Source organism: Strix uralensis, chromosome 2 (genome assembly GCF_047716275.1).
Source record: "Strix uralensis isolate ZFMK-TIS-50842 chromosome 2, bStrUra1, whole genome shotgun sequence".
NCBI classification, from domain to species: domain Eukaryota; kingdom Metazoa; phylum Chordata; class Aves; order Strigiformes; family Strigidae; genus Strix; species Strix uralensis.
Window position 1 is genome coordinate 12,361,941 of NC_133973.1, and position 144,179 is coordinate 12,506,119.

The window sequence follows — 144,179 nt, forward strand, 5'->3', positions numbered from 1 at the left end:
AACAGAGCTCCCTTGGGAGAGCTGGGGAGTCTTCCCCTCCAAGCTCCGAGTCTGGCAGTGTGCCACCTTGCAAGCTCGGTCACACCTGAACCCAAGCTGGGAAGTTCTGGTCTCCACTGCTGCTCCCACATTTCTAGCCCTTGTTCATCCATACTGGCAGGTAATGGAGAACCTGGAAGCTGTTGAGTATTTCCCTTAGGAAGCTGGGAAGCTGAAATACTTTGACACATAATCCCTTGTAATTTTCTACTGAACTGAATATAACTGGGGGCGGTGGAGGAGAGGGAGGCTCATGTTCTTTTTCACGGAAGATTTGGAACCTTTGAGCAAATCTTTACTCTCAGCATGGTAAACTTTTGAGTACTTTTGGTAAATATTCAGAAGCACTGCTGTGCTACAGCTTTTCCCAGTATGGCTGGGTAACCGTGTAGGTAATCCTCATAGCAGCACTGGCTTGGGGGAGAAATGCTGTCCTAGTCAGGCTGGTGCAGGCTGGTTCTGCACTCCCTGCTACTTTAAATCCCATGCTAGCTGCTAGTAGCCCCTATTTATCATAAGTGTCTGTGGCTGGCATCAGCACAACGCTCTGGGTACAAGTGGAGACGTTTTTGTTCATGAGAGTCAGAGCATGAGAGAAAAGGCATAAGCATTTCTTTTTTACTCTATATTTAATGAGGTACGGAAGAGTGGCCAAATGAATCCATATTTTTTACTTTCTTGGTGTATTTACCATATAAACATCTGAAGCAGCTTTGAATTTCATCTAGTGTTTGCATAGTTCAGGCAGAGATTGCTGAGGCTCTGTTTACCACAGCTCAGATATGAAACAGCTGTTATGCTTCTGGATTTTTGTAACATTGTTAATATAATTAGGTTGCATACAATTCACTGTTCCAATCTAATTTTGCAAGGATGCTGCTTTTGACATTCTGTAGAGAACATCATCTTCCCTCTGTACAGTTGAAGTTTGAACATCTTTTTCTACCACCTGAATGATTTTCTTGCATTTTCCTTTGGAGAAACATTTCTTTTTAAAAATTTCATCTCACACTAAAGAGCATCCCCAAAACATTCCTTGCTGCATGCACGTTCAAAGAGCTCTCTGTTCACAAGCAGAAGCCTAATTGTTAGTGAGTCACGTTTAATGTCTGATTCTGTTAAATGTACTGCAGATGAGATCTGGGCAAAGATAAAAGGAATTTTAATCCTGAATTCAGGAGAACAGCTTTACAGTAATAGCTTGACCAGGCAATGGAGGAGACCCTTTCTTGATTTACACATTAAGTTATTGTTTTAAAATCTCCTTTGAAAAGAACAGATTTTGCTGTTTAATGTAAACGTCACTCTGATTGGGTTTAATTCAGGATAAATGGTTTGGCTTTTTCTCTGCAGGCATAATTTACTATTGACACATGTACAGTGGTTCTAGTGTTGTTATCCTGTTTCTCTTTGTGTCCTTTAATCACCTGCTGATCCAGTATTTCCGCCATTTTTTCTTGTGCAAATAATGACTGACCTCATCTCACCTCTCTGTACACACTGTAGGGCAGCTGGAATGTTTACACGTGGTGCCACTCTCTGCCTCCCCTCTCTCCCCTCCCCCAAAGTGTTATGGTCTGAATAGTGGTTAATGAAATTTACATATTCATGAAAATAAAGTCTTAAGCACAGGAAACCAACATGCAGTGTTGCCTTAATATTACAAGTTCTACAGTTCATTTCTTTTTATGTGCAAACCAGTCTCATAGGTGTGTCCATACTAAAGATTAGTCTTCCAACAATGCTCATGTGCTTTTATATGCAGAACAATGACACCTTGCATGTGTGTTTTCCCGTCTGTCTAATGATCTCAGACTACTTACGAATGTGAACAAGTTTCATAACCTTCTCGCACCTATTGTATGAATGAGGATAAACAGCACATTCCTCATTTCACAGATACTGACAGATGAACTGACTTCAGCAGTTGTGTTGCAGAACCAAAAATGTTTCCTCTATTAACCCAGTCCTTAACAACAAAACTGAGAGAGGATTTTGCTGGATGCAATGTCTTCTGTGGAAGTTTGTACAGAAGCTTTGCAGTTGTTCAAGGACGTATTAACAGTAGGAGTCTCCTGATTTTCAGACTACATCCAGTTTGCATACGTGAATTGTGTGATTGATACAGAGTGCAACCCTTGAGGATCCTGTTCTTCAGGCACTCCTTGACTCAGGTTTTACAAATGGAGCTAAGGCGATCTCAGAAAGTTATTTAGTTCATCTCCTTGCCCCAGGAGGAAGTATTCCTGTGAGTTTTTTGTCTCATCTCTTCTTTAGAAGTCTCCTGAGGGACATACCACAACCTCCATATCCCCACTGTCCTCATTTACCTAAAACTCACTTGCTAGAAATGTAAGCCCAGTATTGCTTGTCCTAACACAGTGCACATGGAAAATAGTGTGTCACCCTTCCTCTGTGCCCTTTTCTCATTTTTTTATTTGCACGCAGTTATAAGGCTTCCAGCTTTCTTACAAAATAATGCTAGTCCTTCAATTGTTCCTTAGCAGTTTATTTCCAGACCTCCAATCTTTTCTCTTGCTTTTCTTTGGAGTTTCTCTCATTTCAAATTCATGCAGGTGACCTCCCTCTTAATCAATGTCCCCAGCAGGATCTTCCACTTTGTAATGGCTCCATCATGTAGTTTGTGACATTGATATCAGCTGACATATGAACTCCAAAGCATTCACTATGAAGAAAGGTAAAGAATTCCACTTGCTGAACATCATGTTCTGAATTTCGTTGACATCCACTTAAGCACTCCAGTTTTGTTGGTGGATATTTTTTATTTTCTCCTTATGCCTCTATCCATCACACTCCCCTTCACTGTATAGTTCATCTATTTTGGTCATCCCTTTCTTTCCTGTTTGGGATTGTTATTATTATTGGGTTTTGTTTTTTGTTGGTTTTTTTTTTTTTTTTTTTTATTCTTAGTGAAACTTAATATATACCTGTATGTAGTGCTGACTTCCCATATTTTTATGATTACCTTATCCTCTTCGACTGTGTCTCTTAATTCAGCTTTACCCATCTGAATATGTCTGATCATAACCTAAAAACAAGCCAGAAGCGCATCACCAGTGAGAACACCACCAGCTAGACAGTAACATTTTCATGCCAGTGTTACTGGCCCTTATGGCATGAACAAAAGCAGAAAATCTTCCAAGAACTAACTCTGGGCACCTTCCTTGCACCTTTTCACTGTGTCTGCTGCCATCATCAAAACACTACACAAATCTAATGCCGTTTAGTTTCCATTTTGCTGAGGCTTAGATGATGTGTCTACACAGAATTGCTTTACTTTAGCTAATTCAGGTAGCATTCACATTGGAGACAGAAATCTAAGCTTTTGGAACAAGAATTCAAGTTATCTGTCCTTAACTGCTTGCTTTCATTATGTTTTAATAGTAAGAATAAAATTAACATGAGAGTGCTCCACTGTGTTGCAGTCACAACCCAATTTTGCTGTATAGGCATAGTCTACAGAATTAGGAAAGAGAGATTTCTCTCTACAGTGTTGTTAATTTTCCCCATCTTTTTGTTAATCATTAATTTTAAAAGGGGGGTATGTCATCTGAATCTCCAGAAATAGCACTCTAAAATTTTAAATTTTAGCTCTACATAAAGTCTGTGTGAGTTTAACTTTTCCTCTGCAAGCCTTCAAATATCTTGTCTTTAGCACATGCCCAGGTCATCTTCAGTGACCAGTCTACTTGTCCTTTCCCCACACTTTTGTTTTCCCTTTGGTCATTGTTGCGTTTAAGGTGAGACTAAATTTGGTAAGAGAAGAATCCCCTTGTGTTCTAGCCAATCCTCAGAGATTAGAGGAGCTAGGTGTGGCTGGACTTGTCTCTTAGTAGGTATGCCAACTGGGGCCATCACTATAGGTCTGACACCAGATGCACAAACAGCCCGTGTGCTGTAGGTCTGGTTACATTCAAGACAAGCAGTCAGGTTCACGAATAGTACAGTTTATTTTTTATGCAACATTTATAGATTCTTTAAGGTTGCCTGCGATAAATGCACAAAGTGCAGGTTGGTTATATAACACTACACACAAAAAGGAAAACGATTGCAATCACAATTCCCAGGTAATCACTCGGTGTAGCCGAGGAAATCTTACCAAAAAGCGTCCCTTCTGGGGAGGGGTGAGAGCACAAACCCATCGGTCTGTCCCTCTGACTTGGTGTCGGATTATTGTCCTCCCTAGTTAGGTACAAACTTGGGGTAGTATTTATCATAGTATGTATTTGTGAGTGGGTGGGACTGTGGTCAAGCCATTATCTCTTGAATAACGACACAGCACATTCCTTGGTGCAAGGGGTGCGCTGTTTTTTGTGGGAGAAGAGGAAGGGTGAGAGACAAGGTGGCAGACTACTGCAAAACAGTCCTTGAGAGGAGATAAGTGAAAGAATGGGACCGCGCAGCCTCCACCTCGCTTTGCATTCCTCCTTGGTGCCACAGCAAATACAAATCACTGGATCTTCATCTCGTCCTGTGTTTGTTCTGGGCACCATGTGTCAAGGAAATGTGTGTTTTGCAGATTTTTCATTGTTTTGCTTTTCCCACACTTCCAACACCTAACACTTATGTTCATGCAAAAGGATGGATCCATATAAGGCAGATGATCTTTCTTTCACATAATCTAATATGTGATTGTGATTTTATCTAATATCTTGTCTAAGAGCACTGTTTTTAATTCAGGCTTTGGAAAATTTTAGGTAAGTCAAATTGGTCTCATGACTGCCACATAAGTGGACATAGACAGCTACCCTCATTTTGCTGATACAAGATAACTTTTTAAGCTGGGTGATTTAGTTATAGCTTGATACAGAGAAAATAGACATTTATTGTCTCATATAGCAAAAAAAAATACATAAAACTTCAGCCCTGGTAGTGACATCAGTGGTTATTAAAGGCTGGGGTTTTTGGGTTGCTATTAATGCAGCTGCCATCAAGTCAGCTGAAAGTCTCATACTGGTTCCAGAAAGGCTTGTATCAGGCCTATAGGTAAGAGTATAAAGCATATGTATAATTCCTTTACTCTCAGTAAATACATACTTTTTCTCTCTCTTGCTAGGGAGAGAAAGATGACAAATATGGAAGATGGTCCTTTAAGACAGGCAGATACTGTGGTTGTAACATGGAAGAGGAAGCCCAAAATACTGGGAAGATCTTTTCTTGAATATAAAAGTTAATGTATTTTCTAAGCCTACCTTCATTATTTTGTTTGCTTCTGAGGTCAATAAATTGCAGGGCTGCTGATCTGAATACCAGCAGGTTAAAGGTATATATGAAGGATGTTTCTCATCATTAGTTCAGCTCAAATGGATGTGCCTCATAACTATGTTTCTAATATTGACATTTGACTGAAGGTAGAATATTGGTTTAGATAAATAAAGGGAAGCATTATTGTAAAAATGCAAAGCTTTTGAGGTTTTAATAAGATTAAAGTTTCTTTTACTTATCAAGGAAACATAAAGAAATTAAAAGAATGCTATTGAAGGGGAAAATATAGTGAAGCATGTAAGAAAATAATTTATCTGATTCTTCAAGTCCTAGAGGCACAAAATGAAAAGTGTGAAAAATAATGGATTTTTAAGTGAGAATATTGCACCTCAAACATGGAAATCTACTAGTTAATATCAGATTATGCAAGAGTTCAGACTACCACTGTTTTATGCTTTTGTGCTGCACATTAGATATCAGGAGAGAGAGCAGATTGTCTTGTTTTTAAAAATTTAGCATAGTGTCATGTGTGAAAGTTGAGCTCCCTCTCCTCCCTCTTGGAAGCTGTACTTGTTTCTTTTATTAGCTGAAACTTAAATAAAATTTACAGTCATACCTTGGTATACAGTAAAATGTGCTCTGACTTCTGGGGAACATGCTGCTGATACCTAAGGAATGCAAACGACAGAGGTTAACAATTCCTGACTCTCTCTGTGGAGTATTTCACTCTCTTCAGACAAAAGCCAGGGATTTCAGACTTCTTCTGGCAGGAGTTTGGGTTTTTTTAAGCCCTTTGGTAGCATATAAGAGAATGAGCAGAAACGCCAGCTTCATTGTGTCACCATCAAAGGAAATTTTTTCCCCGGAGCAGCTGTCAAGGAAACTAATGAAACACTGAGCATTTGTTAACTAACAGGATTCGTGAATAGTGAGTAACTAATTTATGTGGCATGCAGCAGCTCTCTATGAAAACCTTCATTTTTCAGCATTGTGGGTATAATAATGAGTGTTATCACTGCTGTCATTGGGGGCAGACTGTTCTCTTTATCTCTTCATCCTCTTGAAGTGGGCAGAGGGAGACATGAGAACCATACAGCTGAGCAGTAGTTGGCATATGATAGTAAGAAATCTGCTGCAGCTCTCGCTGTTATTTTCCAACTGGTTAGAGGCACAGACGGCTTAACTGTTGACAATTTACGTGGTTGGGTTTGTAACAGCCGCTTTTCTGCTGTCATAACTGAGGACAGCAGATGTTTACATCAACAAGAGAATGTCTGAAAAACAAAAAACAAGCGTTCCTAACTGCCTAATCAAGAACTTGGTCCTGCAACCAGTGGTATGTATGGGCACATCTAATAGTGTCACTTCAATGAGAAAAGGCAAGTTGTCCCTCCTCCTGTTACTCGGTGATGGATGGACAGACTTCCCACAGTGCTCTGGCAGGGGCTGTGTATAATTACAACTCAGCGTTGTTAGCTGGCTGCTAACTGTGTGCCGTGCAGCAGGTTCCTCGGCGGGAATGACCTGAGTCAATGTCTCCCCAAAAGCAAATATGTTGCGTGGCATGCCAGAAGGTGCAGAGGGCATGGCTGTGCCAAACACTACAGTGCCCAGTACTGAGCAGGGCAGAACTGTCTGTGGCGCTGAGACTCTTCCCATGGTGCAAGGTTCTTCCTCTGTGCCGGGAGAGGTACGTGTCTCGTGGTGGGACACAGACACTACCATGCTGAATGCAGCACGCTCAGCCAGGGAGTCACTTAGGCTGAACTGGTGGAAAATTTTAAGATAGGGCTGGTGTTGGAATTGTGCAGAGCCAAATGGGATCCTTTCTCCATTAAGAGTGACAAAATGAAATCGCCTCTGTAAAGGAGACCCTCACATCCTTTCCTTGGAGCCTACAGCAAGGAATGTCTCTATTTCATTTAAAAACAGGAACAGATGGTGCTGCCCACATCTCTTTCCAACCCCTTTTATTCCTTAGCCTTTTTGTGAGCAAACTTGCAGAGGACCTGGAGAGTTAAACTTGCTTCCCTGCCTCTTGATCTTGATGAAATTCGAACTTAGCTCTCACCTCCTCCTGGGAGAGTCTCTGACCCACCACGTGTTATGGAAGTCTGGATAAAGGGTAGAGTCCATCCCCGGCTGGCATTAAAACTGTGCCACCATGCAGAACAAAATGCTGAATGACTGCAGAACTGTCGTGTGATTAGAGCAGTTAAGTCTTTTACAAGTTGACTATAGCAAAAGATTCTGTCTTTAACGCTAGAAAATCATATTCAGCCCCATGAATTGTAAAACCTTTTTTTTTTTTTTTTTTTTTTTTTTGCTTAGACAAACTATTTCAACAAGATGCAAAAAATCATTTCCACCCAAGAGCAGGCACTGTCAAGATTTTAGCACTAGCTAATGTGTTGTAATAGGTTCATACCGAAGGAGAGGAATGGATGTATCCCACAACCTCCTGTAATGCTAGGTTGTGGCACACAGTAGGATATAAAAATGGCAATCACATTGGCCTTTCATCAGATGCCAGTCCAATAAATGCTCTGAGAAGCTTGGGAGACAAAGGCAGAAAAGAACATCTTCATTTTTGTATCTTGATCAGGACTGTGTGTGAGGCAGGCCAAAAGTCTATAGATCTGGGTATTCCCAGAAGCAAAGTCTTAGGCAAAAAATACACTTTAACATAAAACTGGGATACTTATAAATTTTAAATGCTTCCAGGGTTCAGTGATGTCTTGGTAAAACAAATTTCATAATCTGTCCATATGAGAGTATGGACACCAAAGTCCTGCACATGTTTATGGGGTTCTTTTCCAAATCTGCATGTACTTCCAGTGTTGGTGAACATCTGACTTCAACCATAAGCAATGCTACTTATATGAAAATCACCTGGCATCATTCAGAGAGGCCCTGTCCGTTTGACTACCTCTCAGAAATATTACAAGTCAGTGTCCAGCTATTAAGAGGTACAATTCTGAGTGCCTTTAAAAGACCCTGAAATAAAGTAACATTAAGAAAGGTGTGGTAGAGGCTGAGGTGTCTTTATTACACAGTTCAATGACTTCTTGCACACTCTGTGTCTTCTGCCAACTCTATTAGCTACTTGCTCTGAGAAGTAATACCTTTGACCAAAAAAAAAAGAAAATACCATTCCGTGTTCAAACACCCTACAAATATCCATTTAAATATATTTCTACACAAATTCCATATGTTGACAAGCTTGTATTTGAGAAAAAATGGCATTTCCTAATCCTGTATTTGATTTTCTCTGTTATGGACTAAATCCAATTGCCTAGATGGGAATAAACCTTGGTAAAAGATGGTATTTGTCTTTGTTAATCATGCAGAACACCCACAGATCAAAAAAATACTGAGATGGAATAATGCAGCCTCAATATCCTTCCTAGCAAATAAATTCTAGATGAAATGGGCCCCATGTTAATAGCCAATCTGATTATTTCCTCATGCAGGAAAACCTAGTGAAAAACTTTATAGAGGTTTGGGGTTTTTTTTGGTTTGGTTTTGTCTGTGTTTGGGTTTTTTTTCCTTCAATAGTTCTCTTGCACAGGTTTTTCATCTATCTTTTATTTTCAGGAGATGGAGGAATGTCCTTGCCCTCCTATGAGTACATGTCATTTGCATAGTTCATCAGTGAGCTTTAGGCGTTCCCCAGTTTCCTCACAAACGTGACCTAGATACTCCTCCATGGTATCTGGTTATGGCTGGCCACTGGGTAGAGTCGTTGTGCTGGAGCTGCCCTGATGTGAGTTGTGTCCTATGCCCGTGAGGTTTTGCCTTTGTCAGAAAATAACCTGCTCAAACAGAAATTTGAGGAACTGTGTTAATGAATACACTTGCTAGCATGTCTTATCCTTCTCTATGCTAACTGCAAGATCATTTTTATCATCAGTCTTGGCTGACAAGACTCTCCAGTCTTGTGAGCATCCTAATCTTATTATCCTAAGGAAAGCAAAGTCTTAGAGGAGTAACATTTTCATGAAGGTGAAGATAACACAGGAAAACAAGACCATCTTATTTGCCTGTAGACCATGAATATTTATTTGATCCATCTGATCCACCCCTGCTCCCACACAAGGCAGAGGGGATGATCCATGCATGGAAGGCTTTGGTGGCTTTGCTAGCATCTAAGCTCTGAAGTAAAATGGTCCAGTTCTGTATATTCCTTTTCCTGGGTCTGGAGGCTTACTGCAAGGCAGATATTGGTAGGACTGACTCTTACTGCCCATTTTCCCTTTAGAAGTCTCCCCTCCCTCCTTGTGAAATAAATTTATCATGTTTTGTAAAAGTATTCTGAGTCTGAAGATCCTGCTTTTCCTCTTATCCAGTTAGCAAGCAAATTAACAACACTGACTCATACCACATACAACGAATACATAACTACCCTTTTCGTCTCCTACTCTCCTACTTTCCTTCCTTTCCCTTTTTAATTCAAAGTCAGTTTGATTTAGTGTTTTGTCCATCAATCTATGCTTCTCAACCTTTGTTGTCTTGAATCTCTGTTTCTGAGTTATTCCTTGCTGATGAGTAGGCCATAGTCATTTCAGTAGACCCATATAACATAAATAACATTTTCTCATTGTAGCCACTTTTATCTCACTAATTTACCTTTTGACTTTGTTTTTGTTTGCCTCTTGTTAAGAAATTGATTGTGCTTTATCCATATGATTTGTTATTTTCAAAATCCATTTGCCTTTATTTAGTAGATTTCTTTAATGACAAAAGACTTATCATGGATCACGACAGCTTCCATGTCTGTATTAGGCAGGGCCAAAAAAAAATTTAACATGGAAAAACACTTGCACACCAAAGCACTAACTGTCCAGTTAGCTGCAAAACTTCAGCTGTGGTAATCTTTTCTCAATTATTGAGAATCATTTTGATGTCTTTTGGAACTGGGATATCAATTAGATGAATCAATAGTTTAATCCAGTGTGCTAATGTTTATCTCCTAGTCACACAAATACTGTCTAAGAATTTTAGTCAAAGAAACCTTCCTTCATATATTATATCCAAATTACCTGTTTGTATTGAAGATGTTGTCTAATGACCACTGAGGCAAAGACAGATAATAGTGGCTAAGAATTAGGACTTTATTTTACATTTCTGACTAGCCATTGGCCATCACTGGCATTGTGGGATTGTTCAGTTGCTAGCACAGAATACTTCCTCCTTGGAAGAATTAAAATAAAAAAGGCTGAGTATTGAATAAAAATGCACATTTCATAAAGTTTTTCAAGATAATTACTGGTGCTAAAATTCTGTGGTTTTTTAGGATTCACAAAAGTTCTTGCAAATAAATTGCTGATGAACTGAATGTACATGAAGGACTAATTTTGACCTCCTTGAATAATGATAGCGCTAACTTGGTACTTTCTTTTTGTGCATATGTTAATGAATGACTTTTTGTACTACTTGACTAGATCTAATTTGCAGCATTCTTTCATGTTCCAGGCAGCCAAGTCACATTTTCCCTAAGCATAGCTCTAAGATTACCTATCCCTTATAATCACCTATCAAAAGAATTTTGTGATAGCATGATGAAGAAGGGTGGATTGAGGTATATTTCAAGGACCTATGTATAGCACTTGTTACATTTTTCTTTTTAAGCAGAGTTCTAGAGGTTCTTTTAAAAAGAACTGCGTGCTCAGCAGAGGTGCCATTTTGACTTTAAAAAAATTATCTGCTTTTGCTGATAGAATTAATGCAATACAAATAGTAAATATTCAGTCTTTCAAAAACTGCCCAAATAATGTATCTCAACTGTAACACAGGGAAGTGCCTCTGTCAAAATTATTATCCCACAGCTACTGGGATAGTTGTATCCAGTTGTATCATCTGGAATTCTTCCAATAATTTCTGGAAATTGCTAGAGAGGGCTATATTTTAATTGTGGTTTCATCCAATACAATGCTTTGCAAAATTTACATGGTTTGTTTTGTGGACTTTAACATTAGGGTTGGTTTTGTTTGGTTCTTTTGCTGTTTCATTGCTCCATTTTTGATAGTTAAGTCATGTTTTCTCAGCAGAGGAGTCTGGTTTTGCTTGACTCCTGTCCCATTTCTTTGGGAAAACAGACCTATTTGTGAATCTTTAATGAAATCCAAAGAACCTTGAATTTCAAGCAGGTTTTGGTTTCTTACAGTACTTCTCTCACCCACCCTCCTGGAGCTGGTCCAAGACAGAGAATATTCACATATGCTGTTAAGTCACTGGAGTGAAATTCTGGCTTAACTGACATCAGTGATTCTTACTAATTTCAGTGAGACAAGAACTTCTTCTATGGTGAGCAGGCAACTAATGGAAAAATGTATGCAGCTAGCGGTCCAGTCAGATAGAAACTTGAAATTCTCTTTGAAGGTCTCTGCTATCTCTTTGGCTTCTTATGATCACACCTTCACATAAATTATTTACCAGCATGTTCACAGGTAGGCACATTGGTATGAAGGTATTTTTCCATGAATATTTGTGTTGAGTCCTGTCCCAGCTACTTCTCTGGTATTTGGTTTGTTTGGTTTGGTTTTTTTTTTAAACTTTAGACTTACTGGGAAAAAAAGTCAAAATGAATAAAAATGTCTAGGAACCGAGCTATAAATCTTATGTAGAGACTCAACCATTTCAGTTGAGTTGAACCTTTAAGAAGGTTCATAGGCTTCATGTCAGCCTCGTCTCCTCATATGGTTTTCCTTCAATGAGTTAAGTGAGGTTGGTTTCAATGCAGGACAGATGATATGACTAGAACTCCAGGGACTGTCTTATCTGTAGATGAGAACTGGACCCTTCAAGTAGTGTTTTGGCAAAGAAGGCGTGCAGGGAATTGTCCAATTATTTGCAAATATACAAGCTCCTCTGAACACAGTGGTAACAGCCAGGGGCAGTTCTTTCATCTGGAGATCTGTAATCCTCTTTCTTGACACTTTCTGAACTCAAGAAGCTGTGTCTCTTGCATCACAATGGCTTCCTCGTGACTGTTCTGCTTTTAAACCCACAGTGTGCAAATTTCAACCTTTAGTGCTTACTTCTCCAGGAAAATCCCTATAAATATATCTAGATTTTTACTGATTTTCAGTTATATGATACCTGATATTGAACAGCAATTACCTTACTATCTTGGTGCAAGAATAGGCATAGGTGTTCCTTCCATATAGCTTGACAGACAGACACTTAAGACATGAGTTATCTCTATCCAGGTGTATGCTTGTCTTTGTATTGAATAGTATTCTGACAGCAACTGCAATCAATTTTCAGCATGAAAATTTTCAATTTTTTTTGAACTAGTACATAGAAGTTGCCTAATTTTATTTTAAATCATGCAGAACAGACCACAAAATTTGTGAGAATATTGTTGTATTTTGTAATATTTTACTATAGTGAAATTTTCAGCTCAGACAAGAAATTATGAACAGCAAATAATTTTCAAGCATTCCATAGGCTGACACAATGCTTAAAGCATGTATTTCTAAGTGATTAAATGATGATTCATATACTGTGAATAATGATTTATGGACAGTTCACAAACAGAGAAAAATACTAGTATTAATTGATTGCTGTAGATAATTTTCTCAGTTCATTCACTCATGGTTTGGACAAGATTTAAATTAATAACTAGTACTACAAGTGTTTGAAATCTGTGGAAGATGCCCTCAGAGCATCTAGGCCCTCTCCTATGAGAGTTCATGGTTTAGTCTGTTTTTTTAATGATTGGTTTATGTGTTTGTTACTAGTATTTGCAGAATGTTCTTGATGGCATTTATGTTTATTTTGAACAAAAATACTACCTTAGCCCTTAAAGGCAGCACACCATTATTCTTATGTAATATAATTTTTATGGTTAAGCTTAACCTTTATTAGTATTTGTAACTTTCCTGCAAACAATTCTCAGCACATAATTAGATTGTGTTGACTGCTGCTTCTTGTTCCAGCTGATGATTAGAAATTGTACTGAATTCAAAACATTTCCAGCTCAAGGAAGAAATTTCATTCACAGACTAATATGCGGTTGGATCCTTTGTCCTAACTTTTTAATGTTTCCAAGAGATGCCCCTAGGCAAACCAGAAGTATTAATAAATAGGATAGATAAAGAAAACTATCAAAACCCAGCTGAAATAGCTACAGAAAAGCAATCAAAAACATTTGCCAGTGCTCTGAAAAATTAGATATTCATTACAAAGCCACTGCATAGTGTAACTGTGAAGCAATATGATCACTTACATGCAAAAATGAATTGCTTCATAAGGCTTCGTTTATAATCTGAACGTTTATGTAAAGGCCAAATATTCTCCAAAGAGATTAAACTCGCCTGGGCCCCAGTCTCTGGTATGACTTCAGAAAATGAAATGTACTGATTCACAAGTGTTACAAGCTAAAGAAAATGAGCCATGATCTGGCTTAGCTAAAAGCACTAAGAAAAGCTCGCAGTACTGTCATAGGAAGTCGCATTCGCTTGCAGAGTGGTTTGGCTAGCCTGAAGGGATAAGGATTTTTTATATAAACTAAAACCAAATGTGTAAGAGGTTGAGGACTCTGGCGTTTTAGTCTGGTGCCAACCCTGTTTAGATCAGATTTCAAGTCTCCGTGTCCCTAAGAGTGAACTTGTGTCTGAGAGTAAGAGTGTCCGAGGAGAGGAAACCTTTGTGTTGATCATGAAAAAGCATTTAGAGAGAGCATGAGGCTCCCAGTGGCCTCTGGATGCTAAACAGCCTGCAGCTGAACAGAGATAGCACTCTTTCTAGCCAAGAGTAAACAGGAGTTTGTGGCAAAGGTCATACAGGAAGAAACAAAGTGGAGCAGTGAGGACAGCAATAGAGCACTGTGGTGGCAGATGGACCAACAGAGGTACCAGACTTGGAGGGACAAATTAAGGTTCCCTGTTAGCAACATGAGTGCTGACAAGTGGAAAGACATCACATCAATTAACAAGTACCTGGGTGAGATGTTAGAAGCAGAGGTGAGGAGGTTGTTAAGATTTTTATGACTGAAAATAAAAGCCTGTCTTAGACGGACAGCACAGCAGGTTAAGAAGTTGTGCAATATTGCTTTTGTTAGTGAATGGAGGATCATGGCCACTTCTAGATATGAAAAAACCCTGCCAACAGGTACTGAGGGATGCCAGAAGGTTTCTGGCTGGTGGGCATCTGGAAGAAAAGGTCTCTGGATGCCATATGTTTTCTCTGCAGGTTAAGGACTGCTGTCCCTCTTATATCTGCCCCTGGTTCTGCATGCTGACAGGCTGCATGGAGGCAGATTGAGAGTGAATTGGTGCTGATGCTTTGCAAAACCTTAAACAAAGTTCACTGAAAAACCTGGTGATATTGAAGTTTTTCTCCTGTCTAGTTGTATGTGTATATGCTACCTCCTGCTTCACTGTTCCAGCATTTCTGGTAGAAAAGTTGGGAACTTTGCTCTGTGGTCTCTGCTCCCCTTTTCTCCACCCCATGTCAACACCTCTCTTAAAAGCATCATAAAGTTCTATTTAGAATGATTTCACATCATACAAGCTTGTGTGTGATTGTATACCTCTGTATTTGGCTTTTTGCTCTTGTTCTTCCTCCCTCTATTTTATTATTAGGCTATCCCACTTGGTTGCACCAATTGGTGTTTTAAGAGAACTATTTATAACATTTTAAAATAGTGTGTGAAACTGCCTCAGATGTGTTCTTTAGTGCATGGGGAGGTGAATGACTGTATGTATGTGAAGAAGAAAATAGGGTTTTGCTTGGTTAATCAAATATCCAGAACCGTGTTTTCCACAAAACTAAGTGGCTTTTTTTCCCCCACATTCAACTCACAAAGTCTTATTAGTGTTATTTATGTTTACTCTGTTAATTGTGTACCCCATGGACTGGGCAGTAGTGGTGGCAGCATTTTAATATTTAACAATACTAAACAAGAAGTATTGTAACACCATCAAGTACAGAAGTGCTGTGAAGCTAGAAGGTCAGTGGGATTTCATGGGGCCATTGCTCACCTCAGATGGCTGGTACTCTAGAAACCTGGAGAATGTGCTTTGCCTCAGAAAAGCTAAAGGTTAAAGAGAAGCAACTGAGGGAAGAAGATGGTGCTTGACTTGCAGAGAGACCTGCAAACACTTCACAGGGGAGGAAGGGATGATCTAGGGAGTAGCTGAGGTAGATCTTCACCAAAAGGGGATCATTTGTATGAAATTGAAGCAGAAGAAGAAAAGGAGAACAAGACTTTGCCTGGGGCAAAAGAGGTGGCCTGATGGGAAGGTAGCAGCCAACAGGTGATCATGGTGGCAGGTGATCAGGGACAAAGTGACAAAAGAGTCTTACAATGTGACTGCAGCTCCAGCTGTTTCTCCTGCCAGCTTTGGGATCTGACTGTCTCTTCCCAGCACCCTCACCCCTCCATTGCCACCTTACTAATGGCTGTGAATTGCCTTCAAGCATGTACATGTGGAAAGGGTCTCCTGAGCTTAAGAGAGATGCCAGGGAGGAGACCAAGTCCCAGCCACATCCACATCTTTTATTTCCCCTCCCACTGCCTTTTTCAATATTCTTATATCACCCTGCAGGTGTTCCCATTGGTATGGTCTCTGGCTTCTGTCCTAGAGCAATCTGGGCATCATTGCAGCTTTACCTTTCCAGGAACAAAGCCCTCTTGCATAACTATGGTGTGCTCTTATTCTGTTAGGTCTCCTGCTGCCTTGGAGCTCTGCCTGATTGGAATTGGGTCCTTCATGGAAAGAGCCGTTCCTCTTCAGGGTTTTCACCCAGCAGTGCTGTGAGACCTATGCAAGAATAATCTTTCTAATTTTCTGGAATCCCAACTACAAAACAAGTTTTTAACAAAAATAAGCACAGCAGAGCACCAAAGCAGGCTCTGATAAAAGCTAAAACTAGAGAAAATGAAGATAGCTGGGTAGTATTACTGCAGTACTATTGTTTTCTGGGTTCCAGTTTAATTTATTCTCTTATATGTCCTGAACATTTGTAGGTTTGATTTAAATTCACCGTAAGGCAAGCTATAGCACAAGTACAGACTTAGGGTGGGGAGGATGATGTCTTTTATTCGTTCATTCCCTTGGTATAATCTGCCCAGTCAGATACACTCATGTCAAATTAGGATATGAGGCTTATGTTGTCCCATGTGCTTATCAAACACATGGATGGGCCACTAGAAAACTCATTGATTTTGTGTGCTTCCAACAGTTTTCGAAGAGGAATCCTGCCATGCCAAAATCTGATTGTTCCCATTGTCCAATGCATTTTTATATCCTAGAAATAAATAAAATCAAGTTTCTGTAGTCCTCCCAATTGCAACCCCCCCAACTTTGTGGCTGCAAGTGATACTTGCTTTTCTTTTTCCTTTGCTGAATCTGTGTTCTGTAACAGAAGAATCTGAACCAATGATGCCAAAAGACTCCCAAAAATTATTTGATTTAACTTTAAAAACCCTTACTTTTCTTAAAGATAAGGTGTTTAAAATGTGATAATCAACATTTCTACTGTTGATTGTTATGAAGTGTGAATTTGGAGTAAAAATATCTGGAGGTATCTGGTTTGTGTGAAAAAAAGGAATGGGGGCAAAAGTAAAATTTATAACAGCCCAAGTTTAGGGCCAGGGTCTAGGTTGCTTTGCAGTCTTTCTTCAGCACACTGGCTTTGTCATGTAACTTGGGGCTGTTAGATCTGATTGTAGAGCTCCAGCCCTGTGCCTTGGTCCTGAGCACAGACAATTCTTGTCCTGTCTCAGAGTAATTTGTTGATGTGGAGGTCATTTCCATTGCATGGAAGAAGTTGAATAAACTCTTCTCTGATTGGTATTTCAGAATTTCAGCATCTGTCTCAAGACTGGAAAAATCTATAGTGTGTATATCAATTTCCCCTCTCCTACCTTTTTCCGCTTGGGCTGATATATCTTGGACTCCCTAGGAAAGACCTTCAGAAAGATGCTTCATAGCATGTGTGCACACCCACTCACAGAAAAGCCCTGCCTGTCGTGTATCTATGTTGAGGGTCAGAGTACAGTAGCATTTTCGAATGGTATCATTCATTTTGTCTAAAACATGTAACTGGAGGGCATTTCTTCCAGGTGCGATTCATAGCTCAGTGAACTAAGTCACTCTCTGAAGGTGGGTGTCCATCTCCAGATGTTAGAGGAAGAACCCAGCACAAGTGGGCCCCTAAAGTTTGGTGGAATCCAGGCTGTCATCTTTCTTAAAACACAGGCATAAGTATTAAGACATTAGTATTCTGAAACAGGTGTAATGTGGTTTGTCTGGTTTTCTGGGAAGTTGTCTCTGATGACATGCATTCCTCCTTGTTGCTTAGAAGACTGATGGCTATTTGTGTAAAGTTGAATAGGATAGAACCATATATATAAAACCAAAGTAGAGTGAGAAATCTCAGATGTGAAATTCTGCCTATTTAGGGGGAAACCCTGAACAAATTTTGCTTCAACTTTTTTCCCACTTTGTGTTCTGCCAGTTACAAGTGTGTGAGTTCCATTGGATTGTTTTAATTTGGTTTTATAAAATAAGACTATGACAATAGTACCTTTCCAAGCCACTTTTCCTCTTCCAAACAAAGTGAGTTAATTTTACAGTATTATCATGGTTGATCAATTTCTGCACTTTCATTCACAAGCGTGTAAATATTTTCCCAGACAGCTCCTCCCTATTTGATTTTTCAGCTTTTTTGTGAAAAGGAAGTATTCACTAATTCCAATTTTTTCTGACTGAGCTACCTGCAAACCATATTAAAGGCAAACAGTACTGATGCTGAACTGATGTCTTTCAAAAGAATTCCTACTGGCATCAGGATGCTCTTTCTCCATTTTATTTTATGTGTGGTTAGCATATCCAGGCCAACACTAGTGATTAGTTTACCTAATTTATAGTATCTGTGCTATCTACCTGTATATATTGGCCTGTTGACAAGCCTATGTGAAAACCCACTGTGAAACTGTTAAGGAAGATGAAGAATACAAACTGTGTCTTGCCACAAGCAGGTTAATTTGGGTTATATTTGGAGCAACAATTTTGGGTGAAGGACAGGGACACGTTCTCATGATTTGCTCACTTAAATTATCCCACTTTCCTAACAACACCAACAAAAAAATCCCAGAAGACTGTAGACAAAATAAAGCACAGAGATAGGAAATAAATGGGGAATAACTGACAAACTCAGAAATAAACAGGGAATTTTCATGAGGAATTTTTGAAAGGGCACAGGCTCAACCTGGTTACAGCAGCATGTCATCTTGAAGAGAGATCTAATTCTTATTTGTTCTGCCTGAGAAATATCTCATCTTATTTAGCTGAAGATAAGAGAATGAAAGATAGACATTCTTTCTCGTGGGCAGACTAAAGATGAGAAAGTGAGACAATTAACCCAGCTTGTCTGCAGCTGTCATGAATCACAGCTTGTAATCATTTTATAAAAACTTGGGCCATTCTCAATGATACCCAAATGCCCCTTTAAGATTATTCTGTTGCTGCATGACTTCCAGGTGACCTGGCTAAAATGGTTAACTGTGAGTTTTTGGCAACATGCATTTACTTTTCACAGATGTGAGCAAAGTGACTAGAAATGCACTGAGATTGAGGAACCAATTGAAGAACCCTTCTAGTAAACAATTATTGATACTTAAATCCAATAGACTTTTAAAACACATTTCAATCAAGAGGATTAATGTAAATGAGCCTTATAAAACCTGCAAAAGATAGTGAAAAAGTCAACAGCTTCATGTTGTTTTGAGCATGGAGCAGACTACTTTTAAGCTGCCTTTCACCTTGAAGTAGGTTTGAATAGAGGTGTATTAGAACAAGCACAAGATTTCCAAGTACCTTTCCTCTCAGAGGAGGACTTTGTTTACCATTTGCCATTCAGCAGTATTGATTTAGTACAGTACAGTTTGGAATGATCCGGTTCTCACTGTCCGAAGCAAAGTGAAGCCGCTTTACATGGAAATTTCTTAAGCAAACTTTATATCTGTTTAAAGTGTTAGACCCTTAAATCCTATCCTTGCAATAAATTCATCTGGTTTCATTTTTTGAAACACCTACATTCAGACAGCTCTAAGAGAAAGAGTAGTCAGTCACCTTCTTCCTTCCCTTTCAGGACTACCTTTAAGCACAAGCGAAAAAAAGTTCCTTTGAGATTGATTTCAACAGTTTATGAATTGATTCCCTCTGGTGATGGCCCAGTGGGGTGAGGAGGCTGGATGATAAGAGATTTCATGGAGGTGTAAGGCGAGATGTGTACACCCAACATCTTCTTGGGATAGGAGACAAGGAGGAAACCTGATTTTGTGGGCTGTCTGCCTTACCCAGTGATACGTGGTGTGATCTGTGTAAATGAATACCTACTAAGAACGCCACAGAATACTGCTTAGTCTGTGTGGAGTCACACAGCCAGAGGCTGAGTAGCTATAACCACCCAGGAAGTTCAGTAATAATCCCTAAAGACTATTACATCTGAAATGCCTTACTGATGTTATGAAACTAAAATCATAATGGTAAAAAGCTGGAGTCAGAGTATGTATTTGGCTGAGTATAAGGAGTGAAGCAGCCTGTTGGCAGTTTCATTTATACCTGAATTACTGTAGCCCATTCCTGAGTCAGGAAATAAGCCAGAAATTTAAAAAGCTGTATGAAGGACTTATGTGTTTAAAGATCTCTGATAACCTTGCTATAACTTTAAAGCCTGTAAGGAAATAGGCACCTGCATCATGAAATGTATCTTTCAAGTTACATAGCAATGTTAGTAAATTTCTACTTTTTCACCTCAATATGACTATTGGATCACATCATGCAGAAAAGATGGGTTGTGTCCATATGTAAAAGAAAAATCTGGTCAAGATTCATGCACTAAAAGGTCATACATTCAGTAAAGAATTTTGTATCATGCTGTACTACTTGGCATATTTTATATTCTATTCAGCATACCATGCTTGTTAGAAATACCTATAAATATATGTTTTCTGATTTTAAATAAGCAAGAACAAAACCTATAGCTTTAAGTTATGGCATTCATATTAAATAGGAGTAGGAAGGTACTTTTCAAGTCAACTTTTAATCTGCCTTAACAGTGCTTTAGTTCTGACTTTCATGGAATGATGATACATTGAACTGTTTGGATTATTGTTCTTTGCAAGGGATAAAATCCTCATCATATAAACATTTGATGGCTTGGTCTGTTAATTTCTGAGTTAAAAAATAACAGGTAAGATGGATTTGATTTTTAAAAGCTTATTTGGAGGTAGCAGAAATCACTTACTTGAACAATAATTTCCATGGGTAACTAAGCAAGCATTCATTATTAATGGTTGTGCCAAACGTGCCATGTAATGAAGGTTGCAAAATGATTTCCATTTAAACCCTAATCCTGTGTTTATATATGGCAGCTCAGGCTCCTGCCTTTCTGCAAAGTTCGATTGATTTCAACATGTCATGAAATGGCAATACATGGAAAGTATTGGCATGACTGGGAACCCACATGCAGACTGAAGTAGTAGAACTACAAGGAAGAGTGTGCTAAATTAAATACATGGTATGGCACTCACAGCTACAGGCACAACACTGGGGAGATGGACAACTGTCAAATTCTCAAGCAAAGACAATTTGACAGTCATCCTTTCATTTTTTTTCTCATGGCCACTTATGCAAAGAAATGCAAATATGTGCCTAACTGGTTGAGGAGAAAATAGCATTCTTTTAAGTATTTTCATGCAGGTGAGGAGACCTTCCCAGCAGCTGAAGTGCTCACAGCCTGGGGTACTTAGGTAGTGAGATCAGTAGGGACCATGTGCTCCAGATAGTAGGTGACAATGAATGAAAATAATAATATAATTATCTAACTTCAGACAGAGTGATAGGGAGGAGAATGAGCTAACATGAGGGACTCGTGGTGAAAGGATATGATGAAGCAAAATGGTAATATAATCAGACCTTCAGGTAAGAAGCCTAGATGTCTGAAATTGAACTAGGATCTGTGACTGCAGTCTTCACAGATCGATCTGTGAACATATGTGTAAAAGATATTGCTTTGGGTAAAAACTTCTACCTTTTGTATTGCTTTGTAATACATAGCTTCACAGGGTGTAGTTTGATCCCTGGGCATAAAAAGTTAAAATTCAGATAGTCGGGTAGATTATAATGATGTATCTAGTGGAAAAGATAAGGAAAAAAAAAATTCCTGGGCCTGGTTACCTTTTGCCACCTCTTTTGGTCAATGGGAGGATAGATACTTATTTTCCTCGAATACAAGTACAATCATAGAATCATTCAGGTTGGAAAAGACCCTTGGGATCATCGAGTCCAACCATCAGCCCTACTCTACAAAGTTCTCCCGTACACCATATCCCCCAACATCTCATCTAAGCGACCCTTAAACACATCCAGGGATGGTGACTCCACCCCCTCCCTGGGCAGCCTATTCCACTGTCTGACCACTCTTTCTGTGAAAAATTTTTTCCTAATGTCCAGTCTGAACCTCCCCTGTTGCAGTTTAAAGCCATTCCCCCTTGTTCTGTCATTAATCACCTGTGAGAAGAGACCAGCACCAACCTCTCTACAATGTCCTTTCAGGTAGGTGTAGAGAGTGATGAGGTCTCCCTTCAGCCTTCTCTTTCTCAAACTAAACAGCTCCAGCTCCTTCAATCGCTCCTCATAGGATCTGTTCTCCAGGCCCTTCACCAGCTTCGTCGCCCTCCTCTGCACTTGCTCCAGCACCTCGATATCCCTCTCGTATGAGGTGCCCAAAACTGGACACAATACTCCAGGTGTGGCCTCACCAGTGCAGAGTACAGGAGGACTATCACCTCCCTACTTCTGCTGGTCACACTATTTCTAATACAAGCCAGGATGCCGTTGGCTTTCTTAGCCACCTGGGCACACTGCCGGCTCATGTTCTGCTGCTTGTCAGTTAGAACCCCCAGATCCTTCTCTTCCACACAGCTCTCCAGTCACACCTCCCCCAAGCCTGTAGCGATATATGGGGTTGTTGTGGCCCAAGTGCAGGACCTGGTACTTGGCCTTGTTGAAGCTCATTGAAGTACTTTGAAGCTCATGAAGTACTTTGCTGGCACACCTGCTTTATGAGGCTTCTATCCCTTATTTTCCATTTGATCATTACCGAGAGCTTGTCTCATCCAAAGATTCAGAGAAGCAAAGTGATCGTTCCAATAAGAAGACTGAAGTTTCTGTTTTTATGCTTATTTTGGGGGAACTTCTTACTGGGGGCCATTCCCTCTGCTTCTTTCCTTTTCTGACTTTGAGCAGCTCTGTGTCTTTGACAATCATCCCTTCTAACGACAGTAAAGGTTTAGGAATTGTTCCTGTCATCTCACAGAGGACTGTTAAATAAGGAAATGGCATTACAAATAATTGTAGTCATTCAGATGATGTAAGTTATGACAATGCTAGCAGCCCTCAGGTATTGCCAGAAATTTGAGAGCTCTGCAGACACATTCTTTGATTGGAAGAAGTGTTCAGGTTAGTTTTTAACTGATGGCAGCAAATTAATTGAGAAGGCTGGCATTAAATTGTGAAAAATATGACGTTGAAAGTTCAGCATTAAACTTTAATGTTTCTCCATTGTGTTTAATATTTTTTATGTGTAAAATACTGGAAGCTACTTTTCCTCCTTGAAGCCCCCTCAATTCCACTAATAACGCTTTAAAACAGTAGATGTGTATCATTAAGTACAAAATTATTAACTAGTAATGCATTTTGGGAAAGTGGCTTACATAACTAATGTGATTGTACTGGCTGAAACCTGAAACATTGGCTGGAATAGGGAAAAGTCTACCCTGGGGATTGTGTCTCTAAAAACTCCTGAGGCTGAGAGTAATAATATCAGCATCTGTATTGCTATATGCTCTGTACAATTTGGGCTGTGATTTTTCAGAGCTATTGAACACCTTCAACTTCCTTTGAAATAATTGCTGACTTACAAGACATCTTAGAAAGTTTGGATTTGATTTTGGATTCCTTATGATTCAAAGGATTGTTTGCTCTGTTACTTGGACGAGCTCCACTAGTGTCCATTATGTATATTCAAATATGTATTTCTACTGAGGTTACAGTGTTCCCTTAACCTTCGATATTTAGATTTGGGGAACTGGCTTGCATCCATATCTGAGACAGCATCTCTTTGCTACATCCACCAGCAAACCTTGTTTACAAGAACATAATTGTACATTTCAGGATTCTTTGATTTATTATCCAAAGCCAGGTACATCTATATTACATCTGGATATTCAGAGAAAAACACAAACTCTGCTTTACTTTTGCAAAAAACTCTGGAACATTTCAAAGTAATTTACATTGCCATTTATAATACTGTCTTATTAATTGCAATTCAGATTCTCTAGACACCATGGAGTTTAGAGGTCATACCATAAGGACACATTGTAAGTTCAGAGGAAATATTCAGACTTTCACAGATTTCAGGATGGTGGAATTTAAGAAACTTCTGTTCAGCCATAAAACTCCATATGTGTTGCTTCCAGATGTAAAATTAAAAGATTAAATGAGCTGTGCTATTCGTATAAGTTCAATGTAGAAATAGGATGAGGCTTTTTGGGTGTTATTTTTTCCTTAGCTGTCAAGTATATTGAGCTTCATGCACAGAAAGCCTGAAACCAAGATTTACTTAGTGTTCCCAGATGCAGGAAGATGGATAAGGCCTATTAGATCACCTAGTCTACAATCCTGAGGAGATAATGCAAGGTGCTACATTTTGCTTTCAGTTGATCCTGAAAGTCTCGGCTGGTGGGACTTCATGATTGCACCCCATAGCTAGAGGTCTCTTACTGTAAGAAAAAATAAACACATCTTGCAAGGTGCTTAAAATGCAGAACTCCCATCTTATTTATATTCTGCTATTTTGGATTTCCTGGGTACGCAAGAAATGCAAGGGGGAAAAGGAAGATTTAATGATCTGGCCAAGTCACAACAGTTCCTTGTCCAAGATGTCTGTACCCCAACTGCACGTGTGACCCTGATAGAAATGCAGCTGCAACAGTGAGGGTTGCCAGCCAGAGGGAAATTGTGAATCCTAAAGTGAAACCAGGTGGAAAGCATTCTGTTAGAAAGCTTGGAAACTGCTGCCAAAAATTATGAGAGCGCTCTGATCACCATGATTTTTAACAGCAATTAAAAGAACAGCCAGGTTATAATAACACTCTGGTTATAATGATTATAATACCACCAGAATAATGAGATAACAAGCAAAACTGTCGTATTGTTATTGATGACTGAATTATGATAGATGTAAAACTTGATAAAATTTTTCCTAAAAAGTGCAGTAATAGTGCAGTTTTGGAACAGAACTTTTGGTAAATGTCAGAAATGAGCAATGTTTTAGGCTTTTTTTATTTGTTTGTAAGCTTTTGTGACATGTTGTGAAATCCCCTGGTATAAATTTGCTTCCATTAGTACTTGGAGGGATGGATATGAAAGCAAGAGGAATGTTTTGGATTAGAAAACAACACTGAGAAAGAAGGGCACTACACAACTCTGATTTATTCTGCATAACTGACAGTCTGTGGTAGTGTGTCATTCTGTACTGAGTGAACATCTCAGCAAGAGTTCCACCTCTTCTCTGTAAACCTGGTAGTTAAGCCAATTAAAAGTGCACAGTATCAGCTGTAGCATGTGCTTCTAATGTATACCCTTAAATTGAATTATTATCCTTCAAGCACGCTGGAGCAGCATGTACTTTGTTAATCAGGCACCAAGTAGCTGTGGCCAACTTGGTTTCTTTTCTCATTCATGTAATTTGCAAGTAGAAAATAAAAGGTTTCCCTTTGGGCAACTCACGTAAGGAAGCTTTCAGATGCCATAGGATGTCCCCACTAATTTCACTGGTACTTTCACAGTACATTGTGACAGTGTGGTGTCTAGGAGCCAGGACTGCAGAAATTATCAGAATAGCACAAGTATTGTCAGAGAAGAAACACACCCACATCCATGTAGGTGCACTCTGCAGGTAAACAGTGGCAACTACTGGTGGGAGGATAGATGCCATTGCAAGGGCTGTAACACTTTGAGCCAATGAATATTGGCTATTAATCCAGGGGCTGGATTAACTCAATTTTAAGAGAATTTAAAGAAAAGTAATTTAACATAGTTCTTTTCTGCATCTGCCAGTTTGCATGGTTGGTATTTTTCATTTGCAGTAAGCCACTGTGTGCCATAGATTGGTGAGAAAATAAAGCAAGAGAAAGTGAGATGAGATTTGTGAAATAGGCAAATATTTAAATTAGTAATGGCAAAGACTTCACCAGCATCCTCTGAAATATTATATATGTAGGGAAGTATTAGGCCAGTGGCAAATCTGCTCCTGGGATGTGTAACATTCTGCCAAACTCAGAAAATGGGAAAATCAATCTAGTGTCAGTTGTTGCCTGGTTCTACTCTCTCTATGGTTTGTATTCACCTATGAAAATACAGATCCTCAGGTTGGTTGTGAATAAACATGAATTCATTGCTTTCAGTGTATTTCCACCAATTTATCCCAAGTGAGAGATTGGCCTGGATTTAGTGGAGGTAGCAATATCAGCGATTTGTCCTCCATTCTCTTTCCTGAGAAAAGTATTCTAACAGCTGAGAAGCTGATAAGTCATTTGAAAAGACAAATAAAATATAGGTCGTGCCTCCAGAGCTTATTCACTGCAACCACTATTGTTACCTCTGCTGCTTCTTGCTCAGTGGGAAAATGTGCATAAATCCCCTGTGTAGATAAGGCCCGAGTGATCTCAGATCAGTAACATTCACTATTGACAGTGTAGTCATATTTTCTTTACTGAGAGAGAAAGAAATCAAGGTCACCTCACAAAAGAAGGTTTTGCTTTCACCATATATTTGTGAGGGGGTTGTTTGGTTGCTTTGGGGAGTGAGGTGTTGGGGTTTTTTCTTCTTCTTTTCAGACAGTTCTTGCCAGTTGAAAGCCAATTAAAAAAAAGGCAAACTGAGAATGCCCTTATTCTACAGCTGATGACAGAAATTGCCAGGCAGGGTTCCCAGTGACTCAGAAGCAGGGATGAATCTATCTGGCATCCTAGAAACACTGCTTTGCTCTGGCAGAAGTTTGTATCACCCCTGTTGTTGCAAACAAAATAGGTCAAGGTCAAGAATTTGGCATTTTTCAGCAAAATTTTGTTTCCTCTGAGGATTTCCAGATAGATTTGCTTTGATGTAATGGAGTCAAAAGGGCTAAATTATCATCTTGTCCAAGCTACTTCTCTTCCAAATGCCTGTTTAAAATACAATGGCATAGATGCTCTCTGCCTTAACCAGACTGTTTCAGAGCAGGATGCTGTTTAACTTTCTCCTGTTCTCTCCATGTTCATTCCCATAATATTTTCAATCTTTTTGAAGCAACACACAAACTAATTAAAAGCTCAAACAAGGTGGCCCTGCAAGCATATGCGAGGGAATCTGTTGTGTTCCTTGCTCAACAAGAAAGCCTTCAAAAAGAAGTAACTGGAGGTAGTCACAGGAATGCTTGGAGACTTATCCCCTCCTCCTTCCCTCCCACATGCTCTGTCTTCCTGGGTCCACCTTTGGAAGGTGGTCAGCTAGTCTGCAACAGGAAGGAGAAGGACAAGCACTTGGAAAGCCAAATGGTGCAGTTCCTTTGTGAAAGTAGGCTTGAAGAACGGTCAAGGCAACCTCAGAAGAACTCTTGCAATGGCGACAGACCAGTTTATGTTACTAGTGGGAGCACTAGGGTCAGGTAGACAGTCTTCCTCAGGGGATCATGTCTTCTGCAAATTATAAAGGACAAAGGGCGAGAAAGGCCACTTTGCCTTTGCTTCATGGAGTGACACCTCCTCTCATGTTGAAGCTCCTCTTTGTTGGATATTTAGAGGTCAGGGCACAAGCTATGTCCAATGCAGTCTTGTCCTGCAGATGTCTTTCTGTAGCCACGGAGGGGAAAAGAGGGAATATTCCTATTCCTCACCCCTTGGCAGTTTCATAAGCCTGTTTTGGGCCTCTTGTAAGGCAGCAGCACCACCAAAGTGTGCTGGTGTGTAAATGTTAATTATAATCTAGCCCTGTGCAACATTCTGTTCTGATCTTATGCTGCTGAGTCTAAGATGTGTGATTTTTTTTTTTTTTTCTTTTTTTTTTAGGTTACAGGATGTGATTTGTTCCTGTGTTTTTGGTTTGGTTTGCAATCTACCCTAACATCTTCTCTCCATTTTTGCTGCATGTAGATTTAGCATCTGGATTAATTGTATCATAAGCTCCAAGTTATCTTTTTCATATCCTACTTGAAAGTGCTTGCTCACAAGATGGTATTTTTGTTGAGTTGGAATTGCACATACTATGGGTGTAATTCTCTGCTCTGCTCTTTTTTTGCCATCTTTGTTTTGTCAGAGTTTTATTTTTGTGCTGTTGAGTGATATACAGTTGACTTAAACTTTAAAATGAAAAAAAAGACTTTTCAGCTTATTCAGTTTTTGAAGGTGATTTTCTATCCATTCCTGTGTAAAACAGGGTATAAATATTTGACCAAAACCCAGATGTCAGCTTCATAGCCTGGATACCTCATCTCCAAATTAAAGGCATATTCACTTCCCCACTTTATCATACAAGGATAGAAGTGTTGCCTCAAGATCTAATTCAGGCTTTGAACTTCTGCCAGAGATCAGGCCAGCAGCCTTCCTGATCTGATCAGGCCAGTTTGCCAGCCACAGATGGGCCCTTATCTTTGCCTGTCAGGCTGTCCGCTAATGTTGTCAGTCCCAATATCCAATTAAATGAACTCCAGTGGGGCAAAACAGCACAGGGTACAGCATGCTTTTGATACTTTCTCCACATCTCTAGGTGCAGTTGTTCGGCTTTGAGGAGGAGACTTCTCGTCCTGTGGCCTCTGTGCTCAATTGGGATGACAAATTGCATTATTAGTATTAAAAATAGTAATGATAATAATATCATAACAATACAGGTCATCTCAGAGTGTGATGCAAACCTACTAAAGCATCAAAAAAGCTCTTAATATGGAGTGAAAGCTTGCAGAGAGATGTTTCATGAAGCTTAGAAATGGCTACAAAGGGTGTAAAGGTTTTAGATTCGCCATCCTAATGTCTGTTCTTTTGACATCATGCTTCTCACAAAGCAGTGGGCGTCCTCCCATTTTTTTCTTTCCCATCAGCAGATCTCTCTTTCCTCTTGACCCCAGCCCTCTTTCTTTTCTTAAGTGTTTAAACATGTGAAGTAATTTCTTACACATATTAATGTAACTGATGCCTGAATAAAATAAACCATCCAGGTAGTTTTAATGTTGCTTCTGTTGTCCCTCAGTATTCATAATAAAGAGGATTTTGAATTCAGCTGAATGGGAGCTTCATTAATGTAAAAGCCTTGCAGCTCAAAATCACTTGGTAATATTAGGAGCAAGGAAGGGCAGAAGGAAAAAAAAGGAGATGCAATAGCACTTTGCACATAAGTGCATTCATATACTTGAAATGCATTTATATTTGAATAATGCTCCAGCAAAGGGGAAAAAGTAAGAGAAGATAAACTGTTACCCATTTACCAACTGGAGACCTCATTTTAGCACATTTAGGAACCATTGTTGCACCTGCATTTCCTCCACATTAGAAGGTCATTCTCTCTCAAAGGGAAAAAAAATGTGTATGTATTATTTTTTGAAAAGGAGAACATATTCTACTCCCAGTCCAAGGTACAGGAAATCTGGATGTATTCATGGCTGCTCTGTGTTGCTTGACCTGGAAGTTGATCCAGCAGTACTGCGGTGGGGTTCTGTATCTGCTTTTCTACTTCATCTGTTTTCTCTGCTATAACAATTAATTTTGATGTTACTTTTGTGCACGTCCTCATTTTCTTCAACTCACTTTTCCTTCTCCAATCCACAGGATTTAGAAACCCCACTGAAATTAGAAAAGCTTTCAGGTTGCCCTTTTTCTTATTTTCATCTATGCTTTCTCCCACCAAAGCTTCTTTCTTCTTTTTTTTACACCAAACTCTGCCATTTGGACCACACAAACTCCATAAAGTCCTTTTGCTTCACTATACTCTAAACTGGGTAAGAAAGTGTTTGCATCTAGTTTTCTAGAACACAACTTTCAAGTCTTCACTGTATTCATGGATACAAATAGCATCCAGCTAAAAAAGGACATCTTTTGATGCTTTTCTTTGACCTAAGAACTCATGTACCAGAACCCAAATTGTGAAACAAAAATAGTTCCAACTGCTGAGTACAGATGCTGTTGATCTCCCCTTGATTCTCCAGAGAGTTTTTTCAAAACAAAGGTACAAATGTAAATTTTAGCTGAGTAATGGTGACATGTTGATGTAAGTTCCTCTGTGCCTATTCTGCAGACAAAAAGAATCTGTTATAGCTCTCATTAGTTTAAGTATCCTGTGTTTGTGTCTGAAAGTCCCTGCTTCATTCCTTGGCCAAGGTGGCATCTACACCAAGAGGTTTCTGTGAGGATATCACGTGAGGAACCTTTTAATTTCTTCTGTTTTTAGTTTTATTTCTATTGATTGCAGGTACTTTGCACCTCGGATTATTTTTGCTATTTCAAATACTCGGTGTGAAGTACAATATGGTCTCTGTCAGCTGCTTTGGTAGGTTTCTGATATAATGATTTTACTTAAATCAGTGTTATCAAAGACATGGAGATCAGGAACAGAATGGAAGGAAGCGCTTGCCAGGAGGGTGAGCAGTGGCCTCCATGTAGAAGGTTCAAGTGCAATGTAAATCTCAGGGTATTCACCCTGGAAAAGGCTTGGAAGCAAGAAGGAAAAGAGAGACCAGTCTCTTCCCATCTGTTACTGTTAAGTAAGCTTATTTGAAGAGATGTTCAGTAAAGGACTTTCTCCCTCATAACTCTGCTTTTTCTATTTCATGAGCCTGCAGCAAAATTGTAATCCTTTCAGAATGCCTCCTTTAGCACAGCTGCCTACAGGAGGGAGGATAAAGCCCAGTAGCATTTTCAGCAGGAGTTCTGGACTAGCACAGTGTTTCGGCAAAGATGCTATTAACATCTGTTTATCTGCTGTTCATGGGGTTTAAGTCTCAGTGGGAACTCGTTTGCCAGGGGGAAGGGTTTCAAGTAAGGTCAAGTGAGAAATATACTCTGCCCCACCCCAGGTCATGGAGGGTTTATTTTCACTGTGTCTTTGTTGTTTTTCCTCAAGCTGAAGCACAGAGTCATCTGGGCTGAAAAACACACGTTGTTCATTGTGCATGAGAGATGGGTATTCCATGTGTGGGAGGCAGCACTGCCATTCACCTTTTCTCTCCTTCCAGATAGTAGTAATACTTGCAATGAATCCCTCTCTGAACAGAAAGGTTATGCTGATATATATTAGGCATTGATAGGTCTTTTGTTCTTCCTGCTGTCTTCCAAATACAGCCAATTATCTTTGCCTGTATTGGTGATTTCTCTGTACTGGTGATTAATCATTTCTGCTGAGCTGCAGTGGGCTTTCCCGTTAAAAGAAGAAACAAACAGACTAGCAAACTGTGGTTATGGGTTCAAGTGACATAAAGTTGGCCAGGTGGCAACTTCAATTACACCAGAACATTTCATAATTCGGAAGCTGAGGTTTCTTTTGCCCAAGGTGTAAAGGTTCGAAGTCTTTGCATAGACTCCAGGAAAGGACAGAGTGGTATTTATTGTAATGTTATTATTTCTACACGTCAGGAAGTGGCTGTTTGTTCTAAGGTAGCTGAAATGGAGCTAAGCACTACTGTTAATATTTGCCTTTCAGCAGGTTTGACGGTGACCTTCCTCCCCCAGTTCAGCCAAATGAAATTAAAAGATGGAAGAAAAAAAGTTGTAAGTTCTCGAAAAGGACTGTCTTCAAAAGTCATGCAATAATGCTGTGGATGGATTTTAAAATAGGACTTGTTAAATTTATGATCGCTAATAACATTTGTAGTTACAGTATGCAAGCAAAGATAAGGCCACTCTAATTTCATGCTTCAGGAGCTGAGATGATTGCCCACAGGGGGTCAGGAAGGATATTTTCCCTCCATGCATATACAGCCCTGCACAACTGATGGGGACCCATAATCACCAACACACCCAAAGAACATGCCTAGTGCTAAGCACATGCTTAAATGATATGCCGATCTGGGGCTGTCAAGCTTTCTTATTTCCATGGGTAATATTAAGTGCTCATGTAGCGTTCTTCAGTTTCCAAATCCTCTAGAAATTCTAAACCAAAATCTGCTCATTCTGATAGTAACTCCCTTCAGTTCAGTCTGGTATCTCCAGGATTGCCAGCGACTGATTGTGTTGTCTGATTTGTTACCTAACACATTTAGTTCTGTAAACTACCCCAAAAGGACTACGTATACAAAGCACGAGTAATGCAAGACACCTAAAAGATTTTGGGGTATCCCACTAGAATCAGTAGCCTTCTCTAAGATTAAGTATGTGATCACTTTTGAATTTCTGAGATAATGAATCACTGGTGATCAAAATACAGGGTTCATATGTATATGATTTATATGTCTACCATTCACCTATGGTAAACAACCAGCAAATTAAAATGAGCATCCTTATCTAAAATTATAATGTTTATGAGAAAAAGTAGTGGAAAGTAGCCTTTGATTTCAAAGAGGTTGCATAGATATGTCAGGAATTGAATATAATGTCAAATTTCTAAAATAGTCCTATGTGAGACTTACAGTAAGCATTTCACTATTCCCATTCAACAGATGGAAAAAATAAGGCAAAACAATTAAGTGAATCGGTCAAAACCTTGGAGTGTTTTGGAGAGATTGTGTCATTTGCCAGAAGAAGAACATAATATTTGATCTTTCTTAAATGGCTGATCCTGGCTGTTCGTATGGGAAGAGAAAAGAAAGTAATCAAATCATATATCTCTTCGTATATCTGTTAATTTCATATGAATATAGAATGCAGATATTTTAATATCTGTTCATTTCACACAAAGACGTGGTACTGTGCTGTTGGGTGGTAAATGTTTTACAACATAAGTTACATTCACATAGTTATAAGGAGATATTTTAGCAATTTTGGTCCAGATGGATTTGTGATAGATATGAAGTTTAGAAATTTTGACATCATAAATAAAAGTGGTCCTTTGGCCAAGTATCTACAGCCTCTGTTTCTCAGTAGCCCAGACAGCTGGCAAAACACAGGATTTGCCTTCTCGTGTCAGTCAGTCTTTGGATGAAAAAAAGCTGCTATTCTGACATTGCGTCCAGGAGAGAGATGCACCTTGTACAGATTTTGTTTGATATGAATCCATTTATTTCATGTTGGATTGCCTGATGTTAGGTTGCTGTAATTTTTACCTATTCCACGTGCTCCTGTTGCTACTCCCTCAGGCTCCTCCAAGAAACAAGAATACAGCTTAGCACTTCCTCATTCTGTGTATTTCAGTCTCATTAAAATCCAATGTTTACTTGCTTCAAGAGCTGAAGATCCACAAAGTCAAGGCATTTGAGTCAGATTGCCAAGCAAGCCAGATGCCATCAACAGAAACAGGACACAGCTCTTTACTCTGTCCCTGAGCAACAGCAGGAGGGTAACGTGGAAGACATCTGGGCGCCCTCAACCTTTGATCAATTTCTGGATGTATCATTTCCCTGCACCGTGTGATGTCAACTAGATGATCCAGACATTATAGCTAAGGCTTGCGACAATAATAATCTGAAAATCACTCCAGAACTGCACACAGTAGGAACCAGACTGGTCCAAAACTACTTTTGACTATTCTGTTGCATTTTGTTTTATGTAATATATGATCCATGGTGAGTTAAAGATGATCTCGTTTCCACAAAGCGCTATATCAATGCAGTATCAGCAAAGCATCACGTCAGCAGGTGTGTTTTGGTAAGAGTAGAAGGCTTGGTGAGCATACTGGGGCTATTCTTACAGTTGCCTGCCTTTGCTACTAAATGCTTACCTTCCCTCTGTATTTGCAGTCTCTGAGTCTTCAGTGAGAAGCTGGGAGATTGACAGATCTCTGGCTGAGATACAACCCATTCCAGAGTTTCCTGTGTGAGAACCACAGGTACCATGTTTTCAGTGTACTGTAGGTGACAGCCTTATATTAAACCATACAAAGAAATTAGTGAAACTAAAGCTCAGTATCTCCCCAGATTTGTTGATTCAGGCTGGTCCAATTTTAAGCAATTTTCTTAGCGAGCAGGAGTGTTTATTCTCAGTAGCAGCCATTCATTTATTCCCATTAGGACAACATGGGTTTTTGGAGCTAAAATGTAGTAATGTGACAAAAGCCAATTACCCACTGTATGGTTGGCTACATGGGTATTGAGGAACACATGCCACCTACCTCAGCTGTGATTCTGTCCACCGATTAATCCCTAGGGAGGAAGGTTATAAAAGGCCCAACAAGAATCTCCGTGTAGTGAGACCTATTTTAAAGTGGTTTAATTGCCAATAGCCAACTGGGAATGCAGGGTTTCATTTTTTTAATTATTATTGTTATTATCTTGCAATTTTTGCAGCTCTTTTTTATCTGTGACTTTCATTTTTATATAGCTTAATATCCAGCTTTTTTGAATCACCTTATAGTTAAACATTTATAAACAATTGGAGATTTTGAACAAAGGAGAAAGCTATATACAGAATAAAAGTAGTTGCAGTAGTCTGTGAAAAGTGGATCTTAAAGCTTCAACTTGAAATGTGGTGGGAGTAGATGTCCCACATCTGTAATCATGAGTCTGATTATGCCTTTGTTAGAGATACTGAAATTGGATACTATGCAGAAATAGTAGGCTAGGCAGGGAAAAGAGTCGGTATTTTATCTTTAGAATCAACTGTAATAAAATTTAAAGGAAATTCAAGAAATGCCTGTCAAAAAGCTTTTTATTTAAGACTGTCAACAGTCTTTATAACTTCTGCCCTGTCCTTCACTTGGTTTTCCTTTTTTTTTTTTTAAACCTATTTTTTTCTTTAAACCTATTTTTTTAAACCTTTTCTAAGTTCAGTTTGAATCAGTACTTCTTGACTTTATGATTTTGTCATTAGTTGTGTTTCAGAAACTTCTTTGTTGGCAGTAGCATGCCTCAAAATGCAGCATCCCGGAGGAAGCGAGCATTTACCCTGTATTATATTGCATCATAATATGACATAAACAGCTTGAATTGCACACTCCAAATATATGCCTTAGAGTGAAGTGCGATTACCTAAATAAGCATAGAAAGAAAATAAGGAGGTTTCAGAAAGGTAGAATTAACTAGCTCTTGAGGCCAAACTAATTTTCCCATCATGCACTCCTCCTCAGCACAGAAGCTAGGAAAACAAAACACGGCTGGCTGGAGGTGCGATGTATTATACTCTGTACATCTGTGTAGCTGGTATATATGGGGTTATGCTGAGAGGAACACAAAGTCCAGACAGGGACCCCTATTTTCAAAACTTTCTGGCTTGATATTGAACCCTGTCACTACTGATAAACTGTGGGAGGCTGCAGAAGAAGAGGAGGTTATACTGCCGCATGGTTCCACCCTAATCAAGAAGTAAGTACTCAAAACATCTACCCTGAATCCCTAATGGTGAGTTGAGCAATGATGGTCTAGGGGCTGGGGTGAAAATTTGCAATTCTGGAGCTATGAGTTCAATTCCTTCCTCCATCTCAAGGCTGATGCTTAATTTTGAGTAAATTGCTTATTTCCTCAATTCTCATTTGTTCAAGGCAGCTAATAGTAGATTCTTGCTTCCCTGGAAATAAAATTGTGTGAGAGATGAGAAATAGGGTGTTTTAGAAACAGAGGTGTAGGGAGAGGACTGAAATCTAGTTGTGGAAGTCCTTAGAGGAGTCGCCCTTGAATTTCAGTTACCTGGTGTTGGTAGCCTGGAATATTCCGGTGTTTTGTTTTTGGTTTTTTCTCTCTACCTCAGATACGCTACCAACAGAGGCTCAGAGTGTAGCTTTGCTGCAGTAACTCTTGCAGTGACAGCAAAGAAGGAGGATTAATGACAAGTTGCTGGGGGAGGGAGAGCTCATTTGTGTGAGCACCCTGATAGACATCCCTATTACCAAGCAGGTCTTCAGAGCATCTCAGCATACACTCTGTGTTTGTTTCAAGCTAGACCTGACTTGTTTGACATTGGGCTAGCAGGAGAATATGAAGCTGACATGTATTTCTCTCTACAATATGACTGTGATCCAGGGTTCCATCAGCTGTTTTTCTGTAAAAAGTTGATCTGATGTTTCTGCAGTGCTTTCCTATCCCAAGGGACAATGTTTCTCAGAATCTCTATATGCCCGCCACAAGTGAAAAGCAGCTAGTTTTCAGGCAGCAGTTAGCAACCAAACAACTCTGAATGTCACCACCTTAGTGAAAAGACATTTGATCTACCATTTGCCCAAGGACATTTAGAGGAAACCCCTGATGTTATGAAGGGTGCCTTGGGACCATTCATCACCAAGACTCAGAACAAAATGCTTGTTGATTGTTCACAGAAGTATATGTCAGTAAGAAAAATATTTCTTTCTCAAATTTTCCTGAGGAGTACTCAGATGCATGTTAGAAAAAACAGAGTAGCAAGAAAATTCTCTCAAAATAGGACGTCCACCCCCTGACTTCCTGAACTGAACGAATCTCAGGTAAATCCTCCCCAAAGGCTACAAAATGTTAAGCCAACAGATTTTCCACAATTTTGTTAGTGCCGTCTCTAAAAAATGGATGAATAACCCTGCTAAAAAGAATGGCTTTGTAGAGAATGCTCATCAATCACTGACCACTCCTTAGCTATAAGCATTTGCAAAAGAGGTAGATAGCTTGGAAAGGAGTTTCTTGTTGCATCACCTTGGATGACCTGATTTTAAACCTCACTTGGGTTAGACTGCACTAAATAATGTGACTTATTTATTTATATATTTATCTAACAATGTCTCTTCATTGTTTTAGGCACCCCAATATGATTAATCATGCAATAAATAAAATGAAATTGTGTGTCGGTAGTATTAAAATCCATTCGAGCTGTCCAGCTGGCCACTTCTTACCTTCATTATGTAAGGTGTACACACCCTGTCTTCAGTAGAGACCCTCAGACAGGTTTTGGTTCTGAGAAAAAGTTTGTATGGAGAAGTATTAGCTTTTAGTGCACCAACGTACTATTAGGATTAAAAAAAAAAAAAAACAAAACCCCACAAAAAAAGAAAAAAACAAACAAAAACCTGCCTGGGACAGAAGGAAGGCAAATTTCATTATCTCCTGTAATTTCTGTTTCAGACCTAAAGAAGGGCTTGAGTACCTGGAAGCTTATTTGTTTTTTCTAATTGTACCAGCTATTTGGATCACATTCAGAAAGTTATCAAATCCAAACTATTTTGGAGAGCATGCTGGAGAGCTTTTTTGTAGGCAACTTCCTGTCAGCCATTCCTTCCTACTTGGAAAAAGAAAGGAGACTTCAGGTGTATTGTCCCTGATGGGCTTGCTGAAGCAAAGTATTTCTGTAAGAGTTATAATCCTGTTGAGATTTTACAATACAAAACTGCAATAATTGCTGGTTGAGAGGGACAAGGCAATGCTACAGAGATTACTGTAAGGTAACAGAAGAGCTTTAATACTTGTATTATATCAGCTCCTGCAGCCCCAAGCAAAATTGGGGTCTCTAGTGTTCAAGGCACTGTAGAACTGGAGCGGGTATATCTGGTCTACGTGCTTAAGGTAAGTAGATCAGAAGGTCAAAGTCTAGTGCCTCGGCTCCCTGTCCACTGCAGCTAGATGTGTCAGATGAATGACTGGCAGGTCCTGCTTAGCAGCTGCTTGGTGACAGTGGGAAAGACTCAGCAGAGGGGTGACAGGCCCTTCGGGTAAGAGGGAAGGCAGGGAGGCACCCTGGTGGTGCCTGGTTTCTTGGGAGACACGCCACACAATTACTCATGGAAATGAAAGTGTAGGAAACGCACCCTTTCTTAAAACAAGTAAGTAAGAACAAAAAGCATCAAATAAATAACAGCAATCCACTGTGTATACCTGCCTTTTGTGTAACTGAGTGGTAGTCAGAAAACTTGCCAGGTCTACCAAGGCTACAGTGGTTCAAATTCTTGTCTTCTGCTTGCCAGGAGACAACCCTAATACTAGGCGATAAATGCAGCAGACAGGAGAAGGCTTACAACTGGTACACGACAAAGGGCATTTATTCCTCTGTATCCATTCTCAACACTTTCCAGTGACATACTGCTTTTCCTTTGTCATCCAAAATAAAGGCTCATGCTGACACTAGCATCCCAGTGTCTCCCCAGCAGCTTCAGTCACTTGAGGGAAGGTTCTGTCAATGGGATTGTTTCCCTGGCAGGTATAATGGATGTAGCTCAACCGTATATAATTTATTTGGCTGCTAAACTTGATACCTGCCACTCATTTACATTATTGAAATTTAGACCTCAGATGCCACACCCCCTTCCTTTAATTTACAGAGTCTCAGAAATAGCTGTGGTCCTCATGGTAAAGATATATAAGGTAAACACCAGCAAGAAGCATCAGCACACTTGTTACTTGCATGATGGGCTGGCACACAGTGGGGAAGGGGTGAAGTCAACCTTAAAAAGTATGGCACAGGTGGGGAGGGCCCAGAAGGAATTGTTCCTATCTTACACTGGCTTTATTCTATATAACCACTTTAACTTTACTGGATTTATTCCAGGTTTACATAAATGGAGGTAATACTAGGATTAGGTGCAACTAAGGGTGTCTGATTAATTAGATGTCCAACTCTCACTCAAAAGATGTTGCAATGCTGAAATCCTAATCTTCAAATAAAACCTATGCACACTGTTCTATCTAGCAATGTATTTTAAGAAGAAAAGGGCTACTTTAATGCTTTTGAGCTGGAAACTTTGGAGTTGCCTCTGCTGTTTCTTTGTCTAGCATTTTCATTATTATGCTAGACAGTAAAGAGTTAGCTAGTAATAAAGAGAGATTTGAGGTTAAATCTGTGATAGCTCTAAAATGAGGAACAATTGTGAGGTATAATTAAGTTGAAAAGGCCACAAAGGAAGAGTTTCTAATTCTAACATAAAATACACAGCTTCAGTTATAAAAAAAAAAAAAACCACCAAAAAAACCCCACCTTGGCAAATGTTACAGAGAGCAATTGAAGAAACCACATAAGACTCATAACTAATACGTATCAATTTTCAGAAGTCATAAAGATTGATTTTTTTTTTGAAGGACTACCTAAAACACTGTTTTACTTTGAGTAAGTTTTCTTCTCTGTTCCAAGAACTCTAACTTTTTAGTTCATGTAATTTTTTTTTTCCTAGTATTTACTCAGAATGGGAAATGTAACACACTGGGTGCTAGCTTTGTGTAATTGTATTTTAAACACTGATTGTCTAAACAGTTAAATCCAGATTGACTAACACTAATGCAGATAATTTTCACCAATACTTCACAGCTGCATGCATGAGTAAAGCCATGCATCCTTGCTTAACTATAAGATTAGGGTTTAGGTCTTCTTCCACAAAAGAATCAGGGAACTACTCAGCTGTCCATTGTGTCTGTAAGCTGTTCAGTATGCTAGCTAGATACAACAGTAATGATCAATAAACTAAAAAAATCTACACAGTCATTCATATTCAGTTAATCTTTGTATGATGTATTGAAAATACAACCGATTACGTAGATGACGTTTACAGTTTTCAGTCTTTACTGACAGTAAATATAGTCATGAAGCAAAACTGTGATTGCTTTGGACCCCTTTTGTCAGAGGTTGGGAGGGAAAAAGCCTGAAGCTTCAGTGCAGTAAGAAACATCTCTCTCTTTGTCTGTGTTAAGGCAATGGTTTTAATTCTTACATTGCTTTAGAGTTTTTTAATACACAAGAGGAGAGAGGAAAGGAAATAAAAATATGGAAGTTCTTCTAAAGTATGGTTTCAGGCTGCAGAAAAGTAGTAATAACTGTAGTACTATGGTGTGCATCATTAAAAATACAGCAATCAACACTTGCTGCACTAGACTTGCAAAATTCTTTTCCTTAAAATACAGTGGCACATTTAACCGCTGGAAAGGTGAATATTGATTTAGTGATTAGGGTATTTTCAGTAATGGTGCCTGATTTTACATGATTTTGCGTATCTCATATCACTTGTACACAGTAAATGCGCTATGTCTAATAACAGTAAATGCAGAATTCTCCTCAAAGAACAGAAGAATAGCTGTATGAGTCAGACCAAAGCTCGGACCAGCGCAGGATCCTGTCACTGGCAGTGATTAACTGGATATCTAGGAAAAAATGGAAGACTGGGACAAAAATGATGTAGTAGCTCCCTGGTATACACTCCCAGTTATCAGCTATCTCTAAGCCAGGTGTTCCTGTGCAGAGATATGTATTTCTGTATTGAATAGCACTTGCTGGATTTGCATTCTATGAATTTGTCTAATTGCTTTTTTGAAATCATGTGAACCTTTTAGAATGCACAATATCCTGTGACAATGGCATATATTCTTGGTGGATAAATAGTGCTGTTCATACACTGTTTGTGGTTTGCTTCCCTGAATTAAATAATGGTGCACCAAATGGTTAGCAACTTGGGATTTCACAGACCCTTCTGCTGAAAAATCATTCAGTATTTTTTATGTTAAACCATAGCAATTATTTCTATGCAAGTCTCAGCTAGCCTTCAGTTGCCTGTGTAAGGTAGTTGAGAAGTTTGATGCGAGGTTTCCCAGAAACAGATCTATGCAAGCATTATCAGTGCTTTAAGGAAGAGGCAGACAGAGCAATTTGTAACCTGGATAATTGTGTTCCACTTGTTTACAGGTCCTTTTTCAGCTTAGCATGCAGTGGCTTTGAAGACTCTCTTTAAATTTGTCTAAATCCAGAATAACTACTGTGTTGTTTCACAGGTGTAACAGAGACCAAATTTGACCCAGTATAATTTTAATTTTCTGACCTCATCTGTAGCTGTCTTCTGTTAAGCAGCTTCCATTCCACAGTAATGGGTGATGTTACTCCTGAATAGTATGAGAGATACACAGCACTGAAAATAATATATTATTATACCTCTCAGGAAAACGATGCTCAGGCTACATTGATTTCTCAACATGGATGCAGTTGTGCAGTGAAACAGGAATTGCAGACTTGTCTAAGGTTACCAGATCCTGTCCTCTTAAATAACTCCCTTTTTGTTCAGGTGGAGATACTCAGTGGCAGCTTTACCAAGTCACTAAAGGCCCTGAAGCATCCCCAGTTAACAGCTAGTCCTAGAGGTCCATGTCACAAGATAAGAGAAACTGTGTAGCTCCTTCACCCTCTTCCTTCTCCTTTTTTTTGCCTTCACATTGAGAAGGAAACACATCTCCATTCATGATTCTCCATCAGTGTGATGATGTTTTACTGCCAGGGCATCAAAATAATTTTTTTTTTTCAGGTCATATTGTCATTCCCAGTGTATAACAGCAAAAATGGAGTAAAAACCTCAGATAATTTTCAAGAGAACCTGAAGGTCAGTTCAATTAGCTCCTGCATGACTTTAATTTATGTGACCAACATTAACTGTGAGTGACAGATTTAAAAGCCCATATAGGGACTGATGTTAGCAACATTTCAGCAATAACACTTTTTCATGAGTTATTGTTTTTGAGCAATTTCTCCATTGTATTATTTTAGACAAAAACCATTCTATTTCTGTTGTTGCCAGATGCATCATCTACCTTAAATTCCTTGGCTATACCTATGTCTGCAGAAGAAAGACTGGTCCTATTTATAGATGAGTCTCTTCAACCTGGTCCAGCCCATCCATTATTCTAGGCTCATAGAAACCCAGTAGAAACTTCTCCCCTGCAGAGTCGCTCTTGTGTGCTGTCAGTCAGCTGCTGTTCTAAATCTGCTCCTTCTTCTTTATGCATTTTTATTCTTTTTCCTTCTGTAATAATCAGCAAGTTCAGAAGTTCTGCATTTCAGCAACCATTGCCTAAAATCTGTACACTGGTCATAGACATATATCAATGCACAACAACTGGAGTGGCCTCAGGGAAATTGTTACTTTCTGCCAGCTGAAAAGGCATGGACAAGGATGGCTTTTATGCCTGGCTGGTCTGGATATGGTGCATTATTCCTCTTGACCGTTCCGTCTTTCCTTCCTCCCTTTGCCTATCTATCAGGCTTCATGGGCTGGGAGATTGCTGGAGAAGTACACTATGACCAGTCTCACCAAAATGCAAACACGTAGGTACTTAAGTTTCCCTCCCTAGTGGTTGAAATCCACCTGTGTTGTTGAAAGAGTCTGGAGAGCAACTGGGTCTCCTGTGGTCACAGCTATTTGGTGCCATCAGAGTAATGCAGTGTGGCAGCAACATGTTCTCCACTCTTCTCTCCCCTGCGGGTTTACAATTCAGCATTACTAATTGTTCAATTAACAATATAAATGAGCTGAAGGCCTGTATTAGAACAGTAGGCAGAGTTCACTTATTCTTTATGTGTTTTCATCTCCTAATTAACCAAAGATTTTATTTTGTTATGGTATGGAAACACTGTTTACTGACCATTTGCACCACTAATTACTACATGCAGAGAATAAATTTTGTCCTCCTATAAATGTAAAAATTATGTCTTTTTCCACACATATATTTGTCTAAGACAGCCTAAGACCACTGTACAGAAAAGGAGTAAGGCTTCATTACTTTACTGATGTGATGGATGACCTTAAGTGAGAAATACTAGAAGAATAAGTAGGCAAAAACTGGTAAGAATGGACACACTGGCTTTTATCATTCCCACAGTCAGGCTGCTCTGTCCTTCAGCAGCTATCATACACTGTTTTCCATAAGACCTGCAGTTATTCAAAGAACATTTCCTCCGTATTTGGTATGCCTGTGACTCTGGGAAAGGCTTTATTTATGGACAGAAGGACTTCTGTTTGGGAAGTTACCTGCCACAGATGCTTACTGGTGCACAGTAGAGGCTAGAAAGAGACAAATGTAAAGTAAGAAAGAAGGGGAATGGGTAAAGAAAAGATAAACCTTGAGGACAGAAAGAAAGTGCTTGAATTCTTATAACATTTGTGTGTTGCCTACCTAAAAGGGAATGTGAGAGGGAAGTGAAAAGATATGTAAAAAATGTCTATAAGCAAGTTCTCTAAGTCTATTCTCTAAGGCTTCATCATGTTATTGGCAACAGAGGAAATAATCTACACCCTCAGAACAACCCAGTTGTAGTACTGAGGTTTTCTGTTGTTGTTTTTCGTAAATCTGGAGTGATAACCGTGATAGCACCAGTGTGGTCAGGCTATAATGAGAGAGGATATTTCTTCCTCTGTGCTATAAAATATTTATGTCTTTGAACTCCATGCTAATAAATATAAATTAATAATACTATAGAAACCAACTGTCAGTCTGACTTGTGTTCTGGCAAGATAAAGGGACTTCGAATGCCGTTTTTGTCTCATCTGAGCATACTTGGGTGCGATCTTTACACGCAAATATTCAGGAGAGTCTGGGGTTTTTGAGTGTTGTAAAAACATATATTTTGCAAGTTTAAATTCCTGGGCAATGGATTTTAAAAGCTGTCTTGGGACTGCTGAATGCAGTTCCTCTAGGGTAGTAGTGGAAGTCATGAGGATGAAAAATTACTTAGATTCTGATGGAAATGACAGTGCTTATGCTGCTTAGGATCTTGCATAATATGTGGTCTTGCAAGTGTTAATCTTTCTTGAACAAAAAGGAGAAAAAGGTTGTCCTCAAACCTTTTAACCTAATGTTTATTTTAAAGAGTAGTGGGTTTTGATTTCATGCAATGGAAATGGTTTACAGTAGTGCTTCTGCAGTGCAAGTAGTGCATGCTGCCATTTCTACTCTCATGTTATGCCTGACACCTTCCTGTTGTCATCCAGCTAGATCACGAACTTTCCTTTTGGATTTGGCCCTTAGTGCAGATGCCCCTGCTTCTGTCATTTTCAGACTAAATGTTTGCACTGTCCTTTACAAAAGGGCTGTGGCTTTAAATCATTTGGAAATCACAGCTAGTGAGGAATGCCGCTATTTATTATGGGAAATTTGTGTGGGCAAATGTGATCCCAGTGCTCTAGAAAACTGTGGGCACTTTGAGCTGAAATTGAAGTTGCTGGCTCTGACATGGGACTTGATACATGGGGAGACTTCTCCTCTGGGCCACGATGTAGCAGCTGTAATCCTTAAACTAGAGCTTTCTCATTATGAAAAAGGGGAGCAGCTCTGATGGCTCTGAGCAAACTAAAATTGTTGCCTGTCCTGGGGTCAAAAATTGCTTTTTTGTGGTGACTTTTTAGGCTGCTATAAAAACTAGCTGTTTAAAGAGTATTTGGAGAAAGCTGAGAGCGAACTTGTCACGGTGATCATGGGAAAGGAAGTTAATTTCTGTATGTTGTTGCGTTCCCACTAAAATGATTAGATTAATGCTGCTGGATTTTGTTGTACTGGATTTTGTTGTACTATATAGATTAATGAAGGTGCTATAGAAGCCTAGAGTCATAGATATGTCTTTTTATTATTTTAATTCTAAATAAATTCTGTAGGCACTGCAGTACTCTATGAATGGCAAGGGAAGTGATGAAACTTAACAAGACTGCCTCCTAGCTACAAAATGACAGGTACAGGCAGATAAGAGTTAGTAACAAATTTCCAAGCACTGTTCTTCTATGATCTCATCATCAAGACAGATACTCCTTGTCAAATATACATTTTGATTTCTATAGAGTGATAAATTGATATTACCTCAGCCTAGCTTAATCTTAATTACCCGTGATTTATTTCTACCCCACAAAAGGTCCCATCAGCTGTCACCACAGAGGTGGGTCTCTCATGTCTTGAAAAAAGCCCTGTAATGCACAGTGCCTCCTAATAGAGTGTTGCCACTGGGAGGTGGGCTCGGAGCACCGTGTTCAGAACAAGGTAGCCCTGTATGGATGGAAAAGAAAGTAGCATGATACAGAGAGAGCAGCATGTTAAGACAGTTCATTGTTTGGGTAACGTGGATCAGAGCTGGGTTCCTTTGCTCTACAAATAAGGAATAGGTTCTCAGACAAGTGGCACAGAGAGATCTTTTTGGCAGAGCTGGCTGATTTCCATTAGTCAAAAGTTGTGGCCACAGGGCTGGATTTCTGTGACTCAGCTGGTGGTTCATCTCACCTCTGCAACCCTACCCCAAGGGAAGCTTTTGAGAAAACCAAATCATGTGAGAAGGCAGGCACACTTCCTGAAGCCAGACAGGATGACATCCCTGTTGTAGTCATATACACTTTTATTTTGCATGGTAGATTACTTTCCCTTTAAATAAAAATGATAGGTTTTGTTTACTACATACATTGTTACAATTCTATGCTAGTCCAACTCACTTGTATTGCCGACTCTATGTAATCACAAATATACTTAGAGTATAAAGTCAAGTTGGCAGCAGACTGTGTTGCATGAGTGATTAGGACAAGTGATAAAAAACAGAAGCTACTGACTTTGGTGAAGGTCACCGCTCTGGAAACACTTGGTACTTCCTGTAGTTTACCTGTTGGTCAGATGGTTGGAAAGTTCTTATTAGAGCTTGTGCAATGTGTATGCACAGGCATCCTTGTACTTTCCAAAATCTGCTAGTGGATTATGAACAAATTGTTTATAAGGTGGAAAACAGTGCAGTCACTCTATGATTTCAGCTATCCAGTTGAGCATACTTTAGATACAGTTAATAGCAACTGGTCTATAGTTCTCGTTGTTGATAATTAATAGTCTTAGAGCAAAAGAACAATTCTTTTTTACTCCAAGTGGAAAAAAAAGAATAACCTAATCAAAATATTTGCACTGAACAGTGGAACTAGTGCCCAGAGAGGCTGCGGAGGCTTCCTCCTTGGAGATGTTCAAATCTCAGCCCTGTGCAACCATCTCCGGCTGACCCTGCTTGAGCAGGGGGAGCTGGACAGAATGATCTCCAAAGACCTCATCCAACCTCAAATATTCTGTGATTCTATAATCAAGTAAACATAACATCTCACAGTACAAGGGTATGCAGGCTTTTGCATTGCATATTAATTGTTGATATTTGCAGGCTTAAATGCTAAAGGCTAGAATTTTGAACTCTATGTTAGTTTAAATTTAGAACACTGAATCTGAGTGAAGAGAATATACAAGTATAAAGAACTGTAGATTTCACTCAGGAGGACTTGCAAACATTTGAGTGGGGAGCTGAATCACTTCTCACTAAACATCAGTGAAAAACTGAAGTAACTGTAGAGGGTGGAATCTGCACTTCAGTGTCTTATGATAAGCAAGTAAATAATTTATCACCTTTTTTGGGAAAGAAACATTCAATAACAAGAATGTCAGAGACAAAAAGGTGTTCTCAGACGCTGTGCAGGGATACTAGCTCTCCTTATTTCCACATTTCACTTCGTGATTACACGGACATGAGAGAGTTAAGAGGTTTGCCATGCATGCTACTCCGAGAGGAACAGATTGGCTCAACATATCTATTTTCTCAGCAGATAAACATGATTTTTTTCCTGGCGGGTGGTTTCACAATTGTATTTGGGCAGTCAGCTTTGCATATGGATGCCAGAACACCTGCCACTCAATAATATATTTATAGAAACTGTAAACTAATTAATTCCCTTAAACATCCCAGTGGTTTTTAATGACATATTATGATAGTCTGTCCAGTGGGGATTACATCACTGCTTTGCTGGAGCTGATTTGCTTACCTGCTTCCATCTTTCCTTCTACCTCTCCTCTCTTGCCACCTGCCTCTAAAGGAAAAGTAGCAGAACACTGTTCCTGAAAAGCCGTGTGTCAAACCCCACTCTTCTCTGAGACTGAAGGGTCTTGCTCTGCCCATGGGCAGGTGCCTGCCTCCACCTGCAGCTCCCAGCTCTGAGACTGAGGTGACAGCTGAGCAACAAAGCCTTTTTGTGAAACAAATAGTTTCAGAAGGCACAGCCTGGTAGCTTGCTTCCCCCCAGCTCGGGGTTTCTTGACCAGAAACTCTGATTGAATAATAAGCATGCTCCTTTGCCACTTTTCTTACAGTGGGGTCTTTGGTAGCCTCTCTCTCTTTGTGTGGGTGCTCCAGTATCCAACAAGAGCAAACTCAAACTGCTGTCCCTCCCTCCATGACAAGGGCAAATGTGCTTGTCTGCATGAAACCTGTAGGAACTCGATACCTTTGAGACCACTGCTGCCCTGTCAAATTTGGCAGAAGTTGGCCACATTCAAGCAGTTATGATGAAGTAAGTGGACAAGCAAGAACACCATATGACTGCATAAGGTAAATCTGAGGAAGATTTAGACTTTTCTTCCAAAGATGGGCAAGTATTGTGTTCCTCATCTGCAATTGGTTCAGTCATCCAATAGCTCTGTGGCTCTATGCCTGTATTGTTCCTTCATTTCCTGACCCAGTGTTCAAGAACATATTTCATTCCTAGTAGGCGACCACCCTAACTCAACTTACAAACACGTTGTGAAGTAAAGGGGCCCTCAAATTTTCTTTCTGGAGCTGTTTCATATTGCTTAATATAACTCTTGAGTTTGCTGGGCTAATGTGAGTGTCAGCATCAGCTCTCCAACCTAGTGATTATGAAATTTCCCTGGGAATGAGAATATCTTGGATCTGGTCCCATTTTTAGTTTTTTACTCCTACAGAAGAGGATTTGTGAGGAGAGGGAGAAGGAAAAAGCAGGGAAAGGAAGCTCTTGAGCAGTACATGTGCTTTAGGTTATGGTACAAATGCAACTGTGCTTTTGCCTACCTATTTTAATTTCTATCTTCAGTCTTCCAACACATACATACAACCAGACGCTAGCTGTGTCCATAAGTAGATGTTCATCCTGCATGAGAGCTTACACCTGGCATAAGTACAATGTCAGTTTAGTTCTTAAGGACTTGCATTCAATGTCTTCCTTTGCTGCAGACTCTCTATGTACTTTTGCAATGCTAGCGCTCAGGAGAGGTCTTCAGTTTTCTACATTGACTGTAAAGAGGGAAAGTAAGGAGTCTAAATTAGCCAGATAAGACTGATACCTTGAAACTGGTTGCTGTAAGGCTTTATGTTCTCTGTGGCTTTAGTTTCCTGTCTATCAAATGGGAATAATGATTCACTGATGAATTCATTACAGGCTGTGAGTTGTTCATACAGTCCAGCTACAGTAGGCTTCTACCTTGCCTACACATTATGCTCGGGCACCGTATAAGCAGCTTCTATGAGTTTTCTAGAATAATCTCTGTTGTGAGCTGTTTGGATAGTTGGAAAATGCAATGAATAAATTAGGAAGATGTGCTGACTGAGCAGGTAGCAATAACATCAAACCCTGTACTCACATAATAATGCTAAAATGTCTGAGACTTTAATCAGACATTATCCTATTATGTATAACTCTGGTTTAATTACATAATTATTTATTTCATGAATATGTTTACTTTTTTCAGCAGATACGCTATTCAAGCTATAGGATTTAACAAGCCTTAGTGAACGTGGTCCCATTAGATGCATCATCGAATGGGAATGTGCCAGTTTCACCTCATTTTCACAAACTAGCAAAGGCAATTCATTGTCTTAATAACACAACTGACGTTAGTAACAATAGATTTGGCACCAAAATGCATACAGAGTCACTTCTGGGTGGAAAAGAAAGTATTTAGCTGGATAACTAATACAGGGTATAGCATTTTCAGAGGGAAAGATATATTAGTGAGTAAACTAGCATTAAGAAACTTGGTCTTATTTCTCAGCTCTGTCTCAGAATTTCTGCATGACTTTGGACAAGTGAGCTGAAGATTTTGTGTTACCATGTTACTTAAACATTTACTTACGCACTAACGTGGTGATGTGGTATGCACAGTTCTTGACCACAGGAAGTGCCTCCTTCAAAACCAGAATCAGAAATCAGCAGAATGCTGATTTTTACCCTCACACCAAAATAGCTCAATTCACTAGCCTGTGAGAAACTCAATTTACCCAATGACACTAACCCCATCAATCTAAACCCAATGCACTTTTAAAGCAGAAAGAGAATATCTTTATTTTAGACATCCTGTTTTCCTCAAGAGTTTCTGTGAGCAGTGATACTCATCTGAGCAGTAACACAGGTCTGAAGCTCTCATTCCTAGCTGGCATTCATCTTCATGCTATCTGTGTTTGACTGTCTTGACTACCAAGAAAATTAAATTAAAAACGTGTATTGACTGATTTACTTTCTGGTGTCACTCCTTCCTGTTTGGAATAGCACACATGCTCAGCATGCATCTGTTCTGCAACATTAAAAACGAGGTGTTTTCTCATAGTTTTTCTATACATAGCCCTCAGTGTTTCACTGTTCTATATACACCCTGACTCAACTCAGATGCCAAATTTTCTTGCCGGGTTAGGTATCCAGCAAGTGGAGGTTTTTTTCACAGACTACAACATACTTCTTCATTCACTTTTGTTCGATTCTCCATCAGTAGATTAATTTTTCTTCCTTTGAATGTTAACTGAGAGATAAATTCTTGTTTCAAATGTATTTATCCTCTTTACAGACTTTCTAAATAAATACAAATGGTCATCTTCATACTTGTCCTCAGTCCACATCAGAAGGTAAGGCTCACTGGTGCTGGTGATTGCTGAAGTAACTTTATCATCTGCTGCATTATGTAGCTGCATTCACAAAAGAATATTCATTGTCAATTCCATATTATTCTGCCATGTCTTGGATCTCTGGAGCGGCATTGTGGATAATTCTCAAAACAAGTAGAGCATTATGAAGTTATTATCAAAGCCTTGGACGTAACTGTAAGCTGTTTGGACTCATTTGAGCCCTATCTTAGATCCTTCAAATTCTCTGTAATAAACCAGCAGAACATCTTATACTGAAAAAAATTCAAGTGGCTGAAGAAAATCTGTCAGGTGATTTCAATCTGGATTTGTATTAGCAGGTTTAAGCAATTTGCATCAGGTTTATAGGTGTAAATCAATGAATGCTGAATTTCAGCATTTGACCAAAAAACATGAATTCCTTTTTTGGCCACCCATGCTAGAGGGTGAAATGGGAGCTTTTATGTAGCTTCTTTGAGAGCTGGATTGTCATGTGTAAGCATATTTAAAGGTATTTTAATCTGAAGTGACTATAGATCCTTCTCCGACCCCTGTCCTCCCAGACCTGAAGCTTCTTCCAGATATCGTTGGTTCTTCCAGATATCATTTTATACTCATGCTATTTGTTGTATAGCATGGGAAGTAAAGATGCTGACTAAAATGTAAAATGCTACAGAGAAAATTAAAACCATCGAAGTATTCATTACAGTGCCCTTTCAACTTGATGAGCTGCCAAATGGAGCTAGCTGGCAAAATTATTACTAAACAACTTGGGTCGGAATTTTCTCACTCTCTGAAGTTAAAGTCTATCACAAATAAGGTTCTGTTGCAGCAGAGAGTAGTTTCTTGTCAGTTTCTCTGTCCTCCTCAGCAGTTTGCTAAAAAAATTGCCGTTACATTGGCAATCTCAGGGCTGTCGAACAACCAATAGGTTATTTCACTATTGATACAGAGTCAGGGCCCCATTTCTTTTTGCAGATGGGGTTTGCTTCTGAAGGCAATCAGATTTCAAAATATGAAAATTCTCTGAGAGAGAGGATTTCCTTTTTCCACATAGCTCTATTGCCAAGGCAACCTAGCCACAAAGAGTACTTCAAAGAGATTGGATGGTGCTGTTTATTTGAAGTAAAACCACGATCAATAAAAATATCTAACAATGAAGTGATGAGAATGTATTGCTTTACGATAAAGCAATTTTTAGTTTGATACATTGAGAAATGAATGTAAAATGAAAACCTTCAAGGTTAACTTAATGAAATCTCTTAAAGCTTGTGAGATCATTAGGCTCGATCAACTGTTTGACTGGCAGTTACACATACCACTTAAGAGATGAACAGATCATGTTAACATACTGGACTACAAATACGGGTGAAATGACCTCATATTGCTTCATGATGAACAGCTAAGCTACTGCAGAGCTATCAGAAAACAGGAAGGGATTTAACTAAATACTTACTTCAAAAATGCATGTTTCAGCAGCCAGCAGATAAAAATGCTGATGGAAAAACTGACTCGTAGTAAAGACATGGAATTGTGCAAAGTTTCCTACAGGGAGTGAGGCCCAAAGGAATTGGTTTGCTCAGGTGGCTTGTTGAGTCTAGGCAGATCAGCACACATATGCCCCATGATGCTTGGCTTGAAACCTGCAGCAATTCTTTTCCAAAGGCAAAATCGCAAAATTTCAAAGAACAATCACTGCATTTTCTGTCTCTATGATGACATTTATCCAGATTTTGGTTCAAAATGTCATATTTTGACCAGAAACTATGCATCATTTTATTTGTTCAGGAAGCTGGCTGTCCCACCAACTCAGAAGTGTATGAAACGTTCCTCTCTATCCAGTGGGTCATTCCCTCATGTGAGAATGTTTGACTGAGAGACTGTCTCAGGCTGTTACCATTTGGCCAGTGAGGGTATCTCTCCTGGCTGGTAGCAAATGAAGCCTTGTCAGTGACAAGCAGCCTATTAACTCCATTTCTTTGAAGTCTTTTTTAGAGAAGGCACTATGAAACCCAGAAAGAAAACAGCAATACAGCTGTCAGCATCTTGAAGGAAAATTCTGTGAATGAACTTTGTCTGTATTTCAAGGAACCAGTCATTGAAACTGCAAAACTCACTTTGAGATGAAATGTTTGTGCCAAAAACATAAGACTTATTTTTTGTAAGTGAATCTTTTGTTATCTGTCTCAGAAACTACATAACCGTGTTGAAGACTTAAATAACTGTTGAACACTTTTGTTCCACCAGCAAAGTAATGTTTAGCCATTGATTGTCAAAAGCATTTAGATAATGAACACCCATTGATTCCTCCATAAAGGAATATAGGGGAAGAGAGATTCTCAGTCCTGATTTCTAAATCCTTCCACTTAAATCATGGCAATAAAAAGAGCATTCACAAACTGCACATTGGAGACAGCTCAGTTTATACATTTTGTATTGCTTTTATTTTGACTTAATGGGCATGCTGTTAAGGCCAAAGTCTCGGTGGGATACAAGCTGTCTAAATGGATGCAGAGAATCTCTTAGGCAGGAGCTGGAGAGAAACCAAGTGAAGGCAGACAGGTGAGCAGGCAGTATCCTGGCTGGTACCCTACTCTCACAAAAGAGCATGTACTCTGCCCTATAGAAGAAAACTCCTTACATCCAAGTGGAAGCTTTCCATTAAGCTCCAGGGGCACTGTAACAGGCCTTGTGTTCAAAATCATGACTAAATTATGGACCCAGTGCATTCAGTCTGTTAACAGCAGCATGCTCTCATCAAAGAATAGCCACAAGAATGACTAAAGCACTCAAAAACATGCATTATGATCAAAGACTCCAGTGGGCAAAATCTGTTTATCCTAACAAAGACAAGGCTAAGCGGGGACTTAATCACAGTTTGTAAGTAAATATATGGGGAATGGCAATGTCATAATAAAAAACTCATCAGTCTAGCAGATGAATGTATACGAAGAGCTGATGTCTGGAAATGGAAACAGAATAAATTTAGACTAGAAATCAGGTAGAAATATTTAGCAATGACGTTATTTAACCTTTGGAAGAACTTACACTTGCCAAGAAGTGTGGTGGATTTTTCATCCCTGCAATTTTTTTTTTTACCTAGTTCGAACATAATTCAGGGAATCTCTATTGACTGTGCTATACAGGACATCAGGCTAATGAGTAGGAATGTCCCTTCTGGCTATATTATGTACAAATCCATTCTGGTGGAAGCACAGAGCATTCTGCCCCTGTAAAATCAGGAAAGGTATTTAAGTACCTAAACATGGATTTTGGCTAGAGGTAGTTGGGAATTTTTCACTGAAATGATATTCCACTGTGAAGTGTAATTTCCAAGGGGGAAAAAGCATGATAGCATTTTTTAAGTGTCATATTTTTTCTGATGGAGAATTAAAATTAAAATTGCTATTTTATTTCATGTTAGTTGACCTGAATAAGAGTATTGATTTTGTTTTGACACTGATCTAAATTATTTTGCTTCAGATCAATATTAAATAAATATAATATAAAATAGCATTTTGCCATAGATAAATTTTACCTTTATAGAGCTGTTTTTCTTTTATAAGCTGGGTTTTTGGTCGAACTTGCATTCTCTGGAATCATAAGACTCACCTGAGCTAATGTATGCTGTTGATGAATTTATTTTGGTCCTGATGCCTACCTGTCTGCCTGCTAAGGAGGCAGGAGGCAAAACTGGATTAAGAGAAGATGAAGTTTAATGCTGAAATACAAGTGAGTAACCAAACCACTTATTTCTAAGAAATTCAGATATTTTATCTGAATATTTCAAAATGGGACCTTTTGGCATGTCTGAATGCATTTTGTTCCTTGGAATTTGTTCAATGTTTCTATTCTGCTTCAGGATGAAACCAAGCATTGCAGAAGGTTTGACTCTGAATTTTTCTCAGTTCCTGTTTTCAGATTGAATTTTTGAAAATTTGTTGTAGAGGACTCAAGCACATGGGGATACCAGGTCTACTACGGTTATGCTTTTTCTTTTTTACAAAAAAACTTTAATGGATGGAAGAGATGCTGATTCTAGATTAAGACAGGTAAAAGAAGAAGAAATAGGTCAAACTTTGAAGGTTGAGCTGCTGTAAGCCATTCACATAAAATTCTGAAGTCCATTGTCTCATCTGCTCTCCAGTATTTCCCCTGGAAGGGAACACCCAGCCTTCAGTATTAACCATTTCTCCTCCAAATTAAAAATTCTCAGCTGTCCTTTAAAATGTCTTCTTTTCATTGTCAATGGAAATGTTGTAGACCCAGGCAGGTTTGGCAGTCTCTCGGGGAATAGGGTGGAGTTTATTCAGTTTTAGGGAACATAGAAGATTAAGTGTTGTTGGGCTTTCAGGAGGTGCTTCTGGAAGTAGAGACTGATACTAAAAATTCAGACTGTAGAGACTCAGATGGAAGATACTGGAAAGATGCAAGGAGGAAGAAAAATGTTGTAGGATAACTGTGGTATAATCTTACATCAGAGAGTGGTGACCATGGTGGAGAAGATGGCATAAGGAACAGTCTTATTAGAATTAGTTAAGAAAGAGTAATTGTGAGTTTTGAACATAATTTTAAAATAAATTAACATCTTAAATATATGTTTCCTGGAGGAAAACATTCCTTCTTCTTTTATTTATCTCTTCTTTTTCCACTGAAAATAAGGAAATAAATCCAGTGAAATAAGAATTAGGGTTTTTTTATCAAGAAAACATGGTGTCATGGTTTAACACCAGCCAACAACTAAGCACCATGCAGCTGCTTGTGCACTTCTCCCCCCTTCCAGTGGAATGGGGAGGAGAATCAAAACCAAGTAAAACTCGTGGGTTAAGATAAGAACAGTTTACTAATGGAAATAAAAAATAAATTATAATAATAGTAACAATAATAATTATGATGAAAAAGAAGATAACAAAACCAGAGAGAAATAAAACCCAGGAAAAGACAAGCGATACACAATGTAATTCTCACCACCCATTGACTGATGCTCAGCTGGTCCCCGAGAAGTGATGTCCACCAGCTGTCCCCAGTTTATGTACTGGGCATGATGTCATATGGTGTGGAACATCCCTTTGGCCAGTTTGGGTCAGCTGTCCTGGCTGTGTCCCCTCACAGCTTCTTGTGCTCCTCCAGCCTCCTTGCTGACAGGTCATGAGAAGCTGAAAAATCCTTGACTTAGTATAAACACTACTTAGCAAATCTAAAAACATCAGTGTGTTATGAACATTATTCTCATACTAAATACAAACCACAACACTATACCAGCTACTAGGAAGAAAATTAACTCTATCCCAGCCAAAATCAGGATATGTGGGAAGATAATTTAAAATGCTAACCCTTGGGTTTTTTACTCAAATATTCAATAGAATGAGATCAGTGTAATTTTTTTTTGTTTCCTGTCATGAAACATTTAGTGTAAGTATCATTTGGCTATTTCTTTTCAGTTGACCATTTCACTTAAATTAAAAATGAAAAAGAATTCAGAAATTCTGGTTTCATCTACAAGACAAATTATGACATTTTTATCAACTGTCTTGTACTTAAAAGTGGATTTGCTAAGAACAGTTCTGATCTGAATGAAATTCTAATCTTTCAGGTTTTTTTCTTTTAACCAGATTAAAGTGCCAGAATTTTGGAATATTTTATGACGGAAAAAGTTCTGAAGATTTTTTGGACTTAAAATTATCTTTAAATGTAAAATTAATATAAAAATCCCAATTTTCAATTTTAGGAAAAATCAGTGATATGGAATATTTTGGAACATTTTGAACAAGTTGTTGTTCAAAAGGCCTTCCTTTATATTCCCAAAAATCTTACTCTAATTCCTTTCCACATCTCTTTTAAAAAAGCATGGTTTTGAGGGTTCATCAGCAAACAGTGCAAAGAATGCAAATGTAGAACAATTTAGTATGGTGAAACAGCATATCAATCAACTTACTCACTAGAAGGATTACTATTCAGGGTATGTCTGGTCATATAGTGAGTCTTATTTTTCCTGAGATACTGTGGACTATTATATAGTGTCCTGTGGTTACTTGGTAAGCAAATCAGGTCACTACTTTTCATTCAAATAGGGTTATTTTTTGTAGTTGAACTATTGAAGTAAAGAATATTAATTATGAATTCAGCTGTTTCTTCTGTTTGTGAATCATTCATGAATTAGTCCTGATTTCTGTGAATGCCATTTTTATTTGTCAGTAGTCTCTGAATATTTTCAATTAATAACTTAAAGCTTAAGGGGTTTTTGAGCACTGTTTGCCTTGAGATTATTCATTATTTATGTTGAACTATTAGACATACACCATAGTTTAAGCAACTTGTCTGGAAGACCAGCATATTTTAATTATGGAAAAAACAAAGACAAAAAAAAAAAAAAAAATTAACCTGGTAAAATGCTTCAGTCCAATATACTTATTTGCAGAATGGTTAACAGAACATGCATCTGGCCTCAGAACATATTCTGTGAGGATTTGGTAACTCTCACAAACAAAATCTCAGCTCATTGATCAAATAAATTGTTATAAATTGACTATCCATACATGGTAGATTTTATTTAGTGGGAGCATGTAAAATATGTAAATATATGTTTATAATTGTATTCATGAACCCTCTTTTGTATGATAGTGTTGATTTAGTACTCTACTGAGGTCCCCTTTGGTGTTTACATTTGCTTTCTCCTGTTGTTTTATGCCTAATTATTCATTCAAAATGTGCATTATTCAAATGATGGCCTATTGCTTTCATTTCTGCTTTACTTTCTTCCTTTAGAGTTAATAGCACCATGACAGTTTTGCCAATGAAGAAGTTAGGCATGTTTAATTCACCTACATCAGAACTCCAGTTCCCTGTCCTCATCCCACCCCTCCAAATGCAAAACAAAATCAGCAGCTGTTTAGACCCAAACTTTAATTTCTAAAATACAACAAATAATGTGACTTTGAAATTAATCTGCCCAGCAGAGAAAAGGTTGGGTTTATTTCCTGTTAGCTCATTTCAGATACTGAAACTATTAAAAAAAAAGCCCACTTACAACCTCACGAATAGTTCTAGTGTCCAGACCTGTTGCATATGGTGTCTCCTTCAGTGTATTGCACAGCCTGCTGGGCTGTGACCCAGTGATTTTTATAAACTCTGAGTGCTGTAGCAGGTTCAGACTGCATGCTATTATCTGCCAAGCTCTGCTAAGATACATATACAGAAGAGCTTGTTCCAAGAACAAATCTTTGACTGGTTGACACTAAAAAACAACTCTCCAAAACATTAAAAAAACTAGGCACTTTCTAGACATGCAAAGCATTTGGTAGATATCAGATGTTTTGAAGGATGTTCTTTGTGTGATTTATTATTTATTGAAGAATTGTATTGGAAATACCTATTGAGGGAAATAAATAACTTTCAGGTAATATGAAAAATGGTAGTATTTTTTTGGTAAGGATTTGATCAGAGTGGGTATGGATTTTTCAAAAGTCCTGATCTTTTACAGTTCCATCAGAATTCAATGGTGGAGCTGCAGCTGCTCAGCACCTCTGTAAAATCAGACCCTCTAGGAATCAGAACAGTAATGGCAATTACACCATCAAGGGCAAAATTACTAGACCTGTAAATTCTTTTGCTTCACTATTATTCTCTGAAAAGTGATTTACAAAAAATGGTGTCTTGGGGATTTCCATTTTAACGCAACTCAGTGACTTTGTAGCTCACTTGTTCCATTTCAGGGAAAGAGCACATTGCTGTTGTAGCAGAGACCTGGAAGTTAATCCTTTCTTTCAACTTTTTTTCTCGCAGGTACTGTCGGTAAAAGTTTGGGGGGGTCAAATACTGTCTCATAGTTGCACCCACTACCACTGTCCTCTTCCAAGGGAAAAGAAATGTAGGGCTGTAGTTGATAACATAGTAAATATAACAACAATCTCATGCTTTTGTGGAAAAAAAAAAAAAAAGAACACTATATTGGGGATGTAAGCAACAGCCATATTAGTAAGGTACATTGTGTAATCCTCCCATTCTCTTCAGAAGTGGTAAGGCAATGGCTAAAATTTTCAGTCTAATTCTGGGTGCTTCAGTTCAGCAGAGATTTGGATCAGGAGAAGAGAATTTAGAGAAAAGTGAAGAAAAACTTTAATTGAGATATACAGAAGGAAATGGGTTGTTTAGCTGCTGCAGGTTGGGATCAGCTGCCAGCAGGAACGTGCAGGTAGAGCAGGCCCTAACTGGAGAAATGGAGTTTACCAGATCACCTTTTTAGGTCCTTCCCAGCCCTGTGTTCACTGGTTGCGTGGTCACTCTAGTAAAGCCTTCCACAGATCTCATTGGCTTGAACTTAAATACTGGAAAAGAGATTCGACACAGCAAGGAGAAGCAGAATCTGTTCCCTATCTGAGCCTGACTTCTCTCCTCGTCCACTCTTGCTGCCCTAACTGCTGACCTGCTTGCCACTCCTGAGCAAAAATATTTTTCTCCCTTTGCTTCATTTTCTCACAAAAAGTTTTGAAAGGCCCTGGCTGTACCCTTGATCTACTTATGCTTGGTTTTCCACTAAAAAAAAAAGAGAGAACACACCTAAATCTGCACAGAAAAACTAATTTCTACACTGCTCTGAAATGATAACAGCAGCTCGCTTCAGATGGTTGTGTTTCAAAACTGGTTCTGACAGAGCTGCCTCCTGTCAATGTTCAGTGTGAGCAAACTTCTCACTTGCAGACAGCAAAGGAAAACAACCGTGTGTAACAACAGACTCTCTGGCAACAGTGGAAGATCCTGAGTAAAATAAAAGTTGGGCTTCCTGTCTCAAAAGGTTTCAGATTAGCTCCTGTTCTGAACAGGGATGTAACACTGAAGGTCTCAAAAATGTTTCTAAAATAATAACCTAGGCTGGAGGGGAAGGGATTGGGTCAGCAGAATTTTGTTGTTAATTTCCTAGCAACTCGGAGTGCAGTGTCCTTTTCAGACCAAACTTCTCAGTGTTTCAGTGTTTCAAAGCAGTCCTTTTGAACTAGAAGAGCTCAACGGTAAAAATAAAAAAATAAAAAAAAAAAAAAAAAAAATCAACCAACTCTTGTAAGTGGGGATCCTTGTAGAAACTGAATCCTTTGCCCATAAAGAGTATCAGTTTTGATGAGCCAACAAAAAAGTTTCATTGTTGAACTCTCTGACTTTGTTCCTAACCCTGGAAACTTGTTTGAGTAAAATAGTAGAATATAACACTAGCTGATGTGCAGGCGCCCTCTTGACAGCACATGTATTTGTCACCTCATTCAGTTCAGTGGATGCCTTGCCAGCAGGCTTTTGATTTCCAGATTTTTGTTGCAAATTACAGCTCTCCAATGTCAGCTTTAACCCTATCTCTGTCCTTTTGTATTATCTGTAGTCTTTTTAATTAGGTGGCAAATTTATTCCCCTTAAATCAGTGTGATGTGGTAAAAGATCCATACTCAGTGCCAAAATTTTGTTAGCAAAGCAGCACTTGATTCCAAATAAATTGTGTTGTCCTTTCTTTGTCATGGTGCAGCCTGTGATAGTTTAGACAACATCTTTGCTGACTTCATGCTTTGTTATGACAGCTTGTTGGTCCCTCCCAGAGACAAATATCAACCTTTTCCTCATCCATAGTTATTCCATGGCATTTCGGAATTTAGAGGGCAGCTGCGTTAAATACACGCAGAACATCTCTGTGCCAATATCAGAGAGACCTCTCTCTCTGTGTAATAGTACTTGTTAAATCAGGATCATTTAGCTGTCTCTGGGCTTGGCCTGCAATTCTCTGCATATTTGGTTCATTTCAGGGAGCGTGCAAATGTTACAGGAAATCTCATTCCTAAGTAGCATTAATACAGAACATTGTTTTACTGCCCTGTTTACAGGACTCTCATATTTCTTATTGAATCAACTGATAAGAAGGAAGGGAGTGGAAGAAAGAAAACATAATGCATACACATTCTTTCACCATAAAGAATGCATTAAGCAAAAAATCCCAGCAACAGATGTCTCAGAAGCAGTATGGGGATCTGACAGTGGGCTATCTGTTTTGGGGAGGGCTATCCTGATGAAGCTGGAATTATTTCTATGTGCTTCTCAAGCTTGACTTGGAATTAAGATCCAGCTCAATAGCAGCAAGTACCCAACCTGAACGAAAATAAATTTATGAAAATGTTTTCTAGTATTTCCCATCCCATTGTATTAGGTGATGACAGGTTCATTGGGTTACATAGTATCATGTAAAGACAATATTATTTAATGCAAAGTGACTTGGGAGGAGAGGAGGAAATGGAGAACCATATTGTGAGTCCTAAACAAAACCTTTTTTGTTACTCAGAAATGGGGAAGACTTCCTTTTGGTGTCATGTTAAATAGATACCAAGAAGCTACTAGCAGCACTTCACTAAGTACAAATACATTTGAGCACTTGTTGGATCTGGGCTTCACAGGTTGCTAGCTTGGGAATGCACATAAAAAGATTTACATGCAACCACTATACTTCTGCCAGTTTGATTAGAAGACTGGATATGATACCCTTAATTATAAAGTGAAATTACTAAGAGAAAATCCTGCTGAGATCCCATTATGATGGATATTGAGATAGTGAAACAATTACAGTGGTAGCCCATCTGAATGTCAAAATAAATGAATAAACTCTTGCCAGTGGAAGTTATAATGCTGTTAAATAAATGAGATTAAATCCTGAAAGCAACCAATACATAAAAATGTGTCAATTCTGCAGTCCTGATCAAAGTAAGGAAACTGGACTGAAACTATTGGAACAGTCTGCAAATGTATTTACTGGATATGGGAGCCACAGCTTATTCTAGACCTGCATATGAATTGTTCTAAAATGGACCATCTGGTACAATAATATGCTTCATTTCATTGTTCTGCACCCCTCATTTCTATAATTGTTAGAATAGAACTGATCTAGACTGATGAAATATAAGACAATCTATCTCTATTCCTAGCAGCCTGGCAGAGAAGTTGGGCAGGGCTATCTAAAATAACTTCCAATCATTAGCCTTTATCAGCTTCAACATAGACTTCCAGGAAAGTAAATCACTGTGGCCTAGATCATCAACACCTTCATTTAGCAGAAGAAAATCAGCTGTATGTATATTGTGATGAGAAGATTCCTCGTTAACAATGTGTGTTGAATAAGATTGCATCCATGTTTTTGAAACCTGTTCCCACAAGTTGTAGCCAAGTGTTTATAGAAGGCACATTACTTTCTAAGATGTTTTCATTTTTTCTCAACCCATTAATCTGTTATCATGCGATGGAATGTGTCAGATTCCAGTGTTATAAATATTTTGGAAGAGGGCCAAACACACCAGTCTTATATTGATGTAACTCTTATCTAGAAAAACACTTCCAGATTTACTTCATAAGTGAGAGAGAATTGGGAAGCCAAAAACATTCAGTTTTCAACAAGCCACTAACTGGTGTAACTAGAATATAATTGTGAACTTTTAGAAGTCTTAGGACAAATAGGACATGAAGCATTCTCTCCCGTTCCACGCTTGCTTTCTCTATTGCTTATTCAAATCTAGGGAGTCTTAACGTGATGGGGCACATGCTAATTTTTCATCAGAATTCCACTGTGAGCTAGCTTCTGATTAAGACCAAACACTGGGATTTTCAGGCATGTCAGATTTTAAGCCAGCTGTTGAAAAACCCAGCTGGATAACCACAGTTACCCAGGTTCCAATGAGGTGCTCAAGCATGTGCCTAACTGGAAAGATGCAAGCAGTGATGCTGAGTAGGAGTAGGCCTGTATTGTATCAATGTTTCACCACTCTTGCAGGCTTCATCCAGCATCTAGGCTGCTTTGGCAACTCAGGTTTGCAAAACGTGGTTAGACAACCCTCCAGACATTATCAGTTCAAAGAAGATACACACAGTTTTTGGCAAGGAGCCCTTTAGCACTGATGTATTCAGGAACAGACAACTAGATGGTTTGGAAATTCTCATCTGAAAAATCTGTGGGCATCTGAGATTTTAGGAGGCAAGCAGGTGCTTTGAGAATGCTTTGTGTACTTGAGTTACAATGTAGGTACCTGACATATTTCTGGAAATGGCTCATATTCAAGTACATAACTGAATCAGACCTTAATTAATTGAAAAACTAAGAAGTATAAATGCATTAAGGGTTAATGTTACAGCAACTTCAATTAATGATCCAAGACAATTCTGTTTAGTTACAAACCATTATAAAGAAGACGTAAAACAGCCGTTATATGCAGTCACATATAATAGTGTTATTTAACATGTGACCCAGCGGCTTATATTATCTCTTGCAGATGTTTTCAATTGAAATAAGCACATAAAACTTACCATCTCCTGGCACAACTGGTAGAATGTTATTTCTGCAAGAAAAATAAATTCTGTACTGCACAGACATTTCATCTGTCACAACCATGATCCATAAAACTGGAAAACTTTTCTCTACCGAAACACTGTCTAACTGAAAAGGAATGAAAATAAAGTGCATTTTTCACCTTTATCTTTTCTTTCTAAAATCTCTGACGTATTAACATATGCAGGTGTTGAATTTCTTTATATAGTAAGAGATCAAATACGGTGAATTTTGTTGCAATATGTTTTAAATAAAATTTCCTCTGAAAAATGATGTGAATATAAATACTAGAGCTCCATACCCCACCTATGTGAACCAACTTGATGTGTAATTACTGTAATGCTATATAAAAGGCAAACGATTAATTACCTGACTATTAACAAAGTGAAACATTATAGTTTTTCATTTGCTTTGGGGTTTTAGGTCCAGTGTCTTGGAGAGACTCTGACTTAGAGAATGAGTTTTGCCCCAGGAAAATTCCTCTTGTAGTTTCAAATGAATATGCTCCTCATACTTTCCTTCCAGCTGCCTGTTCCATAGCCTGACCCATTATGGAGTGGATCTCTCATAGAAGCGGCTGCATTTCTGAGTGGGTAAGGTTAAATGTAAGTGTTCTGCAGCAAAATAGTTTTCATAGCATTTTGGGATCCTTCTGAAATAAAGGTGGTGTATAAACGTTAAAGAGTAATTTTTAATTATAGGTAGGAATAATACTATTTTGAAATGACCACTTATATTTTAGTAGATAATTGTCTTACTCTAAAATAGCAATAGTGAGTTATTTAAATACAGCACTAGTTAAATATCAGACATCTTTGCTCCTAATTATTTTATTTTATCCTGCTGGAGCGGTAAGCAGCTGTGTTACAATACATCTAGCTCCTCTTCAATAATAAAGATGCTTCGGTGTGCTAACTTTTACATTCCCAGATTTGTGGGGACTTAAATCAGGATGTCTGAGAGAACAGGAGACAATCATGTAAGTGTGATATTGGAACTGATGAACTTTTCACAGAAACACAAACTAGTTGGATATAAAGCCAAAATTATTTTAGTCTTTTTTGCAAGTCCATCTGCACAAGAAATGATGGCAGACCCCTTTCCCAGTGGGATGTAATGGTGAATCCTGTCTTTGGAGAACAAAAGACAAGCTATGATTTATGTGTATGGAGAGGGGACTACTACGCTTAATTTGTCAAATTTCCTGTTCAGTACATTGAAGATGGCACTTGCATACAATAGAAAGAAGGATTTTTCCCCAAAAACTTTTATTTAAGGTACAAAATAAAAATAGAGCCAGATGCTAACTAGAGAGTACATTTCTTTGAAGCAGAAGTCATTTTTTCTTTTCTGTTTCTGTCTAGTACCTAGCCAATGTGATCATGATGTAAAATCACAGTAATAGTCATCTGGAGTCCACATAGGCTTTATAAGACTGTAATATGATGACAAGATATAGGTGACCCAATATAGATTGGGTTAGGTGAAAGGTCTGAATAGCCCAATATCCTGTGTCTGACAGGGGTCATTAGAAAATACTTGTAGTACAAAGAGACGGAGTTCATAAGAATGTATATTGGTGTCTGACTTCGGGTTGATGCCCTCTTGTCTATCCTTGATTTTCTTGATCTGTCTGCTCCATAACACCGTTGGAAGAAAGAGAGAGGAGCACGTGAAAAAATTAAGCGTTTGGTTTTAACCATGTGCTTCATATTTTCTCCTTACCCTTTTGTTGCCCTCTTCCTCCAGAGCTACAGAATCAGGTGTGGAGTATTAGAACTCCTGCATTTTTGTTCTGACTTGAGCCCAACTGCTGCATGATCCAGTGATTTACTGAAAGCTCTGGTTTCTGGACTCAAATGAAAAGGTAAGGAAGCCTATACTTTTCAATAATTTTCTTTGGCTTGGGATTGTAGGATGAAAATCTCTGAAGTCTAACCTAGGTGTATTTTTAAGGTGCAAAGCCCAAAAGGCAAATAAAAAGGCAAAATTTAGAATTTTTTTGCCTACCTTATAAATTTTGGGGGCAGACTAAATTTTTTTTTTTTTTTTTGCAAGAAGGGTATATTTTCCTTTTTGGAATCTGCCTCTCCCCTCTCACATAAATGAGTCAGTAGAGAATGACTGGAAAAAACTGGCAAAGGGTAGTGGGAACAGCTTTTAGAAAATCCAAAGTGAAGAGTGAAAGGCAAAAAGTAAAAGAAAAAAATTTAGAGCAGAGATTTTAATGACTAAATAGATACCTGCATGTGTGAAAAGTAAGGCGAGGAATGTCTGTATATCACAATGTAATACAATGCAGAAAGATGTGAAATCAGTAAAGAATCTAGCTGAGGTTAATAGTAACGCTTTAGACCTCATATCACGGGGTTCAGCATGGTATGATTTACCCTGCCAAAAAGTTAAATGAGTTAGCTGAGGCTGAATGGTGTATCTCTGCACTGCTCTGCAGCACAGGCATCTGCAGACTATAATGTCATGATTTGGTTATGAGGCCTTTATTTGTATAAGTTACACATCATTTCATGCGTGTGTTCTCTTGCTGGCATTGGTGGTCCCAGCCTAAATTGCTGCACTGCAATGGTGACGTGAAAACGTTAAGAGTTCAGCCTGATCCCTCCCACCTTGTCTGTTTTATCTGAACAGTTGTTTGGCTAGCTGTCACTAAGGGAAACACACAGCAGACTTCAATAAGAATTTTCAAACCTCGAGTTGCACTGTAGCTTGCCTACCTTGGGAAGTTATCAATTAGATCTTGGTCCAGAGTGACATAAAACTGAATGTTAACATTCTCATGGCATTATCCTGGGGTTTTGGAATAACTGAGACAATTTCTGGTTGAAATTCTTCAGCGAGATTTGGAAGTGTGAAACACATGTGGGCTTGCAGGTGAAAGTTACTTGAATGGTTGTTTGTGTTACAGGTACAATATGGCTCAGCTGTCTAAGCTTGTGCTGGAGCTCTGTGCTTCAGGTCAGGGATAGGTACTAAAGAAAGCAGTGTTCGAAGCCCTTATGCACATCAATGTTACATAAATATGAGTGAGTAAGGACTGCAGATCAGGTCAAAAATTCCCATGGATCTGTAGCTGCCCTTGTGCTCACCTCAACATCTGTGACAAGAATTTAGTTTTGACACGTCCTTGTGTTGCAAAAAAAAAAAAAATTACAGTGACTGTGAAGCAAGGCAAATCTAGAGGCAGCTACAAAAATAAAAGTCTTATCTGGTTGTTTACTTGAGCCTGGGTGTTAAATCCAAAGATCCCTAGTTCTGGAGTTTTCCTATTTGGTATTTAGTTTGTGCGGCAATGGATTGTCAATGTTGTCGATGGATATAGATCCACATTCAGACTTCCCTGAATTAAAGAGAAAGCATAAATGAAGAATATCCTTTTGGGATAAGCTCTGAGGGTGATGAATGCTCACCATCCCTCCATTATATGAAAAAGGGGAGGTTTGTGGTGAAAGCACTGCAAAATGTAAGCAAAACTCAAGCCTCTATTCCTAGCAGTACTGGTGACCTTTGTATATGTTGGTTTTGAAGGAGAAATTTGTAGTGCAGTTCCCTTTCTTTGCGGTGGCAATAATGTAGCTTTTCCTACCTAATAGACATATTTAGATAATTGCACTGAATGCTGAGATGCCTCAGTGATGTGGCATCTCAGAGAAATCATTACAAATAACTTAAAAAGCCTGACGATACATTATTCCTAACTGAGAAATAGCGATTATTTAAAAAATATTAGGGCTTATCAGTTCAATGCCATGTGAAAATTCTGTACCTTTCCCTGTTAGAGGCATACTCAGATGATATTTTTCATAAGGTATTTGCAATAATATCCATTAAACAGCAAAGCTGCTCTTCTCTGGCAGGCATGAGTAGCCAAGATTGTCACACAAATTTCTTCCCTCTCCTCACCACCTCCTTTGGGATGCAACATTTTGCCAAGGGTACATCAAGAACGTTTGGTCATTTGCAGTTTTCCATATCAAATGGGCTACCATTGACACAGGAGCTGTTGACTTCTAGCATCAAGATCTAAAAATAATTACCATTCCCACTGAGTTAACTTGAACAGATAAACCATTGTTTAATGAAATGTTGTCAAGATAGATGCAGTTTTCCATCTCAACATGAGGGGAAAGTGTAAGTTAAATAATTTACTACCTTGATAGCTTCCATGCCCGTAACCAGATTGATAGGTAGAAAGCTGACCTGGATGTTCTGATAAATGGACTGTCCTTCATGTATGTTTGCTGGGTTGTGGGGTTTGTTTGGGGTTTTTTTAGTGCCTTTTTTTGGGGGATAGAGGCATTATGAGGCTGTTAAAACAAAAAACGGAAGTAATCATTTTACACACGGCTAGGGTATTGATAAAAGCATGAGTAGCATGCTTTGTGTTTGAATATTGAGGGCTTGTGCTGGACATGAAATCCAACATTGTGGCTTTCTCCTGTAGTTGCTTGGCTGCTACAGCATTGCCAGGACATTGTGTCTGTCTAGTTGAGTACGACCTCATTTGATGTCCCCACTTCCATGTCTCACCCATCCTGTAGCTCCATCCCAGGCACGGATTTAGTGGGGACAGAAAGATAACTGCCACTGTATTCAGAGATGAACTGGGCTTCATCTTATGTGGGTGTCAGGGGCAAAGACATGCTGCAGGAAACTTTTTTTTTTTTAAAATCTGCCTGGCGGGAGAGTTTCTACCCTGATGAAAAATTGCCTGTAGTGATGTTACTTTTCTGGGGGAGGGAATCCATCCTGATCTGGGCTACCAACTGCTTGATAACACTGCTGTCATCATGAGGGGAGCATAAACCCTGCTGCTTAAAGGTGACAGGGACTTCAGCCAGAGCATCCTCCCAGTGGATTACAGAATCACAGAATCACAGAATCATCTAGGTTGGAAAGGACCTTGAAGATCATCTAGTCCAACCATTAACCTAGCACTGACAGATCCCAACTACACCATATCCATCAGTGCTATGTCGACCCTACTTTTAAACACCTCCAGGGATGGGGACTCCACCACCTCCCTGGGCAGCACATTCCAACACCTAAAAACCCATTCTGTAAAGAAAAACTTCCTAATATCCAGTCTAAACCTTCCCTGGCGCAACTTGAGGCCATTCCCTCTTGTCTTATCACTCATTACTTGGTTAAAGAGACTCATCCCCAGTTCTCTGCAACCTCCTTTCAGGTAGTTGTAGAGGGCAATGAGGTCTCCCCTCAGCCTCCTCTTCTCCAGACTAAACAACCCCAGTTCCCTCAGCCGCTCCTCGTACGACATGTGCTCCAGACCCTTCACCAGCTTCGTTGCCCTTCTCTGGACACGCTCGAGTAATTCAATGTCCTTTTTGTAGTGAGGGGCCCAAAACTGAACACAGTAATCGAGGTGCAGCCTCACCAGTGCCGAGTACAGGGGTAAGATCCCTTCCCTGTCCCTGCTGGCCACGCTATTTCTGATACAGGCCAGGATGCCATTGGCCTTCTTGGCCACCTGGGCACACTGCTGGCTCATGTTCAGCCGGCTGTCAATCAACACCCCCAGGTCCCTCTCTGACTGGCAGCTCTCCAGCCACTCCTCCCCAAGCCTGTAGCGCTGCTGGGGGTTGTTGTGGCCCAAGTGCAGCACCCGGCATTTGGCCTTATTGAAACTCCTACAGTTGGCCTCAGCCCATCGCTCCAGCCTGTCCAGGTCTCTCTGCAGAGCCTCCCTACCCTAGAGCAGATCAACACTCCCACCCAACTTGGTGTCGTCTGCAAACTTACTGAGGGTGCACTCGATCCCCTCGTCTAGATCATCAATAAAGATGTTAAACAGGAGTGGCCCCAAAACCGAGCCCTGGGGGACACCACTTGTGACCAGCTGCCAACTAGATTTAACTCCACTCACCACCACTCTTTGGGCCCGGCCATCCAGCCAGTTTTTCAGCATTTCAGAGATTTCCTATTGAAATACCCTTTAGGCCCAGCCCTTCATTTCTGACAAGTAGGAAGAAGACAAACTCCAGAATGTGGCTTTTATTGCTCAGGAACATCTTTAGCTCTTTGCTCATCTTCTGGACTTTTAACTCAGATCTTGTGGATTTTTCTCTAGATTTTTTTCAATTATTCGAAGGACATTTCAGACGGCATGCAGGCTCCCCTGGGGAAAAAAAAAAAAAAAAAGATACCATGATGTCTAAAGGAGCATAATGAGAGGCTTAAACCTACTGTCAGTGTGGACACAGAGGTACTGTAGGCCATTTATGCCATTTCTCTTTACTTCTGGTCCTTCTCCCTTTTACTTTTTTTTTTAGGCTTTTTTGTTGGGTGATTTGTTGGGTTTTTTTGATACCACAGTTTATTTTCCTTTTGGTGTTTTCCACTCTCCCATTCCCAATCTCTTTTGTTGTTAAATGATTAAATGATTATCAAATGGGCAGAGGATTTTTCAGCACTTTTGTTGCCATGACAACTGGTTGTGAGGGCCAGAGAAGGAATAGAATTTGAGCATCAGAAATAAAATTGAATCAAACTACTTTTGCTATTAGAGAACTTTGCCCACAATTCACTTTACTCCAATGAAGTTATTTTTATGCAAAGGAAAACAAACTCTTGTGGGGAAAAAAGGGGAGCAAAAGAAAACTTTTATCTTCTTTACTGCATCTTTTTACTGAAGAATTTTTAAAGTTTTTTTTAAGGTACCACTTTGGGACCATGTTTATACTCAGTTTTTATTTGATCAGACTCCTGTGTCCCTTTCAGCTTGGTGTTTAGAGGGGGCTTTCTTTCAGCACTCTCAGACTTGTATATTGTACTGGGGAATTCAAAGTTAGGGTTCTGGGCTGTGATTTTTTCTGTAAGCTAAACCCATGACTACGTAACTAGCAGTGGTTGCACTCATAAAAGAAGGGGTCTGGAGGAGGAGAAGTCAGAAAAGAAGCACTGTGAAAGGTTCCTCGCTGCCTCATATTGCTTTTTGTAATGCTTCTTTTTTTCCCCTCCTTGTTTCCAGTTATGTCTACTTTGGAGACAAAAAAAGGAGCCATGGAATGGTTTTCTTGATTCATCCTTCATACAGAAATGATGGGCAGAATCTCTTCTAGGAACTATCACTCTACCTCAGCAAAAAGGATGATGATTCAGGCCACAAAAAGAGCCACAAAAAGACTCAGAACCATACACAGAGGACTCAGCTCTTGGCCTCATCAACCCCAAAAGACCTTTACTCCATTTTAGAGGTGTACTTACTATCACTGTCCTTGCAGACTGTACAGAATCAAGTCTCCCACCCATCCTTCTCCACAGCCTCTCCCCAGGTAAGACTTCTATAACTAGAAAAGGGTTGAGCATGGATAGGTTTGTAGGGCTTTGAGAAGGTGTATCAATTCCAGCTTGAAGGTTCAATGCCTTCATTGGTAGGCATACAACTCTCTGCCAGGTGACTAGGAGAGAGATTATAACATTGTAGAGCAACTTGCTTATTCTCCCAAATAATCCTTCATTTTAGGTTTTTGTGTTTTTTGTTTTGTTTTGTTTTTTTTCCACATGCTGAATTACTATAAAAGGTTAAACTGTTTAATGATGGTAGGTAATGTAAGCACCTGTTAACTTTTATATTCTCAAGTCATGTTTCTAAATAGTTCAGAAATTGCAAGCTTTAATTCCAGAAGAATAGTTTGGTCTTTAGTGTTTGTAATCAAAGGTAATGATTCAGGTAATTTTAGCGGGGGGGTGTGGGAGGGGTTTTGGTGTGGGTGTGTGGAATCTGGATGTTGGTTTGTTTCTTTTTTTCTCAGTATTGAAATGTGATTAGCTATATTATTCTTCCCCTTATTTTTCACTGTTAATTATTATTCTTATGCATTCTAGGTAGAAATGAATGCGTGGACAAAGGTTTTGGTAGAAGGCATGAAAAGATTAGGTCTTGGAGTTTAAATGGAAATACAGATGGAAAGTCAGGATTGGACAATTATTTCCCCATTCACTTAGTCTGGATGATGTCTCTGTCAAGCATGCAGTTGTTGGAATAGTCGTGATGGGAACTAAATTAGCTGCTTACTCTTTCCAGCATGAGGAATTGACATGTTGAATATCACCCAAGGGAATGGGATGGTTTTTACGGTTTAGGACCTGGCAGTTAATGTGATTTTTGGAGTATCTAATTGACAGGAGTGGGGGATCATAATATTTCTCTTCCCATGGAAACCTTATTTTTCTTTCTGCAGCCTTGATTCTTACTGACCAAATACTGATGAATGTTGAAGTTAAGGCAAGGGTAATCAAACATGTTATTGTTACTTGTCATTAAGTCATTCAAGCTTGTTTGAAAATTACCAGACTCTGTCCAGCTGCAATGTTGAACTCTAAGCAGTAGGCATTATTTACCTCTATCAGGGAAACATTCTTGAACTGCTGTTCCTGGGCAGATGTCTCATTCTAGGAGGCACTGATGCCCCTTTTTGGATGTCAGGCTATGAGAGCAAATCCTGTCTGGGTAGGTCCCCTAACCCCAGCCTTTCCTGACCAATCTTTTCATTTCCTGGTCTGAATTTGTATGTTTTTCATTCTAACATTCAGAACAGAAGGATTATACTTTAACAGGAGGCTTGACTATAGCTGATGCTTTGCTTTGTTCTTCCTTTTTCTCTGTGCATCATATTATTGGCTTGCTGGGACAGTTATAGAAGTTCATCATCAGAAGTTTAGTTCTTACTCTTTTTTTGAAAAATTTAATTTTTTTTTTTTTACTAGGTGAGGTCAAAGACAAAAAAGATTGCCTTCTGTCTTGCGTTTATACCTAAAATCCTCAATGGGCATTGTTTTGGTTAATGTGGTTTGCCTAAAATGTCGGTGAGTTTATGTTAGGCTCTGTATGTCTGCGCTTTTTCCACATCACTGGTTCCTCATTGCTTCAATATTGATAGCAACTGTCATGCAAGAGACCAAAAAGCATCTTTAATGTATTCTGGTGAGCTCTCTTTGTGGCTGCGTTGAGCTTAGAAATAGTTACACTCTTATTTCTGGAAGAAATGAGCAGTCTCATAAAAGAGCAAAGTAATAAGGAAATAGGCGCAAGTACTCTAGCTGTCTCTTTTGCATACTTGAGAATTTACTTTATTCTGGGTATTGTTGTTTAAAACACAATAGTATTTTCTTGCCTACAGTTTCTTTACTCTCATTTTATTTTCATGGGTTTACACTGATCTGTGCAAAGTCTGACTGACTTTATATAGATGTAGAAATAAGAAGTTGCTGCATAACACTCTGATCTGCTGCAGTGACTGGGTTGACATTACGATGGTTTGGATCTCAATAGCTGCTCTTGAAAATTTGATTGCCCTGCAGGCTGTCAGACCCTGAGCATACGGATGGATGTCTGATGTTCAGTCTTGTCTAATTTCAACTTGCATAGGCAAATATGTGCCTCCATTAAGACAGACTCTGCCTGGTGGATGAAGAAGGTCATGTGTCTCTGAGCTGTGTAGAATTTCTAAAATTCTTCAAAACTGTTGAGCCCTCTGCCTAGGAATTACCTATCCATCTGTGTAACAGTCCCTAGCAGACTGGTGATTTTAATCATTGGCAACAGGGACAGAAATGTTTCCTTTTCCTCTGCCTTTCACTGAAGGATCATCTTGAGCTGGAGTTTCCTAAAGAAATTCAGCACCGAAAGCATGTTGCCACGGGGCTTGACACACTAGATTTCAAAGAGCCACACTGCTCTACATCTTTATTGCCACTCTTTTTACAGGTCAAGACAGCTACAGAACACTGCCTGAAGTGACAGTGATGAATTATGTAGTATTGCTGTTAGTGGGAAATGGAGTGGCTATAATGTAATATGTGAGCATCTTAAAAACATGAACCAATTCACCAATGACAGATGTGGTGATGAACGTGTGGAATTAAAGTAAATGGCATTATGTGTAAGCAATCAATGATTTGCAACAATAAAACTTCGTGATATGAGTCCTTATATTCTCTATTGACTCACCTCCTAGATAATTACCCTGTCTTACATCTCACCCAAAAGCCTTGGGCCTGTGATCTGCTGCTGTAAGCCCTGTGCTTGCCAGACTATTTATACTTGGCATTTGATCTTTCTCAGCAGTCCTAAACATCTCACACAGCACACCAGAAAAATCTGGCTTTTCCTAAGTATCTCACCTATATAGACAAAATGTCCTTCGTCCTCTCTAAAGGCACAAGTTAGTAGGAACAGTTTCCATGTTTCAGAAAGAACAGGTTTCCAGATTTTCAGGAACTTGCTAAATGCCACACAGAGCAACATCACTGTTGTCTTTGAAAGGACCAATGATAAGGTAGATGGTAAACTCAAGACGTGCTGAGGGCTGAGAACAGTCTTTTGCTTGAGAACAGTTTGGGAGTCTTGATCTTGATTTTTTCCAGCCAACAGTTCTCAATCTGTGTCTTTGGAGTTGCTTTTTGTTGTTGTTAAAAAAACCCCAAAAAAACCCAAACAGACTAAGGCCTGTGATCCAACTTAGCCATTGTTTTTTTTCTCTGACAGTGTCCAGTGTTTCATAGGTAGGATACAAAAGATCTGTGTTCAGTTGTTTGTGTATATTACTTATATGTGCTTTCATATTCTTCCCACTCCGTCCCAAATGTCAGTTAACTACTGTGATTCTGAATATCTTCCTCCTTTATAAAGCTTCAGAATTGTTTGAATTAAGAATTAGAAATCTTATTACATTGTTTTCTGATGTAACTCTGGTTTGGGAGACAGAGTCACTGATAGGGAAGATGAAGGAAGAGTAATTTGAATAAATGAAGATTAAAGATTGAAATATTTTTGCAAGAACATTTTAAAGCAACATTCATTTTTCCTCCCTTTCAGTTCCCCAATTGCCTCTCCTGCGATCCTCCTCTTCTGCTCTGCTTCACATCCCCTTCTCCTCTATTCTATTCTTCCATTGTCTAAACTTCCCTAATTTTTCTGTCTCAGTTATTTATCAAATGATATTGTAGTTACATGGTTTACAACAGCTGCACTGTGCAGACTGGAGACTGGCAGTACTACAGAAAAGGCAGATGCTCAGCAGAACTGTAGTGATGGATAAAAAGTAGGAAGAGTAGGGTATTTTCTGTAAGCCTAGAGGCAGAGCATCTTCTCTTACATATTGCTGTTGCCTAGCTCAGATCACTGTATGTTGTGTTGTTGCTGCTGCTAAGTCATTCTCTATTTTAGGCAGTGCAGTCATAGGCACAATCGTTTTATTAAAAAACAAACTTCACAGTAGCCGAGTGTCCTGGAGAAATCATATTATTTGAAAAATAGATTGTACTTCTATGTGTTAGTGAACACAGCACTTTGAGGCAACTGCGTGAACAGTAGTTGTTCACCCAGGGTTAGCTTGGGCCGTAGGGATGTTTGCCACAGGCTGAAACTGCAGTCTGTCACAGCCCTGCTGTTTAAATTATGTGTGACAGTTATAAAGAAGGAACCAAACTGGGGAGAGGCCTGGGACAAAACCAGCCCTGAACAAACTGCTTCAGAGTCCTGACAGTGTTCCTCACTGGAATGAGGAGTTTACAGCTAAAAAGGGGTATTACAGAGTGAAACTGAAAATAGAGGAGGCTCTTACAGCAGAGGTAGGGAAGGACGGTGGAAATGAAAGGTCGCTCAGACCTATGCAGAATAATGAAAGCTGGCACTTCCCAGTCACAGCCCATTCTCTCCTGGTCACTCAGTGATCTGAAAATAATACAGATTCACAGTCCTTTCTCTCCTGTCAGTGTGGTCAGTGACCTTACAACAACATCCTGTAGTCCATTAAGAGAAATCTATTAAAAAAAACATTACCGGTCCCACCCTCTGAAATTAAAGCAGGGTGGAAAAGAGTCATAAATAAAGGCTCTTCTCAAGTGAATTAGCCATATTGGTATTTGGATGAGAAGACAGGAAATAATGAGTGACATGGCAATCTATCAGAGGTAGAAGCTAAATGAGATGCTGAAGTGACAAAATGAATGCCGTTGCTTACATTCGGGATTAGCTTTTTTTCCCCCCTCCAAAACAATTTTTTCTTCCAGGGGCCCTCAGAATAAAACCTAAACAATTCCCTATTGTTCATTATAGTTAGTTTCTCTGACAAAATTTAAACTCTCAGGGACAGTCTGGAGTTATTTACAGTTGACTGATTAATCTCTTGATGCTAATGCTAAGGTCATTAAATAAACATTTCAGGGAGATGCTTAGATTTGATATGAAAAAGTATCCATGTGCCTGGAAGAGGATTAAAATGTATATTGTTAGAGTTTGAACTAATTTAGGCTTACACCTTCTGAAATCCTAACTGTGTCAAGGCAAATTTTACTTCAGTACCAGAAAGCTGGACACAGCAGATGTATGGGGGGAGGGTGTTCAGATGTACTTCTGGGTTTTGCTGAAGACTATGTTTGTGTTTCAAAGCTTATCTGAATCTATGGCTGAGTGTGAATTTAGGTGTTTGCAGGGTAATTTCAAATAAAAGGAAGAATTGATAAGTAACTAATTACTAGTGATGTATGACATGGGGTTTCAAGGACAATTGTACCCAACCAATGAATGGAATGTGATGTGCTACTAAAATTCAGGCAAGCTGCTTTTGATTTCCATTTTTCTTGTAAGGACCTTTTTCTCCTGTTCCTCTTTACAGCATCATACATAGTTATTCATTATATCCTTTACTTCCCAGACTAACTTTGATCAGCAATATTACCAAAATATCATGACTGCCTTTGGCAAAGAGGAAAGTGCCTCATTATCAAATTATTTTTTTGATGTTGTGATTGGATTGGGAAGAGGTGGTCTGATAGTGGGGCCCTTCCAATGGAGAACTATGTGATAAGAAAATCACACCAAAGAAATAGGAATTCTTTTATAGGAATGTTCATATGGAAACCTACAACTTGCTTCTAGACAAATCCTTGAGTAAAATGAACAGATGACTGAACTTTCCATTCTTTCCTTGAATTTTCAAGATTCTAGAAAGTTCTACTTTTTCCCCCCATATTTAACTGGTAGTTGTACTAAATCAGGTGCTTCCATTTTACTCATAGAATTGTTATAGTAGTTGAAAATTATCAAAGACATTGTGGTTTAATCAATTAGAAGTATTGTAGCTCAGGTACAAAGTCACCTTTTCACTGGAGTGTCTTCAAGCAGTTAATTTCATTCTGGCTTTTGTATGTATTTGAGCTCGCTAAAGCTTTGCACTATTTGCACTCTCACATGGCATACTGAACTGTGCTGCTGTGCATTAAGTTAACGGTGGGAAGGCACTTCTAGCATTGTTTCAGAAATGTAAAATAGAAGGTTCATGGGTTTTGGGCAAAGCAATCATTCTGTTCAAACTGGAATTGTTCTGTTTTAGGATCAAACACCAAAGTGAACATATCTCTGTGTGTGCTTGGGATGTGGTTTTGAGATTACTTCAGTTATGGGTCAAGAAGCACAGTTTGCTCCTATTGGAAGTGTGCACAGAGCAGGCATGAAATTGTAATGGTTGCTTTGCCCCTCAGTGTAGGAACATCAGAGAAGTCCGCAATGGTACAAATGACATTTTGAACCTCTCAGTCTGAGCTCAGTCACACCAGCGGTGAGGAGTTCTGTATTTCACAGTACAAAAGCTACTGAAATAATCTGTGCTGGCAAATGGGCAATGCAGAAATAATAATAATAAAAACAGAGAAGTAGTTGATCTGGCTTCTCACTAACTTGCAAGTGCTAATCAATCTAATTATAATTCTGAAACCTACACAGAAGGGAAAAAATATGTTGGTTTACTTTGTTATTTTTGGAGAAGAGTTAAACTCTGAAATTGTATGCTGCACTTGCAGAGACTGGTATTCTATTCAAAAAGACTACAAACTGAAGGACATATAACCTCACTGCACACTAGTACCTGAAAACTATTAAAAAAGAAAGCAGTGAGAAGGTTGAGGGGACTTGGAGGGATTGCTTTACAATGTAAAATTAAGATAAGTAGCTGCAGTTTGCTCAAGCAATGGGCAGACTTGCGGATGGGGAAGCCTACAGACATTGGAAGAGTGCACCCATAAAGGAGAGAATTACTTGGCATAATAACGGGAGGGATGGACTGAACTCAAGTGGAAGTTTAGGTGGTATGTCTTGGAATAACTTCCTGACATTGAGATTTATAAGTCTAATAATGCCCCAAGGGATATGGTGGAAATGTTATCACTTGAGATATTTAAAACGAGACTTGAAGAGAAATATTAAAGATACAGTACGCCTCTGCAGAAAAAGAAAATGTATGAGGTTTTTTTCAATTATGGATCATGTGATTCTGTGAATCTCAGGATGTATTCCTATCAGGTACTGAAAGATAAGCACATTTGAACCTTTCCAGAACTTGGACTCAAATTGGAGACCATTAAAGGAATTTTGGAGTCCTGTGGGAGATGGAGCTCCTTCCTCAGAAGCACTAGCTAGAAGCAGATTCCCAAAATACTGCTTAATAGTAGGGGACAGAAGCACCATCACAGTCCTACCCACCATCCTGAGTAAGAGAACGGTGTCATCTTATTTGATGGGATTTCACATGTCATTTTTTTTCTCCCTCTCAAAGAACTCTTCCTGAATTTTGGGGAAAGAATAAGGACCTTTTCTCTCTTTTCCTCAATCTTTTCATTTCATTTGGGATGGAAGGGAAGCAAAACATTTTGTAAAAGTTTGTTGTTCTTTGCAATATACCTGAGTAAACTAGAAGTAGGGAAATTCTAATTTATGGTTTTTTCCTTGCAAGGGTTGTATCTCATACTTGTAGATCCAAGAAAGACAAACAAACTGGGGGTAAAAAAAAAAAAAAAAAAAAAAGTAACATTTAACTTGAGGCCTTTCTCTGAGAAACTAGAAACTTTTAAAAATTCCCCCATTGTCTGGGATTCAGCCTTATCCTGAAAGCAAGGAGAGTTTTACTGAGGCATTAATTGGTGACAGAAGTGGGAGCCTAACTATTTTAGGCAGACAAAACATGTTCAGTATTTTTCAGGCAGGAAAGAGCCATATCAGGTCTCTTCACTTGCTGTGCTGCGGCATTGCTGTTTACCTATACCACAGGCCCCGCCAGGCCCCTGAGATCAGCAGGACTGCTGGTGAGAGTGGCACCCATCCTCACGGATGTCTTGGTTTGGCCACTGTGATGCTTGCTGAGCAGCATGAGTCCAGTTTAGACAAGTCAACTGCAGAAAGAAAGTAAATAGTACAAAATGCTGGCGTGTATCCTGTAATATGCATCTGTATTTCCAAACTAAATGTTCTGGCTGGAATTTTTCTGAACAAAGGATAGGGATGGAGGCTACACCAGGCGTACCTCAACCTGTGGCTTACTCGTGCTGTTACATACAGCTTTTACTGCATGATCTCAGCCCGATGGAGACACTGAGAACACAGCCTTAAAATAATCCTGTTTTAATAGCGTTCACATTTCGAGGCTGTCTGGAGAAGGTGTAATCAGCAGTCACACTATGTAGTCACTTGCCCCTTTAGGAACTCCCGCTAAGCTTTGATCCTGGCAGCTGGTAATGTACTGCTCAGTGTGTGACAGCAGCTAAAAGACCCGGAGTGTTTCTTCTTTTCACTGATTTGGAAATAATTTTATCTCTTTCTTTTGAATCCTACTGAATGCGGGCACCCTAAAACATTGGAAGAACTTTCTGTGAACCAGTCTCACTGAGGTCTAGTTATAACAAAGAAAAATTAATGGGCAAAATCATATCTTTTCTTTCAGAACTTTTGATGATTGTGAGCAGTTTACTTGTTAGAGGAGAAATTCTGGCAAGGTTGGATGGACTTTCAAAATCGCATCAGAGATATAATGTAACTGCTTAATCAGTTATTCCTAAAATGGAACCAAGAAAGTTATACCTCTCCCGATGAATACTGCCATAAGGGAAGAGGTCAGCAACTAGAAATTTTCTAATTGCTCTACTGCCTTGTTCTAACCAAGTATTTCTGTGACAGCTAGATTGTAATAAAACTGTGCCCACCTAAATACATCTTAGTTCTTGAATATTCCCCAAAAGTCAGTGAGGTACTTTTTGGAATAAGATACTAATTGTGGGAATAGGTTCCACATGCAAAGCATTGTATTACAGGCATCTTTTCCTTATAAGTCATCTTATTGCTTTTTATAACAGTGACTGTTATCTACTGAAGAATGTAACTCCTCCCATGGCAGAAACAGCTTGGGGTTTTGCCTTACCTTTAGAAATGTCTTACATGCCAAAAAGAAGTGTGCAAAACATGTTATGTGACTACGCAGTCACGCTGGGTTTTTTATTAATCCATAAAATCCGGTCATCGATGAAGATGTGCCCAAATTCTTTTTTACTCCCTCAGCTTTTAGACATATTGCATTGACAGGTTTGTTTTTTTCCTAAGTCACACAGTTTGTACATGTGTGCGTGGGTGTGGGTGTGAGAGAGAAAATGCAAACCACGCGACAGACTTTAGTCACTTTGTGTCGTAGTGCGTTGGAAGGTACTCAAGTTCTAGGTTGTAAAAATGTTGTGCTGTACTCCATAGACTGGGGTCTTGTGTGGTTCAGTACTGCAGCTGCTGTTTTGATAGTTGAGGCACTATTTCAGGTCTGTCTGTCTTTTCTGCTTTTTGCTCCGAGTATGGACTGGTATATGTGACAGCAGAGACCACCTTTGTTGCTATAGGCAAGCCACAAGCCCTCGAGGCAGCAGATAGAAACCCTGATCAATAGCATCAGCATTTTAGCCAGCGTGCTCTTTAATTCACTGGGCATGGGGAGCAAAAAGGAGAGGGATTCACTAGAATTAAGGTCAGACAGATAGGTCACACACGTAAACACTCCCATGCAAGGAATTCAAGGCGGTAAAGCAACAAAGAGTCCAGGATCCTCGTCCCTCTGTTATAAACAGAATTGCTTCTGAATGTGAACACCAAAGTAAACCTTTGCAGAGGACATTTCCTCTCAGCGCTGTCACTGATTATGCAGGTTTTAAGTGTTGTTAATTCAGATGGAATATGTCACGCAGTTCTGCAGCTGGATGGCTGACCCACTTAAAGCCCTTCTGTGCAACTCAACTACCCTTGTAACTCTCTCTCTTAGCCAGCCCTTTAGGTATACTGTAGATGCCTCCCTGCCTCGAAAGCCGATACTGCAAAACCCCTGTAGCTAGCATCTGCAGCAGATGGAATGCTTATCCTGGGTTGAATGTACAGATGGATACAGATCAGACAGTCATCCCTACAAATTACATTTTACCCCTTTGTGTGCTGTGTACATCTGTGAATTGTTGGTAAGACTCCTGTATGTCATGTAGGAATGTCACTAAGCTTATAAAATTCTATTTCCTGTATATATCTCTTCTACACATATCTGTTTAGGAGAGAAAGAGAACAAGACCACATACGAGAGAGAGAGGTGAAGCAAATTCTGTTGGATTGCATGTTGTTGGATGTTGTCATTAAATGAAACAAAGAATGAATGATGTCACCTGTGTCATCAACATCTTCATCCTTTATGCAGAACTGGTATGAGTAGAATGCTACACTGTCAGTGTTTTACCAAATTTTACACCACTTATTTCTCTGTGTTTGTTTCCATAGTCACCTTTTGCTGAAGCATTATGATTGTGTTTCATTAATAATGGCTGTCTGAGATTCTCAACATTTAGGATAATTCCTTATATTTGAAACAGTGTGCACTGCGATACATACCGTTTGAACACAACAGAAAGATGGTTCCTACTCAAAGAATAATGTTGTATGTATGCACAACATTTCACAAAAGCATTGTCCCTAAACTGGCAGTGGATAGCAAAGGTTAGAAGTACATGGATATAAACCACAATCTATTTATCTGTGGGTGACTCAGGGATCAAAAAAATGGGATATTGTGAGTGATGATAACAACTTTCTAGGACTTATCTCAGCCAATTTTGTTCTACATGTTTTAAATTCTAGCCTGGTGATGTTAACTCAAGAGCATTGCCAGGGTGGAGTTGGGAGTCTGCCATTAAACATTGATTTTCCCAGTATCTCACAATTACAGCAACATCTGTGCTAAATAACTTTTACTGATTGCCTGTGAAGAGTTCATGGTCAATGTATCTCACTCAATGGTCTCCTTTTTTACCTGTGCAGGGGGGAGTTGTAATGATTTTGCAGTAGGCTACTCTGTGAGAGGGATGGAGATTCAATGTGTTTGAGCCTTTTCTTTTTATTTTCTATTAATACCATCTTTGTAGGTACACCTTAATTTTTTTAGCTGTACCAATGTAGTTTGCTAGGTCTCTTAAAACATTTTCTTGACTGTAAGATTTATAAGCAGTTGATAAGTCATTTATTTTTCTACCTTCGTAAAACCTCAGTATATTAAAAAACAGGCAAACAACAACAAAAGCATGAGTGCATGATGAAGTTGTACAATGTACTTCTACTGCTTGAGCAAAGAGAAGTCATGTCTCATTATGAATTCTATAGAAGGGGCTGATAAACTGACTCTTCCCTGTCTCAGTGCTCTTGTTTTGGATATGGCTGCATGTAATAGTGAAGGGAAATGAAACGGAAACTTTAACAGTCTGGAAAGTAAAATACCCCCCCCTCCCCCCATTTAACTTTACAGAGCAGGTTATATCCAAGCTATCCCAAACGCTTTACAAGTGCTCATTAATTAATCAGCTTTTGCAGCACCCCTGTGAGATGGATATTTATTATCATCTGCATCATTTTACACGTGCAGAGAGCTAAGCTCACTTGCCCTAGGTGACAAAATAACCCAGTGGCACAGGTGAGGTGAGAACACAGCCAACCTAAGTTTCCATTTCCACTCTGACCAGCTTTGTACCAGACTTCATGATGCAGCCTGAGGCCTGGTCTGTGCCTTACAGAAACACAGTGCAGGCCCAACCAGAGAGATCTAAAAACTAAACAGAGAGGTTTAAAGATATAAGTAAAGAAAAATAGGGATGGAGAGAAAAACGTTTTTCCACCAGCAGAATGTATAACTCCTAGTGCAATGCTAGCTGGTCTGCACTGTCAAGTATCCCCTGGATTTGGGGAGGGTGAGGAGAAGTAGGAAACTGCCACTGTCTGTCCACGCTCTCTGACTGTGTGCCAGTGCCCGTGCCTGTAGCGCTGAGGATTCAGCCAAAGTATTTTCATAAAAGTTACCTGAAGTGTTTATAAGTGGCCCAACAGGGATGGGAAGCTATAGGTCTAAGAGTCTGGAGAAACAGTTCTGAAAACTGAGCAAGATAAATGCACGCAGTCACTGAGAAGGAATATCCTGGGCCTTTTTTCCCTTCAAATAATAGTTTCAGAGAACAGCACCAGGGCTTGTGTTCTTTTAAGATGTCTGAGATGCTCATTTTACTTACTACTTATATTTTTAAAACTTGCCTGCAAATTGCATTTCTAAATCTAAAAGAATAAGCTATCCAGGGAGTGTTCTGCCTTGCCTGCATGATCTATAATGCCAAAATCATCCGGAACTTTCTGTACTACTTTGTTATTCTCTAGTTATTAAGCTATACTGAGGAAACTTCCTTTCTGAAGTATGTCAGAAATAGCACAAGAGAAGAAGCAGAGTTTTAGCATATCCCTTTCATGCAAGCCCTGAGAACTTCCTGAATTTTCATAGAAGACAAAGACTGATAAAGCCCTGATATTTTTAAAGGCATCCTCTCCCTTTTCTGTATATTCTGGTTTAAGATCCAGTGTTATCTTAAACAGAGATAGTTTTGTACTTAATCTTGAAACATGTGCAATCAGGAATTTCAGTAAATTCCTTTAAAGTATATGTTTGCAAGGTTCCCACCCTGTTAACTTCTACTGTCAAGTGGGTTTATTTTGAAAGGAAACATCAAATGAATTTGTGCCTCTTGTAAGCAATGAAGTTTGCTTGGGAGGAACTGAAGGTACAATTCTGTAAATCATGGATCAGCTGTTTTTCAAACCCCCAACTGAGAACCACAGGATATTTATAGTGCTCAAAAAAGAGCTATTAAATGGATTTTAAAGTATCTTTCCATTCATTAGTTTATAATATATTTATATTTAGAATTTCAGCTAGTATGTGGGCTTCCAAACAACTTTCTTGATTGAAAATTTCCGGATGCTGTTATAACATTGAATATTATAAGCTAAGTGGAATACTACAGGATGATTCAATCAGGCTGACTAACATGCAGGAGATTAATTATCTTGAAATCCACTGTTCAATCACTGTGCTTGAAATGGTGTCTCCCTTCAAAACAAATATCGTTATGGTTATTTCAGCTTTTCCTTTTCAGTTCAATACTTCACATGTCTTTTGAGTCTCTCCCTGCAAATCTCTTAAGCCCCTTATGATCATTAAGTGATTTACTGTCACTATCTTTGGTAAGGGATGCCTAATAGAAGTTTTGATTAATAATAACTGGCTTTTAGAGGTCATTCTACCCACCAATGAAAGAATATTAGCATAGAGCATATCAACTGCATGCAGGTGGCATGCAGGCGAAAGTAAAGGGTTGCAGCATATACCTGCAACTGCAGGGGAAACCTATAGGGGCAAAAAGTACTTCACTGAACTGGGATCTGTCTGGCATGCTAGTTAATGACCAACCATGATCACGCAGTATTATGAGAACTTTCATAACCAAGTGAGGTTAGTATATTAATGAGGCAGTTCCTTCAACCATGGACAGACAGACACATTTATATCTGGAGGATATTACTTCCTCAAACCAAAGCTGGAGAGAAACTGCAAGGTTGCACAGGAGTCTTGTGGACCATGCGTGTCCCATACCACAGTGAGCGCCCCCCTTTCTTCCTCAGCACGTAATTTGGTAGAGTAGGACATCCCCTGAGTGGCCTGAACAAAGGCACTAGGGGTGAATATGATCAGTCTTCCCTGGTTAATGCTGGGTTTGTGCTGTCCTACAATACTCATGTTGCAGTTGAATCTTGTGATTCTAGGTGGTCGCTACCTACACCAAAGGTAGGTCACTGTAATTGATTCACATCCACTTGTGGTTTCCTGTCCCAGCCCCCATCCTTCTCTCCTTTATCAGCAGAAGTTGATCCTGCCATTGTCTCTTGGGTCTTAGCTCCATGGCACTTGAAACAACTGGTATTTGCTCAACCTATTTAATTGGCTGTGCAAATAACACAGCTCTCTGTAGCTTCTAGTAGATGTTTCTTTCCTAGGCTGCTGCTGTTATATTCAGCCAATTTCATCTGAGTCATGCTGCAGGTTCATTTCTTTCCCAAGTAGGTCTCTGTACCTTGGCATATTTACAAGCGGTTGTCTCTTCCCATATTCCCACCTGCTGGTGCATTCTTGTTAGCCCTTTGTTTGAGCTATGCTGTTTGTGCATTTATTCTGCAGAACTCTGATAATATGTATTTGGGAAATCTGCCTCACGGTTAATCAAAAAATTTCATGAACAGTAACCATACCTCCCACTGTCACAGTTGTTTTTGTATGTACAGCATACTCATGGACTTTCTTTATCAGTAGTGCTTAGAATGATTGTTATAGCCCTTTGTCTTTTTAGCTTATCTAAACAATCAAAACACAAGGAGGACAAAAAACAAACAAGTTTCAGTTTAAAAAAAAAAGTTGTTTAAAAGGCTCTTTTTATTTGACAAATCTTCCTCCTTTGAGCCTGTACTTCAGATTTTGCATATTATGTATGCTTGATAGAAAGGCAAAACAAGCTGTACACTGCTGTTTCACGTATCGGCAACAAAACTGTGAGATAAATTCTGAATGCAGAATTTTTATTATTGATGACAGTGTAATTGAAAGAGCACAGCTGGATTTTCAGATCATGTTGCATAGATCTAAATGACTATATAGATTATGAAGCAGTGGAGTCAGCTGCTATCTCTTTTTGCATTTCCTGTTGTATTTATGTGTTGATCTAGGTTTCTCATTTTTCCAGAATTCTTTCCATTTTATTTCCTAGGATTAGAGATGGTGGGGGAAGAAAGAAATGAGAATGGGTATCAATGACAACATCCATATACACAGCTTTTCAGGAGGAATCTGTGGGCATCTCCACTGTAAACACCATTTGCAAAGTTGTTTGGCAATGTTGCAGACTACTCCAAGATCAACTACAGAGGATATTGAGGAGAGAACGAGAATAATCCACAGAAAAATAGTTCAATATTTAATTTTTACACTTTTAACTTATTACAGCCTTAATTTTTAGCTGCCTCCCTAGTTTTCTTTAGATTGAATTTGATATTCTGTTTCTCAGTAAAGGCTAATATGTAGGCTTTTGATTTCAAGTTTAATTCTTGTTGAGACTTTTCAGAACATATGTCCTTTTCTCTCACACCCACATTCATGTGACTCAAAGACAGCTAAGCACGATTTTAAAGTAACTAAGAGTTTACTCATGTATTATGGGTGTTTATCTGCTTTGGAAGTCTAGTGTGCAATGGAAAGGAGAATACTGTTTAACGCTTTTTGTTTCTTGTTGAAAGTTAAGAAGTAGGCTGTAATGTGCATAAGCATCTGCAGGGTAAAATCCACCATACCCCACCTGCAAACCTATTTCTGAACTATTTTGTTGATCTGAGTTTGCAGAACACTTTCCTAATTCACCTGTAGAAAAAAAATACTGTTGTTGGTTTTATTTTCTGAAGAGCTCTAAGCTCTTTTCTCCTCTGTGTTATGCTATTTGTCTCCTTAGCCTCCATGTGTAGGTTATTTTTGTTTTTTAATTACTGTTTAGGTTTAATTTCAGCATCAGATTGTTTCTAAATTATTTCTTTAGAACTATGTTCCTGGGGCCATTTTTTAAGGCTGTTATTACAAAGAAGTGGCTTTTCTGAACTGCAAGTTTACTTTATTGCTTTGATCTTTGGCTGCACCAGTTTCTGGGAGAAGGCAATTCCATGGCACTGGTCCTGCAGTTTAAGGTGGAGATAAGAAAGCTGTGTGACTCTAGATGCTGCAGTCCTGGGTTCACTGGCTGTTCCTAAATTTTATGTTCCTACAAAGTGTCTAAAAAGAGAGTAAGCTTCAGAGTGATTTTCAGTGGATAGCCAGTACGTTATGAGTAGGATTGAGACTGTCCTTGAGACTAGGCTTCCCTGCTGCTCAGGGCTACAAAAGCTTTCACAGCTTGGCTGCCCACAGCTGCTGTGTGTGAGTGGATATAGGGTGGAGCGTCCTTGTTCGTGGCCATTCCTGAAAGCCTTCTGGTGGCATGGACCCCCTCCAGCAGATCACAGTGCAGTGTCCGTGTTAAGACAAGACAAATAAATAAGAAGGAAATGATGTAGGTGTTCCCCTTCAGGGACGAGGTGATGGTTTAGGTTAACAATGCAGCAAAAGCAGTTCTGAAAAAGAAGTGCTGGCTTGGAAATCTCCTTTGTTACGCTGGCGAATGTATGCTACTTCAGCTATCACTGTCAGTTGTCAGTGCAGTGAACAACCACTGATTTTTGTGTTGTCTTAATATGGCACACTGTAAGCTGCTGTGATTCAGGAACAGTAACATAAGCAGCTCTGGCACCTGTGCAGCAAAGATTGGGCTGTTATGTGACAACCCAAGTACTTGTTCCTGCTTATTGACCAGAGCTGAGTTTACCTGAAACCATCAGCAATGTCAATGTAAATTTTGGCTTTTTCCAGACAAGGAAATAAAACCAGTGGGATGCGGGGAAAGGAGAAAATCACCTGACTAAAATCTTACTCACACTACATGCTGTAATGCTTTGTGGTCAGTCATTCCTTGCTGGTTTTCTACTAGTGTGAGTGGGATAGTACAGTGGAGAAATGTATCCTGCAGAATAGATACAATGCACTTGAAAGACAGAAGATAGTTATGTGGCCAACCTGTTAATAAATCACAATGCTTCCTAGAAGGCCGTATGCCAGGTAGCATTGGCCAAATGTATTCCCTGTGCCATCCTATTGACTTCAGTGGAGTTGCTTCAGAGATAGATTTGGCTCCTTTTCCTTGGAAAGCTGGTGGAAGTGAATGTTTTTATTTAACTTTTGGCAAGGCTTGTGACTTAGCTGTGGTGTGTTTTATGTCCTTTCCCTTCTGACATGCACTTTTAATTATTCTTAATAAATTCAAATTGGAGCAAGTATCTTTGAGTGCAGATAACTAAAATGTAAGTTATAGCTCTGATCTATGCCAACCTGTGGAGGATTTGTCAACCTAGGATTGGAAGGAGGGAGGGGATGCAGACCTCCAAAATGAAATTAACAGTTATTTAACAAAAATAAATAAGTTATGCGTATTTTTATGTCTTTAGTGTGTTACATAAATCATTCACCACATTTTCTTCTGTACAGTATATATTTTTAAATGGCACTTCCACAGAGATACCCTGTTATTTCCTTCCACTGAATATAGGTATAGATGACAGTATATTACCCTGAAGTAATTCTTTGCAACTCTCTGCTCAGCAACTAATTGGCACTAGTAGTAATAGTAGTACTATTTATTGCACACTGCAGAACAGTTAACTTTTGGATTTCTTTTAGTACTGGTGTCTACTAATGTATCAGCGAATGTAATAATGTTAGTATCTATTTCTTTTGATCTGCAACACCCAAGAAAGGTAGGGAAGATGGGCTCTGTCATACAACAATAAGCAAAAAAAGAAAGCTACCCAGTTATATGTACAACCCAGGACACCTAACTGCTAGTCTAGGATTCTGTTCACTACATTGGACTTCTGTTTCTGTTTTCAATAGCCTTGCCTACTTCTTACAGAAAAAAAAAAAAAACCTGGTAGTGACGGCAGTACTGGAATGATTGTCTGCCGGTATATGACCCTCCTCAACTGGAAGGACCATTTCCAGATCCTCAGTCCCCAAGACTGATTGGTAGGGCTTTTGGTAGGGTCGGTGGGAATAGCTTTTCACGAAGCCTGTCTGTGAGAACATTTTTAACATATAATGGTAAATGCTCGGATACTGCTAACTCGGAGCACATCTGAACTGCTCTAATTCTGATCAGAATACCAAATTCATCAAGGATGATTCAAAAATGCAAAGTCAATGGTGATAGCAGTGCATGTGTTGAACATATCTCAACCCTTCAGATCTACAGAAGGGATTTTAAAACTCCCCTAGGACTATGGATGAAGATCCTTTTACTCAGGGCCAGTAATCAACTTTGGTGCCTCTTCTGTAGCCAGATCTAGCTCCTCACTGTTCAGTAGCCACGGGAACTTGAAGTACGCTAGAGAGGAGCAGAGTAGTTCCCTGAGTCTGATAGCCAGTGGTACTAGATAGAAAAATCTTGAGGTTTGGGTTGAGGGTTGTTTGGTTTTGTTTTTTTTTTGGGGGGGGTGGGGAGGCGCAGAAGGGGCAGGCAGAACAACACCAAACAACACAGTGGGTGTTTGCACTCTATTGTTCTCACCTGCCTTGACTGGCTCAGCTCTGGGAGAACAGTAAGAACAATTCTCCATATCTAAGGACATTCTCCAAACAGACATGAACAATTTTGTCTGAACCAAGGCTGGCCACATTTCTTTCTGCAGAACTTAGCACAGCTTGGCAGCGGTACAGTTGAAAGATTAGTGCAATCTAATTAACTCCTTTAAAACTTCTGATCTAAAAGACTGCCACTGCTTTTACCTTGTGCACCTTCTGTGTGAAAGTAAGATGTGCCTGCAAGTATAACATGCCTTCAGAAATGCTGAAGCTAATAACGTCCACCCTCCAGCATCGCTCCTGTTAAATTATGCTGTCATTCTAGTGTATTCACACTGATATCATTCTGCTCCATCGTGAGGAGATCCATTTATTATGAGCAAATCCGTCTCCTGTACACACCAATTATTTTACATAGGATGGATTGGAAGCAGGTCCCATAATTATACCCTAGTCAACCAGTCAAGTCTATAAACAAAATCTTTCACTCTCTTATTACCTATTTTCCTTCCATCTATTATTCTTCGAATGTTTATGGGAGTTGTGTGTGTGTGTGTGTGTGTGTTTTAATCCATCAACAGCTGTACATTTTTCAAGCCCAAATGCCCTAAAACTGTGGTTATTTTTCATAAGGTTTCCAAATGCCCTTCTGTGTTTTTTTTCTCCTGACAGCCAGAGCAGAATAAACCATCATTAAAGGCAGCACAAATTATACTGCTAATTAACAATGTGGTTGGTGCTCTAGAAACCTGCTTTTTTTTTTTTTTTTTTTTTTTTTCCTGCTGTTATTATTGGGAAAGAAGTTCAGTGGTGAGATTCCCAGCTCAGCCACTCCTTTTTATTCCCCTTACAGTCTGTCTGTCTGTCTTAATATTCAGTTTTCCTCTGTTCAAATAGTAGATTAATTTTACAGAATCACTGCCATCTCTGTTAATATAAGGTCTGCTTTCTTACTTTGCTTGGCTTTTTGATTTTTTTTTCATGCCATTGCTGCTATTAATGCCAATATTTGCACAAGGTTATGCTGTCTTTCTTACCAAATTTGGGTCATATTTGGATATGTCTGAGATGTTTCATGCAGACCTGTAAATTTTGCTGCTTGCCATTTTGGGAGCATTAGACCCTGAGACTCTCAGCTGAATGATAAATGACTTTGCAGCTCTTGTCCATCAGAGGCTGTGGTATAGTACCATATTGACCTGCACAGCTGTGAAGGGCATCGCTGGTAGGAGTTGTCCAGTTTCTTATGTCCCCCTAACAAATAGATGTTCTAAGCCTGAGAGCTGTGTCAGCTTTTAGCTAGTCTGGAAAAGAAATTGCTTTCCTCTCCCATAAAACTTTTAGATACCTTAAAAGAAAATAATTTCAACTGGAGCTGGGATCTGCCGTGTAAGGAACTCAGAATCAAGTTCTTGTCTGCACGATTCCTCCATCCTTACTGCTTCCCTAATGTACTGACTGCTTTGAGGTATTTAGACTTTTTTTTAGTCATGCTTTTACACAACAACTCACTAGAGTGAGGATTTGAACCTGAGTCTCCTAAAGAGTCTTTTGAGTGCTATGAATGGTATTAACTACTTTTCTTCCCTAAAAAGAGAAACCAGAAGAAAATGAGCCAAAAATCTTAGTGTCCTCACTTATCCCTTTTATAGCATGATTTGTACTTAGGACAGTTCTTGTGTGAATTGAATAAGAGCATCAGCAAAGTTTACACATCCAAAATACTCATGGAGGGTTATTGCTAGAATTGTTCCTTGCTGGAGTTCAGGCCAACCTCCTCCCTTGTATATCTGTCTCCCAGTCTCAACCCCCCTGCCTTTATCTTAGACCAAGATACAAATTGGCACAAAAGCTGCACACAAAGCAAGTGAGAATTTTTCTCTCCAGTGCCAGCACTGTGGAGACAAATCCATGGACCCACTTTCAAGCAGTGGTGTAGGAAGCATCTGGAACGGTGGGGGCCAAACTTAAGCAGGGTAAATTCAGGGCATGACTTGGTGCTAGTGCTGAGACCTGTAAACCTAGAAGGCTATAGATAGGACTCAAAATATTATGTGTCCAAGATAAGAGGCTTGAGCTCCTAAGCTGCCTGTGTTGTAAGTGGAAAGAAATCAGTTTCTCCAAAAGGCAATGCATCACTTTCTACAGCCTGGAATCAGGAGTCACAGGAGTCTGGTATACAGAAATGTTCAGATGTGACATCTTGCAACCCATCAACTGTTCTTACCCACTCGTTTTTCTGCCTTTAAACACTGAGCTATTAACCTGTCAGTGAGGTAGGTACCATTGTAGCTTTTCATCTCGTATATTTATTTCAATAAAGCTTTTATTTAATATATTTGCCACACTTGGATGGTTCTGCTAACACCTTCTCAGACTAATTCCCACTCTGAATTTGTCAAGGCAACTTGTACTAAAGCCATGCTAGGAACACCCAGGCTTACAAATAGCAGAAACTAGAACATTTTCTCAGGTAGTGAAGATAGAGTCCATAACACGGTTGGAGGGAAAAAAATTCCCCCTTTTCATGGCCTCAGGAAGTTTTCTAACATGTATCTTTCCCAATAGAAAAAAACCCCATAATTTCTGAATAACAAGCTGTCACACACACTTTATAAAAATATCCACAAAATCTACTTCATGTCCTAGTGCAAGTAAACAATTAAAAGCATAGCAACCACAAACTGCCACATTCTGATAATCAGTGATGTGTCCTTTTTTGACTGGCTATAGAAAATCTTCATCTTTTCTTTTATCTTTCATTAACCTGAATATATTAATTGTAGTGGTCATGCTTTTCAGCACAATGTTTGGGAACAGATGTATCTTCTCAAGAGAGGCACTGGTGGGCCTTAGCATTGAAAACCAGAATGCCAGTCTTCCTTGGCCTGTTGTGTCACCCTTATTTCTAGATAGGATATTTGCTTTTTTTTCTTCTTCAACATTTGTACAATGACTTTGAGATAGACAAAAATGAGAGCAATGAGGGTGACTGTTGAAGTTTTGGCCTTATGTACTGTTTCTCACCCAGCTGGGTCTAGGTTCCCTGCTCATCTGATTACAATTTTCCCTAAAAGAGGGAAAAGAGTTTTTTGCAAACAGTTTGCAATGCGGTAGCAGTTGGATCAAAGCTGTAGTGTTATATCTCAAACAATAGTACTAAGATCACTGTACATATGATGTTAGAGAATGCAGTGGTCATGATGCTGTGAGCAGTGTGTTTGGCACTGTACCCCTCTTCAACCTCCCCCCCACCATGTTCAGCATGGCAGTCTATAAATGCTCTGATATTTTTGAAAATTTGTACTTTCTGTGCACAGATGTCTTTTGCCTGTAACTTTGAAGGAAGCAGTCACAACTCTATCAGTGGTGGTATTGATGTTATTTTCTGATAGGTTTTTTTTGTTCTGATCAAAGCAATAGAGACACTTATACTAAAATCAGAAATTATTACTAGCCAAGGAAAGAAAGGAAATGTAGATAATTTTGCTTAGAAATTGATGCATTTTTAAGAGAGGTTAGCAGGGACTAAATAACCTAAACAAAATTAGATGTCATGTTTATATTGTCAGGGTAATTTTTTTCTTCATTTTAATTCTACTGAAACAAATATTCTTTTCTTTCTGCCATTGACTGAAACAGTGCAAAAACCCATTTGTGTAGGCATTGCTTGGCTAGGGTCATTTTCAGACATAGGTATACAGCAGTGGTAATGTGGCTGGGTATGCTGTTTCCCCACAGAGGGAGTCTCTCCTCTGTGAAACTCTGCAGTGAAACTTCAGTCTTTGTGCTGAACTGGGCTGCAGTTATCTTATGTGCTGAGTGGATGTGGACACTGGTTGCAGCTGCTGCCATGATTCAGGTTTTCAATACATGCAGAATTCAGAGCACAAACAGTTGTACTGAAGCCACAGCAGCTACCTGGGTAGCCACCTTGCTGAATCAGATCTCTGGGGAGAAGGTGGCAGGATTTAGTGTACCATGCAGTTTTCAGCAGAGTCAGGACATGCTTTACAAACTCTGCTTCTTGTTCTCCCGTGCTCTGGTGGATGGGCACAAAATCCTATAAATTCTTTTCAAGGTAGAGCCCTTAAATTCAACAGGTTAGCAAATGGTAATACCTCTGCATGCACCTCCCAAACAAGGCTGATCAATTGCAACTCAGCAGCAACAGAAAGGTGCAATTTATGGAGACCTTCACAGGTTGGGGACTGCTGGCTCTGCATGGACAGTGTTAGAAACTTGTATGTGTTTCCATACACTCTAGTCAGATTATTGAAACCCATTTTAGGATCACAAATATGTACTTAGGCACCAGAATTTAAAATGCTTTGCTTTGCCAAAGGTGCCGAGTGCCTCCTGTAGACAACAGTTCAATTTGTCCTTCCTTGGTGTAACAGAGCACATTTATTTCAGGTTCTTAATGGGTGGGTGGATTTAGGAGACTGCCTTTAACCACTCAGATTGGACTGTATTACTTTCTCCAGGCCACCTGTGCCAAACATGACATTGAACTGGTCCAACAACTATGTAGTCCACACAAGCAATTCTTCCCTGCTGTAACTGATTGCTTCCTTATTGCCTGGGCTTTGAGCGTCTTTCTCTGAGGGCTAGTTCAGGTTAAAGCCTGAGCTAGTTAAAACCCTTTGCAGAAGTTAGTAAGGCACCTTGATAAGAAATTACATTTTGAAAAATCATCTTTCCGCTTGAATTCAACAAAATGCAGTGTTTGGCACTTATCATACTCGTGAGTTAATTTAATGTTTTAGGTTTCAGAAAAGCATTTTGTCACTACGTCTTTCAGTATGAGAGGCCTGGAACTTTCCTATTTCAGTGGGGAAAAAAGAGCTGGGTTGCTTTGTGGTTATGAAAAAGGGAAAATTTTGTAAACGCAGAGTTCCACTTATTCATTGATTTGTAAGTGTTGTCCCTCTTTGTCCTTAAAGTCTTTCATAGATCTGATTGTCATTTAATTAGCTGCTGTCTCCCTCTCTTGCAGTTATAATTAGTGAAATATATAAAAATTACTTCATTAGTTCATGGTAGTTACTTGCCAGTAAGTTTAGCATATATGAGGTAGCTGCGTGAACAGATGAGTAAGTTTTAAACACTGGAAAGAGTAATTAAAAGTGGATAAAGTGAGTTTGAAATTGTTTGTTTTGCACCAGGTAATCTGCAGAATGATAATTCTCTGGTTGCGTTATTTATTACTTACTGTTCATACAGTAGAGTGTGTGATGTTTACTGTTCTTTAGAACAAGATTTATAGGGATGAACGATAAACCACAGTCTATGCAGAATACCATCTTCACAATTTATTGGACTGCAAAATAAAAGGCAACTAAAATAAGACTATGCTTTTTCAGCAAGGGTAGCTGATAAGTTTAAAAAGAAAGAATGGTATCTAGTCCCATGCCATTCAGACCTCAGGGATTAATTATCCTGAAAATCAACACTAATGTAGGAAAGAATCAGTTTTCTTTTGGCTCCTAACAGCTTGTCTATGTGATGTAAACTGTGCCAGTGTCAACTCTGCTGTCACTAGGGGCATCTAGCAAGGAACTAAGAGACTCTGTAAGCAGGACACAAAGACAACCTGGCATTCATCCTTTACCAAGGAGTACTAGGTCTCTGTAATTTTTACATAGCAATGGAAACCATGCTGAATAATGATCCAGCAGATCAAAGGTTATGCAATACAGAAGATAAAGGATTTTCTTTCAATCTCTGTAAGTCTTTAGGACGGGCTATTGCACACACTCCCCTGCCTCCCTGGTCAACACCTCTAATGAGTGTGTTCATCTGTGCAGAGCAGTTGACAGAAAAGAACTTCAGGATAATTTTCCCTGCTGTTCCCCTTGAAACAATCCTCTGTCAGTGTGATTCCCCAGGGCTATGCAGAAAAGTATAGCAATTAATCCCAGAAGTATTTTGATAGACAGCATAGATTGATAGGTAATCCCTAGAGCCCAGGTGGGCACATCAGTGACCTTCAGGAGATGACGGCAGTGCCAGCATTGCCCACATCCAGGTTCTCAGCCTTATTCTACAGTGTGACGTTAGGATTTTTCTCTCAAAACCAGTTACACCAGGTGAACCTTCAGACTCAGGTGAACCTTCATGCTGACTCTTACCTGAGAATGAACAGAATACACACTGCTACCACATCTTTGAGTTCCTCTCTCTCTAAAGAGATAGCGAGGGATTTCCAGACCATCATATCCAATCTTGACGAAACTCAAAGGAAACCAAATGATAACAAATCCCTGTCATAGGCTGTGGTTTTGACAATCAACAGTTTCATTTATGAGGAAGTTTTGTTCTGGATTTATAGTGCTTCTTTGTTGCCACATTAATCCTTAACAAAAAGTTTCATCATCTTTTAGAAATTCTGAGTTTTCCAGAGACATTGTTCCAGCTGACTTCAAAGGGATATATAGCAAGGAAGTGAGAGTTTGTGAAAGATAGCAAAGGCAGCCATATAGTTATGCTCAATGCACTACATGGATTCTCTGTAATTTTTAGACTGAGCAATTACATGACTAAGTAATAGCTGCAATGCTATATCCTGCCAGTTTGTGTTGAATTTGCTTATCTCAAAACCTTGCATCACATAGCAAGCGATCTGTCCGTAGCTTTAGCATGAGAAAACCTATCAGTCTCTTTGCTGCAGCTGGCTGCCTGTCTGTGAATGTCCCATGTGAGATCAGGTACACATTGAGGGTGAGATACGCCGGTATGAAGAGAAATCAGAAGACCACACACAGAACAGTCATGAGTTAGCAGATAAAGTAAACTCATTTAAAATAATAAAAAAAAAATGCCATGGAAATGGTAACTGCAAGTTTACATTTCAATGAATTTTTTTCAAGTAAATTCAAGGAAAGAGTTAAGCAGAAGAGTTTGGAAGAGAAACTATCAGTCCAGAGTTTTTCCACTTGCTCTTTCATATCATATCACGTAAGCTGTATTTTTGTTTTCCAAAGAAAAGGACAGTGTTCATTTTTTGGAACAGGAAGACTACAAAGTAGACCTTTCCCAGTCAGTATATAGACAGAGCAACCAATGAAAGGATTGGGGCCCTGCAAGCTTGACTGATGTATGATATGAGTGTGTAACAAAGCAAGTCCATGAATTTTAGGTGAAGATGCAACTGCATAAAGCCTGAAGGTTTACAGTTTTACCCTTGATGTGGTGTCTGTCATTTAATTTTTACCTCATTTAATAGGTATAATAAAACCAGATAATCCAAGCTGGCCCTACTGAGATCAGACTACGAATTTAGGGGGATAAAGGGATAGTCTTGAACCAGTGCTCCCCAGTGACCCACACTGCTAAATTGTTAGCATGCTCCCTGGCAGTTTTGGACCATGACAATTAGTTTTTTTCCAAACAGTGCTTACTGTAGGTCAGGCACTGTTTTAAACAACTGACATGGATGAGGCCACACAGGGCTGACAAGTCAAAGACAGCATAGTTATGCAAATATAAGCCATGTTACTCACTTTGGACAAGACAGTAGACCTTGGACAATTTTACTTATTAGTGAAGACATAGTTAGTTTTGCTTCAGTTGTCTCAATTGTTTCTGCTGGGCAAGGGAGGTGAAATAAGTGAAACCTGTACAAAGACTGTAAGCTGGAAAATGGTATGTCATCTTCTTCTGGACTTTAGCACTTTCACATCCTAGTTTGGTTGTTTTTAATAAACTTTGATTTTAGAGGAAGGCAGCAGGTACTAAGGCTTTAACTATCTTGCTCATTCTTTGTGAATTTGATCATTGTTTTCCTGAATACTGGGGGCAGCATTTTCCATGAATGGACAACACATGTTAGTGGTCAGCATCTGTTCACAGGCATTACCACATACAGCTTCTCATCCACCTCTGATTTAATCCTGAGGCACAAGGGGCTCTGTTCAGCCAGACACCGACATTGTGGTTGACTTCACCTGAGCTAATCACCCCCCTACTTTACTCTGTAGTCTGTGGAAAGAAAGTGGCTGGCCCCGTAGTTAGCCTCAACCTAAGCAGACACCTGAAGCAGGAGGAACTGCAATAAAAGCACTGGTACGAAAGGAGCCACGGAGGGCAGTCTCTGACAGATACCTATATTGTAGACATGTAAAATCAGATCACATTATTCAACCCTAGAGTTCTTTAGTTCAGTGTTGTCTCAAACTTTTGAAAGACTTTAATTAAAAAAACTAAGGGCTTTTCTGAACCCTTTATGTTGTACTGTCTGTCCATGAAGCAGCTGAAGTGCCCACACCACTGAGTCTCTTCTGAAGTCTCAGATGGATTCTAATTAACTTTTTTTTTTTTTTTAATTTTGACTGACTTTACTTTGATTTACCCAGGGCAAATGTGCAACAAGTATATTTCCAAATTACTATACAAGCATAAGTATTTGCTATAGAATAAGGTTTATTTTACATACCCTAAATTGGAGGTCTCTTTGTTACTGGGGGGAGATATCTATTTCATACTAGAGATAAGCAAAAACTGTGAACATTGGAAAGCTTATTTCAAATACCTATACCAAAGCCTGGGCACTTGCTGAAATGGATTCAAACTTCTGACTGAAGGATCAAGCTGTAAAGCTCAGACAAGTTGTGTATTTGCTATAATTTTTTAGACTTCCAGTATTTTCTGATTTTGTTTGAAATAGAAGAATCTGTGTCCTTTTATACATCAGCTTTTGATACCAGACAAAACCGGGAAATGCAGAGACAAGTAAAACTAAAATAAAACCACCAGTAGCATTGTTACTAATTGGTATCCTCGTTAGCAAGCTCAGCAGAGATGCCAGAAAATGAATGTATATATACGAAAACAGAGTAGCAGACTTGAGCTCATAATTTACAATGAATAATTTATTCAATTAATTTAGCCTGCTTTTCTTCTCAGCAAAACAGATTACAATTTCCTTGAATTTATCCATTATTCAAACATGTTCAATAAAAAATACTTTTTGTTTTCACTATACAGACTGATTACAAATATTGTAGCATTGAACTGGGTTGTTAAGTTGTGATTGTTCAGAGAACTCAAATAATGCACTTTCACTGTTTTTTTTTCTTTCTCCTCCCACTAATTGGATGGACAAGCAAGTACTTAGGGTTCATACATTTGCCAGTGGGAATTTAAAATTTTCTGTCAGCAGATATTCAACATGCACAACTTTTAAGTTGCTTTCTAAGAACATTTTTTCTGGCCATGAAAGGTCAAAAGCAGTGGAGTCCTGGCCCACTTATACCAAGGATAGCTCTGGTCAAGCATTATAAGTGTAGCAGAAGCTAATTCTTTAGAAGACCATAATTTTTGTGGACCTTATTTTATTTAGAGTTGTAAGTGTGTAAGTGACTGGCATGGGAGTACAGTTGCCTGTGTTGCACTTATTTGTGGACTGTTTTCACCATGGCTATCAAACTAGGCATTTTTCTTCACTCTCTCTTCTCAGGCTCTCTTTAAGTTTACAAGTGTTTTCCTTCTGAACTTCCACAAAGATTGGAGCTATTTTAAGCTTTGTTTGAAATTTAAGGCTGCTGCTTTAGCAAAACAGCTTCTGCCAAACTCCAGCTACAAGTTTCAGTTGCATTACAAGGAAAATGCCATTTTGAAGGAGAAAAAAGAAAGAGGAGATGAGGTGAAGAAGTCACTGTAGTTTGCCCTGAAATTCTTAGGCACGGTTGAATGTCACACTACAGCACATGCTGCACTAGAGTTGCAGTTGCACACCTCTCAGAAAGAAACAGGCAGGCCACTGATATTCTTGGAGGAATGAGACCTGCAAGCCTGTGGTGAAGCGGGTGGTATTGGGCCCCGTGTCCCCTGCTTCCCCCTCGCACAGCTGCTTGAGCTGCTCACACAGCGCAGCATTTTTGGATGTGGATTCCCAGGGAACGGGAGGGTTTCTATGGTGGGATATGAGCAGACCCCAGACTCTCACAATGTATGTGCCTTCCTGAAGAAAGGTGCCTCTCCTCCTTCTGCCATGTTTGCAGCTCTGCTCTGGGGCCAGTTAGAGCCCAGCTGGGTGGGGGGGCCACAGTCTGCTGTGTGCAGCATGCTCCCAGCCACGCTGATTAGCAGCAATATCAGGCTCTTGATACCCAACCGGTACAACATCATTCTGCAGCCCAGCAGGCAAGCGGAATTTGCAGCCATGGCAATAATGACAGCTGGGTCATTACACACAAAACCGACAGTCTGTTAGTGTTTACTGTGATTTTTAAGCAAATTCTTTTTTACTGTATTGGTGCTTCTTTTTTGTGTGTGGTATGTATTCTGTCTTCCAAAATAGGAATATTCTTCACAATAGTGAATATCGAATCTGTATTGCAGTGTGATCACTAGAAGGTGCTTTTTTTTCACACTTATTTGTTAGGGTTTGCTCAAACTCATTCTTTCACAGGCTATACTTGGTCAACCATGGATCTGAAATGAACACTATGACTTGCGTTTAGCAAAAGCAATTCGAAATTCAAATCTTAGCTCTGCACAATGAACTGTGCACAGGCAATGCGGCAGACAGGTGATGAATCTCAGTGAATACTGGTGAATAATGAATACTTTTTTAGGAGACTCTTAGTGAACAACCTACAAGAATCATCAGACATGTTGTTGAGAACATTTTGCATGTATGTGCCTAGAACTAAAAGTAGATCTTGACTTAAATAATGAGATCTTCAAACTAGATTAATGCCTATTTTCTGGGAGCTCTGCAGAAAAGATTACCTTTCTGTCTTCCACCCTGTAGTTTTTTAAGTGAATGTCAGCCACAAAGCTGTAAAATAATGGATAGTGATCCTACTCAAATATTTGATAAATGAAGAGACCGAATGTAAGAACAAAGAGAAAGGACCATAAGCTAAAGGCCACAGGTACTCACATCGGAGTCTGAATTTACTTCTACATTTTATTAAAGAGAACAAAATAATAAAATATAAATAAAGCAGTACAAATGAACTTGTAAGAATTACTTGGAACCTCTAAAAGAGCTAAAGAGAATTCTTAAAGTCTCTGTTGTGTGCAGGACTGTTTAAAGATATTCTGCCTAAGGATGGCTTTTCCTTCCCTCCCTCCCTCCCTCCCTAACAATGTTCTGAGTACTCAAAACCATGCTTATCATGGGAGTATTTTCTAAACAATTGATGAGGCTTGTCTTTCGGTGCTGTAATTTTCTGTGGCCTGAATTTCTGCTCACACACCATGGCTGCTTTTGGGAGGCAAATATCTATCAAATCAGATAACAGAGCTTGCTCTGCATGGGGAAGAATCACTGGTCCTAGCTTTCCTTCCCCTTACCTCTCCATCCTTAATTCAGGATTGAAAAGTATCAGACTGTGAGGGAATGGTGTCGTGTTCGTATTTTTGTAATTTTTCTCTCAAGTGTGGTATGAGTTCTGTTAGTTATTTAACAACAGCAAAAAATTCTGAATCCACTCTGATTCCATGTGAGTTCATGAGAGATTTAAGGAGCAAAGAAAAATGTGGCTGCAGGAGATAGTTGTGTCATTTTACCTGTATGTGTCATGGATTTACATGTGACATTTTTGGACTGTTCGTCTAGCAATACAAGATATACCAGAAGTAGTGGAATAATTCCTGATCATTGCACTACTTCTGAAATATCTAGCTCAGATGGGCTCTGTACTGCAGTTAAAACAGTCCTATGGACTGCCAAATGAGTGTAAGTGTCCACAGCATGTGGTGGGTAGTAAATGAAGGATTAAAGACTTGTCTGTAAGGAAATTACTGCAGTAACCAAAAGTAAAGTACCTAGCACAAGAATCTTCTATCACTCTTGGAAGTATTACATTCTCCTTGGGAATTAGTGCAAAAGAACACATTTGCTGAAAATTTCTGTTGTTCCTAATACCTTCCCCATGTTCACAGACTTGAGCCAAAGTCCATTGAAATCTTTCCAAGGGTAGAATGGGAAACCTAGGAACATTTCCAAGTTCACATGGGACATCTTTTTCCTCTTTTTTCTCTGTTTGCAGTTCATGAGTTTTCTGTGACTCTCAGTTAAGTTGGTACAATAGTGGACTCTGATTGAAGACCAAAAAAGATGCAACAGATTGGGGGTGGGCACCCTGTTAAGTCTGTGGGAGTTTTGGAGCATGGACATGGGATGAGTCCATCCATATTAAATCACTTTATTGGGGATAATTTTTTTTTCTGAAGTCTTGACTTGCAACTAATATTATTTTGCACAAGTAACCTCAACAAAAAAAAAGTTCTATTCATGCATTTGCTTGTTTCTTTGTGTATTCCCATCTCTGCTACAGGGAGTTCAGAGCATTCACCCTTCCAGGTGTAGTTCGAAATTCACAAGTAGTTTTATTACTAATGGACGTTTGAACGGTTTCAGTGTTGCTTCATTTCCTCTGCTCAAATGTATTTACAAGAAACATCTATTTTTGCTTCAGTCTTCTCATTACATCTTCCTTGCCAGTCACACATACATATGTAAAAAAAATGCCTCCTTAATGTCCCCTGAGTGGTACCATATGCTGACAAAACCATATTAAATTCACAAGCCAGATTTCATTGGCTATTTGCCCTCCACTTTAAAAGTGATTTGTTAATAAATACTCAACACCACTACTTTCAATCTGCTCCACCTCTCCTGAGGTATCTAGTAAATACAAAATTTAGCTCTCAACCCAGAGGGCAGCCTCAGGTCAACTATTTCCAACAATTGCATGATTCCTAAGTTAATTACCAGGCAAAATCTCACAGATTGCTGCAAAAATATCTTTTCCCAGGCACGTTTTTCTTCTTTTCATTTGCCCCTGCTTGCTTTCCTCCGAAAGCAGCCTGCAATCACTCTTTGCAGTCCAGACCCTGCTGCTCTTTTTGGAGCTTTCAGGCACAAGTGCCCAGACCCAGGAAGACTTGACATTTAAAAGGTCTTGACATTGTTCAGAGGATTTTACCCAGTGTCGGACAAGTGCAAGCAAACTCAATAATGGGGCCATTGTACCCTGCTGGTTCGATGTTAGCTCTGCTTCACATTACTGCAGCCCCCCTGCCCGACAGCATGGCTTAAAAGGTCATGGGTTCAGTACTGGTATTATTTAGGCTGAGGCCTGCTATGACTTAATAGAGAAAAGAAATCTTCATATGTAGCACACAAATGTGTGGGCTGAAGGAAAAGTAGTAATTTAAATGAAACTGGGTCCCAGGTTGTAACTGTGTGCAGATGGCTTGTGCCCTGTCATTCTTCATATTTGTTCAGTAACACATTCCTGTGGACTGGTCACATAGAGCAGACTGCAGCCAGAGCTTGCTCCATCGTCTCTTCCCCAGTTCTTCTGCACCCCTCCTTTCACACCAGTTTGCCTTCATTTCCTATCTGACTGCTTTCTTTGTCTCCTCATGCAGCCTTTCACACTGCCCCTCATGGCTGGAACAGCTTCTCCCTTCATACATGCCAAATTCCTTTCCTCCTCACAAAATGTCTGAAGATGTGGCTGTTCAGCGCAGCATTCAGCTTGAGTGCCACTAACACCATGCTTGTCTGTGTCTGGCATGGTATCCTGCACTTTCCTTTCAAGTTCAGTAGGAAAAGAAGATGTCATTTCTTCATCTTGCCCCGCAGAAAGATCTCTATACGTTATTACACAGGGCATTCACAAAATGTTTTCTCTTACTCAGCACATGATTTAAGAGGACTTCTTAGGTTACTGAATTTGTGATTAAGAAGCCCAGAATCTGTCCCTAACGTAGGAAACGGCAATGACTGCACCTTGTAGCATAACTTCAAAAGTCTCACACTAAAAAAAAAAATGCACCTTCTTCCTCCTGAAGGCAGATGAGTTAGTGTTAGTTAGCTCTAGAAGTCTGACAGACTTAGAAAGATCCCTTTCCATCTCTTGCAACCTTTTTATTTTAGGACTTCTTGATGTGTCATTTCCAAGATTTAAAAACTCATCATAGTCTTCAATCCCAGCCCTGATGCTTGCTGAGAACCATCAGAGTAATCTCTTGTGAGAAACAGAGTATAGAAAAATAACTGGTACTTGTGGCATTGGATGCATGTTGGTTACCCCACCTGCCATTGAGTACTTCTTTATTCACAACATTGGCACTACAAAATGTGCCATTGACAGCTAGAGATGCATCAGCTCAGAACTAAAATCAGCAGGATAAGAGAATACAAAGAGGAGGCATGGTACATAAATCCAGGTTCACAGAATTCAAAGCTTCTGCAGCTTCAGTGGGAGCATGACGTTCATTTGCCTGTGTCACAACCCATGACAGAAACAGTTCAAATAGCCATATTATAAGACAAACAGAAGGCAAACATAAATTGTAAGCCCTGTAGTGGATTTGTATGTGTTGCCTTAGGAAAAAACCACTTGTGCCACTTTGTGTCTACCAGTTTTCTGAAGCGCTTTCCAGTGAGTTTTATGTCACTGGTGATAACCATGGTAAAGGTATGGGTGGGTTTAACATGTGTAAAGGACGCGATGATCATGCTGTACAGATGCTAAAATACTCACCATGTTATGGTAGATTGGCTAAAAGAGGCTTGCAGCTGATGGTGTTTTAGAGGTTGAGTCTAGTTCTTGCTGAAGGTTTGAACTGAGATGAGCATCCCCAGAGTTCACCAATTTGACTTGAGGATTCTTATCACTTATCAGGCTTAGATCCTTAGCTTGGTGTTTATGCAGTTTGTGCTTTTACTGTTTCTAGCAGCTTGCGTTGGGCGATAAGAGAGGAGGTGAGAAATAGCAACATGGGAAGGCCTGAAAAATGCCTGTTAATTTCATATTTTCTTGACAGCAAGACCTTCTTTTGTGATTTAGGAAACAAAAGTTAGCATGAAATCGCAATAATTCGTTTGTGGGGATTTGCTCTGCATCCTAGCATGTTCTCCAAAGGGTAACACATTGTGTGCAGGCAGGCACCGCTGGATTGCATCCAGCTCTTTACCCCTCCTCGCCCACAGCTGGAGCTAGTAGGCAGGCTGTGCCGCAGGTGCGCTAGGCTGGATGGCGGTTTGAATCAGGCTGCTTTCCTTTTTAATGAATCTTGTTAGTGAAGTGTTTTATTTTATTTTATCTTTTCATGAGGAGAAACACTTGACTTGTTGTTATGAAGCAACATGTCATTAATCCATCTGATTGCTGGAACCTGCTCAGTAAAAGAAAAATACATGGGAATAGTAAGAGTAACAGCAGCATACAGCTTGGTGTTCAAACGCGTACACACACATACAAAGGCCTTCATAGCTCAGCTACAGAAATTGAGTGGCATCTCAGCTACATTTCTCCGTTTTTCTCAGACTAATTTATCAGGTGTGGAGGAGTTTTATTTCTGCAGTTGTGCACCACTCCAAGGTGTAACAGTCACACACTGTACTTAGTCTGTCACCTAAGGATCACTGAGCATGTTTAAATGTTAATTAAATTTTGTAGCACCTTTTGTGAGCTTGGATTATTGGTGGTGGTGTAACGTTTCCTTTTTAAACAAATACATAGGCTGAGATTAAGGATTAATGACTGGGGGTCATGTAAGGAGTCACTGAGGTGAAAAAAGACAAAAAACTTGTCTTTGAGCCTTTTCTGTAACTATTAGGTATATCCTACTTGCAATATAGGCAGACTGGAGAGATTCAGGCATGACAAGCTGTATATTAATTCAAAACCACAAAAAAAGACAATAGAAAATCTGAAGAACTGACAAGCCCTTTCTGCCAAAGATCCTCTTGGTTCTTCTAAAGTTTAAGCTAAATCCATTTAGTTTAATTAATTAATTAAAGTAATTCAGCTTAATTAATTACTAACCTAAATATTGATTCCAGAATTTTAAAGTCAACTTGAGGGTAATTTTAACCTGATTCATGTCTACATTTGTACAAATATTGGCTGCATTGCTATTATGTAAAACTAGTATAACCATTCCAGAAGTGCCTCTAGATGACCTTATTACAAGTGCAGGTTTTGAAATATTTTTGTAAAATACTGTAGTTGGGGGAAAGCGCTTTCTCTCTTTTATTAGGCAAAATTCCTTTTGGCTTTAATAGTAATTTTGACTGAATAAAGGTTAGTGGAGATCACAGGATTTTGTGGTCTTTTTTTGTTAGAAGTAAAAGATTTTTCATTGACAGCAATGATGCTCATCATCTTTGGTGTTTTTTTTTTGGTTTTTTTTTTAGTTGAAATGGATAGAAGTACCTTAGTCTGATTCTCCAGTAGATTTGGTTACTCACAGAGATAAAGAACAAGGAACCTAATCAATTTCTGTGTTTCTTTAAATCTGCAGTATTATGTCATCATTGATATTATTGTAAAACTAGTTAAAAAAAAACAAAATCCAAACTGAAACCCTTCTGATTTTCAAATACTAGAATAAATCAGGCCCCTGTAAAAAGAAAATAATTCTTTAAACTGCAGATGTTCCATTCCACGAAAACCAGAAATCTTTTCATCCATTTCAATATTGTTTCTCTTAGCACGAAGAGTCTTGTCATCTGGAGGATAAATTATCCAAAAGCTAGCTGAACTTAGCCATGAATTTCCATTACTATTGTTCTTGAAAATACAGTAGACCCAGTCTGAGAGGGTCTGAGTACATACAGTTTCCTAAGCCAGGCAAGGAGTTGTGGTAAGCACATTTCCCCACTCACATGGGTTCCTAGTCAATTCATTCTCTTCTGCTTGTGGTGAAATAAAACGCTAGACTGTGGGTCAAATGTGATGCTGGCCAGCCTGTGTAGCAGTGCTTTTCTGTCTGGCAGTGAATATTAGTCTTGACATTGCTGAGATGTTCCCTAAAATTCCCTATCTCCAAAGAAATTAGGTATTTTTTCCCTTTAGGTATTAAATGCTTGCAGTGCTGCTCAACAGAATGAAAGCAAACTTACCTGCATGAATATTATGACGCATGGACTGTATTTTCATGAAATTAAGATCACAAGGTAGTTTTTCACTAGTTCCAGCTAGAGCAACTGCTTTTCTTTTCTGTAACCTTTGATATGCAAATCAACATTTTAAGCACTAGAAATCTGCCTTGTTATAAAAATTGACCTATACCTATTCATCCTGAAGTTTATGTTCATTTTAAGTTACCTCTGGAGATAAACTCTACATGTAATTTGGAAGCTGAACTACTTCTGAAGTATGTGATTATAAATGTTGAACTCAACAAAATTGTATGTGTGTTTTTGGAGAGAGCATATACTCTTGCAGACCCACAACACATGGTGTTTTAGCTGCACACACCATACTTTCTCTGTTCAAAGCACCTTCACAGTAACCATTATATAGCTATATATCACAGATACTTGCATTCAAAGGCACTGCACAATTATTGGAGTGTGTATATATTTCCTGAGCTTCTCCATATTCGGTGAGTGACAAGCAAACAGTGAAGGTTGATTTTCTCAAAGGTGTCAGAATCACACAAAATATTCTCCCTGGTCCATTGGGTATCCATCCTCTGAGTTTAAGAAATAAGAAATTACAATAATAAAGAAAAGAAGTCTTAGGTTGTGGCATGGCAACCTTCCAAGTAGTTATGATAAACCAGCTTTGTTCGCTGCTTGGGAAGTTAAACAGAATTATGCATTGTTCTAAAGCAGCTGGGGAGTGGTTCCCCAGGCTGTTTCTTACAGCAGTATTTTAAGGAGGTATAATACAATCTAGTATCTCTTTTAATTAAATTAGCCTAAAAGGCAAAAGGCATGTACTTGCTAATTTTCAGAGCTGCAGCTGAAAAGTAAACGTTGCCAAGGTGAGGGCAAAATGGCAGCTTTTTGGAAACAGTGTTTTTGTAAGGGAGAAATCTTTCATCTGAATATTTTTTCATTATAAACTAGACACAGAATACTTTTAAGTACTTTAAATAACTGATTTATTGTGACTGTGCATTCGTTTCAAAGCTGTTCACTATCTTTGTTTCTCATTGTGGGCAATGAATGGTAAAGACTTTAGTGCAGTGCTGCCACATGGAAAAGAAATAATGCTTTACCTCTGAGAAACCTTGGGCTAAAAGCTAGTGCGTGTTTCCAACATGCTCCCGGGTAAAGTACAGTTTGAAGGATGAACGTAACTACTCATTTGGATTATTTTGGGACTAGACTTTGGGGTTCAACTTTCCAGAGGGTGGGACCACAGCGCTTGCTGAGCCAGGTCCTGTCCGGAATCTCAGATAAGGCACTTAGTCATAGCATTATGGTGGATGTCATAGGAATCTGGATGAATTCTGGACATTTTAGTACATACAGAGTATATACATAAGTTGTGCACATGCTGTTTAAGAAGTGACTTTTCGAAATGAAAGCATCTCTTGAAATAAACTGCGTCTCTTTTGTTCCCATCCTTCAGTTGCATCAGGATGCAAACTAGTTGCTATAGTGACTTTTTACTTGAAAGCAGCATAAAAAATGAAAGCTGGTGAGCTCTCTTTAGGTATCAGGAGCTCACTGGCAGTCCAAAATATGTGTGGAGGCCACTAACCTTCCTACATGTTGTGGAGCTTTCATCCTTCCTACCTGCATGTAGACAACATCCTGTGGCTCTGACTTGTAGTAGTGAGAATTACCCATCTGATGCACTGTAGCAGAGGAAGAAAGAACAAGTATCTCCCCAGAACTTCAGTCATGCCTTTGGCCGGTGGGGATGCTGATCATTTTGCTGTGGGGAGAAAATATAACATATTTTCAAACTCTTACCAGAAAAAGGCGTAAAGGTCTTAGTACCTTTTGTAAAAGGACAACTGCAGGGTGGAATTTCCTGCATCTTTAGCATCTGAATCCCCTTCTTAGCTAACATTATTGGAAAGATACAGACACTTGAACTCTTGATATTTTCTGTGAGTCTGCCTTTGCTTCAGTGCAAACTGGGACTAATCCAAAGTCCTTCCAAGTTGGTACAAAGTATCCCCATAGCAGCTTCAGTGGGCTTTAGAGCAAGGTGTATGTGTGTCTTAGATTGTTTGCATGCATTAGGTATTATTTTTTTCCTTAACATCCAGTGTTCATTAGTGATTGTTTTGCTAGTGGTGGTTGATTTTATTTCTATTTTAAAGATATATTCAGGAGACATTTTCCAATTTTGCATGAAAAGGAGGCTGATCCATTTTTATATCTAAATGTATAATGTTCATACGTATTACGTTATGTCTTGGGGATCCTTTGATTTCTACCTCTCTCTTTTTTCAAGCTCCTACAGGGTGCTCATCAATTTCTAACTTGTTGATTACACCTTGAATTATTCCCATGACAGCTTTTAGCTACAGAAGGAATTATTATGATCAACATTGCAAAGTTGTCTTTCATTTTTCTCTCTTTTTCATATTTCACTGTTGTAACTCTAAGATTTGCTCCACTGAAAGATCTCTGGTGTGACAAGAATCACATATGTATAGAAGAGAAGAAAATTTTTGTTAGGGAGGGAGGAATAAAGTATTTCCAGACTTGTTCTCTTATTATATCTGTTGCAGTGTATCACTTAGTTTTGATTTCTATCTGAAGAACTACATATTTATGGGCTGGCATACAAAACCATAAGGCTCATTTATACAACACTTATGTTTTCCCTCAATAATAGGAACAGCATTATTATTATTGACTTGATGATTTTTGCTTTCAAGTGCTTTTATTTCTCTCATTGCTTAGCTGCCATTCATTGGTTTCCTGCTGGTCCCTGGTGTGAAAAAAATAGAAGAGAAAATGCTAATTGGAGACCGATTTGGTATCCAAAGCTGCCCAGTAACACTCTCTCTAATAACACATGGGTATTATGGGTTGAATATTTCATATCATAAGCCTGAGGAGTAGAGATTAATTTCCCTGTGTTTTAACTCTAACAGAGTATCCTGGTCTGAGATAGCATACTGTAGTAAGTGATATTACAGGTGTTTGGGTTGCATATATGTACCTGCTGTCATCCTGGTATTGGCCCTTGGAAATAAGGGAAAGATCTGGATGCAGTAATTAATCCACAGACAAAGATGAGAACTAGTGCTTTCCAATTGCGAGGAAGGCAGGTATGATGCAGAGATGTGTTGGGAGGTGTTTGTGGTAGAGGCAGGAAATGTCTCAAAGCCAATGTTCAAGGCCCAGGTCGCTGACAGTGCAATGCCTCTTATGTAGTAAGTGTCTTATTCAAGAAGATGAACTGAAGCTGGGACATATAAAATGGAGAAAGAAAGGTGTTTAGATCACTGAAAGACTGAAGAGTTCTCTTACAAGGAAGATGAAAAGGCTTGGTTGGCTTAGCCTAGCAGAATGAAGTCTAAGAAGGATCTGGTTGCTCTTTATAATCATGAAGGAAAGTACAAGCCATGAAAGCAAAAAGACAATGTAGATAGAAGACTAAGTGGCATAATTTGGCTGTGAATCATGGTTTAGGCTTAGAATCAGGTTTCCATCCAGTGTAGGTGTGCTGGTTTTGGCTGGGATAGAGTTAATTTTCTTCATAGTAGCTGGTGTGGGGCTATGTTTTGGATTTGTGCTGAAAATGGTGTTGATAATACAAGGATGTTTTAGTTATTGCTGAGCAGGGCTTACACAGGGTCAAGGCCCTTTTCTGCTTCTCACCCCACCCCACCAGCGAGCAGGCTGGGGGTGCACAGGATGTTGGGAGAGGACACCGCCGGGACAGCTGACCCCAACTGCCCCAAGGAATATCCCATACCACATGACATCATGCTCAGCATACAAAGCTGAGGGAAGAAGGAGGAAGGGGGAGATATTCGGAGCGATGGTGTTTGTCTTCCCAAGTCACCATTACACGTGATGGGGCCCTGCTTTCCTGGAGATGGCTGAACACCTGCCTGCCGGGGGGAAGTGGTGAATGAATTCCTTGTTTGGTTTGCTTGCATGGTCAGCTTTTGCTTTTCCTGTTTAATAGTCTTTATCTTGACCCACGAGTTTTCTCACTTTACTCTTCCAATTCTCTCCCCTATCCCACCATGGAGGAATTGAGTGAGCAGCTGTGTGGCGCTTAGTTGCCGGCTGGGGTTGCCGCAACAGTAGGAAATAGGGTACTGGAAATCCAGGACTGAATGCACATATAGGAGATCTCAGTAAGTGTCATGAATGGGATTATGTGACCTGACTGACTGCAGTGGAGGGGAGACTGGCCTCAGGAATGGGCAACATGAGTTCTCTAAACCTGCTTACCAAACACTTAGTAACTGTAACTGCCATGAAAGAAATTGTTGCATTCACTTCAGCTTTGGCTAAGCTCTCCTCTTTTTCATATCCTTGTGAAGAGCAGAAAGAGAGAAGCATGTTGGGCAGGATTCTCTCAAAAAAAACAGTAACAATAATAACAACAAAGAAGCCTGCACAGATCTCTCTAAATCAGTGTGTCTATATACACTTGTATCTCTCCAGTTTGTGTGTGTTTATACACAGACATATTTAACTTATTAAGCAACTATGTGGGTCCACATTAAATTGCTGTGACTTTTATCATGCTTGATGTGTTTTATTTTCTACCAAAATATCCATATTTCCAACTTTAATTGCTTTGTTTCCCATGTTCACTTGTGGCTATAGTGCTAATAAAATAATATTTTCATTTTCTCTGTTAAATAATTCTTTCTCTGCCTCTTGAATTATGGCTGTGAAATGCAAAGAGGCAAATCCCTGACTCACTTTTAGAATTTAATATAAGGCTGTAAAGGTTTGCAGTAATGCAAACCCAGCACTGCAAAAAATACACAGTTAGGTAGTCCACTGCCTTGGGTGCCTGAAAAACAAAATAAACTGAAGACATTATTTTTTAGGTCTTTGTTGGCCTTGTTTCTTCATGCATAAAGAGCTTACCACGTTCATTCATGCTTTTGTCACCTTCAGACTTGTTAATGCAACCTTGTGGTTACATAAGACAACCACTGTGAAATTTCATCTGATGTTGAATGCCTATAAATATTTCACATATGGAGCATATTAAACTGATGTTTCAGGAGTTGTGCTGGCTTAGGAACTTTTTGCTTGCATTTATTCGTTTGTTCCTTTTCATGGATATTTTTGGGTGGTAGTTTTCATCCTTAAAAATGACTGAAGGTTCTTGTTAGGTTCACCTCTAATTTTCTGGGGGAAAAACTTCCAGAAATCTCCAAACCTTTTCTCTCTCCCTGTACTCTGAAATCTCCAGTCAAAGACATTTTTTGAAGGGTCTCATGTTCTTCCCTTCCCCTCTCTCTCTCTCTCTGCTGCCTCTTTCCTCACCCATCAGCAGACATAAAAGCCCTTAGAAGATTTTCAGCGATCTCAGAGCTTAAGGCACACTCCCAAACCATTCTGTCAGCTAGCAATAAATTGTGATGGTGGGCTTTCCAGATCACAGTAAATAGAGGTTGCTAAAGGAATTTAAGTAGGGAGGTTGGGTCAGAATTAGACTAACCTGTTAAGTGAGTGACAGCCTTACCAACAGAAGTCGCTGTTGCTTTTCTATAACCCTCATATTTTGATGTGTGCTGTCATGTAAGGCTCATATGAAGTCATTGGACCATGATTCCTGTCAGACCAAGTCACTTAAATTCTCCCAATCTTAATTTTCCCACCTATAAAATACAGATAATAACACACCCTGGAGTTTTCTAGTACCCATCAGGATAGCTGCAGGTGTTGTTTATGTTAGTGTTACACTGACTTCATTGTGCAGAAGAGGAACTTAAGACATGGGAAAGGTAAATAATTTACTGAGGGGGGAGGGAGGAGGAGAAGGTGGCTCAGGAGCTAACTTGAGAAGCATAAATTCAGAGAGCTAGAGAAGGAGAGAGGAAGGGAAAATCCCCCTCCTCATTGCCTTCTGCGTACCCCCCTGAAAAGTCATGTCAGCAGCTGTCTGATGGTTCCTGAGGGGTATGAGGTGAAGGCAATGGTCTATTGCCACTCTTCTAGTTTTCAGACAGTGATGGTGATTTCTATTTAACAAAACATATTTCCTAGGAAATAAACAGCATGATAAGACAGTGTCTGAGCCCAAGTGTTTTTGAAGAATGCTGGTTATGGATGTTGAGAAATTGGCAGATTTTCAGGCAGAAAGCCCTGTCCCAGTCTCTTCAGTTCTGCTACATGCTGCAAATTTGGGTTCCAGTTCTTAGCCCTTGTTGTGATGTTACTGTTACTTGCCCAATCTTCACTTGCATTTCTTCTGAGCTCCTGACTCCTTGTTTCTGGAATGGGACAATGAGTTTGCTCTGTAGACCTAGGTTGTCCTCCAAAAGCTGATTTTTTTATGGAAGCAAGACTTCTCTTCTTGCATCATCTGTACTCACACTAGGATATTCTGACCTACTGTCCAATTCCAATCACAGAATCACAGAATCATCTAGGTTGGAAAAGACCTTGAAGATCATCCAGTCCAACCATTAACCTAACATTGACAGTTCCCAACTACACCATATCCCTAAGCACTATGTCGACCCCCCTCTTGAACACCTCCAGGGATGGGGACTCCACCACCTCCCTGGGCAGCCCATTCCAACGCCTAACAACCCGTTCTGTAAAGAAATGCTTCCTAATATCCAGTCTAAACCTTCCCTGGCGCAACTTGAGGCCATTCCCTCTTGTCCTATCGCTTATTACTTGGTTAAAGAGACTCATCCCCAGTTCTCTGCAACCTCAGAGTTTGATCAAGTTTGATGTGGGTAGAATGTAGGAACAACAGTCCTAAAAAATTATAGGAAATAGGTGTGTGAGCACAGGAAAAAGTGTCTTTGACAAATGAGGAAGAGGAAGCAGAAAGAATTGAATCCTTACTAGACATCCAAGTATCCACTCAGTCAGGGAGAAGCCCACAGAGAAGGGTCATGGTTTAATTCCAGCTGGCAGCAAAGCACCACCCAGCCTTTCACTCACTCGCCTGCCCAGTGGGATGGGGAAGAGAATGAGAAAAGTGAGAAAACTTGTGAGTTGAGATAAAGACAGTTTTATAGGTAAAGCAAAAGCCATACATACAAAACACACAAGCAAAACAAGGAATTCATTCACCACATCCCCCCAGCAGGCAGGTGTTCAGCCATCTCCAGGAAAGCAGGGCTCCACTGCATGTAACAGTGACTTGGGAAGACAAACATCATCACTCTGAACATCCCCCACTTCCTCCTTCTTCCCCTGGCTTTGTATGCTGAGCATGACATTTTATGGTACAGAATATCCCTGTGTTATCAACACCATTTTCAGCACAAATCCAAACCATAGCCCCCTGCTAGGTACTGTGAAGAAAATTAACTCTATCCCAGCCAAAACCAGCACAAGAAGCTACAGCTGCAAGGAAAACTTCAGGTGGCTCTTTCATCTTCCCGACAGCCAAATCCAATTAGCCACGAGCCATAAATTTAGAGGAAATGAGGCTCATTAGTCTTACTGTCTAGGGAACTACTTGTTTTTCAGGGATTAGCACTACAAGGACTAACCTGTGGCAGAAGTGGGTGTAGAATTTAGGCTCATTCCCCCCTTGGCTGTGCTTAGAGCGTGTTTAAGGCAGAATATTCCTGGAAACAACGGACCCAGCAGAGCTGCATGATGAGACCCGAAGCTCAGCCTTCATTGAAAATACAGTTTTTACAAGGACCTACAAACAGTTTTCTGAGATAGCTATCAACTATTTCACTGAAACCTTCATACCCTTCTAAGAGAGTCAAAGGCCACAGCCATGAGGTCATGGGAATTTTATTTAGACAACACTTAAGGCATTTACTTAATGTCTAAATTAGATTATTTTGGTGATCTGTTTCCAGCACACCTTCACTCTGACTGTTGGTTAAAAATGCACCTTTGGATGTCTAGCAGCTTCAGACGTAAGTATTGTCATATACAACTTGCATAATGCAAAATGTGGCAGAAATCCCTCATTTCCAACTAACTAAAATATACCATCCTGAATTTTAAGGCAATGTCAGTCTGTTTTTCCCATCTGTAGAATACATGGCCTTAAAAGAATATTACATTTAGCTTATGCATGCAAACTTACTGGGAAAAGCTGGAAAATATCCCTGTGTCCCTAATATTATCCAGTAACAGTGCAGTCTAATTACTCTTTGATGCAGTCTCACCTTACAGTGTCATCTTAATTGTTTTAAAATTGGTCTGCTTGCTTTTGAAATGCTCTCCAGTGAAGAGGGTTAGCATCCACCCTAGACCCTGTTCCACTAAATTGCTTAAGCATGTGATGAAATGCTTTTCTTCATTGGGCTTTTAATGCTCAAATATATAAACAATAGTCTGTTTCCAGAGGCAAATAAAATGTAATGCTATGGCAGGTGATGAGGCTTGTATCTACAGGTCTAAGATGAATATGATACTGTTTAATTCATACTTAAGTCTGAAAGCATTTGGAACGATCGGTACATTAATGAAATGATAATTTCATGCAAAATGTCTGACCATTATTTTTCCTGAAAGAGGCCACAGTATTGGCCACATATCTTTATAGGGCTCTTTAAGAATGAATTATTAGCAACCCTCTTTATGTTTGAATTACATTCCTCTGATCCCAAGTGAAAAACAAGCCTAAAGAATTATTACAATAAGCCATCACTTTCCATAGCAGGATGCAATGTAACTTGTACTGAAACATCTAACATGCAGAGCCCCTTTCCAATGCATTTTACATACCTATTTCATTAGCAGGTGGAATAGGGCAACTATGCTAAATGAGTAAGGATTTATCCTTTCAATCTCTTCTCTATCTGATATTTTGCAACCTCAGTGCAACACTTTAACCTCATGATTCAACTGTAATGATGTTGTGCATTCCTCAGAGATATGTTTAATCTTTTTAGTTAGATAAGTTCTTGGCTTAACATTACAGTATCAGACAAGTTGAACAGAAGGAGAATGCATTTAACCTAAATGGCATATCAGAAGGAGTGTCTCTTTGCCCTAATATTAACCAAAATGGTTAGTGCTATTAACCGCTTGTCTGAGAACACTGCTAGTGAGCAGAGATTCAAAATATGCCTATGCAGAGCAACAGAAGCCTGATCCCACTGTCTAATGAAGGCAGTGATATCATTTCAGCTAGAGGGGGATTAGGCCAATCAAATACAGTCACCGTTTTTTTATCAAAAACCCCCCAACTTTGGGGCTTTAACTGCATCCCTGTAATGGCACTGCAGAAGATAATGGAGCAGTGCGGCACAGACAGGGTCTTACATGTTCAGACTTTAACTACTTCTTTGGTCTTTATCAGTACCTGAACAAGTGGTCTGATTTTTCAGAAGTACCAAACACTTCCAGTTCCCTGCACAAGGGGCGCTGTTCAAGGCTATTTAATTCACTGCTATTTTCTTGTGGTGGGATGGCTCTTAAGAATATACAGGTTAGACTAGAGGTCCTGGTAACCTAGCTGGATCCTGTCCCTTAAAATGGCTGGGAATAGAGAAGTATATGAACAAAAAACTCACAAAGTGGTGATTTTTGTAAACCAGCCTCCTGTCTGTTACCTATTGCGATCCAACCAGCCTCCACTTACACATCCAGGGAATAGGTATCAGTGAAGGTGGAATGAGTGTTGTCTAGGCTTCAGACTCCTTTACTTTTAATCTGGATTACTTCCACACAGAGGAACTTTATTTTTTTTATTTCAGAAACTTGATATTTCAGAGTCTACACCAAAGTGCACTCATTAGAGCACACATTGAAACCGAAGGGCTGAACACTTCAAATGCCTCTTATGGTAATCAGAACCGAGAGCGTGCTGGAAAATTACCCCTACTCTCCTTGTGAACTGCTTAAAAAAAAAAAAAAGAAAAAGAAAAAATCATTCTTATTATTGGCTGAGTCTTATTTTCCTTAAAAGCAGATTTTGGAAAGAGACACTGCTGTGTTTTTTGTACAAGCTAAGGCTAAATGTAATGATAATGCAAAAAAATTTCACTGGCATAAAAATGTTTTGGCAGTGAAGAAAATCAGTCTCAAAAGTAGGAATATTGTCAAGGGAAAGAACTTACATGTTTAAGACTGTTTAATTACAGATTAAACATTAAATTAGTCATTTGGTGCAACAAAAAAGGGAGGGGAGGGGATGCTTTATGGGGTGGAAAAAATACAGCAGTTTAATAAAATAGTAAGTATCATCACTATTCTGATATGATTGAAAGTGTTTGTTCTATTGAAAGCAGTTATAGTTTTGCTGTTGAGTTTACAGGGATGAAGTGCAAGTCCCTCTTGTTTAAAATGAAGGTGGAAAGACAGGTGAAAGGAAGAGCAGCAAATAGGGCAAATGTCTGAATCTGTAGGCATATTTTGTCTGCTCATGATTTCCACCAAGGGAAGGTTCTTTGAGAACCTTTTCTGAAAAATAATTACAAAAAGACAAAACATTGGGCAGAATTGTTGTAGTGAATCAGCTACTGCTTGGAAACTAGGACTGAGAAGGAACACCCAGCTCTGAATTGGGTTTGGTCTTCTAGTTCCAGCTGCTGTTGTCCTCTTGCTTCCTGCATACAGTATTGACCTTGGAGGAAGGTGCATGTAGCATATTGTCTGTAGGAATACTATGTACTCATGAGGGAGTTTGCGGAGATTGATTCAAGGTTTTGGAGATTTTGAAAAAGAACGAAATCCTGCACACTGCCTGTGAAAGTTCTGTGGTAGTAGTTTGCTGGGACCTCAGTTCTTCCGAGCCAGTGAACTTTTCAGAAGAGACAGAACTGAAAAACTACCTTTCTGACATAGGTCCTTCTGACATCGATTCTTCTCCCCTCGCATCCTTTAAATTTTCGCCATTTTTAGCTCCATCCTCCTTTCCTCTCCCTTTTTTTCCTTCCTTTTCCCCTGCTGTGAACTCTGTTCCCCATTAACTTTTAATTGTAGGACTAGAAAAATGGAAACTTTTCGTTTGCTTTCTCCTAGGAGAAAGCCTTCAGCAGAAATCAATATTATCCTGTAGAGAGGAGCCCATAGCAATGTGGTGTTCCAGTGCTAACTGAGTAGGCAGTGCAGCAAGGGAATCCAGATAGCTGTGTGTGAACAAACCTGCTCACCTGCTTGCATGACTGACTCAAACCGGGTCACCTGCAGAGGTGTTTTATAAGAGTTATTTCTCAAAGTCTACATTAATTCTCAGCCCTTCTCAGGCTTACATCAGAACAAAAAACATATCAATGTTTATATTAATATAAGGAATTGCTAACAGTTCCTTAAAGCATTCTTAGACCTTAGGTCAAAGGTGAATGGCAACACAAATCTAGAGATGGTTTACTTAACCTATATAGTTACCCTGTAAGTAAGACTATAAAATCTAACAATTTCAGCTTTCATATTTGGCAGCTTTTAGTCACATTACTTTTACTGACCATTTCAATGGAGTACTGCCCCTGGCTATGTTTTGTGAATACACCTCACTGGACTAGGTGCTCAGCTAAGTACAAATCAGGACGGCTCTACTGGTATCAGTAAAGTACTGATGATTTATACCAGCCTGAGGGTCTGGCCTCTAATGAGTCAAGGAGGATATGAAAGCTAGGTTGTATCTGAAAATGGAGAGCAAGTGATTTAAAAACTAAAGATTCTTTAACTGAATCCTGGAACTATGCCTAAAATAATAATTTCCATCCTGTGTTTGAACTTACACATTCATGAGTTACTTTGTGTTACTCAAAACCTTACTTACATTCATTGCTGTGAGAACCCCTCCTAAAATACACACTACAAGTGACATAGATCACAATCACATCAAAGTAGGTTAGACTTCAGAGGGGATAGACAAGAGGATAATTTGCACTTACACAGTTTCTTTCATGCAGGGAGTACAAAAAGCCTGTATTCATTAGGTCTAAACACCACTCCGTATGGACAAGTATAAGTACCAAACCCACTTTACACACAGATAAATTAAAAGGTAAAACAAAATAGAGACAGCAAAATGCAATATCGGAATGACAAGAGGCACCTCAGTTGCCCAAACCATTAACTTTCATCAACCATTACAGTCTGTCCTGTGTCCCAGCCCAAATTACTGCCCTTGAGGTGCAAAAGTTTATTCCTGACATGTGGCTGACACTATTTAGGTCCTCCCACAGGGAATGCTGTGAACAAACCATTTCATCCAAAAGTGGAGGGTTGATTTTGTGGTAGATTATTTGTCAAATTGTCCTTGCACTGTTCTGCACATGGGGCAGTCAAATATCAAACAGATAAAAGCAGGCACCAAACAGTTGTAAGGGCAGCTATTATTGGCAGAAAGTTGAACTCTCTAATATTACACTAGATCATTACCAAAATCCTAAAGGGCAACCTTTGGGCCAAAAGGTCTATGCACCTCTGACCTCACCAGAGTACATGACCTTGGGGATGGTTTCTTGTGCATGGCTGGGCTAGAACAGCCTACATTCTGTGCATGCTTTCTGGGGAGAAAAATAGGAGGAACACCTCAGTCCATTGTGTCAATAGGTATAGGATCATGTCTCTGCTAAGCAACACACAAACTCACAAACTAAAAATAAGTGCCTAAGCATAAGAACAGAAGGGAGATTTTATACTAATTTATAGCACTCAGAACAGCAGGCTCCCTAAGCCCTTCAGAGGAGAAGGGTTAGAGTGGTAAAAACAGTCAAAGCATTGGCAGTTAAATCTTTCAGGCAGCTTCTGTAAAGAAGCTCAGCAAGATCCTTACCTAAACTCTATAACTGGAATGGTTCAGAAGACTAGGAAGAGGTTACCGAGCCTTTAACCTCAAGGTCAATGATTGCATCTGGCTTCAAGGTAAACACTAAACACACCAGTACCTCTGACAGATGCTGGTAATTCTTTGTTAAATAATCCAGAGTAGGTGTCAACTTTCTGATAAATAAACATCTAGGTAAACAGCTATTTAATGTTACCCATCTGGGCAGCATAGAATCATGGAATCATAGAATAATTTAGGTTGGAAAAGATCCTTACGATCAAGTCCAACCACAAACTTAACAGCGCCAAGTCCACCGCTAAACCGTGTCCCTAAGTGCCACAACTACACGTCTTTTAAATACCTCCCAGGGATGGTGACTCAACCACTTCCCTGGCCAGCCTGTTCCAGGGCTTGATAACCCTTTCAGTGAAGAAATCTTTTCTAATGTCCAAGGTAAACCTCCTCTGGTGCAACTTGAGGCCATTTCCTCTGTTTGCTCCTCACCTTCTGGAAATCAGCGTTGAACAATGGTTGAACGGTGGTCTAATAACATGGAGGGAGGTTGCCCCATCACTGCAAAAGACTTGGATTTCCAGGGCGCCTTACCTTAATGTGGAATTCTTTCTGAAGTTTGTATGTTGCAGGGGAAAGCAGATTGGTCTCCTCAGTGGGTGACAATGTTTTTCAGGACCTCTTTAAATGAGAGTAGCTGAAAATCAGAAAATAGTGAGACCTGTAAATTTGCAGGAAAGAAGGATCTTTTCTATCTCAGACTTTCCTGAATAACTTTCACAGTAAAAGGCTCAGGTTTGCTGGTAGCAATCTTCCATATCCAAATTTTCCATGTGGGAAATTTCTTGAAAAATTAAGTTATGCTTATTGAACAAGGGGTTATTTATTTTTCAGTTAAGTTGACAGTATCAAAGGATAATGAAGTTTTGAAAAATGAGATGTCTGCCCTGGCAAGTTCTGCAAAACAGAACAGCAGTAGAATAAAATGTGAAGTCATTTCTGTTTCTATGTATACTTGTATAAATAGAAGAGTGATCACACTTTTATGTCACTGTAGTTTCATCAGCATAGAATCAAGCAGAGGAAAAATTAGGTCCGAAGAACCAATTGTTTTTTCTCCTGCTGGCTTACATTCAAGCTGACATGGAAGTCATTGCTTTATCTCTGAACTGACACTATCATGAATGAAAACAGAATTAGAGCTACAGTCTGTACTCACACTGGTATCCATGCAGTCAGGATAGTTGGAATTTATTTTCAGAGCTGAACTTGGCCAGATTTTAAGATGGCATAAATCAGTGCACCTCTGTGCTGTGTCTCTAGCTGAGGATCTGCTCCATACAGTTTAAATTAGTCAAGGTGGGATACCTAAACTCTTTGCTAAAAGAGGTAGAAATCTGTTGAGAACTGGAAAAAAATACATGTGTACAAATGACTGAAAACCCCATGTAGCTTAAAGAGAGTTGATCACTAGTTTATATGTAAATCTATGTACTTGTAAAAATGTCAGGAAAACTTAATGCACTCTCTCTCCTTTTTGTAATTCAGTTTCAAAGTACTGTCATGACTTTCACTCAGTGTAAATGCCTTTCTCCACCAAAGCTGCATGTTTTGTATTAAACAATATTCAAATTAGATGCAAGAGTTGAAATAATATTGTAAGGTAATGGTTATTTTATCCACATTTTATCTCCTAGCTATAAATTTTATATGTTAGATTATACAACTCCCAATAGATCTTGGTATAAGAGACCTCAATAAATCTCAAACCATTCAATACAGAGGAAATTTATTTGTTATTTGTGTCATGTTTTATTAGTGCCCTGCAGTTCAATCCTGACACTGGAGAGATTGCTCCCTTTGCCAACAAGTAAGAAAAAATCTTTACAGCTTTAATTTATGGTAACAATATATTTATTATTTTTATACTATGCATCTTAATTCACACATTCAGGTATTCCAGCATATTTGTCTGAACATACCTCTCCAAATTCTGTGACATAGTTATATTTTATGCCACTGATACAAGTTTCATAAATCAACAGTGTTTAAGTCGAGTATGATGGAAAAAATAGCATGTAAAAGAAGATTTTATTTTCCCACATTGGAAGTAAAAGCCACACAGTAACGAGATGGATAGATAAATAGGTAGAAATTCCCTTTACTTTTCAATCTCTGGATACTGCATCTGTGTGGTACATTGTGCCAAACGCTACTACTGTTTTTGCTGCTGTTGTGTCTCAAAATTGCTTTGTAATTCATGAGCTATGCAGTCATCTCTAGCTCTTGGAATAAAAAGGTAGATTCAGTCTCTTGATATATATAATGGATATAAGAGTATTCATTTTCTTATTCTTGCTCTATAATGGATGAATGGCAAAGAAATCTGGCTTCTAGCTTGTGAAAAAAGCTATATTTCACCATTATCATATAAACAGAAGGCTACAGAGTAGGGCTGGGAAGACATAGGCATGAAATACATTTCCAGGTTTGAAAAGAACCAAGCAGTACTTACAGCCTTTTTAACCAATAGGATGGTGATATGTAAGTAAATTTGAGTCAACAATGGGAAAACAACTAAACCAGGTCAGCAATTAGTCCTACCCACCCTTCTGGCCCCTCCTCTCAGCCCCATGGTCCTAAGGCTAATTCCTCCACTTAGCACACCTGAATTCCCAGCTGCAAGTCTCCCACACGGATATCATCCCCATCACATGAGGATGTGTTGCTAGTTTCATGCAATATTCCCCCAAGGATACACTTCCTTTCCAGAGAGGAAAATCTGATGAATGCCCCATGTTACCAGGCTAACTAGGTTGTGCAGTCAGAAGATCAGTGTGTTTCTTGCTATGTCAAATTCTCAGGGAGTATTACAGCCAACTGCAAAGCTTTCTTCAAGCACAGCTTTCCATTCTGACTACTCTAAATTTAGTGCCACATCAATTATGTTGAAATGTCATTATTTCTAATAAGGAGGTTTGAAGATGTTTTTACAAATCAGAAACTTAGTTTTACTTTGCAATGACTTTTCATTTTTTGAAATGTGCTTTGAAAATGTGTAATGAAAATTACTCTATTGAGTCAACAGTGGCTTGAAAAGTTTTCAAAATTGCAGTTGAAGGGGAAAAAACAGAAAATGCTGACATTTTGTCCCCATTTTAAAGAGAAATATGTAGTCAGATCTCAGGTCAGAAAATCTTGTTTTCAAACACTCCTTACAAATATCCATTTTCTCCAATAGTGGTTCTCTCTGTATTTCTTAGGTTTTTATATTTTAGGGATGTGGTGTTTGTCTCACTGTAAAGAAGTCTAAAACCCCAGGATAGCAGAACATGTTATGAATGTAATGTCACACAGCATATGACCGTTTTCAGTGAAACTCCATCTATCCTTGGGAGAGAACCATCTGGCCAAAAGTTATTTTCAAACCTCCATGTGCAAGGCCAAACGATGAGAGGTGCTGAGCGTGCTGCCAGCACTTGTGGTGGTGGTCACCAAAGTCACTGTGCCTGGTACCACCATGCCTCCAGGCCTGGGCCTGAGCTCGGATCTGGAGATAAATTCTGTCCACATATGTTTAGTGCAGTGTAGGTGAAAGTTAATCTCTTCATCTCATTCTATCAACAGCACTGAAAATAACCTAAAACAAAGTCTGCGATCTAACACAGGAAAATAGCCTTTCCAAGTGAGATTGGACTGGCTGGTGCTTTCAGTTACTCAGTCTGAATCATAAAAAATACTAAGTGACAGGTGATATATCTGCTCTGAATACTTTCCCCCTTGTAGTTCTTTTTGGTTTTGTTGTTTTTTCTGTTCATATGTGATTATTTTCTCTGTTTCCTTTTCATGTTTGTGTTTTAAACAAAACTCTGAAAAACTTGTTTCAGTTCATGTTTGTAACTCTGTTTTTCTTTTATCCTGCAAGCTTCATGTACTGTTTAAGGTTAAACACCAAAAACAACATTGTGAGTCTGTTAAACGTGTCGCTCCATTTCCAAGGGTGGTGTTTGACCTCCAAGAGCCTCCTTTGTACCTGTATCAACAAGCTTTGTTATCAAAACAGTACCACCAACCTCCATCCAAAAAAAATGCTGATAGTCCAGGGACAGGAGAGAATTTTGTCTTGATTCTTGCTGTAAATTCTACAGGGCTCAAAGGCATTTTGCATAAAATTTTTCTACCCCTCTTCCCTGCAAAGCTGTCAGGAATTGGGACTAGTCCCTCAGTGCTGGGAGCACAGGAGACGGAGAAGGAACGTGCTGTTTTGTAGAGTGTGAGGGCTCCTGTTTTCTGCCAGGCTGCTCTGTCTCATCTCTGTTGTGGCTTCCAGCAGCTCTCCCCATATAGCTTGATGATCTCCTTGCATCTCTCCCCATGCTACTGTGACCTTGCTTTTTTTCTTTTGTAACATCTTGAGCACAGTTTATTTGTTCCCTGTTTCCTTTGTTTCTTTCAGCCATTTTTTTTCTTTGCCTCTGATTCTTTTTCAGATAGTTTAAAAGACTCCCATGTTTTCTTTGTTCTGTCTCCACTTTCCTCTTCGCTGAGGCCCCACTTCAAAGAGGCAGTCCTGTTCCTGACACAACTTGTGCATCTACATAAGTCCCATGAAGCCCGGGGAGCATGTTTCCACGTACTGTGTCAGGGTCTTAATCTCTCACTCTCCTTGGCTTTTCCTTTTTTTTGCATTTCTTGTTGTTCATCATGTGAACAATCTTTTTAAGGGAAAAACTTTTTTACAGTGACTAGAATTGGGCTGACAGATTTTTGCATTACTTTTTTGTTCTGTTAGAGTAGAAGGAAAACTTGAACATCAGGTACTAGGGGCTTGAGTGCATCCTGTTTCTGGCTGAGCTACTGTTATTTTTATGAGAAGTGGAAGGATCTGATCAGAAATCAAAGCTATCTGCTGTGCTCTTAGTGAGACACAGACAAGTTCTGAATGCACAGATTACTACATATGGAGCATTTTAATTCTTGGGTCAGTGGTTCAATTCCATCCAGCTTGCCAATTGCAAAAACTCATTACTGTCTGATGGCCACTCAGGACTTACTTGAAATTAGTGAGAGTTGGTGGGGGAGGGGGGATTTAAGGGAAGAAGGTAAAAGAACAGAGGATCATCTTCTATCACTTCACATACACCACCTTCCCCTACAACTGAGAGAGCTTTTATCCTTGTCAACAGCCTCAGCTCAGGAAGGAAAAATATGGAGACTGAGCTGTACACCAAGCTCTTAGTCCCCTGCAAAGGCGGGCTGTTGGGGCAGCGTTCCAACACCCTGACGAGGCCCCAAGGACCATCTTTCCCTGGCACAGGCTTGTTGAATTCTGGTGGGCTTCAGACTGCAGTACTGTCAACGTGCCACGTTTTTAAACACATTTTAAAACATCCTTTGATGTTTTATCTGTCTCATCAGAACAATTAGCTCCTGGATGCTCTCTGTACAACAAAGGAAATTAATTAGGAAGAGTCAGATGCTGTGATATAGAGCGGTGTTTCAGAGACTGCAGTGTCTCGTGTGGGTTTTGATGTTGCAGCAGCTGAGCTGAAGACTGTTGTCATGTGTGGCAGGGTATAGCTGGACAGAAAGATATTACTGAAGTGGAGAAAGTCACCTTATAAAAGCTCTGCACATCCACCATGTTAAATGTTGTTTTCTGTGAGCTGAGACATAAAGCGTATGTGTGTGGGGAAAGCAGCCACCCTGAGACACTCTCATGAATACTACAGCATATGAAGAACAAGCAAAAGATCATACCTGTGTATTTTTAGTTCGAAGTTACACCCTGGCTGGAAATCAAAGTGGAGTAGCTCTGCTCTGTCTTCCCCCATTATATTTCTAAATGGATTTTCCCTGTAAGGCACTGAGATGCTAAACTTTGATCATAATCAGCTGACTTTGAAACCAACAGATATCAAGAGCCATTTCATTTCTGTGCAATCTACTGACATGAAAAGAATGCATTTAATGTGATTGAGAGAAACAGAAGTTTGATCCCAAGAATTTGAAGTCAGGGCTCCTCTTTGTAAAACTTAAAGTACAGCAGTGTTTTCCACATGCCTGACAGATGATTGGAGAATTTATTTCTTTTTTTCAATTTTTTTAATTTTGTTTTTAGGTGTTGTTTGTTTGTTGGGATTTTTTTTTTTTTTTTTGTCAATCCTCCAAATTGGTGCAGGCTTCCTTGATCTCCAAACTGCACTGATGTGAAGGAGGTTGAAGCTTGACTGTTCATCAGCCTTCTCAGTAATACCAACCAAATAGAGTATCAGGAGGTTTTGCAAATTCCTGTCTGTACAGTTGTGAAAGCATGTGTAAATGTAGACACTTGACTCGACAGAGACCCTCATGGAATGTGGACACTGTCCCATGATGTGAGAAACAGGTTATCAGGCCTGGAAGAAATCTTTGGGTAATGGATGTTTTTGACTGTCTCTAATATTGCAGATTCCAGGCAGACTGAAAAGGTGAATGGCATCCTGGCCCTTTGGGTAGCTTTGCAATCGCTCCAGTTGGTTGGAGATCACTCCTCTTTCAGTTGCAGGATTGCAGTCTTCTGGCATCTCTGACTGCCAAGTGCTGCCCCCTAGACGGTATTGGAGGGAGCTAGCCTATAGCCTCAAATCTTTGCCAGTCCCTCTTGGGGAACTGATTTGACCTAAAATCTTAAGCCCGCAGCATGGGGGTCCAAATCAGATTGTACCCCATCTCTGTCAGCAACTGAGGGAAAAAGACTGTTGTGGGAGATGTGGATGACAGTGACATTGCTTAGAAAATCTGTATTCCTGCATTACATCCTGTCAGGCAGAAACGGGAGCCTTACTGACAGCAAACAAGTCAGACACAGCTACAGCTTCACGGGGAACAGTTTATCCTGGGAAATTGAAGGCAGGTGACAAAGTATGACATCATTCCAAAAAGTGTCATGAGAGGAGAAAGTGCTTGTGTAGCTGAGGTTGCATCTCTAAGTATTATCAATAACTTCAAAGAAAAGGCAGCCAAATAAAATAAAGGCAGGCAGCTAATTTTCATAATATGATTTTTAAAAGTTTTCTCAAGTAGTGAAGGAGCCCTTTTAATGCATAACCAAATTACCTGTTGAATGGATGTGGGCTGCCAACTAATTTTCTCCCATGAGAGACAGAATATTTTAAAAATACTATACTCCAGTGGTATTTGTATCTGGAACATTTCTCTCTTCTCTTATTGAACAGTAGGAAAAAAATGCCAAACAGTGAAACTTTAGAAGTGAAGATAAAGGGGGGAAATACACGAAGGGCTGAAAGATTTATCAACTTGTGTGTTGCATCATTCTCCCTAAGAAACATAGGCAAAAGTGAAATGAAGGAAAAAAAGAGCTGTGAACCATGATGAAGATGATTAAAGAGGGTACAGAGCAGCTGTCAAAGCAAATATCAAGCAACATTAATAACTTCATAGCACATCAGAAGACTGTCTCAAACCTTCCCAAGAAAACAAGAGCTTTTGTTGCTGCACAGAATAAACAGAACTAATCCGCAGGTGCAGGCACTAGTCTTTGTCTGTCAGAGATACTCCAGTGTCAATCTGGAGCAGAACAGGAGAATTTAATGGGGTTAATGTGACTACAAGCTACCAAGTGAGAAAAAAATTTGGTTCTGAGATTTCAAAACCCAACAGCTACATGGGAAAAACTGTCTTCAGTGGGGAACTCGCACCTTTGGAGAAAGCAAAAATGTGTTTTCTTAATACCCTTTCTTCTGTATAGAGGAGAGGAATTTTTCTGTGTACACGAAAGAAAAACAATGACTGTTTGCTGCAAAGAGCTCATTTTTTAGTCAAACGGCTGACATTTTTCTTTTCCTAAAAGCATAGCAAACTTTAATCTCATGCAAATTCATGAAAAATTATGCTTTGGGCCACAGAGTAGAATTTTGCCCATTTTTGCTTTCAGTCTAAGCATATAGGTCTTCTCAGAGGCACAGAGAGGAGCTTGTCAGAGATCTGTCACCATGGCTAGAACTCCCTAGCCATTATTTTAGGAAAATTTTCTTTCATTCAGATTTGCTATGTCCAAATGATTCCTGCATGTGGTATAAGAAAACATTCAATATCAGACATGAGCAAGTGAGTAAAATCATTGCCTTACAGGAATCAAGCAAATTGTCTTAAGCATTTTGGTGCCAGCATGGTCTAATCAGTTTATGAATGGGCATAAAAGACACTCTGGCAAACTCTTATGTTCTACATCTACAGCCAGTAACCAACAGAACAAAATGCTATTCTGAGGTGTGTCAGATTCTTTATCATACACAGCTTGAGTTTCTTACAAGTTTTAAAGTCTCCCAGGAGGCTATGGTTTGATATCGCATGTAGTATGAAACCGTAATCCTTCATGTTTCTGCAGCCTCCATTAGAAATGGGTACGCTGGGTCTGAATAGCTCCCCTGAATATTAAAAGATGAACTACAAGGAAGCTATTACTGACTGTAGAGATGCCTGTTTTTAATCTCCTTTTCATAGTAGAGAAATTTCCTCTGACTCAGATCTAGCTGGAATTATTCCAGGCTTGTCCCCACTTGAGATGAACAAGTGCATCTGTTCACTTGTTTAAATGTCTCCCTACTTTGACCTGCCTTTTCTCCTTTGCCTCTTTTTAAAACAAAGTGGACGATGTAGGAATGCCTGAAGCCAAGGTTAGCAAGCATTTCTTTATGGGCATTTTTATGAAGTTCCACAAAGCTAGGAAAAGTAGATTCTGTCATTTTCTCCTGGAAAACACAATCTACCTTCTTACCCTCCAGTCCCAATTATGTCTTTCAGATCATAGCTCTGCTATTCTGTTCTTCTTGCCTCTGCCTCTTGTGTGAAATCTGTTTAAAGCATTCATTTCACACTGAAAGCTGTTTCTTAGGTTTTCAATGCAGATATAAAGACAGGAGGGAAATTCATGCTTGTGGAGAGCCCTGAGATATTATTACTCCATTATGGGATATACTCTGTATTTCTAGAAGTCAGGTTCCTATTTCATCCAGTGTGCTTCTCCTTCATTTGAACTGACCAGTGAGTCTATCAATGTAATGATTAAATGCAAATCTCATTCTTTCTTTCTCTGTTTTTTTAATGACAGATATTATTCTAAAAGAAAGAAAAATTTTTTTCTTTTTTAAATGCAGTACTTCACTCTCTCCTCTATGTGAATCATGTTAAAATTTGTGGGAGCGTCCACTAAAACCAGACAAAATTGAATTATCTGCCGGTACAAAATGAGCCTATATAGCTTGTTCTGGCCTTGCAGAAAGGAAGCTTTGCTGTTTCTCGGCATGCATCTGCTTTGAGGAATTCACCCTTTTCTGTATCCGTGTATAATGATTACTTAGACATAATAAGATGGTGAAAGGGGAGGATGTTCTTCATTAGAACAAAAAGCTAGTAATAGCAGAGAAAAATGACTATCTGAGATAAAAGCCTGGCAACATGAAATATCCGATGGGTTACTCATATGTAATTACTCTCTTGAGTCCATATGGTCATGGTGTATTATGATATTCCCACTCAGCATGCTAGTGGCATTTTGTTGGTGTCTTTCCTGTTATTAACCATATCTGCTTCATTAATCCAAAGACTCCATACTTTACTTGTAGAATTAATATTTTTAGTGTCCTAAATACCTTATTCTGCATTCTCAGACAGCCCAGTCTCTCATGCAGTGGGAATAGGGAGTAAAGGAGCCCAAAGGACTTTTTGTAAGTGATACAGAATTTTCACTTGATAGAAGAGTATGAGTTTCCCTGCAAATGAGATCTGGGAGCCTATTGTAAAGTCTCCAAATGGGACTTGCACTGCTTTGTCCCCAAGGGACTTTCAGAAATGTTATACTAATGGACTTATTTAGAAGTGTTTTAGCAGTTCAGTCCTGTTAATTCCTGTGTCCTTTAGGCTCCCAAGAACATATATCACATTTGAGAATGGGACTTGGCATTCTGAGTGTTTTAGGCAAAAGCAGTTTGTGTCCATAAGCCAGCTGGGGTTCCTTTTCCTAACTGGAATCAGGCAATTGGAAATTGCTTCCTTGTTTCAGGTGCATCTACATGTGTGTGTGTGTGGGAAGTCAGAGCTTTCATGCAAAATTAACCTCTTCCTCAGAATTAAAAGTATTTTTTTAACCTTCTTTTTAATAGTATAATACAGTATTTGATTATGTTGTTTTTGAGGGGTCTTGGCATTCTTTCATGCCAGTTTGGCTTTGCCAGATGGAAGTCTCCCCATAGTTTACATGTGAGATACTGCAGTGTAATCAACTCATGAGGCTTCCAGTATGATCTGAAAAGGTTTGAAGAAAACCGGAAGAGTTTCAGGAACACTTCAATAATTTGCAGGGTCATACAAGAAGCTGTCAACCACTTAGCTTATAAAATAGAACTTCTCAGCCAATATGTCTTCTTCCTAAAATAGCCAAGTATTGGCAATGTCAATAAACTGTGCAGGCTGTTTAGTCATCTTGCTTCCTTTTATTTATCCTCAAGAAAGCACGTTACATAGATGAGAGCTCTGAAGGGACGATACATACACGTGTGTGTCTAGTGCACGTTACTCTGAGTATATGTGCACGCATCTGCTGATTCCCTCACAGAGAGCTGCCAGATATTGGTTAAAAGCTTTTCATTGGCATTTGAAGCTTTGCTGCATGAATGTAGTCTTCATTTCATAATGTAGTCCCAATAAATTCAGTGGTTTAAACAATGGAAAGGAAAATTTCTCAAGGCAGTGATAAAGCTTTCTAAACTTTTGTCATCACAGTCAGAAAATGCTTCTCATTCTTTTTGCTAAGAGGACTCCTCCGGGAGGAATCCCTGGTCCCCACCAGGCAAGCACAGTTGTAGTAGCTGACCGCTGTCTTGAGATCATGTGAGAAAATACCTGTCTAAGGAACTTAAAGAGAAAGAAACCCTGCTATGTTTGGCATTCTTTCCCCATCCCAAGGCTGCTGTACTCCTGTGTGTGTTTTGTGCTTTATGCAAGTGTTATAAAGTAAGACACAGCTGAAAACATTCATTTGGGAACTTGGCCACAGACTTCAGTAGGAGTCAGAGCAGGCACTTGCACAGAACAAAAAAATGCAGGGAAAATATCTTATTTTGTAAAAAAAAAAGAAGCAGCAAATGTAAATTACTTAATTGCTATTCAGACTGGAGGGGGGAAGAGTATTATTCACACTGTCAGTCAGCTTTAGAATAATTAATACAAACAAAAGTTTGGGGATCAGGAAAAACACATATAGTTCTCTTGTTTTGGAAGGGATTACTCCTGAATGTGCTGCTAATCTGACTAATACATTTATGTTACACTTTAGGGGTAAAGGGGATTAAGTGGGAGGAATTAAAGAGATTTGATATGGATACCATATTTGGTAGAACTTCTAATGAGATTACTTAAAAAAAAAATCTGCCTTATGCATAGGCTTGACTAAGTCCAGAGACTCTAATGAGATCATGTGTTCTGACTCCAGTAGGGTAAATGGTGCCAATTCAGAACTGTGGGAATAAAATTCATTGGACTCTGATTAACTCAAGGACTGTAGCAGTACCCAAATTGGCAGTTAGAATTCCATGACTCTCAGAGGTCACACGGAAACACTGTGGAAACAGAATAGGGAGTCAGTTCTGTACCAATGATGATGCATATTTATTTTCTACCAAACCAAATTTCATGGATGAAGTTTTATTTTCCTATTTCTTAAAAAGGAGATTTTATGGGGGTGTTTTTTTCAAATGAACTCGGAGTTGAATCAATGGTCTATCCCTTCTGTTCATATGATTTCAGATGCCTAAAGCCACAGGATATGAGGTGGGTTATTAGATATGCCTTTCAAAAAAGGAAATGGTAAGACAAAAATGGCCTGCCTGAAGTTACAGTTTATAGATTAGAAAAAGGCAAAAACAATTAAAAGACGGAGACAGTTAGGGCAAATTACTTGCAATCAAGCTGCAGCTAAATGAGCTTCTTGATGAGGAAACCAAATTTATGTTGTTTAGAACCACAAAGAAATGTTCCCAAAACAAACAAAAAAAGTTGAAGGTGAGTGAAGTGTTAGCACAGTTGGATACAGATGTGTTGATAAGAGAAGTTATGGGTGCAATTAAAGTTCTGGTCTTGGGTAAAAAAAAAAAATAATAGCAACAACAGAGAACTTTCCTGTCAAATCCAGTGAGACAAAGCCTTAACAAGTGTAGGATGGTATGTTTTTTCCCCCCCCAGGTTTCATGTGTGGCTAGCAACCTCAGTAATCAGTTTTGACTCAAACCAAGCAAAATGTGGCAGTTCAAATCAAAACATACATTCTCAAAAAAAATCATGTATTTAAAGAAAAGGGCAAGTGCTAGGGACGGGGTGAACACATTTAACACTAGAATTAAACATTTTGTTCTCTCCTTTTATAAAAATGTGAATTACCTCTTTGGCAGCTCTTTGAAAAGATCTTTGAAAGTTATGTATATTCAGCGATGAAGACAGAAAGTCACACAAAAGCCCTGAAGACATGTGAAGCCTACAGTGTGAAACATCACATTTTTCTCTTTGTTGCTCTATATACATTTTGCATTCAATGTAGTATTCATCAATTTCACTGAATGCTAGTCATTGTCTACCTATATTTATCTGAAAGGAGTGACTTTAAAGACTTGTAATTATGAAAAGGCATCAAGCAAAGCTATCCTTCTCCATTCTTATTGCATTGGATTGGTAGGCATAACACAGTAGACAAAAGCAAGGTATAATAGAGTTTCTTATTGGCAGTCAGAAAGTACAAGTATATGTAGAAGGAGATAATATTCTGCTGGCATTTTCCCTTATCTTTATTCCTCCTGTCCTTTCATGCAAAAAGTTTTACGTGAACAGGACCTTGCAGAAATAGGCGGCTGGAAAACAAGAGAAAAAAATTTGCAGTCTTGAGCTGAATGAGGTGGAATTCCCAAGAATGAAATTTTGACAAAAAATTGAAAGTGACTGCCCCTGTCATGTTTAGAACAGTAAATGAGAAGCCCAAACCCCTAAGCTCTGTAATCTTTTTGAGCATTAAAGCACTAATGGTACTATATATAATTTTCTGCTCAGTTGCAAACAGCATTTATCATCTAGCAACCTTACATAATACTGAAATAAAGAGATTATAATGTTCTGGGCCAGTTATCAGAAAATACAGCTATTTGAGAAAGGTCTTAGTCAGTAAAAATAAATTAAGAATACATTTTTCCATTGATATGTCATAAAGTGTAATTTGTTTCATTAAGTTTTGAATTTAGAAAATTCAAGGTAGATTTTTGTAGATATACAACCTTTATTTTCTTACTGATATAAGAACAGACTTTGGGAGGGCTTTCTCCATTACTAGTGGGTCTTGCCTTTCCTCAGTTTGTATACTTAAAGTTGTTATGCTGCTTAAAAAAATGTGACTCATACAGAGAAGATTGAGGTTTGTTTTGAATCATGGGCTTTATGCTTAATCACTGGTCTCAATATTGTTTTACAAATGTGGTTAGGATTCAGGTCAATACACATAATATGCACTATTTATTTTTACATTATGTGATAACTCATATGCTTAAGATGCGGAGAATGATTACAAGCTTCAGTTGTATGTAGTTTTAGCCCTATTAGCTGTACCTTTGTACAGTCCTTAATTCTGTCTTTTCAGCTTGATGTGGAGATGACCAAGGGAAGGAAGATAAGGTTGGGAGACCCTGCTTTTGTTTCTCATCAGGATCATAAGGGCAGTGTCATCTGTTGTGAGGGATTGCTGGCAAGGTGTAAGATTAGCAAGGAAACTCATTTTCATTACTTGTGATTTGGGCATTATTTCAAACCCCCCAGAGATGAAAGGTTGGATGATTAGACAGGTAAGTAATGTGGAAAGTTTAATGACTTGGAACTGCTGAAGAGAAAATTTGGCTCCTCATTTATATACCAATTGTCTGAGAAAGTGAAGGCGTCTTTGGTTAACAGCTGCAGGGAGTTATTAGGAGTCAGGTACTAACTTAGTGGCAGAGGTCCGGCAAGAGGAGTGAGACTTCGATTTGGTCTAAATATGAAGAACTGCCAGTGTCCCTTTGAGAGCACATTTACCTTAGCCCAGTTTCTCCTTACCACTGCTCAGCAGGAAGCCAACCCACAGAAACCCTTGAGAAACAGAGCAAGAGATGAAATGACTGGATACATCATAGTGTCTCTCCTACAACTTTTTCTCCTCTTATTGCTTCCATTAGGCCCTCCTCAGCTAGCTCTGTCCTGTGCAACATAATTTATTCTCAAGGGACAGAGAAGCAGGCAGGGAATGAGTATGGGGCACCTTCAGACAAATCCACAAAGAGCAATGCAACAGAATCCCAAGAGGAAGAGGGCAAACATTTGCAGCAAGTTGCCATATAAGTTAACAGAGAGAGAACCTGGATCTTCCACTCACCTGCAACTTCCCAACCAGGGGACCAAGAAGAAAGGTTAGGAGAAAAAAAAAAATCAGAATGGAAAGTAGAGTGAGGGTTAGATTAACAAGGTCATCAGGGGGTAGCAACATTTGTTTTCCAGCCAAAAGTCACACGAGTCACAGCAACACTAGGGAGGAGGGTAAGAATGGTATAGAGGGTTGGTAGTACTTCAGAAAAATGCTCCACCTTCTCCATATAGACCCTGCACAGTTTGGAGAATGTTGTTAATGAACTTGCTCTGTTGTATTTTCATTTGGAAAAATAATAGGAGGCACCATGTAAAGACACGTTAGATGGAGATATCTGTTTCAGAAGCTGTTCAGAGCTGTTCAGTTGGATTTGATCCTTGTCTTTGTTGTAGCTAATACTGAAATAGCCCCACTGAATCATGATAAATGTGGTCTTTTATAATAATAGCAAAGTTATTTCATACTGCCCAACTGCATTGCACTGGAATGAACAGGTGGGCCAGCAAACTTTAGACAGTTTTCCAGTTTCTCTGTTGTAGAGAGTAAGATTGGGCTTAGGTCAACTAGAAACTGTTTTAATATTGGCATGAAATGGAAAAATAGAGCTATTAGAAGTGTTTTCATTGCAGGGAATAAAAAAACATGATACGTCAAACTGGATTTAGATTCCCTGCCTCTTCTCCCCCTCAAATACAAAACACAAGTTTCTTTTCTTTCCAGGGAGAGCCAGCATTCCTGTGAAGACTTTGGCTCCAATTCTCAACCTCTTCCAGTGTTGCCTTGAACCTGGATAAAGAGTTTTATTTTTCCAGTCTACATGCAAGCCCCATTTGGTTAGTAAAGCATGATTATCCAAATGTCTATTCAGCTGTACATCGTATTTTGGAACAGTGCAGCAGGTTTGTCTCTTCCTGCAGCCATTCTTTCCTCCCACCTCACTTTACAGCTGGAGCTAAGCATGGTAGTTACTCTTCAAGGAGCAGACAACCTTTCTCTCGCTCTATCCATAGGGACTGTTTGATCCAGAGGGGAACAACCAAGCCAAGGGAAACAGACAAGTCTCCTGCTTAGCCATGCTCTTAAACCAGCATGATATACAAGGCCTACAAAATGAGCTTAGAGCACCAGGTCAAATACTTATCCCATCTGTCAACAAATGGCATTGAAAATAGCCCCTTCTTTCTGCCATAAATCACCATTGTGCCTAAAACCTCACAAGTTAAAAGTCCCATTCAGTTTGTGGTGTTTGCACTCTGATCATCTCTAACAGATATCTCCAGATGTAAAACAAAAGAAAGCCTTGCTGGATAGAGCTCTTTATATTGACTTAATCCATCCCACAACACCAGCTATGTAGGTCTCTATAGATTCAGGCATTGAAACACATTCCTAGCTTCATCTTTCAGTAGTTTCCCACCGAAAACACCAGAATAGCAGCACGTATAACGAGCTTGCTAACCTGCAGTCCAGATACTACAGATACAGGCACTGTGGTCAGACCTAAAGTCACACTGGACAAATTGCCGTTGGGAATTTTTATTCACACCCCTCAGGTCACTTCACTCAGCAGCTGTTCACTAACCTCAGCTAAAGCATCATCCTTTCTTCTTGCAAGGGCAGGGCCAAGGCAGGAAAGGAGAAATCATAGGCTGTGACCTGTAACAGGGTCCCCATTTGGAACCCTTCCTTCTTCTGCAGATGCTCACCCTCTTCCTTTCCACACTTTTTCCCCAGAAGCTACAGTGCTAGTGGCAATATGCAACCTATGTGGAGTATGAGCAAACATCAGAAAAAACCTGAATGCCTTTTGCTGAAGTATTTCCTTACTGAACAGCTCTTTCACCTCCAATAGGTGAAATAGGAAAGGGTGGAAGGAGAAGTCACCAACAGGCCAGATTCAGTCCCTAGATGGGGATAGTAGCATGTGGCAAAATTGTCATACAACTATATGCATTGGGCAGTAATTTAGAGTTATTCCCACTGAGTGAAGTACCAATAAAGCCACTAAGTGAAGGCATGTGATCCCTTATTTACTGATAAAGAATTATTTGTTTCCTCGGACATGAGTATATTATTTATATTTTGAAAAAAAGAAGGCTACATGTGTACTTTCATGCAAACCTGGAGAAACATTGGTTACTCAAGTTTGTATTGTAAAGTGGAATTTGGAAGTAAAAGACTAAAAGACTTCTCAGGAAAGATTTGGTGCTTATGTGGTTTCCTGGCCTTTTGGTTCATTTCTTTGGTTTGTCCTGATGCTGTTTTTCCTTTGTTTGCTGATGTTCCTCACCCTTCATCTGTGTTACCTTCTCTATACCTCTCCCCAGCTAAATAAGACTTTTACCAGGTCTTCTAAGGGAATGAGCATATTCAGTTGTGCTTTTGTCCTCTTCTCCCCTCCGAGCAACCTGCAAACCCAGTGGCAAAATTCAATTCAGTTTCACAGAAGAGAAATTACCTCAAGAGTTCCTTGTAAGTTCTACACAAATAGGTGACCAGGAAGAGCAGAGAGATCCTATTAGGGTCTCCTTCTGAGGAGCCAATTAAAAAATCTCTTCCTTTATTAGACATCTGGGAATCTACACAGAGAGCAGACCAGGCTTCATTAGTTCTGCTCTGTACAGAGAAACCACATGTTCCTTCAGCTTGGTGTAGGCTACCTAGCTGCTTGCTTTTGGACTGTAGCATATTTCAACTTATGAAATGGTGGTAGGAGGGAGGTGTTCAGATCTCAAAAAGTGTATATAAGGTCTCCTTTGGGGATGCATGTTTGTCTCCCACATGCAAGATGCTCAAGTTAAAGTTTGATGCACCCTCTATCATGACTATAGAGAAGAAACATCAAAACCACTCAGTACACATACCAGGAAAAAAGGAAAACACACAAGAAGAAAGATGTGCATTATTAAAGACAGTGCTCTGCAGTCTGGAGGCAATCTTCAGGGGGCAGATGGATTTTGTGTGCACTAACCAACAGATTTATCAAGAAATATTAAAGGAAAACACTCTTTCTAGAAAAAGAAGTTCTTTGAGAAGGTCTGCAGTATAAAACCATCTTAATTTAGTAAAAGCATGTATGAATTCTGATCATACCCAGGGCTATCACAAAACATATTGTGATAGGGTATCTTTCCTCCTTTCATTCTTCCCTAAATGTGTGTGTGAGGAGGAAGAGAAGTGGCCTTGTCTGGGGATCTGCCTTTTTTTCTTTTTCTTGCTGGGGTTCTGCAAAACCTGGTGTACACACTAGTTACTGCTAGGATGCTGAAGAAGTGAGTCATCTCAAGTACCTGTTCCTCCTTCCTTCAGGCTAGTGGTGAGAAGTCCTACTTGTCCAATGCTGGATGTTACCCAAAGGAAACCTCAGCACAATAAGTACACATGCCTGGCCAAGGGGCACCCTGCTGCTCTGGCTCAGCTTATGGCTTGGACCAGTTATGTATGAACTAACTAAGACTGAATTCTATCATTGTCTGAGATTTTGTACTCTTTTGTAATATATGCTTGCTTGCGTTTGTTGTGGTTTGGGTTTTTTTTGGGTTTTTTTGTTTTTTTTTTTTTTCTTCCTCTTCAAACATTCCCCAGAGTTTGGAAGAGAAAATTATTCTATACTACTAATATTACTGCTGCTAATCCAGCTTTATCACAGAGGTGTAGGATCAGCTTTGGAACCCTTAAATTCTGTGATCTTATCATACTTCCTTTTATCATAAGACATGACCTTTTAAGAAAGTTCAGGATAGAAGAGGTTGGCTGTTTTGAGCCAATATAGTGTAATGATGGGTACAAAAAGATAGACATGTGAGACAAATTCTACCTCATGGGTGTCCAAACCATTAAGTATGATTTTCTGGTTGAAGAATTAATCAATGAGACAATGCAAAATATTCATCTTATGCTATATTTGAGCAATGAGGTTTTTATCTGTTATAAGATGATCACAGAAAAAAAAAAAAAAGAAATGGTTGAAGAACATTAAGGGAAGGCTTAGGCAAGAGTAAGAACAGGAGAATGCATGTGATACAGTAATGTTTTCAAATTTAAATGGCAGGTTCGGGTCCAAGATGGACCACTGCTCAAGAGAGATTTAGGAAATAATACTGTTCCAAACATCAAAATTAATCCTGAATTATAAGAGAGAGTTTTAGGATGTAGAAAGAGCCATGGAGAAGCAAGGAGATCCTTCATATGTGACTAGGAAGGTGTTTTTTCCCTTTTTTAGGCAAGCTGTTGAGTTGAGACTGAGAGAAGTCCCACCTGGAATTTTCTGTAAGGACAATCAAAGCTTATGAAAGTCTGTGTCAAAAGAAGGGCTTAACATTGTGTGCTTAAACATGTATCAGGAGTTAACTGTGACTGTTTCAGCCTTAATTCTACTAACTCCGTTCAGCTACTCCAGGGAGTGTTTTTGTGCTTGTATAATCCTCCATCTCATTTGGAGTGGAGCACAAGCTGTTGAAGTGTAATGGTGAATTTGCACTTTCCTGTGTATTACGACAGATTCATTATGCAGCTGCTCTGAACCTTAAAACAGGTAATGGATTTATCACCATTTTATTAAAGGAAGACCAAAAGAGAGGAGTAGGTTAATTTTTTAAGTATCTCCACCTCCACCTTTATTTCAGAGATCCATTACCTGTCCTCTGATAATTCTGTGAATATTCTTTCCTCAGTTATCTATTATTTCAACTGCTGCCTTTTGTCTGAAGAAGGATTACAGCAGCTCCATTAGCACTTCCTTCTTAATGGGAGGTCTGGATAGGAAGTGCTGTTAAAGCAAGGAGGTATGAAACTGGAGGGATTGCATTTACTGAACAAAGACTACTACCCTTGGGTCTGGATTCACACTGTTCCCTCTTGCCTCCCTTCAGTAGTTCCAGGCACTTCAGTAATTTTACTGCTGGTGAACACTGTAAGAGGGATCAGAGTAGGTCCTGGTGTCTTTGAAGAGCTGGGCTTCAAAATGTAGCTGCTATGTGCAAACTGAGACCTGTCTGGAGTCTGTAGCTACATTACCACATCCCTGCAATTTCTATTTTTCTCCAGTAAAACCACCGAGGACTGAGTTTGTCTTGAGTTTCACTGCAGGTGTTGCAGAGCTGCATTCACATTGGCATGATCGGGGGCCACAGGACCTGTGCCTGGACTGGGGTGCCCTGCTGGAGAGGCAGAGCTTCTCCGGGTCTTTACCAGTCCGGACAGCTGCCTCCAGCCGTTACTGGTAGTGGGGCAAAGCTACTGTGATTGTTTTACACCCCTTAGAGTATAGGAGTTGCCACACTGACAGGTCCTAATCCTGGGGGGAAGATACCTTCTCACTCAATACTTATTTTGGGTGAAATCCAAAATAATCACTGCAAAGAATCCACTTGACACCAGTTTGGGTGGAGAATGGAAATTTTGCATCAGTCCAGATTACAGTGAGACAGTATCACTGGGACAGTAGGAAAGATTGACTCAAGAGTCTGATGCTTTTTTTTTAATAATGACTATTAACATGGCCTGGAAATGACAGGTCTGCAAATGCTGAGACATCCATTCCTCTGGAGACAGTTTGGAGAAAGTGAAAAAGAAAGTGCTTTTTCACCTTCAAATTGGAACAAGGCAGCTCTGTAAAGTTATTTGTGGGCCTTTAGACTGCTTTGAGCAGGGAAAGAGGACTTTGCTTCTGAGTGGAAACCATAGAGACATTTAATTACACTACAAAAAATATACACAATAAACAAGTCTATTTTATTTTATTTTATTTTATTTTTTTCAGCCAAATATACTAGAGAGCCCTAGAGGGAAAATATATTTTAGTGCTTTACAGTTACAATTGCAATTTATGTTAGTCTAGTGTCTTTCATACGAGAAGTACCATATCATAAACCACTTTACAGTCTGTTTATCAATACAATAAACTGAGAATATTGCTCAATTTACTTTATTAGAACTTGCTGAGAGATACAAAAATAAAACCAGCTTGAATTGCTAGTACTTTTTTTTTCTTTAAGCAAGTAAAACATTGGAAAGAGTAAGCATAGCTAGATACAGTCTTAGTTATGAAAGAAAGAGTGTAAAAAAGCTTCAGGTAATGAGAAAGGGTTGATCTGAGGACAGATTTCTCATCAAAGAAGTCCAAGAAATGGCTGGATTGCAAAGTACATCAAGAAATTTTAGTGAAGCCTAGATCCAAATAAAGCCATTATAATACCACTATTTTTGCTTGCTTGAATTGTGGGATACTGTTCAAGTTGTTTTTATGGCCAGTACTTGTTGGAGTTTGGTTCGTTAAATATTTTTGTGATACTGCAGAATCTTGCGGTAAAGCTTCAACAGGGGTATTCATATGAAAATTTATGATGCAAGCAGAAGAAAACCCACCAGTTTTGGTGGGTAAGGGCTCACCTATTTCTACAGATACTTCCACTAATAACTGCTATCAGTCACAAATACATCATGGTCAGTAACTAGTTTGTCCCTAGGACTTAAGAAGATATAGACATGGAATTCTTATGTTTTAAAACATTTTAACTACTTTGAGTATAAAAGCTTAACCTGCCTCAGAAACTGTTGCTGGTTATTTTGCATCACACCAATCCAGTGCAATTGGGCAATGAACAACTACTGTGCCCACACACAGATTTTGCTGTGTAGTGATGTGTATGTGTGTATACTTTTAATGAGTGTCTGAAAGGCACGTTTTCCTAGTTGGAGATGATAAATACAAATGTGCATTAATTGCATCAGAAGCTTATTGAATACTGTTCTGCAACAATATCACTGGCAGTCAGAGTTAAAGCTGTTTGAGAGGCTTAAGTGGGCACTTCCATAGGTTAACAACTTTTGATATTTTTTTAAGCTTAACCTCATTTTATAAGGCTCTGTTTTGAGATGATTGAAGTATCTCCTTAAGTTGCTTGCTATTAATATTGCAAGAAATAATCCCAAATTTTCCTCCATCCTGGTGCAGTTTGTAAATCTTCAGTCTGTCTTATTATAAAATTCATTATAGATATACTTTGGAATTTTTTACCACAAACCTAAAACTAGCCCAAATTTCATGCTGTGTCAATTTATTATAAATTATAATATTTGATCTTTCAACATGACTATTTGTATGTCTCTACAATGCTGTTTGCTTAGCAAACAATTGTTACCGTTAAAAACTTCGGCATTTCAAAATTGTGCTTGATATTTTATATATATACATATATATGTAATATTGTACTCTATCATTAAGTCAGGAAAGACAAGCGGTAACTGAATGATATTCATTGACAAGATTAAATTCAGAAAGGCAAATACCTGTGCAATAACAGGAAATTAGAACAAATAAACTAGTTATACACTGAAAACATTCCAGTTCAGGTGATTCATTGCTGCTAATTTCAGCACAACAAGAGGTGCATTTTATTTCAGTTACCATCAGAGACCCTTCAGGAATGCAAGCATAAACCCAAAAGGGAGAAATGCAAAACCCATCAAACGTTTGGAATGCAAAGATATACATTATCCAATGTGAGATTGCCAGGTACAAGGTCAGTTCTGGAGACTGGGATACTCAAGTTTTGAAACATAGGGTTATTGTTTTTCTAATTGCTTTGGACACCTCCGTGTTATTTAGTAGTTATGTGTTCTGTAAGAACAGCCTTTCGCAGTAACTTCCAGACAAGATGACATCAGTGCAACACTGCAAGAACTAGAAGACCGTGTGAGTTCTATTTGTGTTTCTGTCAGCATTTAATTGAATTGTCTGTGAGGAATTGCTAGGCCTGGAGCAATTACTATCAAGAGCAGAACCATTAGTTTAAATCTTCCATACCCTCTTTCTTCCTTAGAAACCACTTTTTGTAGATCTTGTAACTTCACTTGCTTCCTAGAGTTAATCATGTACATGCAAGATCATGTCCCAGGTTGTGGTCAAATAAGCAAAACTGTAATTTTACCAATCTCAATATTTATCAGGGTGTTATTTGAATTCCAGAGTGTACGGTTTCCAATTTTCAGAGTTAAGTTGATAAAACATCCATGTTTGACAATACTTCATGGAAAATGGAGTTTGGTGGCTGTTCATGCCAGAATTAAAGGTCACAAACATAATTTTTCAATGAATTGACTACAGACCTATAGACTCCATTAGAAAGAGAACCTGTGGTGTTCTACACTTAGCTTCAGTTATGGGCTCACTGAGGGAAAAGTAGGGCTTCTGCCTTCACACTTCTAAGTGGTTCTAAAGTGCAATGTTTAACATCCATTTTTCTCCTTGTTTGCATATTCAAGGTGCAAACTAGTGGCCACCCAGACCCTAGAAGTGGGAAAAAAAAAAAGCTTATCTTGCAGGTGTGCGCTATTACTAGTTTTAGTGTTTGCACATAATAGTATTTGACCCTCTGAGAAAAAGTGGCTTCCTTTAGATTTTGTTTTGGATGAGTATTCCTAAAAATGGTGTTGGAATAAAATAGCAGACCAAGAGTGGGAAGGAATAAATAAAATACTCAAAGAAAATGGTGACAAAAGAAGTCAAACATCAATCAAGCTTTAAATACTGATAAAGAAGTTTAACGTACCATCAAAGAAAAACAATTGTGCTATTAAAGAAAAGACCATCAAAGAAATGAGAGATTAATCCAAGAGGAAGAAAGAAACCATCACAGCAAGGTGGGAAAACGTAGAACAAAAGGTAAGGGACGAGAAGTGTTTCTGACTTGTTCAAATATGAGTGTGCATGTAGCATTTGGGAATAACAATATTTTGCTTTGAAATTTGCATTTAAATGAAATCTTAATCACAATAGAAGGAAAATGAAAGCACATGTGGGTGGAAAAAAAAAAAAAAAAAAGGAACCTAAACCACACAACAGAAAAGGAAAACATCAATGACAAATGAAGAGGAAAAATATCAGGAAAAGAGAGAGGGTAGGATATGAAGATAGAGCACAGTGGTGTGGGTGGGCATAAAGAAACTGTAAGGAGCGTGTCATATGCCAGAAATATCTATCCATGGAAAACCAGAAGGAGCAAGAGATTGGAGGGTAGTGGGTGAACTGGTAAGGGGGGAAGAGGAAAATGTATGTCACCAGGAACCTAGCAGGGTAGGAAAGTGAACACTTAATGACTATGGGAGGTGGTTTGCTGTAGAAAATATAAAATAACTTCTACTGCATGTCTGACTGAGATAACTTCCTTGTTTGGATTTAAATGTCTATTTTAACATGGGGTGAAATGGACTACTGTCTGTAAAGCAATATGTTTATTCATATTGATAAAAATATTCCTCTGGTACATTCAAACTTGCTTATATTGAAGTCCTTTTTGTCCTTCAGCCATTTAATGCCTCCTAAAAAGAAATCAAGATTGAAAACCTTCCCTAAGCACCAAAACATTCTCATTCATCTGATACTAAACAGCTACCTACCCCACTCCCCTACTGCAGGCAAGGGTTTGGACCCATGTATGAGCTTGGAGGTTGTGTTCAGAACATAGGAGGATTCAGGCTTTCCTAGGACTTTTCTCCTATTGCAAAGAACTGCTAGGTGAAGCATCTCAGCTGATGTCCATGAGGATTGTTTTCCCTGGGATGGCTCTTAAGATAGTTTTGGGTGAAATCCATACACTTAAAGCACACAGCTGGGGGTGGGGGACACAAATGAGTGATACCCTTTTAGAATGTACTCTGGAATACAGAATGAAACCTGGAGTGAATTTTTTGTTACACCAACTTAGTATCTTTATATTTGAATGAACTTGAAACTCTTTGAAGCACATGTCATGGAACAAATTCTGGGAGAATACTGGTGCAGTTGCTGTTTACACCAGATACAGTTTCTGCTCCATTAGAGATTTAACACTTATCAAAGTCCACTGTAAGAATACAAGAGAGAAGCTATTCTAATATGAAGTAAAGCAAGGCAAGACAGGAGTATCATAGGATAATTTAGGTGGGAAGGGACTGCTGGGGGTCATCCTGACCAACGAAGTTGAAAATTAGATCAGGGCCTCTTCCAGTTGGGGTTGAAGTGTCTCTGAGGATGAAGGTTCCACAAGATCCCAGGCACCTACTCTAATCTTAAAGTATCCTCAAGGTGATTCGCCCCCCTCCCCCATCTAAGTGAAATTTCCTCTGTTGCAACTTGGACCTGTTGCCTCCCATCCTAGAAATCTGACCCTTTGAGAAGACTGGCTCTGCCTTCTCTATATACTTCTGTTAGGTATTTGAAAACAATACAATTTTGCTATTTCTTTTTAGGACTGAACAAACCCACTTCTCTCAGCCTGTCTTTGTACATCATGTTCTCCCTATTTCTCCTAAAGGATGCTAATACTAACAAAATGTACTAATGCTAGAATGAAAATAATTATTTAAAAAAGGAACTGATCAGGAAGGCTTGGTTTGTGGGTTTTTTTTTTAATGTGATATCTTTACAACACGTAATATAGTATCAAGAAGAGTGAAAAGATAGGATTCCACAAGCAACTCGTGTATAGATAAAAATATTCTATAGCTTTAAGTAGGATAAAAATGTACAAATGTACCTTCATTCTCTGAGGCTTAAACCAACCTTTAATTCCCTTGGTTAAGAAATAAACTCTCGTTAAATCCATAATTTGTCAACATAACATTTACTCATACATTGTGATGAAGTGTCAGAGACAGGCTAGTGGATTATATAGTTGCAGTGCCTGATTTTACCTTGCCCTTGTAAAAAGGGTAGTAAAAAGCAGACCTGGCCACTCCTGTTTGCATTGGCTTTCAATACCTGCAATGTGTTATAAGCCTCTGTAACAAAAGACCTACTTCATTCTCTGCTTTTGAATGCACCCCTCTATCTCTCTACACACACGTATTCCCAGTCCTGTCCCCATTTCCAGTAGCTACACTTTTATACAGTTTGTATTTTTCCTCTGTTGATTCAGTAAGTAAAAGTCAGAGTCCCACTAAAAAAAAAAAAAGAAAAAAAAGAAAAAAAAAGAAAAAATCCATCTAAAATCTTTACAGCTAAGCCCCCTCAAAGAGCAAAGAGAATTTATGGGGGACTGTAGGAAAGTGGTCACCTACGTTACAGCAGTAAAAGATTTTGTAGTCTTGGCTTGGCAGCATGTTGCCATGCTGTGCGAAATAGAGGGGCTGACCTGCCTTTTTCTTCTAGCTCCCTGGGACCAGCTGAGCAGTCCTCTGCTGTGAAGTATGAAACAGTGGCTCAGGGAAGCTATATTTGTGCAACACCCACAACTTCATATGCACATTCATGTAAAACTTCATCTGCTTTCTTTTTCCTCTTGTCAGTTTTCTGTTTTAGTTTACACATTTGCATGGCTTCTCAGAATATCCTTTAACTGCTCAGGAAAAAGGAGCCTAATAAAGCTCTGATAGCAAATACTACCAAGTTTTGTAAAATATAGTATCCTTTGTAAGCTTGGGTGGTAAAGTTCGGGTTAAGAAAAAACATTCCTCATGTTAGTGTGTGGTGAGTGACTGAAGTAAGCGGCTTTTGCTCTGGCTCTGACTCTCTCCAGTTCACCAGAGTTACCTCCACTGGGGATGGTTTCATGTACCTGACAGGCTTATGTGTTGCTGTTGGCTTCCCTTCCATGTGTGTGTCTCTTACTGAAGGATAGTGCTGTTGGGACATACCTTAAATTGCATTTGTCATAAAGCAGAACAAAGGTATGAGGAATCCTGAAAGCTGATGGAGGTGATGATCGCCCGGGGAGGCTGCCATGTCCCTCAGAACATGGGTGGAGATGGCAGTGGAAGGAGCAAGCTGGGAGGCCAAGTCAGGGAAAATGAGGGCAGGGAGCAGAGGGTGAACTTCGGCTGAATTACAAGGGAGGGTGATGCTTGCCCGCTTCCAGTCCAGCCTGGCTTCGTGCCACGGATAATAGTGGGCTTCATTGGACAACTGGGGTTCTTCCACTTTCTGTGCCCTCTCATCACTAGTGCTACTATGGTTCCTTGATGAATTACAGAGGCTCCAGGCTTTCCTCCAGTCTTGCATCCAGCAGAGATGGTTCATTTACACTCTTGTTTTGTCTGCGTAAAAGAGAGGGATTTCATATCTGAATTCCTTCAAACTATTGTGTCCCAAGTCAATCTTTCTCTATTTTTTCTTTCTTCTTTCACTACTAAGTTTAAGAAGGGATAAACTTGCCTTGCAAGCTGAAAAACGAGTGTGATTATAAAGGGAAATAGATTGTAAATTTCAGAGCTTGCTTTCCTTAAGACTGTACTAGAAGGAGGCTACTTTGTCTATCAGGAGAATGGTTGGAGCAGAAGGACTGTGGCCTGGGTCAGCCTTTGATTTTCTGGCTGTAAAGGGATGTGGTACAATTCAGGCCTGACTCTGTCATTATCTTCTTTTCACCTTCAGCTCTAACCCAAAGGGACCCTAGGTGAAGGAAAGGTAAATTCAGCCTTCCTGCCCTCTAAGTGTTGAGACTCATTTACCAGGCTGAGGGCATCCATGTGAATAGGTTTTTTCCCCTTGTGACTAGACTGGGACCAGCAACTCTCATAAATCACCAAACAGCAGTGATTTTTTTTTTCTTTCTTTAATCACCGATGATGTGGGTCATAGTTTGAACTAGTAGGAGTCACTCTCCCCTCCTCTTGGATTGTGCAAAACCTTTGTTTGTTTTTAAACCTGTGTGACTGCTGTCAACAGAAGAGTATTAGGTAAGCAATAGGTGAGGTGGTGTTAGATGGGGAGGAAAGTTGAATTGGAGAGCATTGAGCTAATCCCATGCCTTGGCCAGAGTGACAGGCTGATAAGAGGCCACTGAGGAGTGTCTGTGTTTGTCACAGACATGCTGACACACTCCTCTGTCCCCCTGACTCATGCAGAGAATAGCCTGGCACTGTGCTCACTTCTGGGAGATGGATATTCCCCCTTCAGTGACCATGAGATAATATTTTGTCATATAGCTATGGGAACTAGGATATGAATAATCTGCCCGCTCTGGCATGGAAGTGATATTTATGTGTTGTCATCTCAAATGTATGAGAGGTCACTGGCAAAAGGTGTGCCGGAAGTGGAAGCTGTGCAAAGACCAGCCTGTTCCCAGATACTTTTAGGATCAATGTTACAACTCTCCACACCTGCAGAGAGAAGGCAGGATGGAAACCACAGAACAATTAAATCCCTGTAGGTTGAGGGGTTTCCAGTGACTGTCTCCAACCTCTTCAGGCTAGTTTCAAGGATGATGTTTGAATCGGGCTCGTGTGACCTGAGGAGTCATCTGGAATAAAGCAGGGAAAAGGATTTAATTACAGAGAACAGATAATCTTTGTTCTAATGCCTTTAATGCTATCACTTTCTCTGCAGCTGCTTTACACATAATAACAGCTTAGCTTTCATTACAGATATATATTTTTTTAAAAAGGCAGTATCCTCCTGTCACCACATAAGCAGCACTGGTTTCATTCATTTAAAGTCATCATTTCTCTATGGCTACAGGGTATTTTACATCCTATGTCATTCCATATAATAGTCTTCTAGGAATATATATTTTTCACCTTTATTATTGAGATTACTTCAGTCAGCAAGTGCCCATGGAACAGAATTGCAAATGATGCATGCAGAAAGTTAGCCATAAGCTGTATTTCTTCTGTTGATATGCTATACTGACCCTTAGGAACCAGACTTATTACATAC